The sequence below is a fragment of the Corylus avellana genome, chromosome 3 (genome assembly GCF_965113065.1).
Source record: "Corylus avellana chromosome 3, dhCorAvel1.hap1.2, whole genome shotgun sequence".
NCBI classification, from domain to species: domain Eukaryota; kingdom Viridiplantae; phylum Streptophyta; class Magnoliopsida; order Fagales; family Betulaceae; genus Corylus; species Corylus avellana.
The window spans coordinates 21,644,629-21,788,807 of NC_142492.1; the positions used below are offsets into that span (position 1 = coordinate 21,644,629).

Below are 144,179 nucleotides of genomic sequence, written 5' to 3' on the forward strand. Positions count from 1 at the left end.
GTGCCATTTGGCAACGGGACCCACTCATGTCCTGGGAATGAGTTAGCCAAACTGGAAATTTTAGTCCTTCTCCATCATCTGACCACAAAGTACAGGTAGGCAATCAGCAATAACAGAATCAGCAACCTTTTAACCTTTTCCACTAGTGATTATGGGTAATAAAAGACCAGCTTCTAAAAATAGAATGTCTGCTGACATGGGTTTTGTCTGTTACATTATGCAGGTGGTCTGTGATAGGTACACAGAATGGTATTCAGTATGGCCCCTTTGCTCTTCCCCAGAATGGTTTGCCCATTAGATTATCTCTGAAGAAAGATGCGGCTACATAAAGCTAGTCCCAATTACAATACAGACTTTCTACATAAAGAAAGAAAGAATTAATTGCCTCACCAAATTGGTTCCTATTACTGAGATATAACGAAGAAGATTGAAGAACAAGACCATAAAGAAGCAAGTGAAGAAAGAGAAAACTCATCTTCACTTACATAATTTAAGTGAATAGAAATTAATAAATTTAATTATTTAATTAATATATACATTATGCAAAGGCATAATTATAAGATAGCAAGTAGCAACAAAGGCTGGACATCACGCGCTGAATTGCAGAGTGTTTAAAACAAGCTAAAAGCTGCATATGATATAAGCAAATAATAAGATAATAGTCGCCGTCGTACCTCTTTGAGGACGTGTGTATTGTTATTATTATTATTATTTTTTATGACATATGCAATTATGCATGCAATAATAAAACATCACAGCATTCAGGCTTCAGCCCACCTCTTTTTACCATGTTGTCCCTGTTTATATATGTATGTTTTGTGGACCTACCAAAGACACGTCCCATAAGGTGAGCGTTGTTCCATAAATGCATAAAGCTTCAGCACTTTGAAATTGTCTTAGATTCTTGCTCCTCCCTTCATTTTCCAGGACACGTAGTGTATTGTGTATTGATATGTCGATATGCATCTTCCTAGCTAGCTCCACAGTTTTGACAACCATATAATCTTATCTATTATTCTATTATACTCCAACCCCAATTGTGGAAAGTCTACTTTCACTGTCACAATACAGTGCAATTAAAGTCAGGCTTGTGGTCCAGAAAGATTAAAGTTTTGTCTTCCTCAAACTCCTCGGCTAAAAGTCTAAAACAACAAGCACTTGGGGCGCTAATCACGGTTTTCATGTTGTTAGAATGAAATTTTGAAAGAGAGAACATTTTCTCTAAGTCTATGCTTTGCGGCCTTAGAGCATTCACATTGAATTCTTTATTTTGGTGTGTTGTTTTTGTTGACTAGCCTGTTTGTCACACTTTGTGGGTAATGCTCTTAGGGGATTCACTCAAACTCCCCCCAGTTTGTTTTGTGTGCAACGCCGATCTCCTCCGCGCCCGCTCTGCCTCCTACCGTCCGCTGTTAGGTCTTTTCTCGTGTTCCCCCGCAATAAGCTCCAATGCCACCTTCCGTGTCAGTTTCCGGCCAGCACGCGATCGGCTTCCTTCCGGCTGCCGTTTCCCGCTTAGTGTGATTCTCCGGTTTTTTCCCTGTTCTGTTGGTTAGGAGTGAGCAGATTAACCAGTTACCGATTACCGAATTTAAAATCGGTTAAAAATTTTATACCAATAAGCTTATCGGTCGGTTAATAATTTTTTATCGAAAAACCGATATGACCAATATGACCGATAAGTTTTTTAATTTTTTATAATTTTATACTTATATTTATACAAAAAAAAAAAAAAAAAAAAAAAAAAAAAAAAGCTTCAATAAGCTATTTTAGCCAAAAACATACTAAAAAATAACTAATTTTTAATAAGTTATTTTAGGCTTTAGCCCAACAAAACGTATATGGGCCTCCAAAACAATTAATTTTTGGCCCAATTAGCAACCAGTTAAAAGCCCAATAAAAAGCCCACAAAAGCCCAAACTGATTTAACCGACCAATTAACCGATTACCGATATGACCGATAATTTTCGATTAACATTTCTTCTCGGTCGGTAATCGGTTAGGATTTGGTTAACCGATAGCTTGTCGGTTAACCGACCGATAAGCCCATTAACCGGACTGATATGACTGATACCTAGCCCTACTGTTGGTTTTCATTTGTTGTTTGTCCGATTTTTTTATTCTGTTTGTATTTCTGTTTTAGTCCCTTTATTTCCGTGTACACTTTTATTTCCTGTTTTTTGCTCGTAATATGGCTATGTCCCCTCTCGATCTGCATGTGTGTTGCCTTCTAGGTTATTTGCTATGGTCCAGACCTTTGGGTTATAGATGTGAACGTTATCCTGGCTTTCGGATCGAGGAGGAAGAGTTTCGGTTAGGAGTTTGTCTACCCTCAGTTATGAGGAATATGCACTACTTATGCATTAATTTGAGTCTATTTGGCACAGATCTGTTTTTTATTACGTAAATTAGTCATGGGTTAGTGGATTGGTTTTGGATTTCGAATATAATACGTCATCTGTGACTCTTGTAACCTCGTAGCTTTGGCTATGGTTGTTTGTAAGAGCTTTATGCTCATGATTTCTATAAATGAGACTGATATGGATTCCCTTTCATAAATTAGCTTTGGCTATGGTTGTTTGTAAGAGCTTTATGCTCATGATTTCTATAAATGAGACTGATATGGATTCCCTTATATATATATATATATATACACACATTGAATTCTTTAAATTTCTTTACATTTAATTCTAAAAATCTACTTTTGATGCTTTAGCTAGCCACTTTTCAAAACTCCTAAACATCAAACTCACTAAATATGTCTCTATTTCAACTATATATTACTTTTTATTGATAAAACTAATTTTAATGCCGTGCCGTATGGCATATCATAATGTTGTACATGAAAGAATTCAATTCATTAAGTGATGGGCAATCAATTAATGTTGTAGTTGTGCATTCCAGCAAAATAAAATTTGAAAAAGGAAGATGTTCTAGAAATTCAAGCGTGTGATATGCATGGGAACTCAATTCAATTCATGCCTTAATGCTATAGAATTTATAACGCTACATCTCAAAAGCGAGGAAATGGATCGTCTCCAAAAGTGATGGGTATTCAATTATGTAATTAATCAACCGTTCGGGTAAACATAATGAACCAACCAAACGTAATGCTACCAATGAAAGAAATAATATTAAAAAAGATAAACTTCTATTTTTTGGACTCTTTATATTTGGAGAAGAATTATGACAAGAGTTATATTTAATACTGGCAAAAGAACTTGTTAAATGATATTTTTTTGATATATATATATATAGCTCAATGTGGATGCTATGACAAAACGTAAAAAAATAAAGCAAAGGTGCGGCCGTTTCTCGCCCTCTTTCCAGGCTTCACAAAAGGCCGAATAGAGGTGTACGTGTTTTAAAATGAAGTCGGCGCTCCTTTTTAGTGTTGTGCCGACTAGCACTCCCGACTCCACAACCAAATTAAATAGGAGAGAAAAAGAAGTCGGCCAGACTGAAAAGGAGTATGGGTCGGGTAAAACTCCAAGAGACATCCAACTTGACTTGAGATGGTGTTGGTCCCACACAACATATAAAAACAAAGCAATTTATATATTGACATCTTTAACCTTCATGATCTAATTAAGAAGATGTTAATATTTGGTAATAGTGCAGCATATTAATTATATGCATGATTATTCATACAACATGACAAAAGGATGCTGTCATGCATACACATTACATGACAACCATTCAAATCGCTTCGCAAATAGAAAAATAACTAAAAGAAATAATAAAAATACGATCATGCAGGTAGCGAAGCTAGGGCCGAAGATGTGGTGCTGTGGTACGTATTTACGAAGAGATGGTCATGCATGGCCGGGCATTAATTCTACTCTTCATGGATCATGTTTTTCTTTTCTTTTCTTCTTTTCGACAAGAGTTGTTATATGTAAAATTCTTTTACAAGTTTTTTTTTTTTTTTTTTTTTTTTTGACATGTCCACACAAGAGGGGGGAGGGGGATTCGAACTAGTGACCACCGCTTCATTAGGCGTGGTCCTAGCCGATTGCTTACACATGTTGTGATTAATTGGACTACCTAAATTTTTAAGATACAAGAGCAGTGTTATACCTACAATTTTTTTATAACTTGTTGACATTTCAATATATGTTATTCAAGCTACATTAGCCTCTGTAAAAAAAAATCTAGTAATATAAACTAACTATATTCATTTATTTTATATATATATATATACATGATTTTTAATTTTTAGTGAAATGTAATCGTCTTCTATTAGAAATAAAGATGTGGGAACTGCAAGGATAAAAAAAAACGTAGAATACAAATAGAATGGGAAGTAAATGAAATCTAGACAGTAAGGCGATTGTAACTTTATCTCTTGGATAAATATTGTCTTCCACTTGTATTAGAAGTTTTGCAAGAGTGAATCAAAGCAATCTTATCCACAATACTGCCAGATGTAATGTGCAGATTGCAAACTCTGAACACTATTCAGAACCAGAAATATTTTTGTAACAGCAGTTAATAATGGAGAGAAGAGATGGAAAATAAAATTATCTGTATTTAATAAAACTACGGGAATTAAAATATATCTATATAATTTCATATTATCTCATAAACAGTTTTTTTAATTGAAATAACGGTTACAGATATTTTAAAATCTAACGTTGAAAAAGCAATTGAAACTTGAAAACATATGATCTCATATAAATCTCATATAACATAATAATAGGAGATATTGAAGCAATAGTGGTAACTGATCAAAACTAGATAATAGGATAAAAAGTTATTTATTTAAAATCAATGACTATTTAAAACATGATAATATGAGATCAATTATTTATTTGAAATTTTAAATAATCATAAAAAATAATAAATTCAAAATTTTAATGTCATGAAACAATATCAACATCTTCCATAAAATTTTTAAATTTTTGCTATCACAATATATGTTACTTGAATCCCATTTTATATCAAATAGAAAGAAGGCATATATAGTTTTGATTACGAAGCATTGTCATTTTCAGAATCTTGCATCACGTAATAGCAAAGATGTGATCAATACGTGGTAGAAAAATAAGAAGTCAATTTTATTCAGATAAGGTTTAAATGACTAATTAAGTTACTCGAAAGTTAATTAATTAGTAGGTTATAATTAATGGCGTTAATTAAAGTGGTATTAGCAGGTGAATATCATCTTCTATACGTACACGTACCCTTAAAACACATTATTACACTAATTAACATATGATAGTCAAACCCATTATTAAATCTTGCAAACCTTTTACTAATAAATTTTATATATATATATATATATATTGAGTTTGACAATTATTAATATTCACCAAATGGCAAATGCCATATTGTCAAGTGCCACATGTCATGTTATATTGCTTCCAATTAAATGCATGCACAAGGCCTACATTAATCTTATGCTTATTGAAGACAACAAGAAAACGTGACAAACAAAGCAAGCAGATTAGAAAGCGGGAAATATGGAGAATTACATTGAAAATTCCTCTAATAAAATGCAATACAAAATAAGTAAATTTTAGGTTTATTAATTAATATAATTTTGAAAATGCTTATCTACACAATCTCTTATTGGAAATTTATTGGTGTAATCTTAATTAAGTGAATCAATTAAATACATGGTGTAATCAACACAATACTTATCAACCTATACAAATATTGAAAAGGCCCAAAAAAAAAAAAAAAAAAGTGTGATAATTACGAGGCGTGGCAAATGTGATATCGGTAATAATAAACACACAACGCCGGTGTGCATGAACAGTTCATGCACGCCAGGCAAATTTTTTTTTTAATATTAAAATACTATAAATAAAAAAAATAAAAATAAAAATAAAAAAATTGTCTGGCGTTGTCTGAATCACGATTCATGTGATATAAGTGTGATGCTATCAAGAAGGCACATTATTTTATCTTTTCTCGTCACACAAAAAATGGGTGTAACTTCCATCAAAATGTTGAAGGGATGAGTGCATGCCTTTTAAATATGAGGTAAGAAGAAGATAAAACTAGTGGTTAAAATTTTCTGAATTTTCAAGCCATTAATCGGATTGACTTTAAACTTATAAGTTTTTCGCGCGTAATTAATTCACTCTAAGGCCCCGTTTGGTTCGCGGATTAGACCCTTGGATTGGACTAGCTAATACTAGGTATAGCTAGTCCTTTGTTTGGTAACACTCTATTCCTGGGAATAGTCTATTCCCATGGGATTACTAATCCTATACACACAGGGTTAGCTAAGCCACTCAAAAACGAGTGGCTTAGCTAATCCTTTCCTATGGGATTAAAATTATCATGTAAATTGCCCCCAAAAACCCCACCCTTCTAGCACCCACTTCTCTCAAGGAGACTCTGCAAAACGATCTCCATCTCTCAAAGAGTAACGATCTCTTTTCTCTGCGCAAGGTATCTCTCTCCCCCTCTCTTCTCTTCGATTTTTCTTTTTTGTTTCTTGGTTATTTCATTCTCTCTCTGTTTCTTGAATTTTTTTTTTTCTCTGTAATGTTTCTCAGTTTTTTTTTTCTTTTGATTCTCTGTATCGTTTCTCTTTGATTCATTTTTTTTTTTTTTTTTTTTTAATTCTGTTTCTCCATCTCTCTTTCTCTATACTTTCTCAGTTTGATTTTTAATTCAGTTATATATATATATATATATAACTTGTGTTCAAGCGTACAACCTATGTTCAAGCGTGTATATATATATATACCCAAAACGTTTCTGAGTTTTTTTTTTTTTTTTTATTTCTTTTGATTCTCTGTATCGTTTCTCTTTGATTCTATTTAGGGTTTATTTTTTATTTATTTTTATTCTATTTCTCCATCTCTCTTTCTCTATACTTTCTCAGTTTGATTTTTAATTTAGTTATATATATATACACACACGCTTGAACACAGGTTGTTCAAGCGTACAACCAGTGTTCAAGCGTGTATATATATATACACACACACGCTTGAACACAAGTTATTCATACCTGTTCAAGCGTGTATATATATATAAAATTATATATACATGACATAACTAAAAAAAAAAATTATAGTAAAATTGTTTATCTTTCAATAAAAAGAAAAGAATGAAAGTCCTTAATAATATAAATTGTATTTATATTATAAGGGTATTTTAGGAAATAAGATCATAATACGATTCTATTCATCAACATATTGCATTGTACCAAACGAAAGAATGAGATTAGGTAGTCTATTCCAGCGTTACAACCAAACAAAGAAATATGACTAGCTAATCTATTCCTAGTGGTAGCTAATCCCAGTGGTAGCTAATCCTTTTCCAATGGACTAGACAATCCACGAACCAAACGAGGCCTAAAACTTGTTACATGACACTAACGCCCACATAAGTCACCCATTTGGATAGAACTTAGAACCCAAATATTATAACTAGTAGTGTGGGTTGGGCAGAAAGTAGAGTAAGTGTTTGATGAATTAACGCAATACTACTTAATCCAAATGGTGGGGGAAGAGCAAAAACACAAACAAAACTCGTCCTTTTGTCCTTCTCAAGGAGCTTTTCCCATTTGCTTTTTCGTTATTTGTTGTAACAAAAACACACTTCATTTTCGTGATCACTTTCGCCAATCACACTACTCACACTCAACACTCACACAGTCGACCTATTCTCGCACGCTCTTTCTCCATCCCCATGCGACACGTGCCCTCTCTCTCTCTCTCTAAACAAAAAAAAAACATGAAGGAATGAGTTGGAGGCAGATTCTGATGATGATATCCTACAATTTTTTTAATCATTAAAATGCTTAAAAAAAAATGCTATTTATTAATTATTCTTCTATAAATTTATAGAGACGCTTCTTCTTCATAAAATTAAAAGACAATTGTTTGCTCAAAATATTTTAACAACTAGACAGCAAGAACATGATAAAAATCTATTCAATTTTCAACTACAATATACCATATCTTTAATAGGTAGTATTTTTCAAACATTTCGGTGCCTAAAAATAATCTAAATTACATAATTTTAAAATCTATTATTTCTTTAAAATCGTAAGGGATTACTTCATTTCTTTCCTTCCCCCAAAATCACTATATATATATTCACCTCCATCTTCACTTCTTCATCCCTCCTCATCGATCACTCACGTAAAGAAAATGGAATTCGCCTCCCTCTTCAAGTTCTGCTTTTTATCTTCCATTTTCTTTGTCTTTCTCTTCCATTCCCTCATCAAGTTCTTCAATTCCGGTCGCCGGAAACTGCCCCTCCCGCCGGGCTCCTTGGGTTGGCCTTACATGGGCGAGACCATTCAGCTCTACTCTCAAAACCCAAATGTCTTCTTTGCTGAAAAACAAAAGAGGTTCATAGAAGACCGGGTTTTCTTCTTTCCACTTTTATCAAATTTCTAGCTACTTGTTTTGTTAATGGCAAATTTTTCATTTTGATTATATAGGTATGGATCGATCTTCAAAACCCACGTATTGGGGTGTCCTTGCGTGATGATTTCGAGCCCAGAAGCCGCGAAATTCGTGCTGGTGACGAGAGCTCATCTCTTCAAGCCCACATTTCCTACAAGCAAGGAGAGATTGTTGGGCAAACAAGCCATCTTCTTTCACCAAGGAGACTACCATACCAAACTTAGAAAGCTTGTTCTCCGAGCCTTCCTGCCCGAAGCTATCAAAAACAGCGTCCCCAGCATCGAATCCATTGCCAAAGATTCTCTCCGATCATGGGAAGGCCGGTTGATCAACACTTTCCAAGAAATGAAGATAGTGAGTTCACCTCACCTTAATTCCCACGTTTGCTAATTGCTATAGTAAAAAAATAATAATAATAAAAAAATAAAAAACAGAACGAAACAGGGGACTCTGCTTTTCTCCACTATGTCTCTTAATCCAAGATATATGAACTTGCTTTGCACAGTTTACGTTCAATGTTGCCCTGCTTTCCGTATTTGGGAAGGATGAAGTTCTGTACAGAGAGGATCTAAAGCGGTGCTACTACATTCTTGAGACGGGGTACAATTCAATGCCCATTAAACTTCCAGGGACACTCTTCAACAAATCCATGAAAGCAAGGAAGGAGCTTGCTCAAATCTTGGCAAAAATCCTCTCAGCCAGGAGGCAGATGAAACACGATCACAATGACTTACTCGGATCTTTAATGGCCGACAAAGAAGGCCTCACTGACGACCAAATTGCCGACAACATTATCGGAGTCATATTCGCTGCTCGTGATACCACCGCCAGCGTGCTCACATGGATCCTCAAGTACCTAGGCGAGAACCCCTCTGTTCTTCAGGCAGTCACCGTAAGAAAATTGCTATCTTTCTCAACCGTCTTTTTCCATAAAGTAAATCAATAATTTTTCAAAGGAAAAAGGCAAGAAAAATTTACTTTTAAGATTTTTTTTCTTGCTTGTGAATTTACAGGAAGAGCAAGAGGAAGTTATAAGGAAGAAAGAAGATAATGGTGAGGAGAAAACTCTCACTTGGGCAGACACCGTAAAGATGACAATCACTTCAAGGGTGATTCAGGAGACACTTAGAGTTGCTTCAATTTTATCTTTTACTTTCAGAGAGGCGGTAGAAGATGTTGAATACGAAGGTCAGTTAATTACTGCAAATTTTGACTGTAAAGGTAGTTCTATTTTATATTCTTCCTACTTTTTATTCTAATTTTTGTTTGGAAATCCTTCTTCAGGGTATCTTATACCCAAAGGGTGGAAAGTTTTGCCACTTTTCAGAAATATTCACCACAACCCAGAGATCTTCCCAAAGCCTGAGAAGTTTGACCCCTCAAGATTTGAGGTAAATTTTTAAATCAACATATTGTATTTTAATTTACTCATGATAATTCTTTTCTTTTTTTTTTCACAAGAAAGTATTTTTACCCCCATAGTTGTTTTTGAATGATATCACCAGGTTACTCCAAAACCCAATACATTTATGCCATTTGGCAACGGGACCCACTCATGTCCTGGGAATGAGTTAGCCAAACTGGAAATGTTAGTCCTTCTCCATCATCTGACCACAAAGTACAGGTAGGCAGTCAGCAATAACAGAATCAGCAAACCTTTTAACCTTTTAACCTTTTGCCACTAGTGGTTATGGCTTATAAAAGGCCAACAACTAAAAATAGAACGTCTGAGGATGCCTGCTGACATGGGTTTTGTCTGTTACATTACATTATGCAGGTGGTCTTTGGTGGGTAGACAGAACGGGATTCAGTATGGCCCCTTTGCTCTTCCCCAGAACGGTTTGCCCATTAGATTATCTCTGAAGAAAGATGCGGCTACATAAAGCTAGTCCCAATTACAATACAGACTATCTATATATAGAAAGAATTGCATCACCAAAATGGTTTCTATTTCTTGAGATAATGATGAAGAATAATAAGACCATAAAGAAGCAAGTGATCAATAGAGTCACTTTTGGGCCAAGACACCCAGACGATCGAGGACATTTTTAAGATTATTAGCATACAAAAAGGGAAGACAAGTGTATGGAAGAGTGTTCATAACAAAAAATAAATAAAAAATTATGTGCAAGCAAGTTAAGTTCATTTTTTTTTTCTAAGAGATGAGGAAAAAAAGTTCCTCACCAAGAGCGTGGTATTAATCTATTTAAGTAGGTTTATATAGTTGTAGGTAGGGCTGGGCAAAAACCCGCCCAACCCGCAAACCCGCCCCGCCCCGCCCCGATCCGCCCCGCCCCGCACGGATTTTGAGTGTATTTTTGCGGGTACGGGTGGATTTTCCCCAACCCGCGCGGGGCGGGGCGGGTCGCGGGTTTTGAAATCTTTTTCTTGCGGGTACCCGCCCCGCCCCGCCCCGCCCCGCCCAACCCCACATAGCTATAAAACATAAAAAACCCTAACCCTAACATATTTTTCTAGCTAGCGCCGTTTCTCACTTTCTCCTCTCTCTCGTCTCTCACGCTTCTATCTTCTCTCTTGTTCTCTCTCCATCTCTCATCTCCTTCTCTCTTCGTCTATGCCGCCCTTAATCTATGCCGCCGCTCGACATCCTCCGGCCATGGGCTAGTGCGCCGCTCCCACCTCGAGACCACGATCCAGGTTTTTTTCTCTCTCTCAAGAGATCTCAAGTTTTTAGTCTAGATTTCAAATTGTTTTTCTCCCTCGTCCAGATTTAATTCCAAGTTCTTTGGTTTAGGTTTGATTCAAGGGTTCTGATGTAGGTTGTGTAACTTGGGCTTGTTTAGGAGGAGAAGAAATTTGCAGAAGAGATGAAACGAAAAAGAGAGAAAGAAGAAGACAAGCCGGCGGAGGAAAGAAAGGAGAGGATCTGAGGAAGAGAAAACCCAACCCGCACAACCCGCAAAACCCGCGAAACCCGCCCCGATCTACCCCGCCCCGCAACACCCGAACCCGCGCGGATTTTCTTGCTTGTGCTCGGGTGGCGGGTTGGAATTTGCAGAACCCGCACTGTGCGGGGCGGGTGAGAAAAATGGGGATACCTGCCCCGCCCCGACCCGTGCCCACCCCTAGTTGTAGGAGTGTTCTTAATTGTTATTTCTAAGAAATGAAAATTGAATTATTGAAATTTCGATTCCACATAATTTGTCGAGTCTTACGTTTTTTTTTTTTTTTTGGTAACTTCATCGAATACCTTTAAACTTTCACCCGATTTGACAAATCATTTTCAAACTTCAAAATCTCTCAATTTAGTCTCTTAAACTTTTAATTGCAATCAATTTGGACCCCTCCATCAAATTTTAAACGTTAAATGACGTTTATACCCCTAATTTTTTTATAAAATTCTAATTTTACCCTTAATTTCAAAACTTTTTTTTATTTAAAAAAAAACAAAAAAAAAAACAAAAAAACAAAAATTGGAGATATTTTGGTCTTTTTTAATATTTCTAACTGTTAAATTTGACGGAGGGGTTCAAATTGAGAGCAATTAAAAGTTCATGGGACTAAATTGAGAGATTTTGAAGTTTAAGGGAATTTGTCAATTCGAGTGGAAGTTCAGAAGTCTTCGGTGAAGTTACTCCCTTTCTTTTTTTCACTTTTTTTCACCTTTCTAATCGTTTTTGCCTGTTAAAAATAATGACTTATATTTTGAATGAGAAAGTAACATTGCTCTTTATTACAAAGGCCTTTGTACTACTACTACAAACCAAATTGTGCAATTGCACAAGAAAGAACTTTCAATAATTATGTTGTTTATGCTATAATCTTTTACCAAATGCTTCTGCAATAATTGAAATTTTAATTAATTTTATCTTTTGTCATATATTAACTTTTACATTAATTTTCATATTAGCAAATCGGAGAGCCAGTACATAACTCCCACGATCGACTTCTCCATTGACTAGTCTTAACTTGAAAACCTTAGCCAAAATGCTGACTTAAGAAATTTCTTATAACTAAAACATGTACATGTACATGGGTCTCTCAGAGAGATTAACGTTAAAATTGAGGTTTTTCTGAGTTGTTTCACTTTGGGTATAAATCTGAATCTTCAAATATCAATTATATTTATTCCATTGTAATAAACTTGAAGTTTGGATAAATAAAATCCTAATAAGGATTCATGAATAACCAAATACAATTTAACAAACAAAATCTCAGTGAATCACCCATTGAAAAGGTCTCCTGCAGTTGTAAACATCCTAAATATCACTACAAAAAATTGGTTTTTTAGTTACAATAGTTTAGTAACGTGTCAATAGGGTTGACACGTTACTAAATGTTAGTAACGTGTATTTAGTAATGTGTCTGGTGTGTTAAGAATTTGAGTGTTGCTAAATCGAGTTTAGTAACGAGTCAATATTAACACGTTACTAAACTATTAGTACTGACACGTTACTAAACTTTAGTAACGTGTCAAAACTGACACGTTACTTATAAGTATTAATATATAACAAAACCAGAAATTGACAAACATATATTATTATATTCGTGAAAGATACAACAAAACCAGAAAGCCAGATTACCAAAACCAAATGTAGCTTTCTAACCTAAGCAAGATTAAGTGAGATTTGAAGAGTGCTATTACAATCAAAGACAATCTGCCTCAATCTGGATCGTGAAAAAGAATGCTAAATGGGCAGTCGAATGCAACAAATCACCTAAATAAAACATCCTAAATAATAACTCCCACGACTTCTCTCCTTTGACTAGTCTTAACTTGAAAACCTTGGCCAAAATGCTGATCACTTAAGAAATTTACATGTGTCTCTCACATCTCTCTGCAGATGTTAACGTTAAAATTGAGGTTTTTCTGAGTTGTTTCACTTTGGGTTTAAATCTGAATTTTCAAATCTCAATTATATTTATTCCATTGTAATAAACTTGAAGTTTGGATAAATAAAATCCTAATAAGGATTCATGAATAACCAAATACAATTTAACAAACAAAATCTCAGTGAATCAATCACCCATTGAAATGGTCTAATGTAGTTGAGCTGCGGCAAATTAAAGCTTGTTTAGAATTGCGTTTGACAAATAGAGTTTTTAAATTAAAAATAGCTTTTGGGCAAAAGCTTCATTTTTAAGTTTTTGCCAAAAGTGCGTTTTGGCCATTTTTAGGCTTTTTATACCATTAAAAGCGCTTTTAATTTTTTTACCAAACGAGTGCTTTTTTTTTTTCAAACGGACTTTTTGAGTATTAAAAGGACTTTTAGACACCTCAAACGTAATCCCAAACAGACCCTTAAACATCCTAAATAACCACGGCACTCTTCAATGAATCATTCCAAATGCCAAATGCCATTTTTTCAAACATGCATATTCACATTTTCTTCTTCTTTGACTTTGGACAAATGCATGCATGCATATCTGTATAGTGCAATCAATCACTATTATGCCTTTATGAGATTTAGACAACTCTTGGTGTTGCATGTATTAATGGAGACATGTTTTATTTTCATTTATCTCTTCATCATCTCCGTGTAAGAGATGAAAAAATACATTATTAAATTTACAGAACCCAATATGATGGATCATCTTATGAATTTAATGATAAATTTGCAAAATGAACTGACGATCGAGAGAGAGATTACATGATCTTGTCCGTCTATGATATTTGGTAGCATTTTCATTGACCAGTTTTTAATGTTTGATGGTATTGTCAGAGAAATATCCACACCAAACAATGATACAGCTCAAAATAAGAAGAATTCAAAAACTGCAGCTCGATGAAGATAATAGTCAAGATAGGAAGGAGAATAGAGAATTATCAACCAAGGAAACTTCGATTTGATGCGATTATTTGAAATCAGTCAACTTCAATAAAAGAAAGATCATCTTCCAACAACTCCCTCCCCCCCATCACATCATCATTTACAAAGAATCGCAAGGCAGCTTCCCTTGTTGACTTGTATATTTTCCCAAAATCAAACTCAAAGTGCTGAATTTGACTTGTATATATTTGCCCAAAAGCAAAGTCAAAGTGCTGAATTTTTGTCTAATTTCTCAATAACAACAGGACATGTGTCCCTTATATGTCTGCTATGATGTTAAGGTTATGATGAGGTTAAGGTCGACAGATTTTTCAATAGGATGCTTTTGGTTTTTGACATTCACGTATATATAAAGAAAGAAAAAAATAATAATTATATTAATAAATGTTCATCAGCAACTCACTTACTATTCCGATATATTATCTAATAAAATGCATTAATTCATCATGCATGCGTTTCATTGTAATACTCAAAGTTGTAGAAATTGTCTTTATATATATATATATATATAGAGAGAGAGAGAGAGAGAGAGAGAGAGAGAAATGAGTATGATTAATGAAAATATCAATATTTCTTTGGTAGTCATAATATGATCATGTCAACTTTGTACACTTAACACGTACGACCTGTTTTGGGGCCCTCTAAAATGACTCATTTTGGACTATATATTAATATTGCTATTATTAAATCAGTTGAATTTTCAACTGTAACCCACCAACTCAATTTTTTTTTTTTTTTTTTTAGCTGTCTTAGCTTAATGATCCTAAGGAGGCCCGGAGGGATGCAGCCATAATTTTTATTTTTATTTATTTATTTATTTATTTTTATCAAAAGTACCAATGAATAAAAAATATATTAAGATTGAAGATTAAACTAATACATAAAAATTAAAATTAAAACTCAGATTGTCGGAAATTTATATTCGTTGCTCATACACATAATTTTTTTAATAATAGATTTGGGTTGTTTAAGGTTTGGAAAGAAAATGATTTTTGTTATAATAGGACCAAGGGTAAAGTCTTTTTTCTGAGCAGGGGCCAAACTTAATTATTTATATACTATAGTAAATAAAATTTTCAAAAGAGGAGAGATGGCCACAGACAATACTGGCCATCCCCTCCCTCCCTCCCCGTCTCTAATCATAAGCTCTAGATTAAATGATATTTGCTCAGCGGACCGAAGAATCATCATACACTTCTCCAAGATGCATAGTTAAATAGGCTTGATCAGGGTGTTGGTGAAATTAATAATAATTGAATACTAAAACTACAAAAATAATAAAACTAGAATAAAACCAGCTTGGATTGAGATATGAAAACCAAACCCACTCTGTGGAGATTCAAACCCTATATAATTTCAAAGGCTAGACACCAATGTTGTAGGGTATTGGGTCTGCGAGAGGAAAAATCTAAGAGGCCCACTTTGAACGAAGCCTATTGTGTGGCTTCTGGCCCAAGGTGTTGAACAAGCAATTTCGCTCATAGCAAGGAATTCATGCTGCTGACAAGTCAAATCCAAATCAACATCTATTTACACAAAAGATCCCATATCTAAGGGGATTTATAATGAAGAATTCCACAATATATAGGAGTCGATTGCGGTTGTGATTCCTAGGTCAAAGACAACTACGATTGATTAGCCCAAAGAGCTATACAAGGAAAGCTCAATCAGGTATAATTGACTTCTCTTTCACAAGAACTATATGCTTTCTGTTCCTTAAGTCTTTTCTTCTCTAAGAGCATAATTAACTTAAGCGTAAGAACTATTTAGGGCCTGTTTGGAATGTCTGAGAGGGTTAAAAGTGCTTTTAACACTTAAAAAATTCATTCGAAGAAAAAAAAAACCCAAGATACCATATCTTGCACACTGCCTTTAAACTAGCTTACAACACATCCCAATACATGATAACTTACAAAAAGAAAGGATGTCCAAGAGCTTATATACTCAAAAAGTCCGTTTAAAGGCAGTGTGCAAGCCTAACCACATTGGTTAAGCAATCATAACTGTGTATATAAGCTCTTGAACACCCTTTCTTTCAAACTCGGTTTTCAAAGGAGAGTTCTACTTAGGTTTGTTACAAAACATCAACATAAGAGCAATAGAAACAATTTCTCAATTTCTTCAAAATGACAGAAAAACGTCCAACAACAAGAATTCTTGAGAGCTATAAATGAGCTTCTAGACATGCTAAAACAAGTATTACAATTAGCAACCAGTGAAATTCTGATTGTGTGAATAAAATAAAATGACAAACACAAGATGCACATAAATGGGAGAAATCTACCACATTACGCATCATGGATTGCATTGCTGTCGCAGCTCCCGTAACTTACACTCCTGCATCTTAGCTGCGAATTAGCATGATAAAAACCAATTTAATCAAAGCATCAAACACTCATCACGACAAATTTAATTCTTTTTTTCCTTTCTTTTTAGGTTGGGGGAGGAGGGAAGGGGAAGGGGAGAAATGGAAAGCTAGAGAAACAAAAATTTGCACCTTGTGTACGGCATCTGCAATGCCCGAGGCATCTTGCATTCCTTGCTTAAGGCTTTCAACACGAGCGCGGATAAGGCTATTCTGCTCCTCAGCCTAATAAATAATAAGGTGTGAAGTCACTGAACCACTACTTTATGTTCATTTTTCTTACTCAGAAAGCAAAATAAAAGAACAATAGCATTGAAACAGTACTGTACTTTCTGTCAAGTTTTTCTTCTTTGGTGTATGTGTTTTGTTTTTGTTTTTGTTCATCATGCAGAAGAGTTAACCAGAGAAGTTAGCACATATGATACTTTCTCTTGGCAAAATTTCTAGTTCGTGGTAGCAAAAATTCAACTCAACTCTAAATTGAATTGAACGAATGTTGCTGAGCAGCCGAAGGAGCAGCAATATCGTGACCTATGTTTTAAAGAGCCCTATAAAATTATTAACAAGATCAAGTATGAAAGGGGAAAATAATGAGTCTGTAACTATTACTTGATGGATTTTCAATCCTTCACTGTTTCTCTACTTTAAGAGGAAAACTGGGAAAAACAAAACCAAATGAAAGGAAACAAAAATACGGCAAAGGAAACAAAGACCTATAAGGATGGCCTGACTAGCGAAAAACAAGATAATATAGAATATCTAGAAAGAATGCAAGTGACCAGGCATGGTCTAATGGGAGTTTTTACCTAAACGGCAAATACCCAAAACGCCAAAATTCTTCTATTAGCGGTGCTTTCATGACTATATGATCTTGAGTTTCAAGCCTTCCTGAATGCTTTGCCAAAATTTATAGCAGGTCAAGAACCTGAACTGCATCACATAACCGGTGAGCTGTTCAGAAAGGTTGGCAATTGACCGCAAGTTAACACAGGTCAACCTAGGATTTGACCCCCCCCAAAAAAATACGAATAGCTTCGATCAAACCAGAACTAAGGCCTGTCAGAGCCCCTTTTTTTTTCTTCCTTTTTTTTCTTGATCAGAGCTGGGTTTTAAAACATCGGTGTAAGCAACTTAGGGATGATGGTGCAAAGTCCACCCTCTAAGAGAGTGAGAGAGAGAACAAAAAAAAAAAAAAAAAAAAGAATAGAAAGGAAAAGAGCAATCCTGAAAAGAGAAGAAAACCTAATTTAAGTGTAAATTTTCCTTCAGATGGAGCAAAAAGGTCTTTCTGATCCTTCATTAGTTTCTTCCCTCAACCGACCACAGCAGCCATGACTCACCTATGACATATGTTTGACCATATTAGCTACTTTCTTTGAAAAATGCCCCAATTAAACATTCATCCACAATGCACACATCTAATTCTACAAATTTAGCGGTCAATCATATTTATGGACTAACCACCTTCCCCTTTGGAGCAGATTTTAATCTAAGATATATACAGGTTCGTCCTGATCAGAAAGGGGTAAAAACAGAGACAATAAATGACTTAACCTAAGCCACTGACCTACAGCCTCTTCAACCAATGAAGATAGATGATTCTATCACTTCCACAAATACTGACAAGTGACAATTGTGCCTATAAGTAAAGTGATCTACCCTGAGATGAAATGGAGAAAGAATGCAGCTTTGATGTTACTCACCATACCCAGCATACCCGTCAAGAATTGGATCTCATTATTCTTTGCTGTTGAAAGATTTTGAGCAACATCCATTACGTTGGTCCTGCAATACTCATTTGAAATGATATGACCACATTATCAGGCACCCTATAATCAAAATGAATAACGTAATGCAAGTAGATCAAAGAAAAATCTAATTCCATTCTAACCAGCATAACGTATTGCTGATGCACAGTCCTCATGTATTCTTTTGAAGGCACTGTTGTCACTCCATTATAAAGTATAAACTGCTAATAACATACGTTCTACTAAGGTTTCAGACAACTACTGGTTTTCAATTTTTGCAAAGCAGAAAAGGCAGGTTTAAAGAGGCCCTAGATAGAATATGATTAAGTAGGAATGCTTTGATGGTTTATAAATTGCTAAATTCTTTGCTATTGAAAGATTTTGACGGTTCCATTACTTATATATGTATACCAATACATATGCTCGAAGGTTCCACAGACATCCAGATTGAGAGGAAGGGTCGAAGTATAGTTGCAACAAATAGTACATGACCATATAATAATAATATCTATCTAGTTGTTCTCAGCAATTTCACCAGCCAACCAACCATATATTTGAATGCACATCAATCAGAAACTAAAAGATACCTACTTATTCAAAAACAATGGGTCCAGAACTTGTTCTTCCACAAGTAGCTCTACAGAATCTAGAGTAGCTCCCACCTGCATGTAGATGTAAACTTAACATGACAAGACCAACTGGAATGAAATGACGTAAGAAACATACTAGCATAAAGTAAAACCATGAGCAAGGTGACACACATAGATAACCTGAGGAGTGAATGCCAATGTACCACTACATCAGAGGAAACTAGGTATATAACCATATGTGTTGCCATGCCGACCAATTCAATTTGTATACCCTAAGTGTTGTGCAAGCAACCAGGGCACATCAAAAAGCAAAGGGTTGTTGAAGTGAAGTGCCAATAATGTGACAGCTGTCATTTTTTAAATTAAAAAAAAAAAGAAAAAAAAAAAAGCGAAGTTAAAGTTTCAACAAAAAAACCAACCATTGTCGAATTAGCGATAATGTGAATTTGACAGTGGTGGAGACAGAAAGTGGATTTCCACCTCAGCCACCTCCTATGCACACCCTTATATTTTTCCTGTATGTTGCCCAAATTTAAAACTATTACTTTTTTCTATAATATTTGTTTCTTCAGCTAGGTTCTATAAAGAGTTCTGATGTGAAGTGTGAGAGGAGTGTCTGGTGTCCTTGATACATGCTTTTGGGGAAGAGAGATGCTTAGGGGCTAAACTAAGAGCCCATTAATACAAATATTGAGATACCACTTCAAGTTAAAAGCTTGAGTTTCTAGGCTTGGACTCACTAATATATATCAAATACTTTCTTTCTTTGCCTTTTCAAAGTAGGACTTAACACTTGCATCAAATCCCTCCCTCATGTGTGAGCCTCCCGCATCAATATAACACCCATCAATTATGATTTCCTTTTCTCTTATTAAAGAATAGATAAACTTCACTTCTGAAATCCACATGACATAATTCAGAAAAAAAGAGAAGATAACAGCAGAGATAACAATAAAATGAATACCTGTGTTTCAAGACATAACGACTCAAACTCATCCTGTAAAATTCAGATGAGGCAGCATTAAAAGACAGAATGTTATCATAAAAATATAATATCAAATAGCATTTGTCGCAGCTTGTAAAATTAAGAAGCTGACCCCGTTGATTGCCAAGGTAGCAATCCAACATATTCATTCTATCTAAAGTCAATAAAGGAGGCATTTCAGAAACCATGACATAATGTAAACCGAGTGCTACAACTATAAGATGAGGGATAGCAGATTTTTGAAAATGGACGACAGCTTGATCGCCGAGGCAGTGTCGTCGTTCAGTGCCCCACCCAATGCTTATGGTGCGGTGACAGGTTTGGCCAATCCTTCAGAGTTGTTGGGTAGTGAAGAGAAGGACGGAGACTTCTGGGGTGGGTAGTGAAGAGTAGGACAGAGACTTCTAAGGTGGGGAAGACAAAGATTGTTGGTGTGGGAAAGACAGAGATTTCTAAGGTGAGGAAGACGGAGATTTTTCATATCATTTGGGTAATTTTCCCCCTGCCACCCGTTTGGATTGGGCTTTGATTAGGATTCCATGTGAGGAGGTCGATGCCACCATAGAGGTTACCCCTCAGAAGGTAAAAGGGGTAGAATGGAGCTTATGAATTTAGAATGCTCCATCAACTATGATGCTAAGGGAGCATCCTCTAGTTGGGAGAAAGGCAAGACTCACACTTTCTAGCGTTGAGTGCCTCGAAGGGTTTTGGGTTTTGTTGTATTGTGGATTTTCGGTTTGAAGGCTTGTAGGGATTTGGGTTTGAGGGCTTTGGGTTGAGGGCTTGGGTTCCTTGCTCATTTGGTGCCTCTTGTGCATATTGCCAGTATACTTGGGGGCATCTTATACTTTTTAATAAAATACATTACTTATAAAAATAGAAATAAAAAACAAAAAATAAAAAGTTTATTAGCTCCTTTGTGTTTAATATGGTGTATTTAGAGAGGACTTTGAAAATCGAGAGACTTCGGTGGTAGAGCTGAAAATGATCATGTTCCATTCACTTTACACAAACACAATAGTTTTTTTTCTAGTTTTCTTGAGTTTTTGGATGTTTGTTCTTCTTTTTCTTCTTAGAGGTTGTCTCATATACTTCCTATGTACAAAGTTTGCGCCCCTTTGTGCTTTGATAATAAGATTGAATTACTTATTAAAAAAAAAAAGAAAAAAAAGTGACAATCATTTGAAGGATGCAAGCTAGACTAGGACGCAAAAAATCCAATCACATACACTGCGGCCTTATTACTTTGACAACCTCAAGATATAAATATCCGTCAATGGCCAATTCATATAATAATTTATAATAAGCATCAACACATTAGCCGAACAATGACAGAGCTGATACACCAGTTATTGGATGGATGCCTAAATCACCGATGTCTGGCGTAAAGCCCAAATTACTCAAAACTTGAATGTGGTTGGTTTTAGTGAATTTTTGTTGCCTATAAATCGTTGCAACTTAAAAATGATTCTCATTGCGCTCCACCCAACATTGAAATCATTGGTATAAACTTGAAACTCATGACCAAATCAGAAAGGAACAAATACACAGAAAGAGACCTTCATAGGTGCCCGGTAAGGGAAATTGAAAGATCACTTGGTCTTCAAGTATCAATAGAAAACTCAGCTATGCATTAAAACAAACAATTGCACTGCTGAATAGTATTCCTATTCAAAATGTTCATCAAAAAGGAAATGGGTATTATGATTGTTAATGAAGGATGTGTTACCTCAATATTTTCGTGCAACGAAGTAATGACCTGAAAAAATATTTGATACAACACAGCAAAGAGAGCATAATTAGTTCTTCAACCCGAAGCATAAGTCCTAATATGCATCAAAGCAAAAATAATAATAATAATAATAAGACCTGAATAAATAGGCGGTGGAGATGTTGTTGCTCCGCACTCGTAAACCTTGGAAATGATTTGCAGAATTCCTAACCCAGCTCCAAAAAAATCAAACGAAGAATTCATTTTCAGGGAAAAAGTAACTGTGTTTTTCGAAGCTAAAAGAGAAGACTAAAGAATAAAATTAGAAATTGGAATTACGTGGTTGGAACAGGCAGTGAGTAGAGAGCGAACGGCGAGCTTGAATGATTTCTTCAAATCCGAATGCCTCTTCCCAATTGGAAGACTAGAAGACGGATCCACTTCACCTCTTTTCTCCATTTTTTCTTAAAACGCAGAGAGAGAGAGAGAGAGAGAGAGAGAGAGAGCGCGCCAGCGAGAGTGGGAAAGTAGAGGGAAATGGAAATCACTCAAAACTCAAATCAAGTGTGGATATCATGGGCTGGGTGACCCGCAACCCGCAAAGTTCCCATATGAACCACTCTTTTCGGCCGGGCCTACAAATAATTTCATAGAGCTACGTTACGTATAAACCTTCTACTTTAGTAGAATTATATTGGCCTTCTGTTTTTGTCTTTTTAATTAGGGTTAAATACATTTTTAGTATTTAGGTTTTAATGATTTTATTTTTTTTCACCTGGGCTTTAATTTGGCTGACAGATAGTACTTTCTTTTTTTTTTTTTTTTTTTTTTTTGAAACATATCATATTCATTCATTGATAAAAGTTATGAGCCTAAAGCTCTTACAAACAAAGCAAAAAGCTCTGAAGTAAATCATAGCCGAAGCTAAAGATACAGTCATCAACAACAGACCAAATCACTCAAAAACACAGCATCCGCTAACCTATGACTATATATCAGGTTGAAAACTCAGATCTGCATCAAACAGACACCATCTAATGCATAGGTAGCGCTTATTCCTTGGCTTTGAGAGCAAAACCCTCCAAGCCGATACTTATTCCTCGGCCTTGAGAGCAAAACCCCCAAGCCGATACTTATTCCTCTGCCTTGAGAGCAAAACCCACAAGCCGATACTCATCCTTTTCAACTCGAAAGCCAGGATAAATTTCACATCCACAACCCCAAAGGTTTGGACCAGTAATATCGGGCAGCAACCGGGTGCAACAAAATAGGAAAAGAAAGCCTTATTACAAACATAAATAAAACCATACAGGGAAATAAAGGGAACAATAAAACTAATGCAGGAAAAGAAATTACAGCAAATAAAACCAAAAACAGAGGAACTCAAAGGAAATACAAAACAGAAAAACAACAAAACAGGAAAATAAATGCGAAAGACACTCAAAGTGGGTCACGGCAGCTGGAGGAGGCCGATCGCGAGCTGGCCGGAAATCACCGCGGAAGGTAGCACAAAAAGCTTGGCGTGGGAGGGGCGCGTGAAAAGACCCGACAGTGAGCGGTGAGCAGCGAAGCGAGCGCGGAGGAGATCGGCGGCACACACAAACAAACAGGGAGGAGGGGGAGAGTTTGAGTGAAAACCCCCAAAAGCAGTACCCACCGAGAGAGAACACAAGCACAACAGAACAGAAAATACCAAAGACATAAACAACCTAAAACAAAAATCGGGAAGCAAGGAAGGGAGGAGGGATGCAAGCAACGGGCATCCCACGTCCCCTGAGGCGGCGGCGCTCTGGAGGGGGGCTTAGGGTTTCACAAGGCTTAGGGTTTCTCATTTTCTTGACAGATAGTACTTATGTTATCAATAAAAATGGGATTAGTACTTCTGTCTATATTCCGTAAAACCAAAAAAAAAAAAAAAAAAATTAATGAATTACCACCATTTTTGGCATAGGGGTGGTTTCGGCCACTCTATGGCCTTTGAGGATGGCATAGGCACTCCTAATGCCCTAATGCCCAAAAAGAAAGAAAAAAAGAAAAGAAAATAATAATAATAATAATAATAATAATAATAATATTAAGGGTTTAGTCCATTGGGGTGGCCGAACCACCTCTAAAAGCCATGAGGTTTGTTCGGCTACCCCTTACCGGCCATAAGGGTGGTCAAAACCAACCCCAAGTCCAAAAAGTGAAAATTTGTTAGTTTTTTTGCATAATATAGGTGGAGTTATTAATCTTGTTTTTATCGATAACATAAGTACCATCTATTATACACATTGAAACCTAAGTGAGAAAAAAAAAAATAGTTGATAAAACTCAAGTACTAAAAAGGTGAAACCTAAGTGAGAAAAAAAAAATATTTGATAAAACTCGGGTACTAAAAAAGTATTTAACCCTTTTAATTAAGCTAATTGTGCACCGATTTTCCGAAATTCAGCAAATTAAAAGCAAAAAACAACTTGATTTTGACCAAGAAAATATTTAAAATATTACAACTTTTACTACAAACTGGCATGACAATACCCTACAATCAAATTTAATTACTTAACAAAACATGAATATTATAAGTTTTACTATAACCTCTTTACAAATTGAGATAATATTACAACTAAATTTAATTGTTTGATGGTTGATATGATAAGTAACAAATTGTCACACCAATTTGTAAGTAACTAACTCTTACCACCCTTTTCACAAATTATTTTTTAGAAGAAAATAGATTTATTCTTTTGCTAACCAATTGAAACAAATAAAAAATTAAAAAGAAAACAAAAAAGGTGGTTAAATATTGGTTAATTGACTAGACGTCACCCAAGTGAAATAAAAGTAAATCATTATTCTTTTTATATAAGGTCATTAAACAGTTGAATTTTGAGTGAATAATTCAAACAAGAGGCTTCTCAGATACAAATAGACACCAAGCAAAAAAATAAAAAAATAGTAAAAATTAGGCGAAAAAAAAAAAAAGAACTCGCTTATTACAACCAAAAAAGAACCCACTTGTAACAATAGTGTTATTATTACAACAAGATGACCCAAATGCCATGCAGAGTAAAAGCATACAAACATGTGCAGCAGAACCCTTGCTCCAAAACTCAGATGGCCTGAGCACTCAAGAAAAAGCTCCGTACTGACTTCCTCAAAGGGAATACCCCAAATTCTGAAATAGTTTTGTTCCAACCAGAAAAGCTCTATTGTCCTGCAACAAATACAAATCTGTACCTGATTGATTTCACTTTTCTGGAGGTTGAATTACTCCATTCTCAGCGTCTCTTGCCACTCTGCTTATTTCACTAATTGTATATCATTGATCAAACAGCAAGCTGCTCCGGAAAACCATATGCATATCATAAAGCAATCCAAACTTCCAGCTTCCCGATTTAAACTTTTCCCTCTGTTCAATTTAGCCAAGCAAATCTCTAAACAAGTTGGGATTTTGACTTGATGGGGTCACACCCAGCTGCCTCACGAGTGCATCCTTTTCTAAGGCATCCTTAGGGTTTGGGCCCTTGGTAAATTGTGTTGCAAGTGTAGATGTGACATTGATATCGTCCTTGTTGGCTGGCACGGAAATTTCAGCACTGCTACTCTGCACGCTAGCAGGTGTATTTGCATATAGTGAAATAATATCAGGTGATTCAGTCGCACCAACTGCACCATGATTCACTGTTGAAGTAACTTGGGTTGTGTCAAGAAGCCCTTCTAACTGCTTGAACGGATCCACCAATGGAGCACTACTTGTTGCGACAGTTGGTTCACCCAAGTCGAGCAAGTCTGGAGGAGGTTGATGATTTGTCTTCTCCACTGTAACTTCATTGGATACAACTACTGCCTTTGGTGCCTGAGACTTCTCAGCAGCATGGCTACTTGCCTTAGCGACCTTATGGCTAGCCGAAGTAGGCCTCTTCTCAGTTTGTGAGGGTCCCCCAAACAATGAAGCAGCAAGCTTCTGCTTTTCTGGAGAAATTTCAACCTGTGGCCTCCTTGAATCATAAGTGGTACGCGCTTTTGAATTTACATTGCCTGCACCATCTACCTGTGTAGTCCCGTTCACTGTATTCTGGGAAGAGGAGTTCGAGGTAGATGATGCAGGAGAGGAATATGTTGGTTTACCCCACTTTCTCTGAACACCATCAAGTCGTAGCTTGAGTTCTAATGACCCCGCATCGGATACAGATGTCACTGTTGCAACCTGGTGGGTCTCCCTAGAATAAGATGGCTCAGATACCGGAACAAGTTCAGCGGAAGGTGCAAGCAAAGGCGGAGGTATCCTCGATGGAACTGGGGGCTTTGGAAGCTCATATGCCTCAAACCTAAGACCATGCATCGAGACTTCAAGCTGGTCTTGGCTTCTGAAGTTGCTTATATTTAACATGCCAGAGCGCTCACTCTCAGGAATATAAGGCTGAGCACCATTTTCCAGCGCCTGTTGAACATAACTGTTGAGAAATGAGAGGTTTTCATCAATCTGCAAGGAGAACTTAAAGATGTTAGTATCTGGCATTAAATAATGTCAAGAATATCAAAACAGATCAATCAGTCACATGCATTACAAGACTGCCAAAACTGACAGAGATGCTATATGAAGACACTTAGATGCACTCCCCATGCAGGCATACACACTCATCACAAAGAGACACAATAACTCACAACATCTTATCAGAAGATCACACTATCTGAAACATGGTATAAATAAATTGAACTAAAGCAGATGAATAAACAAATTGCTCACTGTTAAAGGGATGTAAGACAACAAGAACTCAAGATAGAAACAACGGGAATCTAAAATAGAAATCTTATTAGTAGAGCAAAAACTTTCAGATCAACAGATAAATAAGGGGGTTAAGCAGGATAATAATATCTTTTATGACTACAAAGAAGAAGCATTTGAAAGGCAAGGTCCCAGCATGAAATTTGAAATTCATATAGGTAGATTCTAGAAATTACCTCTATGTCTTCACAACTTGCGTCTGATGGCATAATACTCTCGACAGCACGAGCATCTAAGCTAATGACTGCTTGCAATTCATATGCACGTTGCTGCAAATCCGTTGAGTGGGAAGCTGATAATTCTTCAACCAAAGATTGACACTACATCAAGAAAAAAAGAAGTATTACAACTCTAGAAAGCCATAAACAAAGTATCAGAACAGTAAACAAAATGAAATTCCAGTAGTATCCAATAAAACAAATGCATATATATACACAAATGAGAAATTCCAAACTGTATAACCAAAAAGACAGATGCGAGGATCCACTAGCATATAGTAGAAATCGGTAAGAAAAACTAAGACTTATAATGTACTACTACCAACCAATCTTGGATAGAATTACAAAACTTGGGACAAGGGAAGAAGGATCAAAAAATGGGTAAGGTGTGCTAACACAGCAAATAAAAGTAGTACAAATTTCTATTATTTGAATGCATACGTGTTAATTACACTTATTACCAGTTCATTCACCAGGTCACCAACTATATAGCACAATATTTTTTAATTACATGTACCCTTTTTTGAATAATATATATTTTTTAGCTTGGTACGGTGGGTAACTAAAATTTGTCTATTTTTTCACTTCATATTCAAAATCTATCTCATTTTTCTACCATCTAAGTTAGGGTTCAACACCCAAAAATAAATAAATAAAGCAAAAGCTATGAGCCAATAGATATTAATTATGTGTTGGAAAATGACGGAGATGGACTATGTTTGATCTTCACTTTTATAGCTTAAATATCATAAATACCCACAAAATATATTTGGTGGAAAACAATAGGAGTATCGACAAGTAGGTCATTTTACTAATTAATTTTATTCTGTTTTACATTTCTATGCACAATCGTTCTAGAAGCACAATTTGATCCCTGGCCTCCTCTCTTTCTTTCTTGGGGTAGAAACTGAACTGGAAGTAGAAACAGTACTTAAACCTGCACAAGTGGTTTTCTATCTGGATCGTATTTCTTTACAGATTCCTATGTCTTTAGACCAAATTAGTATATCTTTTATGTCTAGTAAGTTGGAGTTATTACTTCTATGTCCCTGGCTTAGTGTTGATGTTAGTGAATGTCTTATATGACTACTAGCCTAGGAAGTTCAAGACACTTTTTAGAGTACTTATGACATATCTAGAGAATGTAAGTGGTGAAGTATATTTAATTATAAATGAAATTTTAAAGAGGCAGACTATTTTTGGCTACAAAATTATTCTATTGATTCGGGTTCTCCCTTAATCAATGGTTCTCCCATATTTAGTTTGATTGCTGTTTGCAGCAATCTCTTATCTTTCGTGCAGCACTCTCTCACTGCATCAAAGGAGGAAGAGGCCGGATAAATATGCTAACAGATCCATCTTTAAACAATCCAAATATAAAATTCAAACCAAGGGCTAGATAGTAGATACAGATGGGGGCAGTACACAGCCACTTAAAGCCCAGAAATCAATTAGGATAGAAAAGAGACTTTGAACAAGTGCTTCAAAAACATACCTCGTCTAACATATCCACTTTTCTCCCAGCTGCTATTTCAAATGCATATATCTTCATTAGTGCTGTAACTGCATACACCTTCAAAAGAAGCAAAATCCTTGTCCAGTTAATGAAAAAATGTAAAAAGTTAAAGTCAGCAGTTCTCTAATGAAAACATGTAATGTTCTTGGAGATGGATCAATCAATTTCCTTCTCAAACTGTTTCATAAATTTTATGCCCAGAACTGAAATTGGTCTACTTTTATTATGCGTATATGCATTTCTTCTCTATTTACAATCACATACACTTCCCAAGAATAAGAAAAAATTAGCTAATGAAATACTGCAATTAGTATTTAGAACCTGCAATTGTAGACTAATATGTAGTTTAGATAATCAAACCCTAAACTTTTGCCTCTGTTGACTTATTTTGTTATATGCTCATGCTTAATGTTCCAATTGTGAACATTGATCACACAAATAAGCTGTTTCTAAGAGATTCCATCCCAGAGATCAGTTGCTTGAAATCATTTCCTAAAAACACCCATAACTTATCAAAAAAAAACACCCATCACTTTTCAAACAGCATAACACCTGCCTAGCCATCTATAAATGTTTTTAACTAGAAGATTACCTGAATGTTCCACTCAAATCAGTTGCTCTCTGTTACATCTAATTCTTCTATGATATATATAGGTGGTTGAAGGAACATAGAGCTTTACGGCCATAAACCCTATGCCAAAGATGAAATCAAACATGTATTCAAAGCTCCGGTCATTTCTTTCTCTCTAAATGCACATCATACAAAGCAGAATCTCTTTGGAAATTACCACACTGCCCTCTCCAACAAGCGAGGAGATCTCTCACACGATGAGGATGACCCACGCTAAACTGAATAACCCGAAAACAGAGTAACATACGGCACTAGCTATCTTGTAATGGAGTAAGCGGTGGTCAACAGATTCCCCACTCCTCTTACACATGTAGCACCAATCTACCACAATGATTTGTCACCTTCTTATAGTGTCCAAAATGAGGATCTACCCTAAAATGGCCAACTAAGCAATGAAAGCCAATCTCAAAGGGGCCTTGCTCCGCCAAATACAACTCCAAAGGGAGTGTTGACATGGGGGATTAAAACATTATAGAACGATCTTACATCAAACATCCCTCTCTTGGAGGGGCTCCAAATTGATGGAATACAATTGGTCGAAAAGCGAGGAAAAGAATTTCAACTCCCAATCATGGGCCACTCTAACAAACTTAGCATTCTCCTGAGGAGAGCCATTAAAGAACTGAAGATGATCAGCCATGGAAGCATTCCTAAGTCAAGCAATGCTAAACAACTCCAAAAGTGCTACCTTAAGGGGCTGTTCCCCACACCACACATTGTCCCAAAAACTAATCGTGGAGCCGTCACCCACCTTAAGTCTATTATATTTAGAAAACTCCTCCCAACCCCAGACCCACCCCATATAACCTAGTGACTTCATTAAAGCACCACCCACCCCACTGACTACCATTCTCCAAAGACCCTCTCTCATAAGCGTAATGCCATAACCACTTCCCAAGAATGGCTAGGTTGAACATGAGCAAATTTCGAATTCCAACAGAAATTTAAAGTGTCATTCGCAAACAAAAGATGAGAGATATCGATCCCACAAACATTCCAAGTCCCCGCAAGGAAGCTAGACAACAAGCCCCTACTCACTACAGCAGAGATCATCTTGTCCAAAGCCTCCATTACAATGACAAACAGCAACGAAGACAAAGGGTTCCCCTATCTCTCAAGCAATGAGGACTGCTAAAAAATTTTATTTTTTTGATGAGTGAGGACTGCTAAAAAAATCAGTGAGTGTTGTTCACCAATACAGAAAAACACACCAAAGAAACACAATGAGCTATCTATGTACACCATTTCCCCTCAAAACTGCTCCTCCTCAACATGTACTGCGAATTTTTTTATAATTAACATGATCAAAAAATTAACAATTAACATGATCAAAAGTTTTTTTCTAAATCCAATTTGCAGAGCACACCCAGCTCCTCATATCTGATTTTTCTATCAAGGCATTCATTAGCAATGAGAATGGCGTCTAAAATCTGCTTTCTCCGAATGAAAGCACTTTGGGACTTGGAAATAATCCTCTGCAAAACCATCTTCAATTTTCGTAGTTTAGCTTTGGAATGAAAGTGGCATTTGAAGGGTCGTGTCGACAATAGGGTGAGGGTAGTCGTGGTGAGGCAATGATATGGTAAAGTGACATTGATGATGAGGTTGGTTGACAATGATGATGGTAGTATTGGATGGTGGTGGTGTTAGGATGGAGTTGGTGTTAATACTCTCACTGTGACAGTGTGGCATTGATGATGGAGATAGTGGGGAACAGTAGTAATTTTATTCTTATAAGTAATCGAAATTTTATAAAAAAGTGAAAGGGTGCGACTCAAATACACAAGAAGTATACAAAAGAGACACCTAAACAGAAAAAGAAAAAAGATCAAGAAAATCCTGAAAGCTAGAAAAATGAAGACAATCAAAGGATGTTGTCCAATGCTAAGAGGTTTTGAAGAATAAGCTCCACCACTGATCTCTCACAAGGTATTAATGAAATGAATTAACAGCTTCATCTCCGTCCAAGTTTTTCAAAAAATACAATTTTTTGCTTCTAAAAAGTCGAGATTTATTGTTTCACTTCTAAAAAAAACAAATATTACTGCATTGTCAAACATTAGTTTCAGTCAAAAACCATTTTATAAACAAAGAAAAAAGATATTTTTTTTTTTTTAAGTACCCAAACAAACACAACCTCAATTACTTTGAAAAGTACTCATAAAGTTAAAACAGACCAGCTAGTAGCAACTTAAATTTCCTAGAGAATGAATAAGAGATACCTTTACAGTTTCATCATTTGAATATGCCTCTGCCACATCACATAATTTCCCAGTAATATAAGAAGCAGAGTACTTCCCATCAGCTGTTCCATACTCTCCCAAAACCCAACAAATGACCTGTGATCAGAACTAAGGATTATGGTAGCAAACAATACTATTCTCTTAGCAACATCTACATTCAGGCGAACAAATAAAAATGAAACCTAAGTAAGACAGTGTGTACTTGAAGAAATACAGACGGAAGCTTTGGCTCCCCAATAATGAGCAAATATGACTCCACCTGCATCCCAAAGAATAACAATCATCAATAAGAAGAAAAGGGAAAAACTAAAAAATTGTGTGCACTATAGAGATGAAGCTATTTACATATGCATATTTCTAGATACAATCTCAATTCCATAAGCTGCTAACATTTTGTTGATATACATGACAAATAAATCAAGAGGGTATCTTGCAATACAGAGATACACGCACACATAAATATGTGTGTAATCCATAATAAGGTGCAGATCACATACAGCAGATGATCTCAACTGACTATCTGCAGCATCATCATCCTCGCCAAATCCCTCTGCAATCAACCGCATCAAGTTATGCGCCACCTTAATATTCACCAGATCTCCAGCATGCTCAAAGACTTTATTCATGGTCTGTGGAGTACACATCAAATAAAATATTTTATACACATACCACACTAGAAAGCAATAGTCATTAGTCATCATCATAGTTACCTGGATAAACCAATGGTTACTGGGTGCAAATTGCTCTGCAAGCTCAACACATCGAGATGCTATGTAGGTTTTGAAATGATTATCATTAATGCTTATCATGTAGTCAATCATGCGGTTGACAATCACTTCTACATTGGAGGACTTGGTCATTTTATACAGTAGTTCAAAGGTTTTTCTCTTTAGAGTATCATCTGGGTCCTGCATAATGCACATCAAACTTCCATAAAATTTTCTTTTTACAAGTCTTCCATAAATATTAGAAAAGGACAACCATGATCAAATAGCACTTATATAGAGATGTGTAGTATGCAATGAGAAATAGTGAAAAATTTCACATCCAAAGTTCCAAACCATACTAAATACACACATTGAGGGACAGTATGCAATATGCATATCTGTCCTCATATCCTACACATCAACTTCTTCAGCTAAAATCTATCTCACAGGAGAGGAAAGCACTTATATAGAGATGTGTAGTATGCAATGAGAAATAGTGAAAATTTTCACATCCAAAGTTCAATACCATACTAAATACACACGTTGAGGGACAGTATGCAATATGCATATCTGTCCTCACATCTTACACATCAACTTCTTCAGCTAAAATCTATCTCACAGGAGAGGAGGGAAAGAAGAAGAAGAAGAAGAAGAAGGGGTTAAAAATAACAGGAGCTGCAGCCCCAACCACCTTGAACAGTACTGAATTTAGCAAAATAACAAAGGGTTAAAAAGCACCTGTTTCAGTATTTAATACAAAATATCTCTCACCTCTAAGCAATCAATCACCGCGAGTTGGTGTTGTTCGGCAATCTCAGGACTTATCTTTATCAGTCGACCAAGCGCATCAATGCCCAAATATTTTAGATTGTGACTGTCGCTCTGGCCACAAGATCGCATTATAATTATTTGAATGATTCCAAATGAAAGCTATAGCCATAAGACATGTGAATAACTGATAGATATACAACACAGCGTACAAAGCATACCTTCAAAAATCTGGAAATAACTTCAGCAGCAGCTTCTAATAATTTAGGATTGGGATATATTGAAGAAACACAGCATATGCACTCATAAAGAACAGCATTTCCTATATTACTCAATGAATCACACTTCCTGAATATGTCACCAATAACAGTATACATATTTTCGCTTGCTAGCTTGTCACCACTACCCAGCAAAGCCAGAATTTTCAGCAACCTGATCTGCATAATTAAATTATCATTGGCTGAATTCACCACAAGTCAACTTAAGAGGTAAAGGCCAAAATTAAACTTGAAAACATAACCCAAGTATTTTTTGGGAAGAGAAAGAGGGAGGGGGGAGATCCACTCCTACATCAACCAAGATGCCTGCTTAAATTTTAATAGGTGAATCCAGAAGAAAGGAACTATACAGTGATTGAGTTACACTCGGAACCTATAGTGATATTCTACAGGTCCAATTTCCCTTCCTCAATCACAGTAGAATGGATGGTTTTCCACTTATTAAAAATCTGAAACCACCAATCTGAAAATCACAAAGACCATCTTGCAATGATGGTCATTGCACTTTAGAAAATGGACATTTGAACCCATTGCCAAACTTAGTATATTAAAGAGAATCATAGAAAGGCCGCTAACGCAAAAGGGTACTCGGGGAGGCTTCTAAGAAAATTTCACATAGATAAAAGACAGTGAAGGTACTAAATGGTCTTCCATCTCATTACATTATTAGGATTTAGCTGTTCTTTTTTTCTTTTCTTTTAATACTCGGTTCAATCTCTTTTAACATCATCATGATCCACAATCTCTGTTTTTTTTTTTTTTAGTGGAGGACATTCTTTATTTTATTCTATTTTTTGATAAGTGGCAGATAAATAATTAAGAGCAGTCGAAAGAAAGAAAGAAGAGGAAGAGATACCTGAATAAATGGAGCTGGCATTTGATGATAATCATAACCCTTTGGTAATCTGCGTTCCGCTACTTGTTTAAGAATGCTCACAAAGCTGACAACTAAATCCTTATAAGAATTAACATCTACAGATATAAGATCAAAAAGAGGGCAAAGTGTTGCACCCATGACCCCAGGATCATTATCACAGAGCCTCTGGAAGAAAGAAAACCCACATCAGAAATAAGAAAACATTTTGATCCTCATGCATAGCATATTAAATTCAAAATTTTACTATGGTGCTTTACTACAGAGTCCAAAAATAAATAAATGAACAACCCTCTCAACTCAGACCTGCTGAATCCAAAGCCTCAAACAGGTTCTACTGCAAAGTCTCATCTTCTACTAAATACAGATTGTTTTGACACATCCCCTCACAGACATTCAATAATCTAATATTACAGTACTTGTGCTTACTGATTTATTGCTTCATTTTCTCACATTCTGTTTACATTCCTGAGAAATATTGGTTTCCTCCTTCGTTTTCCAATTACTAGTACATAAAGATGCAGTAGTGACTTCACGTACTTTATGATACTGGGTTTTAAGGTTTATGCGTTATATAGAATTTGATTCCCAATAACCCTGATATGATGATGATTAGACATTGCAGAACCAGCATTGCATGCATCACAAACATATACAAAGAATGCAATCAAATTGCCATATCCGATGACACGACCCACTAACCTTTCGGAAATTGGAGACAAGGTGGGAGACAGAAGAGGGGGACTTGTGATAGAAGCGGTGAAGCGCCATGATGGCCTTCTTCCTGACGCCCTCCTTGGTGTGGCCGAGCAGCTCCACCACCTGCGGCAGCACCGCCGGAATGGTCTCCTCGTTGATGAGCCTGCACACGGCGTTGAGCGCGGCGCACACCACCAGATAGTTGTCAGACCTGAGGTCCTTCTGGATGGTGTTGACGATGAGGATGATGAGGTCGTGGTCCTCGTTGAGAAAAAGCGTGACGGCCAGGTAGCCAGTCCGCTTGAGGAGGAGGCTGTCGTCGTGTGTCATCTTGACGGCGTGGATGTAACCAAACGACGCGTCGTGGCCGAGCATCTCCACATAGACGAGGCGGATGATGTACTCCTTCATCTTGCGCTTGGGGATGTCGGGCTCGGCGATGCGGCGCTTGAGGGTCTCGATCTCGTGGAGCACGATGCGGTCCTCCTCGGCCTTGGATCGAGCCTCGCCGATCGACTTCACCAGGTCCAGGAACTCCTTGGACTGCCCGAACCCGCCTTGGGACCCCATCGCCAGTTCGCGACCGATCGTCTTCAGCTGCTCCATGATCTAAGAATCCCAAAATTATAATCTGTGATTAAGCTTTTGTTGTTAGGGTTTATTTGGGATTGGAATCTGAAGCATTTGAGTGAGATTGGAGAGGAGCTTCCAGCAGATCTCGAAATAGTAGGAGGTTTTAGAGAGAGCGATGGGTTTGGGGTGAAAGTGAAACGTGGCAATTTACAACACCGGTGGTGCTGGTGGTGAACTTTGTTTTCCCCTGAATTTCATAGGAGCGTGAGCTTGCACGGGTCGGGTCCGGCGTTGGGATTGGAGGAGCCAATGCCGAGAAATGCTTATAAGTTTATAACATTCCATTTTCTTTTGTTCCTAAAGTTTACTTGGCATGGCCTTTTGGTCTTGTTTGGCAAATGATATTTTTTTTCTTTTTTATTTTTTATTTTATAAATATTAAAGGTTAATTTTTTTTTATATAAATATTAAATGTTAATTTTTTTTTCTTCATATTTTTTTTATTTCATTTTACAAATTAACTATTAGATTTGTTAATTTATGTGAATTTCACCTAAGTCAATGGTAGACCCCACAAATTTAATAGATCATCTATTAAATTTGTAGAATAATATAAATAACTTATTGATTTTTAGCATTTTTTTATTTTAATAAAAAATAATTAATGTGATATAAAGTGTTAAATTTTTTACATGAAAAAGTGAAAAAATAAAATAAAATAAAATTTGTTTTGTATAATAATAAAAAGTGAAAAGTGAAAAAAGTTTTTTTATTTGAATGATAATAAAACATTATTAATGTGATATAAAAATTGGAAAAAAATATAATAATGTTTTGATATTTATTTATTCTTTTTTATGGAAAAGTGACATGAACAATAATAAGGGATAAAAGGGTTTGCCAAACAAGGCCCTTAAAGGTTAGAATAATTATATTCATAGCCTATACCTTTCAAATAGCATGTAGCGTTGTTCTTTAACCAAAAAAATCAATCTACATACATCAAATGCTATAGGGATCACCCTACATTGTTTTGGAGTAATGGGATCATGAATATAATCACTTTAGCATTTGGTCCCTGAAAATTAAATTTGTTATAGAAATACCACGTTACATAAGTTTTAAATGATGAAAAGAAAATAATAGAGTGATGTATAACGCTAAATCTCTCCCGAGATAATCTTTTTTCTTTTCTTTTTTAACAATGACATCGCTTTTGGCTCACACTAATGCTTGATGGTTGCTCTAAATTTGGTGTCACGTATCAAGGGCTAGTCTGAAGAATAAGATAACGTGAAAGTATGGTTAATTTAGTGTCGCTTTGAATTGTTTTGTGGCTATTAAGATTTTGAGCATTGAAAAGGGACTTATATAAATTATAATTGGCAAAAAAAAAAAAATCATAATTGGCAATGTGAATGGCATATAAGTTAACAAAGAGTTTACTTCGTCTATCGATTGGCCAAGGATTCAATAGATTGTATCGGTCCAATTACTCCTAATTTTAGGAATTAATTGAACCAATAATAATAAATAAATAAATAAATGCACGGGTGCACTGTTGCTATAAATACTCTCAGTTTTCAATTCTGCAAGAATAAGCAAGAAAAAAAAATGGTTAAGCCTTTTATATCTGCGTATTTCTTTACCATGCTCTTTATCTTCACCTTTCTCGCAAGTGCAGGTGAGTAATCTTGTAATTAGTTACACAATCATCCCACATAATCTTCCTTTTTCAATTATTTAATCAAGAAACATATGTTTTTTTTTTTGTTCACTAAGTAATCATAATTACATTATTGGCATGACTTTACTCTTTTAGCATGAAAAGATGCATGCATTTTTGGTATTCCAATGTATTACATTATTGGCAATTCTTTCAATTTTAAGTGAGATTGAGCTTTTTAAGTTCAAAATTTTGTTTTATTGCATCTAAATCTCTAAAGTATATATAGTGTCGCATTATTGAAAATTTTAAATGACGTGATAATATAATTTCCACCGCTAAATTACTAAAATATAATTTGAACAATTACATCCGCCAAAGACGCTTATGTTAACGTATTCTAAGCCGCCTTCTACGTATCACTTGGCTTAAGAAGCGTTTTTATTCCATATTTTGGGTTCATTTGGTTTAAAGGATTCAAAATGTGCACTTTGAGAAAATACCGATTTTAAAATGTAGTTAATAATAAGAATATGATTTTTAAAAATACAATTAAGTGTTTAATAAAATTGTGGTTTGACCTCTAAAATCGCGATTTGGCATTTAAAAAGCCTTTTTTTTTTTTGTTTCTATCCCCATTTCATCCTCTAATTATCTTACTATGGCATAAAAAGGAAAAACGACTTGGTTTATTTGTTTTTTTAATCCTTTTATTTATAGGGGTGGGTGAATTGGTCTCAATGGTCTTACAAGAGAAATATTCAGGGAAATTACTTTTTCTCTCCATGATTACAACGCATTTTCATTTTATCTTTATAAACTATTAACTGTGACATATAATCCTATGAACTACCATTTTGTACCCAAAACCCCATTTCATTAGTCAAATGCGCTAACTCAGACAGTCAAAGTGACAATACATTGTAGTTCATGGGAACAAAGTGACAATTAATTGTAATTTATGGGGGCAAAGTGACGGGTAGACCGTTTGATCTAACGCTTTTGATTGACAGAATGTGAGTTTTGAGAACAAAATAATAGTTTATGGGTCGAGTGTCACAGTTAGTAGTTTATGGGGATAAAGTGCCAAGGTGTTGTAGTTCATGAGAAAAAATGTAGTTTCCCCGAAATATTTATGAATTTATTATTAGTTGGAGGATTTTTTTTTTTTTTAGAAAAACAGGACGGTATGAAAAAATGAAAGAAAAAAAAAACAAAAAAAAACATTTATTGATGTTTTCATGTCCTAGGATGCACAAAAAGGAAGACAGAGGAACTACGTCTCAATCATGTGCTAACATGTCGCAGTGACTCATCTTGTTTGAAGCAGTGCCGCAAATTTTTGAAGATCCCCCCATTGAAAGCAATATGCGTGAAGCATTTTATCACGTCCTATTGCAGGTGCATCATAATTCCAATCAACTAGAACAAACCCTATGGACTACTTTTGAACGGATTTGCCAATGGGTTTGGCTTGGCGTAATCGATACAAATCTGAATAGTTTTTAATGCTTGTTGATTGCTTCTAATGTAAAATAAGTTTGGAGAAACTTCAGAAAGCCCCATGAACTTTCAGTCAATTTGAAAAATTTCTCCTGAATTTTCAAAACTCTCATTTAGGCCATTTGAACTTTAGTTTTCTCTTACTTTGAACCATTTTAACATTAAACTACGTCGTTTTGGACTGGATATGTGTTGTAATTTTAGGACACAAAACGACGTAGTTTAATGTTAAAAGGGTCCAAAGTGAGAGAAAATCAAAGTTCAAAGAGCCTAAATGAGAGTTTTGAAAATTCAAAGAGGGATTTTTCAAATTGGCTGAAAGTTCAAGGGAGCTTTCTGAAATTTTCCCAATAAGTTTTTATTTGGCATTATATTAAGGAAGAAGAAACAAATGGATTAATCATGTAATCTAACTTGACAAACAAGTTGATTCTACTAATTCCGTTGCTTTAAAGCCTCTGTGGGCCTTTTAACGGGCCCATCTGATATCAGTATATAGTGCCTTGTTATACAAGCTTTTCTTGGTGGTAAGAAAGAACGAAAAAAAAAAAAAAAAAAAAGGCAAAAATACAAACGAAAGAAACCTTCGCTCAAAAGAAAACCTGTTTTGAGAGAGGGAGACACAGCGAGAACCCTAATCTTAGAAAGGAGCAACTGATTCTGAGAGGATGTACCCTTCATTTTCTTTCACTTTCTCGTCGGTTTTTCTCTTTTCGTGGTGATCGTGACTAAAATGGCGAGTGAATCTGGGGCAAAACCTTCTCCTTCTTTTTCTTCTTCTTCTTCGAATGCCACGGAATCGTACATGGGGAGCTTCATAAGCCTCATTTCCAAGTTCGAGATTCGCTACGAGGGCGTCCTCTGCCACCTCAACGTCCCGGATTCCACTATTGGCCTCAAGAATGGTACTTACGCCCTATCCATCTACTTCACGTACCAATACGCATATAAATAATATATACATATGTATATGTATGTCGCATATTTATATTCTTTTATTTTTGGTTATATTTTGCGTGAGACTTTGATTTAGTTAATATTTATTGCATCTTGTTTTTAATTTCTTTATTTTATAGTTGTTCATATAATTTCGCAATCTTCATCTATCATTTAATAGTTTCTGCGTTGTCCTGAGAAATGAGAACCCTTGCTTTTGTCTAGGTTTAGTTTTCTGGCTTTGGTGATGCAGAGAACCATATATATATGTGTGTGTGTGTGTGTGTGTGTGTGTGTGTGTGTGATTTACATCTGTCAAGGGTCTAATTTGGGGTATTGATGACGCGGAGATACTATGTTTTTGCTCATTTCTATGTGATGGATGTTTCTGCTGGTTTAAAAATATTGCTATAATATTGCAAGCTTATTGGCCGATTAAAATTTAATTTAGTATGGAATATGGAGAACTTAGGATGATTTCATTATGATTTAGTCGTTACTGGAATAGCAGGAATGCTGCAGGTATTAAGGTACAGTCTTCCTTTTCCTACATTTTTATGATTTTCTTGATTTGTGAAGCTTTAGATTGTGATTTTTTTGGATAATGTCTTGTATACTACATGTATAGTCGAGGTTATCCTCTCATTCTTGATAATGTTTATTTTACTTATCAAAATCTATAAAATGAAGATAAAAACTGCAAGTGAAATACTTGAAGTTTTGAATTAAATAAAAACTAGAAAGTAAGACACTTATTATGGGGGTAATATAAGCTGCAGTCTGGTATTTTACATTAATGGAAAAGAATAACAAACAAAACACTATGTGTTAGTACTCGTTCTCCATGTTGATGCTGTTATATTTTAATATGATATGCACAAATTTACTTGTATTCCTTAGGCTAGAAGGTAGCAAGATATTGAATCCCTTGCTTTGTTTAGACAAAAGTTTCTTGTAGCCTATTGCGTTTTGTTTTTTGTTTTTTGAAAATCTATGCATTTCAGCCTGCCTCTATGATCTTGCAGTTAGGTCTTATGGAACAGAGGGGCGGAAGAAAGATGGCCCTCAAATTTCGCCAGGTGATCAGGTGTATGAGTACATTCTTTTCCGAGGAAGTGACATTAAAGTAAGTGAGAGTAACTTATTATCTGTTCTCAGAATGCCTCCTTTTCTCTTGATTCTTATTACAATCTATATCCTTTTTTTTTTTTTTTTTTTTTTTTAAAAAAAAAATTTTTTTTTTAATTTTTTTTTAATAGTAATTCTTAAAGCTCTAGTTAGGGTTGTAATCGAGCCAAGCCGAGGCGAGTTTTAGCTGTTCGAACTCGGCTCAACAAAATTTTATATAGTCTCAAACTCAAATCGAGCTATAAGAACATGCTCAAACTCAGGTCAAATTTATTTTCCTTGGTAACAGAATTAACTAGACAAATTGCTTCACCAACTAAGAACAACCATTCACCACTACCCATAGAATTAAGAAAGAGCTCTTAGTTTTGCAATCCTTATTATGTCTGAACTTGGTAAGTTTTCCCGTGTTGAGTCAAAGTAAGCTGTAGGATCCACTCCTGGTGGTGCCCTTCTGTCAATTCCTTAAAGTTTTAGCCTTGCGACCATACAAACCAAAGACTTTGATTTCTCATAAGGTGCCGGCATAGTCTTGAAAGCAACATTTGTTGAATCCCTGTTTGGCATTGTTTATGGTTGAGACTAGGACGACATCATGTATTTTTTCGTTCTTAATTGATGAAAACATCTTTGTCAACTGCTTTTGCAGTTGTTCGTCTTTCATGAATGCAAGAATTTTATCTCTGACTATGAAATACAAGTACACCCGACTGTTCTTGTTAATCATTACTCTAATTTAATAGACCGACACAATAAGACTGACACTGTATGATGTTATCCCGTGCTAATGTATCTAGTGTGTAGGCTTGCTTTAAGCACTCTAGTTTCTTCAAAGTAATAGCACCGGAGGCATGACCTGGCCAATTAAGACTAGGAACGCATTGCTGGTAGAAGGGTTGAGCCCAAATATATATGTTGGAGTGTGTATTATGCTTAATTAATAAAGTTGAAAGCTTGATCCAGGATTAATAACTAAAATGTGAATATGTTGGTGAACTACTGAAAAATGTGGAAATGAGTTCTGTTTGGAATCCTGGAAATGTTGTTAAAGCATCATAGGAAATGGACATTAAAATTTTCCAGACACCGTATACAAGAAAAGCCCCACACCTGAAAAGAAGGCATAGTGTGCCTGAGCTAAGAAAAGATCTCACTTCTCCTTACGTTATAAGAGTACATATACTACTTATAGCCTCAAAAAAGGAAAGTGCAGACTTAAATCATGGGTGCATTTGCATCACTTTGACTTCTCTCTCTGTCTCTCTCACAGTTACATTCTCTCGCGCACGCAGAGACAGTCACATAAACACAAACATATGCATTTTGTTTTTGAATTTGTGTTGATGACATTTGATGATGTTGCTGTCTGATCTCACCAAATACTTGTTTTGATAGTCTTCTAAAATTGTGGGCATGTTAAATTTGCTGGTTTCTATTTTACATGTATCAACCCTTATGAACATATACTATTCAGGACTTGCAAGTTAAGTCCTCCCCAGCTGCCCATGCAGAGCAGATTCACAATGATCCTGCTATCATCCAGGTACTGACATCCTAGGAGATTAAGGAACTCAAATTTTGAAGTTTCATTAAGGCGAATCAAGTTCACCTACATATTTGATTTGCTTTATCTTTGCAGTCACACTATGATGGGATGCATTCAAATTCTTCACCATTCGCTTCAAATAGTGGTAAAACTTTGACGGAGTCAACTCAATGGCAAGATACCCCTGCTTTGAAAACTAGAGCCTATCCTGGTGCGCAGCCTTCATATCAATCTGTAACCCAGGTGGGTCCATTGGATCACGTACTGGCTGCACAAGGCCTATCTTCTTCTACGCCATTGTATTGGCAAGGGCATCATGGAACATCTGTCAGTGTATCTCATGCTCCACAGCAACCTATATCTTTTCAATCCCCATCCTCTGAATCATTTCCCTTGACAATGCCGCGTCAGTTGCAGGCTCCTAAAATTCAAGTATCTACAACCCCGAGCCTGCTGAATACATCAGAATTCGGTACTCCTGTATCTTCATATATTGCTTCTGCATCTGTACATCCAAATTCGTCAGCCTCACTTAGTCCAGTTTCTCTTGATATGCCATCCTCTTTGTCCATAAAGTCATCTTTACCGCATTCTGCATCTATGACTACTAATGGATCAAATCTATCTTTGTTTCCTTCATCTTGCATAGACATAAAAGCCAGTGAAGCTCAAATTGTTGGTAAAGCTGTTTCTGACCCAAGATTGGTTCTTCCTGTCCAGCCCAAGCCTTATCCTGCCTCTCCATTTGTGGATTCTTTAGGCCCCTTGCTAACACCATCTCCATCTTTGGTATCTACTGATCACTTAACTCAGTCTAGACCACGTCCGCATTCTTCCACACAGAAATTGTACCCTGATAAGAGTGATTTAAGTGCTCCAACACCGGGATCATCTAGATTTTCATCATTAATTTCTATGCCAGTATCTCAAGCACCCCTTTTACCATTGCCGACTTCTTCACAACAGGTCAGGTTCTCTCTTTTTTGCTTTTGGCTGGGCATACAACTTATAATTTAATTTTCATTCTACTTTTAGCAAACTTTCTTGGAGCTATTGCATTTTATAACTTTTAATCAGTGTTCTGTTTCATATAATATGGTGGTGAAATATGATGCACGTTAATTTTTGGGTGCATTCTTATTAGCTGAATGGCTTTACAGAAGTGTTGTTACTATTCATAATACTTGAATATAATTTTTCTTGGGTGCCCGTGCTCCTTTTTGATATTATATTTGGATTTTAAGCGGTTTTCTTCGGGTGGAATGAATAGGAAAATGAACATCTTCAAAGGAAATTACCCAAAATTTACCAGGAGATAAGAAAAAAGGAAATAGAGCATGAAAAGCTTCACTCATTACTTAATTATTATCAACCTAAAGTCGTAATGCCATTTGGGCAAATGAACCTCCTTTTGAACTCTAGAAATTTCTTGCACTACTTCTAGCGCATGGTTTTTCAATAGCGTGCAAGATGAACATGCTTTTTTAATAAATTTCTTCTAACTTTGTCCCTATTATTAAAAAACATGTGCTTTTTATTTGCTCAAGGGACACATGTTATTTTTATAGATTTCCTCCCACCCAGTTTGGAGGAAAATTCTGTCCTTAATGATACAGCAGAAAACCTCTGTCATCAAGAGAAAAAGAAATGGGCATAGTATTTTTCCTTGTCTCAATCCTCTAGAGCTAAAGGAGAACAGTTGGACTCCAATTAAATAAGATAGAAAAACTCATTGTCGATACACAATAAGAAATCTAAGATCTCCTCTAGCCCCAAAATCCATGTGCTCCAGCAAATGAAGTAGAAATTCCACTTTACACTGTCATAGGTCTTTTCCAAATCAAGCTTGCACATGGACCCTGGAATTTTCAATTGTATTATGCTTTCTAGACATTTATTTTTGATAATTAATCGAAATATCATTAAAAGCATTAAAGGCATAAGGCGCCTCCAAGTACACATGGAGAAGCCACCTAGAGAGAAGGGACAAAAAGAGCAAGAACTGCTTTCTAGACATTTGTTTGCCACATAATCCAAAATTTGCTGTGGAATTCTCCTAGTGTAAACTAGGAGAATTCTCCTAGTTTACACTAGAATTCTCTCTCTAGACGAGAGACTCTCACTCTAGAATTCTCCTAGTTTTCTCTAATTCCTCTCTAGCGGAGGCGCGTGCAGGCGCGTTTCCGCTAGACCTAGGTTCGGGATCGTGGGATGCGTTTGCCATGGACAGGATGGAGCGAAGATTTGCTGTGGAAGCTAAATCGTTCTCTTTTTTGGCGAAAGTGGGCAAGCCTGAGTTGCGCTTGGAAGAAAAGAGAAAAGGGTTCTCTGGCTCTTTTTCTCTGAGCCTCCGATGTTCCGATTGGCTGGCGGACATGGTGGAGGAGGCGCTAAAATTTCAAGGGTCGGAGTTCTTCGCCAAATCATTTCGGGAGGATGAGATGATTTTGAAGATCCATAAGGGCTGCAATAAGGCCGGTCGGTTTTTAGTGGCCGGGGTCTTTGCTGATGGTGTTCGGAAAGGGGTGATTTGGCTCCCTGAGGGCCGTGAAGGTTGGGGTTGGCGCTGCTTTGTGGATGAACTACGGAAATTTTTGGTGTCTCTCGCAGCGAAGACGAAGGGTTTAGGGGGTATACCGAACGCTATTTCGAATCGGTCCTATGCGGCGGTGCTGTCCGAGGATTCTGGTGATGTGAAGCCGGTTGGCGCTCAGTTTCCGATGGTGGGCTGTCCTGAGTTGGTTAAGGGTGGTGGCGGCGATCCAGCGACGAAGTTGATTAGGGTTGTGCGCTCGTTGAAGGCGTATTTGAATAATCTTAGGGCTGATGTGATTCGGGTCTTCTCTATCGGACTGGGCTTTAAGCCCAATTCTTGGTTTGAAGGCTCTTGGGTTCCTGGTCGTTGGAAGAAGCTTCTTGCGAAGCCTGGGCCTGTTCTGGACCGGGCTTGCTTTAGGACGGGCCTGAAGCCTAAACTTATTGTTGGGTTTAGGCGGAGAGCTGGACGCAAGTCTGCTTCTGGGATTCGTGCGGGTCTTGGGTCTGCCCTATCGGAGCAGTCGTCGTCGCTGCTCGTTTCTGCCTCGCCGTTGTTCAATCCGGGGTCTTTTCCGGCGACTTCTGTGGTCTCTAACGCAGTGGTTCCCGCGGGTGCGGCTGCTCATGTGATGTCGAGTTTGGGTTCTTCGTCGGAGGGTATTGGGTTTGCTTCGTCGGCAGGGTCTGGGTTTGCTTTGTCGGCGGTTTCTGGGTCGACCTCGCCGGTGACATCTCCGGTGATTCCTTCATCTGCTGAGGCTCCTGGGTTGTCAGTGCAAGACATAGCTCTGGGCGGTGATGATTATCTGTCTCACAGGGAGACAGGGGCCGCGATAGCTAAGCGGGGGGACAGAGCCTCGGATTTTAAGCGAGTGTCTCCTGTTCATGCCGGCTTCCAGCCAGTCCATGCCGGTGACCCTCCTTCTGACCCTCTTACCTCAGCCCTTTCCTCGTCTGCTGATTCTTCCGCAGGTGTGTTAGTGGCTGAGGCTGAGGAGGTTTCTGTCCCTCTTTCCTCGCCGACGCTCACCTCTGATGCCATTGTTGATTCTGGTCTGAACAAATCACAAAAATGGCTGATTGAGTCTTTTCGAGAAGTGGTTAAGGACGATGTCACGCATATGGCAATACTGAAGGACTTGGAGGTGTCTTTTCGTCAGGCAAGCAAGGAAGCTCGTGAGGTGTTGTCCCCTGAGGAGGAACAGAATTTGGCGTCTATGAAGAAAGAAATTGAGAGGTTTTTAGGAGGACGTGTCTCGGTCCCGCCCTCTTCTACACTATCATCTGGGCAGATGGTTCTGCCGGAATATCATGATGCAAATTCTGCAGGGGCGTTAGCTTTGGGAGAGAGGTTACGCATGTCTCTGGGCAGTGGGGTTCCTATATATAAGCAAATATTGAGATACTACCGGAGAGCTAAGAAAGAAAGAGGAACTCGGGTGAATGATTCTCTTCTTCTTGAGGCGGTGGAATCTTTTAGTGCTCCGCAGATACATTACCAACCAGTTGCAGGGTTTGTTGCTCAGGCTTCTTCAGAGGTTGCACACGGTCAGGTGGCTATAAGAAAGCCTGATTCTAAGAACTCTAATCCAATGAGGGGCTTTCTACGGCGAGGGTTTCTTAACCCAAGTCCGAAAGAGATAAGGGAGTCTCAGTCTTCATCGCATGTGGCTATTAAGGATGATGAAGTAGTGGGTGACAACTCTTCAGTCTTGGATGAAGCCTTCAAGTTTGGGGAGCTGCCCCCCGATCCCCTTGATTGGGGGTTGGGTTGCGGTGAAGAGGAGGATCCATATTCAGCGGATTTTCTTCAGGTTATGGACGTCGCTCGGCCTAGGGCTAAAGGAAAAAGGCCTAGGAATAAAAGCAAACGAGAGCTGTTTAATTTAGAAAGCTCTGTTAACTATGGCAATGCTAGTGCGTCGTCCAGGAGAAGGAAGGGCAGGATTATAGTGTCATAGTCTTTTGTGAAGGGATGAGGGTGTTTGGTTAGTGGGCTTTGCGTTGGTGTGTTTGTTTGAGGGTTTTTGGGTGGTGGTTTGGTTTTTTTGGGTGGGTGTGCTGGGGTTTTGCTTTGGGTTCGCTTTGGCCCCCTTTGTATACTTCGTGTGTAATTAGGGGCGCTTCTCGCTTTTCTCTTTCTTTAATAAAACTTCTTATTACTTATCAAAAAAAAAATAATCCAAAATTTGCCTTCCATCTATAAACTCATTCTGAGAATTAAGGCCTATCAAACTCATAGGCTTAGAATACCTCACGTCAGAAGCACTTAATATTTTAGGAATTACTGCAATAAAGGAGGCATTAAGACTTCTAAAAAATGCCGTTCTTAAAAGGGTTTGAAAGTTCTTGATAACATCTTTCACCACTCTCCAACAAGACTGGAAAAATCCTATAGGAAACAATTGGGACCAGGGGCCTTTTCCCTTTCATTTCCTTCAGTGCCCCAAGCACCTTGTCTCCACTTTTCTGATTCATAATATAAATCCTTCATAGAATTGTACCATTCCTTCTTTAACCTCCTCCTTTTTGGTGACTTATACCATTACAAGTGAGACTTATGAATAAAATTAGCTCTCCTATATGAAATTGCAAGCCTAGGGAAAATTTAAGTATTATCATCCACTACTTAGCCGCAACTGATCTCTTCCAAATGAGCAATATATTGTATTTCTGGCTTAAGTTCATTAAAACTCTCCTTTGATGACAACTCTTGATCTTCCTCCCTCATGTCAAGGGCCTGTAACTGTACTAGTAAATTTGGATGGTTTATGATATCAAATGGGTAGGAAGCATGTGGAGTACAGAAAAAAATAAAAGAAAAAAGAAGAGCTTCCCATATCTCTGTAGCAATATTTTGGAAATAAATGCTGGATTAGGAGTTATTGGAAGTATGATAAGATATTTGTTTCAAATATATCTTAAAAGTAGGTACATGGGTATGCATGTATGTAGTTTTGTGAGATATTCATTGTTGGTATTCAGGCTGTTAGGCTGTTGGTATTCATGTGAATCCAAAGTATGTATATTATTTATCTCGTTTGTTTTTCAATGGGGTGGGTTATGAGGGTACTCTCTTGGTTCCATCCAAAGTGGAGTGCCTTGTCTCTACCTCGTATGCGTGTATCTGGTCACTGTGATCTCTCAGTCATTCTATCTTGCAGTTGGCTTTCATGTTGATTCATGCCCTTCTTTGTGCATGAGAATAGATCTGCCCACTTGATTCCTTTGGTTGGCACGTGTGTTTGGGTACATGAGTTCTGTGTACTGGGATATATTTATGAAGTCCATTTTCATTTTAGCATTTTCTTTGTTTTTGAAAGAAGGATCTGTCAACTTGCTTAGGGTGTGATGCATGTCTCTATGGAGCGTGTGTATTTGAACAATTTTATACAGTTCGCTTTCATTGGAGACCATTATTTTGCTCTTATATACTAAATATGAAATATTTGATGTGAAGCAGAAAGAAAAAAATTTTGGTTACTATGCGTAGTCCATTTGCATTGATAGCATCTTATCAATTGTCTAAATGTGAGTGAATTTTTATCTGTTATCTTTTTTATTTTTTGCAGTCTCAGTACTCAGCTGTGCAATTCACTGAAGAGTTCAATTTTATGGCCATGAACGAGAAGTTCAAAAAGGATGAAGTATGGGGTTATCTTGGAAAGACAAACGATAAAACAGAGGGAATACAGGACTATGCAACTGGTCAGAGCTTGGGGAACAGAGAGGATCATGGCTTGATACCTAACCCTAAGGTAAGACTTGTAATGTTTCCATAAACGCGAGTAAGATGTTCCTATTTTTGGTATTTCTTTCTCTCTTTGTTTTTTTCATTTTTTCTTTGACACAAACAAGACAACTGAATTTATGTGTGGTTATCATTGTCTAGTGCATGGTCTTTTTAATACGTAAACACCTATTATTTATTCTCTATGCAGTCTGCATATAATAAGGATGAGTTCTTCGACACAATTTCATGTAATTCGCTCAATCGTGGAGCTAGGAATGGACAGAACAGGTTCTCTGAGCGAATTAGGATGGATACTGAGGTTTGCCAACATGTTTGTATTATTTCAACATTTGAGAAGTAAAATCATGAATCAAACTTGTGCCAAGAAATAAAAGTATATTCAATGGATGTCAGCAAATTTCTGTTTCTCTTTTACTTTTGCAGACATTTGGCAATTTCCAACAGAGACCTGATGTACGTTATGGTGGATATGCTGGTGGACGTGGTAATTACCCGGCATCATATAACTGCGGAAGGGGATACGGCTATGGTGGAAGGGGATACGGCTATGGTGGAGGGGGGCGTGGTGGGAACATGCCTTTCTAATATCTGAATCTCAGTATTCTCCAAAATACCATGGTTTCTTCTGTCCATCATGGTTCTACTTTGTCTTTTTAACCTCATTGACAAACTTACCTCCTTTTTGACCTTTGGCTTTATGAGCAATGAATCTCAAGGTAAATGATGTTGACATCTTATCTTGGGGTTCATCGTGAGATGCTTGGTTGGAACTATCAGAATTACCAATTATGGCAGGTTCATGTTATTTTTTTGTCCATGACCTGGCCTTTTCAAGCAGTGTCATCAACAAACAAATTGGTAATTTTTTTCTTCTTTGTTTTTTAGGACAGTCAATGGTTTGGTTGGTGGTGAGGTCTAGGAGCCAAGCCTGTGCCTTTCAAACTTGGGTGAGTTGGTTGGTTTTGTTCGACCTTTCTTGGCCCGTTCTGAATTGTGTATGTAATCTTGTCAAACTGCGTAAACATTTTATCTTTGCTATGTGACTATGAAACACCTTTAAGGATAGAATTACTGGAGATGATTGAATTGGTCAAACTTATAATAGATTAGTTGAAGATAATTGAATGTTTTCCTATGTGACGTGTGATTGTTGACCTCTTGTTAGTTCAGGGTAAATTTGGCAAGAAAGAAATTTAGGTCAGTTTCTAGACTTCTCGTCAAGCTTATTTGCTTATTGATAGATATATAAATTATTTCATTATCATATGTGTAATTATGCGATTGGAAGAGATAACGTATCTTAATAGAATTATTTGTTGTTGGTGGGTTCCGTCATGGAGGATCTATCCATGTCAAATACCAACTTGGAGCGAAAATATAAACTTAGTAGAAATAATTTTGTGTTGGTGGGTACCATCGTGATTCGTGGAGGATCTGTACCTGTCAATGACTAACCTGGGTTGAAAATTTTCAAAAGAAGTCTCTTTCATTTTTGTTGGAAATAATTTCTTTTGACAATGGATAGGGAAGCCAAAAGGCTCTTCGGCAGTGGGTCTTTGGTTTTATTGAGCCCTTGTTCCCCACTAGCAAATGAAAAAGAGAAAATTGTTGCCCTACGTTAACGTTCTTCGCTGCTTCTCCCAATCAACCTCTCTTTCCTCGGAGATCAGCCTCTGTTTTCTTAACGCTTTTCATGTAATTCCATTCTGTGTCTTGTCATGCTACTTGTGCGTGTACCCTTTTGCCCTTATCAGCCTGGTTAATTCTTTTTGTTAGAATGGCTGAGCCCAGCGTCGAGCTTATTGTGACCAGAACTAGTATTGCTGAACCAATGTACGTCCCGTCTTTGACCAGGTAGCACTCGCCGTCTAACCATCCTTTCCCATACGGCTGCCTTCTACTCATACTCATGGCTACACCCATTAATATAGCTGCAATTCCAAAGCTCAACCTGCAACATGGATTAATTAATTTAGAACTTGTTTGATATTTGATACTAGGTCTAGGACCATGTTACTGTTATCATTTTAATATTTGACTTTTCTAGGTGCCTGAATCTCAGATTAGATTAAGAAACTGAAACATCTACAGCTGTGCATGTGCTTATAATTTTCTAAACATGTGGTCTCCCCCACCTCCCAACGTCTTCTTAGTTGCCACAGCCACACTGTGGCCAATCACAGCACCCACATCCGACATCATTCCGTCGTATATGGTGAATCTGTTTTGATAACGGCATTTCATGGTGGTTGCCAGTGTTTTTGAAATATGATTGTGGTGAATATATGGACAAGTATGAAAATTTTACCAGGTGTGGCCACCTGTGTCATAGAATTCTAATTCGTTTTCATAGAATTTTGGGTTAATTACCGTCCCCTATTTAGGCATTGACCCCGTGAAACCTATTACACGCCTTGGAACTACCATGTTCTTGCAAGAAACTCCCGCCATTAGTCAAAGAGTAAGGTTATATGCTGTACGTACCTCAATCCCAGTCTCACAGCGCCATCAATCCAATGGGATGAAAGTGAGTTGAAGGTGTAGTATTTAGTATTATTTTTAACCAAAAAAGGGCATGAAATGATGAAATAACCTTAAGTTTAAAAATTAAATTTACTTAAATACCCTTAAAGTTAAAAAGAAAAAAAAAAAAAAAAAAAAGAAGCCAACCTAGGGGTGGTTTAGGTGTGGTTCGACGACCATCCCTATTCTTTATTTTTAAAATTTTAATTATTATTTTTATTTAGTTTCAAACTTTTGCATTATTTATTTGATGGTATTTTTGTCCCTACGTCTAAAAAAGCACATATATCTTGACTTAGATAGGAGAGATTTTTTCCCCTCAAGAAATAGTAGTTAGGATATTAGAAAAAAAAAAAAAAAAATGCAATTATGAGGCGCGGCTAATGTGTAAATGAGGGGTAGCTTAGAGAAGAAAATGCAATTAACAATAGAATTTTAATGTGATAGCGAAGTTTGAGCGTAGAAGTTGCAAAGCAACGCAAAGTTTGCCAAAGATTGATCACCTACCATGAAATTAGCAGGAGGATTGCAGCAATCCTCGGCCTCCTCGTCTTGCTGTCGTTTCTGTTCTCTCCTGAATAAGAATTCCAGCAAATGATCAGATTTCCGATGATCTGAGCGACAGCCAAACAGACCAATGCCGCAATTCCAAACCCAAATGCATGACTTCCTGGCAAATAACAAAGTTTCCCATCCAACTTGAGATCCTCCTTCTACAAAAACAAAAACCCAGACAAGAAACAAGTTGATCTTAAACAGATTACTCAAAAACACATGCTTCACAAACCGAACCAATTGCCTATATCATTATTAAAGGTTACCTTTGTTCTCTTTAGCTCAGCAGCAATGCACGACAGGAAGGAGACAACGCCAAGGGAGACGACGATTGACAAAATTAGCGCGAACCCATATTGGCGTTTCTCCATGGGTGTCTGTCTGTGCTTGCTTTCCCGGAGGAAAATTTGAAGTCAGAAAAAAAAAAACAACGAAAAGGCTTGGAGCTTACTCAAGGGATAGGAAAAAAAATGTGTCGTAGTCCTGTCGGTGTTGGGCCTCCGTTTCCTCAGGTTTCTTCCTTGGTGGTTTTTGGAATTTTTTTCCCAAGATGTTTTTCATTGCTTTGAAGGAGAGATACCGATACCGTCCCTAGTTGTAGCCAGACAGACAAGCTTGGATTATAAGAGAAGCTTGGGATCAAACACATTGAAGTGGAGCTGGTCAACTTCTTCATTGATAGGGTGCCAGGATGGAGAGAGAGAGTGGCAAATGGCAATCTATTTAATATTTGGTAGAATAAAAGAAAGAGACGTTTTTATGAAATAATGAAAAGATATCGACTCTGTTATGAAGAGGAGTTTGAAGAAGGTTCTTCCAGATACTTAATTTGATGGAAGCTCAATAGGAGTCCTGCGTGGATTATTATGACTTTAATGACAATTAGAGAGGATAAAATTCCAAGTTGAAGCACGAATTAGAGAATGAATCGGCGGTCGGCACACTCGGTGGGACCATTGTGAGTTGGAAAGAAAGAAGTCGATGCATGTTTTGGAACCTAACCCTACTACTAAAAGAAGAAAGAGAAAGAGAAAGGAAAAATCAAAGGCGTTGATTTGTGCCTGATTGAAGTTTCTTCTTAGAAATTTCCTTTAAGGGTTTGTTTGGCTGAAGCTAAAATTATTATTTTCGAATATGAGGATGCCTAGGAAGTAGGAAGGCATGTGGGGCAGGTTTAGCGGTGGGTGCCGGCGGCATCTCATTCCCCTCTTGTCACTTGACCACGGCATCCACAAAAGGACAAGCGGTGGGTGCCCGCGGCTTATCTTCTTAGGGAGTACCAAATATTTCTCCCCGAAGAATGTGTTTTTTTTGGCGTAAAATATTTGGTCAAACTCGAAAATATTTGGAGCTAAACAATGAAAATAATTTTACAAGACATAAAATGGTTTACACTTCTCATCATTGTAAATCATTTTCTATCATTCTTCTCTTCTAGACTGGTGTTCATGTAATTGTGAGAAGTCTCCTTATGGAGTTTAGTTGCCCCAGCAAGTCTTGGGCTGCTCGAAAGGCAAACATTTGCCTGGGCAAGTGAGCCTCATAAAGGCCATCTTACAATTGTCTGCTCAAATTAGAAACAATATGGGCATTTAATTGCATTGGATCTCAATCTTATCTTTGAAGACCTTATGTTCTAACTTTTTTTTTGTTGTCCCTCTCTTTTCTTTGCAACTCTTTACATTATATGAAGATATATAACCTTAAAAATGTGTTGATGTTTGGTACGAGCTAAACACCAATTTTTTTTGTTTTGTTTTTTTTTTTTTTTTCAACTGAAATCATTTTCCTATTCTCAAATAAACAGGCCTAAGCATAATCCACTTCGCTTCCTTTTGTCTACTTTGCAACAAAGGACATATACCTTTCCTTTAACTCATAAACCCCAAATCAATAAAAAGTAGGATTCGATTCCCAACTTGTGATATCACATGGAAAGAATTTTCCTTGTACTCATTGTCAGTGTTTTTTTTTTTTTTTACATATTTACACTAAAGGAAGGAGATAGATTCGAACTAGTGATCTGCACTTCATAAGGCGTGGTCTTTAACCGATTGAACTACTGATTATTAGTTCTATAATTGCATAAATGCACGCCCATCGGCCATTACCCATGCCTTTCCAATAGTAATGGGCCTAAACTTTCACAAACCATAATTATCAAATATAATTCCTTTTGTGTTGTTTTTTTTTTTTTCGGGTATTTTACGTACTTTCGGATGTTCATGAAGCTTTTGTAACACCTGTTTTTTTTTTTTTTTTTTTTATTGGATTACAGAAAAAAGCAGGGTGGAAGAAGAAGTTGAACTAGTTTTAGCGCAATCCACACTTCTTCCTCCTCAGAACTTCAAGAGCAGACTGCGCAGTGCAATAAGCAATTGCCTGAACGGTGACCATCGGATTCACCCCTAAAGCAGTCGGAAAAACACTCGTATCCGCCACAAAAAGCCCCTCCACCTCCCATGTTTCCCCCATCTGGTTCACCACCGATTTCTTCGGATCAACCCCCATCCGGCAGCTCCCCATCTGATGCGCCGAACATAGCGGAGACGAAAGGCCCCTCAGTGGCCTTGAACTTTCCTCCTTCACGAACCTCTCGAACTCATGCGAGCTTGCTTTCTTTACGTTTAACGTCTTCCCTTGCGAGTGATGGGTTCCGATTTCTTCAGCTCCGGCTGCTGCCAATATCCTCAGCACTTTCTCTAGCCCTTTCTTTAGATTCTCCTCGTCCGCAGCTTCCAATTGGTAACTGATTGAGTTCTGGGAAAGCACCGTTCCTGACCCTTTATCCCTTCCCAATGCAAATATATGGGCGGTCCTTGAAAACCTGCACATTCGTTTTTTCATATCCGTGCCGGAAACCCATGGCATTACCATCGAGAACGTGCCGGGGTGCAATGAAGGTGTTTGTATCAATGCCCCATACCCAGACCCATCCAAATTTGCAACAACGGTAGACATTGCTGTCATTATCCCTCCTTCATAGCTCTTCTTCTCTTCCTCCGGCCATATATTATCGGGAAAGTAGCCCCATGACATTGCCACCGGATGGAGATGCAAGTTCTTTCCAATGCTGGCATTCTTCAAGCCACTTCTTTTCAACAATGCCGGCGTGCTGAGGGCGCCACATGCAACGACAGTCACCTTGGACTCCACCACACAAATCTCTTTCACTCCTTCATATACAAACTCAAAAGCAACCCCACTGGCTGTCTTCCTATCTCTTCCTTTTTTTCTCTTGTTCAAGACTTTGATGGCCTCACAACCCGGAAGAATCGCACCATTGCCGGAATTTACCTGTTAAAGTATTTATTAAATAATTAAATTTACGGTCAAAATTTTTAGGATAAATAGTGATTTGAGTGTTAAATTATCGGCTTACCAAGTCGAGAAGCCATGTCTCCTGGGTGCCTTTCTTGCTTCCATCCTTGCAGCCAAGACCACACCAACCGCAGTAATGATCTGCCGCAGAATTTCGAGGGATATTCTTCACAGGATAACCCAGTTCTTCACACCCTCTTCTCAAGATTGCGTTGTTGAATCCTTCGTTTCGGCATTCGGATTGAACTCCCATTTTTTCAGAGACAACATCCATGGCTTCTTTGTAGAGTTCACTGTCAAACAGTTCCAGTTTATAGCGATCACACCATTCTTTAGTTACATGCTGAGGGGTCCGAATCGAAGCTGACCAATTAATTGCAGAGCCTCCGCCAACTGTGGACCCTGCAAGTACTAACATTCCCATATCATCAGTTGCCACCAAACCACCAGATAAATACATTTGATCAAAAGTTGGGCCTTCAAGAAGTGAGAGATTGTTCCTGGCACAGTAATTTCCTTTCTCCAAAACAAGCACTTTGTAACCGGCCTTTGCTAGAACTCCGGCAACAACACCACCGCCGGAGCCAGATCCAATCACCACTGCATCACATTTGATAAGCAAAGACGGGTAAGATATGCTGGAAGGAATTTTATTGGTTTTGCGAGACATAACTGAGACGGGAAATCCAAATCTTCTCAAAGTATCTAAAGCAATGTTCCGCGGGATTTTTAGATTGATGAGGCCTCTGTAAAGAGGCCCACAAAGCTCATCTTTACCACCATCTTCTTCATCAAGTTCATATTCTCCATATCCGTTAATTTTTCTTAATTTCTTCAACTGCTGAGTTTGGATTTTGTAGTCCGGATCAGGTCCACTGTAACCAATTGCTTTCCATGATAGGTTGTCATTCTTCTCATCCACCTGAACAATGTAACTTTCGCATCAGAAAAATGATCAAACTGCAACATAACACCAACGAATATTATTCCTGCATATGGTATTAGACTTCTCTTTTCTGCAGGGCTGGAGTAAAATATATTTTGGAATTTTTATTTTTTCGAGTGTTGAGCACAGTTAAAATATTGGCCACCCTAAAATATTTTTATTTGACTAAGAAAATAACATTTAAAAAAAAATGGTTTTTACACTTCGTAAATCATTTTTTTTTTTGCCCTTCTCACACTCTCAGGCAAGTAATTGTGAAAGGATCCCTTATAAAGCTTATCTATCAGAAACGTCTATAGTTGTGTGAATAGCCCATGTATATAGGTAGATTTCATATGGCTCTATTACAATTGTTTACTCAAATTATAAACAATATAAACAGACAAAAAAAAAAAAAAAAAGATTTCGCCTAAAAATATTTTTCTATATAAAATATGTTTGGGCGAAACAAAAAGGGGCATTAAAGACCTACATGTTGGCACATGGGTTTTGTTATAATTTTTGTTTCTTCTACTTTTGAAGTGATATCAGTAAGTCTCTGTTGTGTTGTTGTTGTTGTTTTTTTTTTTTTTTTTTTTTTTTGTGTTTTTTTCTCCTAATTAAAAGTTTCTGTTGCTTTGTAAATACATTCGTATATGGTCCAGGCCTCTAGGGTGACATAGAAGGCACCGCGAGAATTGTCTAATTATATTCAGATAAAAACATATAATACTAAGACCCTGTTTGAGATTGCGCTTGAAAAATAAAATTTTTAAGTTAAAAAATGTTTTTGGACAAAAGTTTCATTTTTAAGCTTTTGCCAAAAGTATTTTTTTTTTTTACTATTTTTAAGCTTGTTGGACCCTTAAAAAAGCTTTTAATTTTTTTACCAAATGAGTATTTTTTATTTTTAAACGAATTTTTTAAATGTTAAAACCATTTTTAAATCTTTCAAATGTAATTTTAAATAGGCTATAAGAGTACCAACGTAAAGTTGGTGCAACAGTATTTTGTACTGTATTGAGGATCGATATATCTACACCCCAGGGCCCCACCACATCCACTAATTAAAGTCTTTCATAAGCGACAGAGATGTCCATCTTGAACTCTTCCATCACAACGACTCTGCCTCTGTCTGTCGAATGTCGATCAAAAAGCCTCAAAGAAAATTTTTTGTATTTTAAATAAAGGAACAAACCCTCTACATATTTATCAGATTGTCTACCATATATATGTATATATGCTCTGCGCTTTGTATTCAAACACTAACAAATAAAACGACCAACCACATTAGTGAGTGTGGGGGAGACACCAACATGTAACATTATTGCCCACGCAAGTTGCAATATATATGCAATAGGTGGTAGACAAAGTGTTTTTTGTTTTTACAGTTTATATATGTACGTTATCTTATGTTAATTACATTAAATATGGACACGTTGAAATCTCTTATTTAGGATTTTAAAATTTTCATATAAGTGATGATTAAACATATACAGTTTGTTAAATTAAGTACTTTAATATATATATATATATATATATATATATATATATATATATTCTATGTTGATTGAATATTTCAGATTATAAAATAATAGATAGCGGGTCAAAATAAAGTTGGAAGTAGGTCTAATGTTTAAATCTTGCTTGGTTAATTAGTCCAATTAATAAAAAAAAAATAGTCTTGCCGAAAATATCTCCATTACATTAATTAAGATTATTGCATTATTCTTTTCATTGATTAGAAAGATCAATAAATACACAATTGAAAAGATGCGCAGTATAAGACATAAAGTAGATGCATGTTATTCTTTTCATTAATGAACTTCCAGTAATACTATTTAACATAATTATTATATAATTGAGATTATATGATAGCAAAAATGGAATCAATAAAGATCAGAGACGGAGGGAGGGGGGGACCGGGGTAGGCCATGGTCCCCTCCAAAATAAGGAAACAAAATATTATAAGTAAAAAAAAAATAATAAAAAAAAAGAAAGTAAAGTTAAAGTTTTAATTTTAGTCATTTAGCCCCTACAAAAAAAATAAAAATTGGCCCTATTTTTAATTTTGTTGGCCCATACCTACTAAGTTTTTTTTATTTTTGGCCCTTACTTTCAAATGTCCAATTTTTTTGGCCCTTACAGTACTCTTTAGTTCATTAAAAACTGCCAAAATAATTTTTTTTAATAAACAAATTTTAAAGAATCGAAAAAAAAAATTTGGCTGGCCCCTCCCATAAAATTTCCTAACTCCGTCCCTGATAAAGATTTATCAAAAGAATAATATAAAGGCTGATTTTGAATTTCATGACCACGTCATCATTATTCCAGTTGTTCTTACTAAAAATACATAGGCTTACAAACACATTTTTTAAAAAAATTTTTACAAACTGACGTGTCACAATGTAATTGAATATGAGGTAAATTCAAATTTTGAGAAATTGTTTTAAAAAAGTAGCTCAATCGGCTAGGATCAAGCCTAAATGAAGTGAAGATCACTAGTTCGAATCCTTTTGCCCCTCTTGTGCGGACATGTCAAATTTTTTTTTAAAAAAATTCAATCATGATGTGCCACATCCGTTTGTAATTTTTTTTTTTTTTTTCAATGTGTTTGTAACCTTAGCATTTTTTTTTTATTAAATAGAATTTCACAATTTTTAAATAATAATAATAATAATTTAATCCCGAAAAAGTCTAACCTGAGTGAAGAAAACATGGAGAATGAGAAGTTTCATGGCCTTGACGAGCATTCTTAGAAGATAGAAATAACTGAAAGACAATGAAAACACAATCTCTTCCCTTGTCGGCCGAGGCAAGAGAGAAAATCTTCGAACGTAAGGAAATTGACTGGACAGGCTTCGTCTCCCGCATAATACAAAGCTCCCAATCCATGTCGATAACACCCATAACGCCACTCGCAGCAGCCATTTCTTTGGGTGTTTCAGTCTCTGGCTTATCACTCCCCCTACCTATATTTTACAAAATATTGCACAATTTATAAAATTAACCTATACAAGAAAATAAATCAGTCAGACAAATTAATATTCTATTATAACAATCTTCATCATCATCAATCATCATCCATGCCATTGAAGAAAAGAACAACATGCATGCACATATTCCTACACGTTCTGGAGTGCCAGCCATGGAAGCAGAAGTGGAGAAGAACTTGACAACCGATTCATCGGGAGTACTGACGTCAGAAACATCAACGGACGGCAAGAAGGTATCACAGAGAGCGGTGAGAGTGTCCATCTCCCAAGAGGAGAGAGAGTTGACATAATAAGGCTGTGTCTGATGATCTCCTGGTTCAAGGAGATCTTGCATGTCGATGTTACCTAGCTCAACCACCGTGTGATCATCTTCTTTTCCATTAGCCTTTGATGAGAAGCTAACATAATGATCTCTTTCATCTTTTGGCTCCATAATAATTGGCTTGAGCTAGAATTGAGAGAAAGGTTTCTGATCAGAATGAAAGAACTTCCGGGTTTATATAATAATTAATATCACAAAAAATAAATACATACAAAATTAATTATAGTAGTCTGAGAGAGAACAAGTGCTGGTGATGACGAACCAAACGAAGAAGCAGATGGCAAAAAGCTATCATTATAAATGTAACGCATAACGCTCCCTCTCTTTTGAGTATTAAATTAATAACTCTTTTTTTTTTCTTTTTTAATTTTTTTAGTATTAACTCATTGAATCAGTCTGCATTAAATATATATTAAGGGAAAATAAATAAATAAATAAATATTTTTTGTCAATGTGCTCATGTCAGTCTGTATAAGCAATTAATATAGGTGTGCTTTAATGCACTTCTCCGCCTGTTGTCTCCACATCACCTTTTTTCCGTCTATTTTGATGACAACTACTAATATAGTGTCTAATTTAAGACAGGATAGTAGCATGGAAGTCCCGATATCACTTTTTAAAATTTAGAGAGATAAATATAAATATGGTAGTAGTTTAGAGGGTTAAAGTAGTGTAGGTTTTCCAAAAAAAAAAAAAAAAATCATTAGAGAATCTACGTCTAATCCTTTAAACAAAAATTTAATTAATATTACTCTTTCTCAAGTGGAGAGTCAAAAATTTCCTTTGTAAGTGAGATTTAACAAGTGTAATATTTTACTAACACAATTAAATTTGAATTAAAGAAAAACCAAGCGGTCGCACAATCACCCCAAAATGAAAATTAGGTGGTTCAACCCTCCCATAAACCAAAAGGGATTCTGGTTTTAGAAGAGGGTATAACTTATTAATTCTCTGAATTATTGAGGTGCAGAGAGGCGGCTCCACCAATCATATGGAATAATCCTTTCTATTTCACGTGAAATTAAAATGAATTATTTTATAGTTTATATTAAATTTTAACACATACACATGGTTAGATACTATAAAATAGTATGAATTATGAAAATTGTTCATTTCCATTTATGTTCCTTAAAGAAGAGGGGCAATAGTCGTGTGGTGGCTCCACCCCTACCGACCTTAATTAGGAGTTAAGGGTGGTTGAACACATTTTCCTAATTGACCCTACCATCGAGTAGCCACTCTGAATGATCATCTCATAGATTTGAAATTAATCAATGAATGGTATCGACAATTTAAGACTGCAGCAAATATTAAATAATATCTTATGCAGCAGCGCAGGCCCTACTTATTCTGTAATAAGAAATTTATGATTTTTTGTTTGTTTTTATATATCTATATTATATTTTTGTTTACTCTTCTTTAGTTTCAAGGTAATATTAATATCTAAAATTAATTGTTTTATATAAAATTTAAACTTTATTTTTGAAAGTATTACTTACTTGTTGTCTAAATTGGCCAGGTACCGCAGAAATCGAACAATTCCGATGATAATTTTTAGAGTAATTCTAAAAGTTTTTCTTATGTTTTTTTAAGTCTCTTTACAAATAATGTGGCTATTAAAATCACAATTTAATCAAAATTTAATAATGATCAATCACAAGTTCAATAGTGATTTTAATAGCCACATCATTCTTGGAGGGACTCAAGAAAGACTTGTAGTATTATTCCAATTTTTAGGTTATGATATATTCAAAGTAATGATATAAGGAGGATTAAAGTCTTCTTAGAGTCATTCTGAATGTGATGTGTCATTTAAAATTATCAATAGATTAAAATTCAATAATCACCAATAGACCATCTCAAATTGAATGATAATTTTAAATGTCACATTACATTTAGAATAACTCTAAAAAAACTCTAATATTTCTTATATTATTACTCTATAATAAAGCAGAGAAATGCTAAAATGAAATGAGGGCCACGGCATGTGTATTCATGTTGCAATCCAATGTCCACTGAAAATGCAGAACCGGGGGACCTACAGCTTGGAATGATTTTTAAAAAAATTCTAATCTTCTTTATATCATTACTCTATATCTATATTGAAGCAGATAAATGCTTAAATGAAATGAGGGTTGAAATCCAACGCCCACTGAAAATGCAGAACCAGGGGACCTGCGGTTTTCCTCTCTCTCTCAAGACTCAGGTTACCATTTGTACAAATTGTACAATGTTGTGGAATTTCTTTCGATAATTTGATATATATATATTTGTTGGGACAGTTTTCGGAATGCGATAAAAACCTGCAAACAAAGACAGATGCAAGTACAAGATGTTGTCGGAATACTGTTGTTTGAATAAATTTGGAGCAACGTTACATTAGGGAAACGTACGTGTGTATTCATGGAATCATGTTGAAATCCAATGCACTCGCGTCCGGATCAGCCGTACGGGCCACATAAATCCTCATACTCAATTTCGGTGCTATACAATCGATCAACTAATATAAAAGGCTGAAGAAATAATTTAGTTTCTTGGGCATGTGTTTCTTCAATTATTGGGTGTTTTTTTAAGTAACATCATAATAAAATACTAAGCACAAAAACTCTGACACAAGTCCATTAATTACTTGGCAGGCACATAGCAATCACGGACCATGGTCCCATTGATAATTATGATTGCATCATTCGCTTTCTTCGCAATCCCGATTGATCACCATCAATGCTCTCCCATTGTTGGCCACGTGTTCGTCTTGGTTGCGGGACTCACATAATCTCATTTCTGCATGTTACATATACGTGGGTGGTGATAGAGCCACAATTAATGGCGACTGTAACTGAAGGAGAAGGTGGGATGGTTCTGGTTAATGGTTATATGTCACTGTTGTTTTTGCCCAATAAGTGGCATATATATGCTTGTGGTTCTGCAGCTACACGTTGTCCTCCAGATTCCTTTTTAGACTTAATTTCTTTTTTTTTTTGAGCGTTAAGAGTCACATTTGTATGCATCGTTGTTGTCAAATGAGTTGTTCCTTTAAACGGTAGTTCAATCATTTAGAGATTATGCATGCCTTATAAAACGAATGTCACTAGATTGAATCTTTCTCCTCTTTTTCTCTTCTTTTGTGTGGACATGCCAAAAAAAAAATTCTAAAGGCGCGAGTTTGCTTGAGGGTCAATATTAAGATTATCATTATAATTATATTTTCTTTATAATTGATGCCTATTTTCTTTATTATTGATTATTTCAAATTTCTTAAGAGTTAACATTTAACCACAAAGTGAGATACGTACACTAATTAAAAAGAATTAAAAAAATCTTCTAAATATGATCATTATTGAAGAGGTAGCTTTGAAACTATTTAATTTAAAAAATAATTAAGATTCTAACTCTTTTTTGAACGAATTAAGATTCTAACTACTCTACTATAAAATTAAATTAACAAATCTAGATGAGTTTTAAGATTAAGGAGCCATATATATATAAGCCATCCAAAACATGAACAAAACATGGACAAGACTAAGCCTTTATGCATGAATTCAAAGTAAAAAATGATTTTTTTTTTTTTTTGGAGAAAATGTGTAACTTTTATAAATTAATCATGAGAGGGTAATTTTCTCCATCTCAATAATATCACAGATTCAGTCCAGGGTTTCCCCCTTTCAATCCCTATCTATGACAAGTTTTGTTGTCCCCTTAACTAATCCATGAGCAACAGTATTCCCAGTCCGGTTAACAAAATTAAAGCACATCACCACCGTAGGAACGTTTTTAGGATTTGGCGAATATCATCCACAATGTGTCCGAATCTGCTTTCATTGTTGACATCAGAGTTTACAGCCTCCACTACTTGCCTCGCGTAACCTTCCAAGATAATAGCTCGTCCCTCCAATTCTTGGCACAAGCGTATTGCATATATAGTGGCATTAGAAAGCACGAAATTAATGTCATATATATATATATTTTATTGTAAGTATCTATCACTTTTATCGACTCAGAATTTTTTTTTTTTTTGTAAAAATTTTTTATAAAAAATAAAAAATTAGGGGCAATATGAAAAGTTTTGGATACAATTGGTCAAATTGCAAAAATTCGAAACTTTGAAGTGGTAGATTGCAAAAATTAAAACTTTGGTGTTCGAATTAAAAAACGCTGTCAACTTTGGGAGGGTAAACTCTAATTTTTTTTTTTTTTTTTTTTTTTCGAAATAGTGATCTCCGCTTCATAAGACGTGATCCCTGATCCCTAACCGATTGAACTCCTCTTTCTCAGTTTTACAATTGCATAAATGTTGTGCATCTTTGCCGATCAAGCCCATGACCCATGCCTTTCCAATAGTAATGGGCCTAAACTTTCACATACCATCTGAACCTCCCATAATTATCAAATATAATTCCTTTTGTGTTGGTTTTTTTTCGGGTATTTTACGTACTTTCGGATGTTCATGAAGCTTTTGTAACACTTTTTTTTTATTTTTTATTGGATTACAGAAAAAACACAGGGTGGAAGAAGAAGTTGAACTAGTTTTAGCGCAATCTACACTTCTTCCTCCTCAGAACTTCAAGAGCAGACTGCGCAGTGCAATAAGCAATTGCCTGAACGGTGACCATCGGATTCACCCCTAAAGCTGTCGGAAAAACACTTGTATCCGCCACAAAAAGCCCCTCCACCTCCCATGTTTCCCCCATCTGGTTCACCACCGATTTCTTTGGGTCAACCCCCATCCGGCAGCTCCCCATCTGATGTGCCGAACATAGCGGAGACGAAAGGCCCCTCAGTGGCCTTGAACTTTCCTCCTCCACGAACCTCTCGAACTCATGCGAGCTTGCTTTCTTTACGTTTAACGTCTTTCCTTGCGAGTGATGGGTTCCGATTTCTTCAGCTCCGGCTGCTGCCAATATCCTCAGCACTTTCTCTAGCCCTTTCTTTAGATTCTCCTCGTCGGCAGGTTCCAATTGGTAACTAATTGAGTTTTGGGAAAGCACCGTTCCTGAACCTTTATCCCTTCCCAATGCAAATATATGGGCGGTCCTTGAAAACCTGCACATTCGTTTTTTCATATCTGTGCCGGAAACCCATGGCATTACCATCGAGAACGTGCCGGGGTGCAATGAAGGTGTTTGTATCAATGCCCCATACCCAGACCCATCCAAATTTGCAACAACGGTAGACATTGCTGTCATTATCCCTCCTTCATAGCTCTTCTTCTCTTCCTCCGGCCATATATTATCGGGAAAGTAGCCCCATGACATTGCCACCGGATGGAGATGCAAGTTCTTTCCAATGCTTGCATTCTTCAAGCCACTTCTTTTCAACAATGCCGGCGTGCTGAGGGCGCCACATGCAACGACAGTCACCTTGGACTCCACCACACAAATCTCTTTCTCTCCTTCATATACAAACTCAAAAGCAACCCCAGTTGCTGTCTTCCTATCTCTTCCTTTCTTTCTCTTGTTCAAGACTTTGATGGCCTCACAACCCGGAAGAATCGCACCATTGCCGGAATTTACCTGTTAAAGTATTTATTAAATAATTAAATTTACGGCCAAAATTTTTAGGATAAATAGTGATTTGAGTGTTAAATTATCGGCTTACCAAGTCGAGAAGCCATGTCTCCTGGGTGCCTTTCTTGCTTCCATCCTTGCAGCCAAGACCACACCAACCGCAGTAATGATCTGGCGCTGAATTTCGAGGTATATTCTTCACAGGATAACCCAGTTCTTCACACCCTCTTCTCAAGATTGCGTTGTTGAATCCTTCGTTTTGGCATTCGGATTGAACTCCCATTTTTTCACAGACAACATCCATGGCTTCTTTGTAGAGTTCACTGTCAAACAGTTCCAGTTCATAGCGATCACACCATTCTTTAGTTACATGCTGAGGGGTCCGAATCGAAGCTGACCAATTAATTGCAGAGCCTCCGCCAACTGTGGACCCTGCAAGTACTAACATTCCCATATCATCAGTTGCCACCAAACCACCAGATAAATACATTTGATCAAAAGTTGGGCCTTCAAGAAGTGAGAGATTGTTCCTGGCACAGTAATTTCCTTTCTCCAAAACAAGCACTTTGTAACCGGCCTTTGCTAGAACTCCGGCAACCACACCACCGCCGGAGCCAGAACCAATCACCACTGCATCACATTTGATAAGCAAAGAAGGGTAAGATATGCTGGAAGGAATTTTATTGGTTTTGCGAGGCATAACTGAGACGGGAAATCCAAATCTTCTCAAAGTATCTAAAGCAATGTTCCTCGGGATTTTTAGATTGATGAGGCCTCTGTAAAGTGGCCCACAAAGCTCATCTTTACCACCATCTTCTTCATCAAGTTCATATTCTCCATATCCGTTAATTTTTCTTAATTTCTTCAACTGCTGAGTTTGGATTTTGTACTCCGGATCAGGTCCACTGTAACCAATTGCTTTCCATGATAGGTTGTCATTCTTCTCATCCACCTGAACATGATAACTTTCGCATCAGAAAAATGATTAAACTGAAACATAACACTAATGAATAGTATTCCTGCATATGGTATTAGTCTATTAGACTTATCTTTTCTGTAAGGCCGGAGTAAACCATATTTGGAAAAAGGTGAAAATACTGGCCAAGGTGAAAATAATTTTAGTTGACCAAGAAAAATAATATTTACAAAGCGTAAAATAGTTTATACTTCTCATTTTCGTAAATAATTTTTTTTGTCATTCTCACACTCCTAAATAATTGTAAAAGGATTCCTTATGAGGCATATCCATCTCTAGGGTTGTGTGAATAACGGCACATATAGGTAGATTTAATATGGCCCTCTTACAATTGTCTACTCAAATTACAAATAATATAAACAGAAAAAAAAAAAAAAAAAATTTGCCTAAAATTATTTTTCTATGTAAAATATGTTAGTGCGAAACAAAAAGGGGCATTAAAGACATACATGTTGGCACGTGGGTTTTTGTTATAATTTTTGTTTCTTCCACTTTTGATGTGATAACAGTAAGTTTGTTTTTTTTTTGTTTTTTTTTTTTTTTTTTTTTCTTTAGGGTGGTATATTAAATAAAAATAAAAATAAAAATTGTGACATAGAAGGCATGGGGAGTATTGTCAAACTATACTCAGATAAGAAACATATAATGCTAAGAACCTGTTTGAGATTGTGTTTGAAAAATAGAGCTTTTAAGTTAAAAAGAGCTTTTGGACAAAAGTTTTATTTTTAAATTTTTGCTAAAATTGTTTTTTTTGCCATTTTTAGGCTTGTTGGACCCTTAAAAGCGCTTTTAATTTTTTTAGCAAATGAGTATTTTTTTTTTCTTCAAACAGACTTTTTGAGTGTTAAAAATACTTTAAAATTTTTTAAATGCAATCTCAAACAAGTCTTAAGGGGTACCAACGCAAAATTGGTGCAACAGTATTTTGTATTACGTTGAGGATCGATAAATCTACACCCCAGGGCCCACCACATCCACTAGTTAAAGTCTTTCATAAGCGACAGAGTTGTCCATCTTGAACTCTTCCATCACAACGACTCTGCCTCTGTCTGTCGAATGTCGATGAAAAAGCCTCAAAGAAATTTTTTTTGTATTTTAAATAAAGGAACAACCCTCTACATATTTATCAGACTGTCTACCATATCTTAGTATATATATGCTCTGCGCTTTTTATTCAAACACTAATAAATAAAACGACCAACCACATTAGTGAGTGTGGGGGAGACACCAGCATGTAACATTATTGCCCACGCAAGTTGCAATATATATGCAATAGGTGGTACACAAAGTGTTTTTTGTTTTTACAGTTTATATATGTCCGTTATCTATGTTAATTACATTAAATATGGACACGTTGAAATCTATCTCTTATTTAGGATTTTAAAATTTTCATATAAGTGATGATTAAACATATACAGCTTGTTAAATTAAGTACTTTAATATATATATATATATATATATATATATATATATATATATATATATATATATATATATCTATGTTGATTGAATATTTCTGAGATATTTTAATATGCAAGATTATAAAATAATAGATAGCGGCCGGTCAAAATAAAGTTGGAAGTAGGTTTAATGTTTAAATCTTGCTTGGTTAATTAGTCCAATTAATAAAAAAAAAAATAGTCTTGCCGAAAAGTATCTCCATTACATTAATTAAGATTATGGTTATGGGTGACATCAAGAGTCTGCTATTATTCTTTTTCATTGATTAGAAGGATCAATAAATACACAATTGAAAAGATGCGTAGTATAAGGCATAAAGTAGATGCATGTTATCCGAAATTAATGAACTACCAGTAATACTTTTTAACATAATTATTATATAATTGAGATTATATGATAGCAAAAATAGAATCAATAAAGATTTATCAAAAGAATAATATAAGAGGAATGATATGGACCTAACTTTTTTGCCCAACAAAAGTCCAACTTTTGCTTTATTTTTATTTTTATTTTTATTTTTATTTTTAAAAAAGGAAATAAAAAATGGAAAAAAAATGTCTGAAGCAACCCTATCTATTTTGTCTTTCTTTTACTTGGTATTTTTTAAAAAATAAAAAATAGTATTTTTTTTCATAATAATGTCATTTTTTTTTAAGAAAATGTCATTATTATGAAGAAAAATATCATTTTTCATTTTTAAAAAAATACTAAATAAAAGAAAGGCTAAAAATAGATAGAGTTATTTCAGACATTTTTTTCATTTTTTATTTTTATTTTGATTTTTTTAAAAAAATAAGGCAAAAATTGGACTTTTGTTAGGCAAAAAAGTTAGGTCTTTAGCATTTCTCATAATATAAGGCTGATATTGAATTTCATGACCACACCATCATTATTCCAGTTGTACTTACTAAAAATATATAGGCTTATAAACACATTTTAAAAAAAAAAAATTTTACAAACTGACGTGCCATTTAAAAAAAAAAAACTTTTACAAACTGACGTGTCATTTAAAAAAATAAAACCTTTTACAAACTGACGTGCCATAATATGATTAAATATGAGGTAAATTCAAATTTTGAGAAATTATCCCAAGAGGTAGCTCAATTGACTAGGATCATGCCTAATGAAGCGGAGGTCACTAGTTCGAATCCTCTTTCCCCTCTTGTGCGGACATATAAAAAAAAAAAAATTTGAAAAATCTAATCCTCCTACATTAGTTTGTAATTTTTTTTTTTTAAAAAAATGTGTTTATAAGCCTAAAATTTTTCTTTATTAAATAGAATTTCTCAATTTTAAAATAATAATAATTTAATCCAGAAAAAGTCAAACCTGAGTGAAGAAAACATGGAGAATGAGAAGTTTCATGGCCCTGACGAGCATTCTTAGAAGATAGAAATAACTGAGAGGCAATGAAAACACAATCTCTTCCCTTGTCGGCCGCGGCAACAGAGAAAATCTTCGAACGTAAGGAAATTGGCTCGACAGGCTTCGTCTCCCGCATAATACAAAGCTCCCAATCCATGTCGACAACACCCATAACGCCACTCGCAGCAGCCATTTCTTTGGGTGTTTCAGTCTCTGGCTTATCACTCCCCCTACCTATATTTTACAAAATATTGCACAATTTATAAAATTAACCTATACAAGAAAATATAATCAAACTTAAACAAGGAAACAAATCAGTCAGACAAATTAATATTCTATTATAACAATCTTCATCATCATCATCATCCATGCCATTGAAGAAAAGAACAGCATGCATGCACATATTCCTACACGTTCTGGAGTGCCAGCCATGGAAGCAGAAGTGGAGAAGAACTTGACAACCGATTCATCGGGAGTGACGTCAGAAACATCAACGGACGGCAAGAAGGTATCACAGAGAGCGGTGAGAGTGTCCATCTCCCAAGAGGAGAGAGAGTTGACATAATAAGTCTGTGTCTGATGATCTCCTGGTTCAAGGAGCTCTTGCATGTCGATGTTACCTAGCTCAACCACCGTGTGATCATCTTCTTTTCCATTAGCCTTTGATGAGAAGCTAACATAATGATCTCTTTCACCTTTTGGCTCCATAATAATTGGCTTGAGAATTGAGAGAAAGGTTTCTGATCAGAATGAAAGAACTTCCGGGTTTATATAATAATTAATATCACAAAAACTAAATACATACAAAATTAATTATAGTAGTCTGAGAGAGAACACGTGGTGGTGATGACGAACCAAACGAAGACGCAGATGGCAAAAAGCTATCATTATAAATGTGCAACGCAAAACGCTCCCTCTCTTTCGAGTATTAAATTAATAACTCTTTTTTTCTTTTTCTTTTTCTTTTTTTTTTAATTGAAAAAAATATATTTCAAAAAAATTAATAACTATTTTATTTTTTATTTATTTTTTAGTATTAGCTCATTGAATCTGTCTGCATTAAATATATATTAAGGGGAAATAAATAAATAAATATATATATTTTTGTCAATGTGCTCATGTCAGTCTGTATAAGCAATTAATATAGATGTGCTTTAATGCACTGCCGCCTGTTGTTTCTCTCAAGCCAATTGGCTCCTGAATTCTGATGCTCATGGTTTGATCATTATTTGTTGGGAAAATTTTATTTTCGCCCTCTAAATTTTCAGCGGATTTTATAAATTAATCTTGAATTTTTAAATCTTTTAATTTCAACCTCTGAACTTTGATTTACTCTCACTTTGAACATCTTTGTTAGTTTTCAACGTTAAACTCAAACGGTTTGACTTTTTATGTCCATTATACCTCCACCTAATTCACTTGAAATTTCAAAAATGCTCAAAACTACAGCACCCACCCCCAGTCGAAAACGATACCATTTTGGGCATTAAAATTATATTATTATTTTTCTTTAAAAAAAAAAGCAAAATATTTATAAAAAAAAACACCCCAACCCAAAACAGTGTTGTTTTGGGCATTAAAACTGTTTTTTTTTTTTTTTTTTAAAAGGACAAAATTAAAAAATTAAAAAAAAAAAAATCGGGGTGGACCCTTGGCTAAAATGGGGTGGCCGGACCACCCCATTTTTGGCCAAGGGGGTGGTTGAAGCCACCCCCATGGCCAGTCTAGAGGTGGTCGAACCACCCCCAGGCCCGTAGGGGTGGTCCGACCACCCCCAAAAGGCCAAAAAAAAAAAAAAAAAGGATGGTTTTGTGCCTTTGGGGGTGGCTGGACCACCCCCATAGGCCTGGGTGTGGTTTCGGCCACCCCCTATGGCCGGTATGAAGGTGGCCGAAACCACCACCCCCAAAAGTCCGAAACCACCCGAATTTTATTTATTTATTTTTTTTTTCCGCCCTTTGGGGGTGGTCCAGCCACTTCCAAAAGTCCAAAACCACCTGATCCCCCCTCCCTTTTTTTTTTTTTTTTTTTTTTTTTGGCCTTTTGGAGATGGCTAGACCACCCCAAGGGCTTGGGGGTGGTTTGACCACCCCTAGACCGGCGGCTCCATTTTCTTTCCCTATATATATATTTTTTAAAAAAATAATTTTAATGCCCAAAATGACGTCGTTTTGGGCTAGGTGGGTGTTGTAGTTTTGGGGCCCAAAATGGTGTAATTTTAACATGGGGTATAATGGGTATAAAAAGTCAAACCGTTTAAGTTTAACGTTGAAAATTAACAGAGGGGTCCAAAGTGGTAGAAATTGAAAGTTTAGAGGTCAAAAGTGAGAAAAATTTGAAAGTTCAAGGGAGGTTTGTAAAATCGGCTGGAAGTTTAGAGGGCCAAAGTGAAGTTTCCCCTTAATTTTTTTTTTTTTTTTTTACATGTTCGCATAAGAGGAGGATTCGATCTAATAACATCCGCTTCATTGGGAACTAGTGATCTCTGCTTCATTAGGTGTAGTTCTAATCAATTGAGCTATCTCGTAAAGACCTTAGTTTAATCATTGATTTATCAATAAAATATATTCTATGTTAAAAAAATAAAAATACCCAAACCCCGCTGCTTTTGTTGCGCCTGATTCTATCCATGGAGTCATGGACAATTACGAGGATTTGGACCTTTTTTTTTTTTTTTTTTACAGTACTTAGCTAAATTCTTGTTATAAATATTTTCTTAATTAAAAAACATTGGAGAAAATACACTTGAGCTTCCATCAACTACTATCATATTTGCACTTACATCTTCAAACTATAAAAACTTATATATATATATATATTCAGGTTTCTATATTACGTACACTTGAGCTTCCACCAACTACTGTCATATTTGCACTTACATCTTCAAACCTATAAAAACTTATATTCAGGTTTCTATATTACCACTGTTTATCAAATTAGATATTCCAATATTACAAATTGCCGTTGAATTGAAAGGAAAAATAATCATGTGCATGTTACTTGACTACATTTTAATTCCTACCTATATGTCCCTAAAATTATTAAAAAGAAAAAAAAAAACACATGAAATATAGAACAAAGAAAATTGAATTAAAAAAACCGTGGGTTCATTCGGTTAATTACCCCCAAAACAAAAAAGAAGTGGTTCAACCATCCCTAAAAATAAAAACACGGAGTATGGTTCGGCCACCCCTTGATTTTTCCAAATGTATATTTTTTGATAGCTTCAAGGATATTTTGGAGAGTAGAATGCAAGAAAGGTAATGTGTGCTCCACATGACCTTTTTTCCGTCTATTTTGATGACAACTACTGACATAGTGTCTAATTTAACACACAATGGTAGTATGGAGGTCCCAATACCACTTTTTAAAGTTTTTAGAGATAAATACAAATATAGTAGTAGTTTAGAGGGCTAAAATGTATTTTCTCTAAAAAAAAAAAAAATCATTAAAGAATCTATGTTTGATCCTTGAAACAAAAATTTTAATTAATATTACTCTTTATCAAGTGGAGACTCAAAAATTTTCTTTATAAGTGAGGTTTAACATGCGTGATATTTTACTAACATAAATAAATTTGAATTAAAGAAAAACCAAGCGGTCGTTCAATCACCCCAAAATGAAAAATAGGTGATTCAACCCTCCCATAAACCAAAAGGGATTGTGGTTTTAGAAGAGGGTGTAACTGGTCAATTCTCTGAATTATTGAGGTGCAGAGAGGCGGCTCCACCAATCGTAGGGAATGGTCATTTCTATTTCATGTGAAATTAAAATAAATTATTTTATAATTTATATTAAATTTTAACACATATACACATGGTTAGATACTATAAAATAGTATGAATTATGAAAATTGTTCATTTCCATTTATGTTCCTTAAAGAAGAGGGGCAATAGTCGTGTGGTGGCTCCACCCCTACCGACCTTAATTAGGAGTTAAGGGTGGTTGAACACATTTTCCTAATTGACCCCACCATCGAGTAGCCACTCTGAATGATCATCTCATAGACTTGAAATTAATCAATGAATGGTATCGACAATTTAAGACTGCAGCAAATATTAAATAATATCTTATGCAGCAGCGCAGGCCCTACTTATACTGTAATAAGAAATTTATGATTTTTTGTTTTGTTTTTATATATCTGTATTATATTTTTGTTTACTCTTCTTTAGTTTCAAGGTAATATTAATATCTAAAATTAATTGTTTTATATAAAATTTAAAACTTTATTTTTGAAAGTATTACGTACTTGTTGTCTAAATTGGCCAAGTACCGCGGAAATCGAACAATTCCGATGATATTGTTTAGTGTAATTCTAAAAGTTTTTTTGTGTTTTTTTTTTTTTTTTAAAGTCTCTTTAAGAATAATGTGGCTATTAAAATTTTAATTTGATCAAAATTTAATAATGACTAATCACAAGTCCAATAGCGATTTTAATAACCACATCATTTTTGGAGGAATTCAAGAGGAACACGAGAGAAACTTGTAGCATTACTCCAATTTTTTTTTTTTTTTTGAAAGCATTACTCCATTTTCTAGGCTATGAGATATTCAAAGTAATAATATAGAGATGATTAGAGTTCTCCTAGAGTTATTTTAAATGTGATGTAACATTTAAAATCACCAATAAATTAAAATTTAATAATTACCAATAGACCATCTCAAGTTAAATAATAATTTTAAATATCACATCATATTTAAAATGACTATAAAAAACTCTAATATTTCTTATATATCATTACTCTATATTGAAGCAGAGAAATGCTAAAATGAAATGAGGGCCACGGCACGTGTATTCATATTGAAATCCAACGCCCACTGAAAATGCAGAACCGGGGTACCTCCGGTTTTCCTCTCTCTCTCTCTCTCTCTCTCTCTCTCTCAGGACTCAGGTTACCATTTGTACAAATTGTATAATGTTGTGGAATTTCTATATATATATATATATATATTTATTAATTATTTGTTGGGACAGTTTTCGGAATGCGATAAAAACCTGCAAACAAAGACAGATGCAAGTACAAGATGTTGTCGGAATACTGTTGTTTGAATAAATTTGGAGCAACGTTACAGTAGGGAAACGTACACGTGTATTCATGGAATCATGTTGAAATGCAATGCACTCGCGTCCGGATCAGCCGTACGGGCCCCATAAATCCTCATACTCAATTTCGGTGCTATATACAATCAACTAATATAAAATGCTGATGAAGTAATTTACTTTATTGGCTATTGGGCATGTGTTTCTTCAATTATTGGGTGTTTTTTTAAGTAACATCATAATAAATAAACAACACATATTATTTGTTTTTATTATATTATTATAATTTGAAATCGTTTATTTTGTTCAATCTAAAATCATCCACATACTTATCAATATTCACAAAATACACACACATGTATAATACATCTATATATATATATATATATATATATATATATAATCTAAGCATCTATGTTTAATCATTATCTTTCCTTAATAAGTGAAACATTTTAATTGGAATGGAGTAAATTGTGATTATTTTAGTTTAAATATCATGTTAAATAATCAGTTATTTTAAAAATAATAAATTTAATTATTTTATTAAAATTAATGATCTAGTTTACGAAAATTATATAAAGTACGATATAAAAAAATCTCACAAATTTGAATAAAATATGAAGAATTTGATACTTAACGTGAAATAGTAAACAAGGAATTAAAAAAATATAAATATTGCATATTAAGTTTGAGTCTTGTTAAGACATGAATATAAGACTTTAAATCAATTTAATTAAATAGATTAAATCTTTTTACCTTAGCCCGTTTATTCTGAACCAAATTTGCGAAACGTGTCTAAAATACTAAGCACAGAAACTCTGACACAAGTCCATTAATTACTTGGCAGGCACATAGCAATCACGGACCATGGTCCCATTGATAATTATGATTGCATCATTCGCTTTCTTCGCAATCCCGATTGATCACCATGAATGCGCTCCCATTGTTGGCCACGTGTTCGTCTTGGTTGCGGGACTCTCATAATCTCATTTCTGTTACATATACGTGGGTGCCGGGTGGTGATAGAACCACAATTAATGGCGACTGAAAATGAAGGAGAAGATGGGATGGTTCTGGTTAGTGGTTATATGTCACTATTGTTTTTGCCCAATAAGGGGCATATGCTTGTGGTTGTACAGCTACACGTTGTCCTCCAGATTCCCTATTTAGACTTAATTTCCTTTTAGCGCGTTAAGTGTCACATTTGTACGCATAATTGTTGTCAAATGAGTTGTTCCTTAAATTGTTGTCAAATGAGTTGTTCCTTAAGTAGCGGTTTAATTAGCTGAAAATTACGTATGCTTTATAAAACGGATGTTATTAGATGAAATCTTTTTTCCTATTTTTATTTTTTCTTTCGTGTAGATATGTCAAAAAAAACAAAAAAAAAAATTGCCGAAGGCGCGAGTTTGTTGAAGGGTCAATATTAAGATTATCATTATAATTTGATGCATATTTTCTTTATTATTGATTATTTCAAATTTCTTAAGAGTTAACATTTACCACAAAGTGAGATACGTACACTAATTAAAAAGAATTTAAAAAATCTTCTAAATATGATCATTATTGAAGAGGTAGCTTTGAAACTATTTAATTTAAAAAATAATTAAGATTCTAACTCTTTTTTGAACGAATTAAGATTCTAACTACTCTAGTATAAAATTAAATTAACAAATCTAGATGAGTTTTAAGATTAAGGAGCCATATACAAGCCATCCAAAACATGAACAAAACATGGACAAGACTAAGCTTTTATACATGAATTCAAAGTAAAAAATGATTTTTTATTTTTTATTTTTGGAGAAAATGTGTAACTTTTATAAATTAATCATGAGAGGGTAATTTTCTCCATCTCAATAATATCACAGATTTAGTCCGGGGTTTCCCCCTTCCAATCCCTATCTATGACAAGTTTTGTTGCCCCCTTAGCTAATCCATGAGTAGCAGCATTCGCAGTCTGGTTAACAAAAGCACATTGCTACTGTGGGAACATTTTTAGGATTTGGTGAATATCCTCCACAATGTGTTTGAATCTACTTCCATTGTTGACATCAGAGTTTATTGCCTCCATTACTTGCTTCGCATCCCCTTCCAAGATAATAGCTTGTCCCTCTAATTCTTGGCACAAACGTACTATATATATATTGAAAGGGAAACATATAGTCTCATTCATTGATAACACGAGCATAAAGCTCAAACAATGCAAAGCGAAGTTTTGAAGCAACCATAGCCGAAACTATAAGGTTATGATCGTTAAAGATGACGTATATATTACAATCCAAAATCTAACAATCTGCTAACCCATGACTAGACATCAGTTTAAATAAAAGATCTGACTCATACAAATGCATAGGTAGCACTTATTCCTTGGCGAGATGAGAGAACTCCCATGCCGAAACTCATTCTCCTTGACCCAAAAGGCAGGATAACGTTCACATTCACAACCCAAAAGTATAGACCAAATCTAATAACTCGAAGGTGGTAGATTGAGAGAGAGATGACATAGCCTTATTACAAACAAACAACAGTAAAATAAAAACGAAAACGAACAGGGAAATAAAACAGGAACGAAAAGAACAATTACAAGGAAAAAATGGAAATACAACCAAAGGAAGCCAACAATACAAGGAAATGAACAAAACAGGAAATAGCACACGCTTCGGTCGGAAGAAAAGCCGATCGCGCACTCGCCTAAAAACCAAAAACGGAAAACCGAAAACAGAAGGGGGCGTTGGAAGCTCGTCGTGGTGGGGACGCGGGAAAAGGCCCAGTAGTGGATTGTGGGTGGCGAAGAAGGTGCGGAGGAGATTGGCGGCACACTCAAAGGGGGAGGTTTGAGTGAATCCCCAAGAGCAGCACCCACAAAATACCAAACATAAGCAAAAAACACAGCAACAGCAAATACAGAAAGAAACAAAAACAATATAGACAAAAAAACAAGAAAAACAATAAACCCAACATAGGTACCACGTCGAAGAGGAGGTTGCCAGGGGAAAACTGGTCGGAACGCGAGGAAACAGCCGTGGCAGGAGGCGATGGACCCGGATGGAGCCACGGAGAACTGGAGATGGGGCTCGCGATGACGTGGGACCGGTAATGGAGGGGAGATCGGGTGCTAGCTGGCCGATCCAAAAAAACCTAAATCAAAAAAGGGCGAAGAGGAAAGGGGAGGAAGAAAACGCCCAAAAATCTAAGGACATCATGTAAATAGGCTAGCTCTCAAAGAAAAATAGGGCGAGGGGGAGCAGAAGAGGAAGAGGGGGAGGGGTCCCCTCCCGACGGCGCTCTCTGCCAGAGATGAAACCCTAGCAGAATACCGTACTGCATATATAGTGGCATTAGAAAGCACGAAATTAATGTCATATATATATATATATATATATATATATATATATATATATATATAAAAGTGATAGATAATAGGGGTGTCAAAAATTACCGGGGAACCGGAACCGGAACCGGAAAACCGGGAAACCGGAAAACCGGAAACCGGGAAACCGGGGTCCCGGTTCCGGTTCCGGTTTGAAAAATCTAAAAACCGGGTACCCCGGTTCCGGTACCGGTTTTTGGTACCCGGTTTTTACCGGGAATACCGGAACCGGGTTTCCATTTTATTTAATAATATTTATATATTATTATATTTATATATTAATATATATATTATATATATATTAATATTTTTTACACTTAGGTTTAGGTTTAGGGTATTTTAAAAAATTAAATTTTTATTTCTAAGGCCCAAATAGGCAAAAATAATGATTTTTTAGGATTTTTGGACTTTTTAAGGTTTATTTTTTAATTATTTGGAACAATCACAACAAAGCCCCTTTAATTTAGACAAAGAAACTAATAGATTTTTTAAAAAATTGGCCAATTTATGAAAAAAAAATTGGCTTATTTTAGGCCCAATACCTAAAATAAGCCCAAAAATCAATTTTTAAAAAAAACCGGTTACCGGACCGGGTAATACCGGAACCGGCCGGTAACCGGGACCCCGGTTAACCGGGGTCCCGGTTCCGGTTCCGGTTTCTCAAAATTGAGAACCGGGGTACCCCGGTTCCGGTTCCGGTTTTAGGCCAAAAACCGGGAAACCGGACCGGGTTGACACCCCTAATAGATAATCACAATAAAATATGTGGACTTCAATCATATATATATGATTGAAGTCCACATATTTTATTGTGAGTATCTATCACTTTTATCAACTCAGAATTTTTCCCTTTTTGTATTTATAAGTAGCAAGTACGTTACTACATTTTAAAAGTGATAAATGTTGGATTTATAAAATTTTAATCATTTAATTTGAAAATATTGATTAGGATTTCAAAAGAAATCTACATATTGAAAGAAAACAAAGATAATTGCTATTTGGCGGAATAGTTTCGACTGCTTTCTCATTGATCTTAAATAGTAAAAGAGTTACAAGTATAATTCATCACATCAAGTTAACAAGATAATCGATGAGATAACAATTTAAGAGAACTAATACAAAAGGAAGATTAATTACAGAAGAGATATCTAGTCAGAATAATCCACAAGAGGTTTGATGGAATGTAAACAGATTGTTTAAGGGTAATCTATTTGCATTAGGAGATAGAGTAGACAAAGGAGTTACAGTAGGACTAGAGAACTCATGGCGGATCTTGATTGCGCTCGAGCGCTATAGTGGAGGCGCTCGAGCGTACTCGTGATGCAAAGTAGCCGTTATTGTTGCGCTCGAGCTCTCTGGAGAATACGCTCGAGCGCAGTTATGATGTGCTACTGAAATCATGTGCAGTTGAGCTGTTGGTTGGTCTGCTTCCTTAACACATATATTATAATATTCTACTACGTAAATTTTCTTAAATCCAGACCATTGTTTTTGACACAGTGGAAGGTGTAGGGATATGAATTAAGTAACCTTAACCCAAAAAGATTCGAAATCAACGAGAAGAATACTAGAATTCACAAAAAAAAAGAAAAAAAGAAGAAGGAAGAATTCTCTTTGAATAATTTGGTTCAATTATTATTATTTTTTTTATTTTTTATTTTGAAATAATAGCTTCAATTATGATTAGTAATGATAGTACGACCTCCTTCATTTCTTCTTCATTTCTTCTTCCTTTTTTATTTTTATTTTATTTTTATTTTTTTATTTTTTATTTTTTATTTTTATTTTTTATTTTTAAATTTAATTTAATTTAATTTCTTATTTTTATTTTATTTTATATAATTTACCATATGATATCATGTATACCATTAGATCTATAAAATAAAATTTCTTACATGAAAGGATCCAATCTTATAATATAGCTCCGGCTATTCAAGATAAATAAGGTGGCTAGGTTCTATGCCAGTAGGTTATGCTAAGAGGTAGTGTTACGTAAGTACCAAACATGAGAGCAGTGTCTCTGTTATTTAGTTATTATTTATTGGTTGGAATATATCATTAGTAGAATTAGAAGTCTAGAGGGGATTAGAAAGATGTCATACGTATCTTTAAGAATTGTCTTTCAATTATGTTTCTATTTGGTCTTGTAGTCTATATAACCTAATGTTTGATTAAGTTTATATAACGTTGTTTTTAGGTGTGGTTCCCTCCGATCAAGCTGCCCTTAGGAACACTTCTAATACTATTAATGATGGACTCCAACCAATAGATAATAACTATATAACAAAGACACTGCCACATGTTTGCTACGTAACAGGTAGTTAATTATCTGGGTCAACCTAAACCCAATCTTCAACCTAGCATACACTAGTGGAAGTCTAAACAACCTTCAAACTAATCCAAACCTAATTGACATGTTCTTGCTGTTAGTTTGGATCTAAACAATGTTTATAAGTCTTTTTTCTTTTTACCTTTTAAGATGTTAGCATATATTATGTCAATTAAATGATTAAATGCACTATTTCTTATCGTATCAAGTTTTTACGGAAAGTGATGGTTTAACATGATATTATAGTAAATGTTTTGAATTCGAAGATTGTCTCAGTCATTCACCTTCAATTTTAATTAAATATTTCACATGTTGTATTTAACTTATTAAGATGGATGCTTGAGACAAAAGACTATATTATATAAATAATATTATTATATTAACAGATTAGATAAATTCCACCGTTTATAAAATGTGAGTTTAGCTAGGGACAAAATTAAGGCTGATATTCGTTTTGAATGAATTACCTATTAAAGATCAGTTGGTGCACGATATATTCGTGGATGTCGTATCTAACTAGGAGATAAAGAGGTTTCACTTTGCTGCTTTGCAATGTTAATTGAGTGACCAGCAGAAAATAAAAAAAAGAAAGAAGAAAGAAGAATATGCATGCTGTATTTCATTTAATACCATATTAATTAGGTATATATGTCTATATAATATTATTTTTAGGACAGAAAACAATGGAAAAAAAGAAGATCGAAGACAAAAACCCAACATAACATGTGCTATATATATATATATCCATCATTAATGTGCATGCCCACTTGCAAATAATACAATTATCTTTTGTGTTTATCTTAATTAGTCCCTAAAAAAAAAAAAAAAAATTTCCCACTACTCGCTCCACGTACGCATACTGTTGATTCGGTAACGCTTGTCGAATTTCGACCGCACGGATGTGTTTCTTTGTTTTTTTTTTGTTTTTTGTTCTCGTCCTCCTAAGACTACAAGATTAACTAAACTCTGTCCATTTATTGCTGCTTAATTTACTCCGACCATAAATAGTAGTAATGTGGCTGCAGACTTGAGTTAGTTCAGGACATTCATGATATGAAATGAGTTGCAACTTGCAACAAGCCAGTTGGCAGCTGCTTCAGTTTCATTTGGCTTTATTAGTTTATGTTTAAATCAAAATTTGTCTTTCATCTTGTCAGTTAAATAAGTGAATATATAGACTCATATAAAACACAATTTTTTTTTAATATTAATATTATTAAAAAATATTATTCAATCTTGTTTTTTAATATTAATATTATTCCTGAGTTTCAGTGCAATTCAATATTGTTTTCCTTGTCTTTTGATAATCGTTAGAGATATATATGTTTGGGATCGGTTACTTATATATTCAAAATGGCTGTTCTATATAAACCTGCTTGGGTTATTGTGACTAATAATTCCTACAAATTTTGTTTGTATGAATTTTTATGGCCGGGTCTTTTATATGAATTTTACACCTATTAATTATTACGGAATGCTGGGGATCCTCTTAGTTTTTAGTGATTCCAAGGAAAGGGGAGATTGGAGAGCAAAGATTCGGGCTTGAGTTCATGAGAGAAGGCACATTTGCCATGGAATAAACAAAAGGGCATCAGCTCAGGGGAAAAAAATAGGGAAAAAGAAAGGCATTTGAAGTTAAAATTGTTAGAAATTTTTGGTACATGGACCTACATAAATTATATAAATCACTACAAAAATTAGGATGTTTAGTGACGTGGCAACTGTTCACAACTTTTTGCCACGTCACCATATTGTAACGTGTTAGTTTCCAACACGTTACTATAATCTTTAGTAACGTGCCAGTTTCAACACGTCACCGTTTGGTGACGTGTTGAAACTGCCATGTTACAAAAAGATGACGTGTTAAATTGACACGTCATCTTTTGGTAACGTGTTAGTTGCAGACATTACCATTCTGTAACGTGTCATCTTGTCACGTTATAATGTGTTAACGTGTCAATATGACACGTTAACATTTTGGTAACGTGTTTAGTTAACACGTTAGTAAAGTGTAACATGTTAACTTGACATGCTACAATTTTGTAACGCGTCAAGATGACATGTTGCCAAATGGTAACGTGTCAATTGACATGTTACCAAAAATTTTATCCACAACGCTTACGCTTGATCGCAGTAATAGAAACTCGGCTTGCGCTCGATCGCAATATCATCAGTATAGTAACGTGCCATAGTGGCACGTTACTAAATTAATAACGTGCCACTATGGCACATTACAAAATTAGTAACGTGCCATAACGTGCCATTGTGGCACGTTACCAAATTAGTAAGTGGCACGTTACTAAGCGGCCTCGGTAAGGCCTGCTGCACGCATGCCCTTCCCCCCTTCTTCTCCCCCGTCCTTCTCTTCCCCCCTCCTTTACTAAATTAATAACGTGCCACTATGGCACATTACAAAATTAGTAACGTGCCACTGTGGCACGTTACCAAATTAGTAAGTGGCACATTACTAAGCAGCCTCGGTAAGGCCTGCTGCACACATGCCCTTCCCCCCTTCTTCTTCCTCCTTTCTCTTCCACCCCCCTCCTCTTCTTCTTCCTCCTTTTTCCCGTGCAAGCAGCGCTCCATCTCTCATTTTTCTTTCTTCTGGCAATCTCTCTCTCCCGGCAGCCTCTCTCACACTCTTCGACATTCACTCCCTCTTCGTTAAGTACTAACCTACAGGTATATATATAATTTTTTTAATTTTTTTATTGTTTAAATTATATTAATGTCAACAATTTATTTCTTTTGTTAAGTGTTATATATTAGTTTCAAATTAGGTTGTTAGTTTGATTTTTTAATATCCTAGGCCATTTATTTCAAATTATATATTAATTCATATATATTGTGTAAATGTTATAAAAAAAAAAAAGAAAAAAAAATATAACATAGATTTATTTTGTTTAGGGTCTCCTAGCTACCAATTGTGCATTTAAATTTGGACTAGTCTTAACTTTGGTTAGGTTTTGTAAATTTAGCTTATGTAAGTGTTAGAAAAATTAAATGTAACTTATAAAAAAAAAAGGGGAAAATACACTTTACCCCCCTGAAGTTGTACACCTCTGTTGATTTTATCTCCAATGTTTTAATTTTTTCAATTTACCCCCCTAAACTTTAATTTGTTTGCAATTTTGCCATTCTGTTAAAATTGTCTGTTATGTTGGACGGAATCTGCAACACGTGTGCTGCACGTTCAAGTCCGGTGAAAATGTTTCCTGTAATGCCCCTAACCCCACGCTGTATGGAAAACCCACGGCTGCTTCCTCCACATGGTAAAGAAAAAAAAAAACAAACAAAAAAAAAATATAAGAAAAAAACCCTTACCCCGTCGCTTTCCCCCCCAACCCCTAACAACATATCCTCGACATGTTTTTTTTTAAAAAAACATAAGAGATAAGTGGTGTAAACATTACCCCGTCGCTTTCTCCCCAACCCCACACAAACCACTTTATACAGGTGTGGTGCCGTCATCAAACGAAGTGGTCCAAAATCTTCTCCACGGCTGATTCCGTCTTGGTTATCTTCGGAATACCCAAACGAGGTAATCAGCGTCTTCATTAATTTTTTTTTTCCCAGCTTTTCTCCGAAAGCAATGTTCCTTTTCCTTTCTTGTTTGTGTAAACTGATTGTTTTCAGAAATTGGGATTTGGGTAAATGTTTGTTTGTTTGTTTGTGGATTGTGAGACCACATGGTATATGGCTCATTTTTTGTGGATTGTTCCTTTATGTGCATGTTAATTTTCTGTTGGGTCGTTGTTTGGTAAAAGACAAAACCCTAGGTAGGGCCATTTTGCTTTCACATGATATTTAATTGTTTGGGTAACGTTGGGTGCATGCGTTTTTTGTTTTCCCGAAAAGCAATGTTCCTTTTCCAGCTTTTCCCCAAAAGCAATGTTCCTTTTCCTTTCTTGTTTGGGTAAACCGATTGTTTTTCTGAAATTGGGATTTGGGTAAATGTTTGTTTGTTTGTGGATTGTGAGACCACATGGTATTTGGCTCAATTTTCGTGGATTGTTCCTTTATGTGCATTAAAATTTTTTGTTGGGTCGTTGTTTGGTAAAAGACAAAACCCTAGGTAGGGCCATTTTACTTCCATATGATATTTAATTGTTTAGGGTAACGTTGGGTGCACGTGAGTTGCAATTTCATTTAGTGGTCCCATGTGACTTTGTTGCAATTTTAATGTTGCACCTTTTCCCTACAAACTGTACAGGTGTGTGTTACTTTTTATTAAATATTGGGGAAAATAGTGTAGATGTGTGTGTTACTTTTGATTAAATGTTTTGGGAATGGTTAACGTGTAACACGTTTGGATTAATTATTGAGTTAGGGTTTTAAATAAATTATAATTAAATTTAAAGTTAAGTATATAGAGTTTATATAGTAAAGTTAAGCATATAATTGTTCATTTGTTTAGGGATAAGAGATAATGGGGATTAACTGAAACATATAAAATGTCTTCCTAAATATTTTGTATCTGATTAAATACTGCATTTTACTTATTCACTTGCAGGATGGGTACTTCCAATTTGGTGTTTGAGGTGCGGTACGGGGGTAGGTTCGATCGACAGTTTGGGTGTGTTTATGTGGGGGGTGAGGTTATAGTTCACCATGAGAGTTATGACCCTGACAAATTGTCTTATTTTGAGTTGGAAGATATGTTAAAAGAGTATGGATATAGGTTAGGAGACTTGATGTATTTTAAACACCCTGAAAAGGGTTTAGATGATGGGTTGTACCTCATAACATCTGACCATGATGTTATGTACATGGTTGCTTGTCATACTGGTCATTACATTGTGCATTTATATATACAATCTTTTGTAGAGAGGGAAGGTGGTGAGGGTGATGACGATGGTGATGATGATGATGAGGGTGAACGTAGGGTCGATTTGAATGACCCCTGGTGGGCAGATAAACTTAGTGACAATGAAGATCTATTTGATGTTGATGTGGATGATGGTGACCATGGGGTTGGTCCATCGAAAGGGACTATTAATAGGGATAAGATACACTTTAAAGATGGTAATGGTGCTGGTGCTAGTGGGGATGGTGAGGATGAGGTTGAGGTTGAGGTTGAGGATGACGATGAGGATGAGGACGAGGCTGAGGATGAGGCTGAGGAGGAGGAGGAACATATTGATGGAAGTCATAAGGTACATAGTGTAGGAAAAATGATTTGTTTTGAAGATGATGAGGAGGATAATGACACTAACTCAGATATGGGTAGAAGTGACATATTACTGTCACCTATACCTAGTGATGAAGAAGATGGAGCAACATCTCTCCCTACCAATTGTGACTTCCATGTTGTGGACCTAAATGATCCAACTTTGAAGCTTAAAATGAGATTTCCAAACATACAACAGTTTAGGGAGGCTGTATAAGAACATAATGTTAAAAGGGGGAAGGACATTTGTTTCAAAAAAAATGAAAGAATGAAGTGTATAGCTGTGTGTAGAGATGATAAGTGTCGGTACTGAGTGTATGCCCGACAAATGGAGGACGAAGTATCCTTCCAAATTAGGTCTATGCAACCCAAACATGTTTGTGGCAGGAAATACAAGAGTTCAATAGTTAACTCTACTTGGATAGCAAATCAACTGATTGAGAAGTTTAAGGTTCAACCAAACATGACTTTGGAAGTGATACAACATGAGGTGAAGGAAAAATGGAGGGTTGATGTGACTCCGAGCATAATGTATCGGGCTAGGAGAAAAGCTGGGAAACAAATTTATGGTAAATTGGAGGGTCAATATGGTAGGTTGTGGGACTACTGTGAGACCTTGAGAAAGACCAATAAGGGTACTTGTATCATGATGAAGGTTGAGAGACCAAACCCTAATTTGCCTCCTAGGTTTCAAAGATTATACCTTTCTCTTGCTACAATGAAGAAAGGATTTATAGAGGGGTGTAGGCCTATAATAGGGGTGGATGGATGCTTCCTTAAAGGTGCATTTAAAGGTCAACTCTTGGCTGCTGTGAGTAGGGATGGCAACAACAAAATGTACCCTATTGCATTTGCTGTTGTTGAAGCTGAGACTAAAGACAGTTGGATTTGGTTCTTGGAAACCCTTGTCTCAGATCTTGGGACACATGATCGGCATGCTAGGCCTACATTTATTTCTGATCGACAGACGGTAAGAATTATTACCTTCTCATTTCTTATTCTTTAGGGTTTAGGGGGAAAAAAGAAAAAAAAAAAAATTGTTTTGCCTTATTCTAACTATGTTTATTTTCTCATATGTTTATTTTTTCTAGGGCTTTATACCTGCATTGAATGAAGTGCTTCCAATGGCAGACCACCGGTTTTGTGTTAGGCATCTCTATGCTAACTTTAAAAATGAAGGGCATAAAGGAGTAGCATTCAAGGAAATGCTATGGGGTGCAGCGTCTGCTTACACTGAAGGAGAGTTTACTGCATATATGGAAGGGTTGAGGGGAATGAACAAAGATGCCTACGAGTACTTGAACAGAGTGGATCCTAGTTGCTGGTCAAGAGCATGGTTTAGTGAGTATTCTAAGTGTGACCTCCTTGTTAACAACATTTGAGAGTGTTTCAATTCCTATATTCTTAAAGCCCGTGACAAACCTATATTGACAATGCTTGAGATGATAAGGAAAAAACTAATGAGAAGGTACCAAGCTAAAAGAGAGGGCATTGAGAAATTGACTGGAAAGTTATGTCCTAGGATAGTCACGAAGCTGGAAGAAATTGGGATAGCTGCATCAGATTGTGTTGCAGTTTATGCTGGGGAATACATGTTTGAGGTTACTTGTCCGACTGGGAAACAATTTGTGGTGGACTTGAGAAGGAAGTTATGTGGTTGTAGGCAATGGGAAATTACCGGTATCCCATGTCCTCATGCATTTTGTGCTATACTATATGATTGCGGGGATCCTGAGGATTATGTGGATGAGTGTTATACAATAGAAAGGTACAAGAAGGCATATGCCCCTATTATCTACCCAATGCCTAGTGAGGAACAATGGATCAAGACACAACATGACCATTTGGACCCCCTACCTCAAGATTGCAGCCGGGTAGACCTAAGAAGCAAAGAAAGAGGGGTCCAGATGAGAGTAGAGATCCAAAAAATCCAAATAGAATGAGGAAATTTGGAGCAAGGATGAGATGCTCTAAGTGTAAGGTTCTGGGACATAACAAAAGGGCATGTCCAACCAACAGGAGTGGGGCATCCAATTATAAAGGACCTACCACGCCTGCATCAAGTGTAAGTTACTTATATAGGAGTTTGAATTCTTTACTCTATGTATTTTTTTTTACTAAATTTTTAATTCTATACTTGACATAATTGTGTTTTTATTTATTGCTTTTATTTTTTAATTTTTAGTTTCACTTACTTGATAGGCACAAACCGTTGGTTCGAGCAAGAGTACAATGACTAAACCTACACAAAGAAAGAGGGGACCACAAAAGGTTAATTGACTAAGTTGTAATTGTAACAAGTCCATGTTTGTCTATTCAATAATATGTACATAGTTGACATTTGTTTGTTTTGTTTGTATTGGTTGATATAAGAAGGCAACAAACGCATGTAACCGTGGTGGTCCACTAGTTGGTATTAGTCGTGGCCCAGAAGGTACTGCCAATGTTTCTGTGCTAAAGGTACTTTACTAAGCCATATTTTTGTGCATATACCTCACCGTACTTTGAATTTGTGTAATATTCTTTATTATTTTTAATATATTCCATACTTTTTTTTTCCCTTAGATTAAGAGTACGATTAGTGATAATGCAGTTGCTATAAGACAGGTTCCACCCCCAGGCCCACCTGCTTCAAGGACTCGACAGTCAGACGGGTTGAAGGGAATTTGCCCTAGCACTCCCATAAATCCGGGTGTACCTATTCATATTGATCTTACAGGTCAGGTTGCATCCAGTCGTGCAGAAACCCAACCCAAAGGCAAACGTATTGTGACAACCATAGAGAAGGGCATTGGAGTCATGGAAGCCAAGAAGAAAAAGATGATGAAGCCTAATTGGAAACATTAGGACTATTTGATGATGGCTTTTTGATGTGAACAAGGCTTTGAAAGACCTTCTTCATGTAATTTGTGATATTGTTTGTGTTTTGAAATTCTTTTCCATACTTTTGGAATCAATGGTGTAAATGATGATGAAGCCTAATTGGAAACAGTAGGAGTATTTGATGATAGCTTTTTGATGTGAACAAGGCTTTGAAAGACCTTCTTCATGTAATTTGTGATATTGTATGTGTTTTGAAACTCTTTTCCATACTTTTGGAATCAATGGTGTAAATGATGATGAAGCCTAATTGGAAACAGTAGGACTATTTGATGATAGCTTTTTGATGTGAACAAGGCTTTGAAAGACCTTCTTCATGTAATTTGTGATATTGGAATCAGTGGTGTAAATGATGATGAAGCCTATTTGGAAACATTAGGACTATTTGATAATAGCTTTTTGATGTGAACAAAGTTTTAACCTTTTTCAAGTAATTTGTCAATTGACTTGTATTTTGAAATACTTTTCTTTATTTTGGTATTATGATAGCCTATTATGATACCAATTACAAATCAATCTATATTTAATTGCTAATTTATGGTGTAGCAAGACTTACTTAAAATTTAGTTTTCACTCCCAACAATAAACAACACAATGACAAAGCTGCATTCATCAATGCATATAACAAGTCATGTTCAAGATAGAATTCCTTAGTTACACAAATACGTCAAATATAACATATTACTACACATTCATTACTTCGTTCGTCCTACAAACACGTTATAAAGACATACAACATCAAAATAACATGTCAATTGAAGACATACAAAATCACAAAATGATGAATGTCAGCCACTGACACCCACACCACACCTCAAGCCAATTTCATTCGACCAACTGTGCTTTCATGCAATGGTTTGGAACTAAATCCGAACCAAATGATGCACAAGCACAATCCTAAAATGACCCATGAACACACTAGCATTGTCTCGTAATTCTTCTTTGTTGCATGGAATTTGATCTGTCCAATCTCAATTTCTTTACGATATCCGGCAATTTCATCAGCCATTACTGACTTAAGCTGTTGGCCTTCTTTCTCCAGTTCTGACGGAATCTTCGCAATTTCTTTATCCATTTCAGACTTCACCTTCCCAACCTCAATTTCAACCATCCGTTGACATCGTTTCACTTCTGCCACCAAATGGTCATGTTTCTGCTTCAAAAGATTCAGTATCACTTTACCATGATCACACGGTTCAGGATCAACCCAGTCAAAGAAACCACATTCTCTGCTAATCTGTAAAATTTTGGGTTGATTAATCATGAAACAGAAAAAGACGACACAAGGAATAACCAAAATTAACCTAAAACATAATAATATGAACATTTTTACTAAAACATTTAGACCTAAACAAATCTCAAACATTTATTACTAAAACCCTAAAGAAGCAAAAAATACTTAAAAAAACAAAAAAGACACAAGGAACAACCAAAATTAACCTAAAACATAAAAAACAATGAACATTTTTACTAACACATTCAGACCTAAACAAATCGGAACACCCAAAATTAACCTAAAATTAACCTAAGACAAATTTTTTACCTACCTTCCAATTTTCGCAGCTAATAAATCTCCTGCCAAAATTTTCTTTGGTTTGGGCTATTCTAACGACAGTGGGACGCTCACAATAGCAAACCCCGCGAGGTCCAGGTGCATTTCTTGCCCAGCTCTGCGTTGACTCAGAACTTGAAAATTGGCTTGAGGAAGACATCTTTTACCAAACAACGACCCAACAGAAAATTAACATGCACATAAAGGAACAATCCACAAAAAATGACCCATATACCATGTGGTCTCACAATCCACAAACAAACAAACAAACATTTACCCAAATCCCAATTTCTGAAAACAATCAGTTTACCCAAACAAGAAAGGAAAAGGAACATTGATTTCAGAGAAAAGCTGGGAAAAAAAAAATTAATGAAGACGCTGATTACCTCGTTTGGGTATTCCGAAGATGACCAAGATGGAATCAGCCGTGGAGAAGATTTTGGACCACTTCGTTTAATGACGGCACCACACCTGTGTAAAGTGGTTTGTGTGGGGTTGGGGAGAAAGCGACGGGGTAATGTTTACACCACTTATCTCTTACGTTTTTTTTTTTTTTAAAACACGTGGAGGATATGCTGTTAGGGGTTGGGGGGGAAAGCGACGGGGTAGGGTTTTTTTTCTTATATTTTTTTTCTGTTTGTTTTTTTTTTCTTTACCACGTGGAGGAAGCAGCCATGGGTTTTCCATACAGCGTGGGGTTAGGGGCATTACAGGAAACATTTTCACCGGACTTGAACGTGCAGCGCACGTGTTGCAGATTCCATCCAACATAACAGACAATTTTAACAGAATGGCAAAATTGCAAAAAAATTAAAGTTTAGGGGGGTAAATTGAAAAAATTAAAACATTGGAGGTAAAATCAACATAGGTGTACAACTTCAGGGGGGTAAAGTGTATTCCCCCCCCCCCCCCCAAAAAAAAAAAAACAAGTAATATAGCTAAATTTTAAAAATTTAGGATCTCCTATTAACCAAGTGCATTTAATTTGGACTAGCTAGTCTTGATTTAGTTTATTAAGTTTTGCAAATTTAGCTTATGTAATTGTTAGACAAATTTTAACAACAAAAAACAAGTGACATAGCAATATGTTTTTAATTTAGGGTCCTCTAGCAACCAAGTGTATTTAATTTGGACCAGCTCGTCTTAATTTAGTTTATTAGCTAGGTTTTGCAAATTTATCTTATGTAATTGTTAGAAAAATTGAAAAACTTGTAAAAAAAAAATAAAAAAATCACTTAACCTAGATATATATTTTTTAATTTATGGTCCCCTATCTACCAAGTGCATTTAAGTTTATGATAATTAATTTAGGGTCCCTATGGCCCTACCATTAATGCATGACGTGTATGTGTTTAGGGTAATTCTTATATATTATTTGTTTCTACTCTACGTAGTAACACTATGGACAAGAGTTTGATGAAGAAGTCTAGGGGTACAAAGGAATACAGAGACGAATATAGATCGTTTGTGGACTTCGTAGTTAGGAACTGTGACACTCAAGACAAACTTCTTGTGTGCCCCTGTAAGACATGTCGCTATAACAGGAGACACCCCCTAGGTTTGCTACACGACCACTTGACAGGGAGGAAAGGAATGTGGCCCTAATACAACGACTGCATTTATCATGGCGAGAGGCTTGTACGAGCTCCAATTGAAGGCTCGAGTTCAACACGTCTGGCCACAGCTGTGGGTGCAAGCACTGAATAGGGTGGAAATATGCACGCCATATTGCGTGATACACCGCTTTATGATAAGACCAAACATAGCAAGTTGAGTCCTACTATACATTTGTACAATTTGAAGTGTGTGGGTAGAGTTAGTAACACAATATTCTCCTGTTTTCTCGAGTTCATCAATCAGTTGTTGCCTGCAGATGATGGAGCTTTGCTAGTTAATACATATGAGGCCAAACGGTTGCTAAGGGACATGAGACTCGGGTATGAGAAGATTCCGGCTTGTCGCAATGATTGTAGATTGTTCTGGAATGGCAATAAGGAGTTAGATTCATGTGTTAAATGTGAAAAATCTAAGTGGAAGGACAAAATTCATTTGGACAAGGATGGCCACCCCATATCGTCGAGTAAGAGATGTCCGGTCAAGGTGTTGCGGTGGTTTCCAATCATACCACGACTATAGAGGCTATTTATGTCAGAGCATATTGCATCTTATATGAGGTGGCATGCATAAGGCCGCACTAAGGACGGCGTATTGAGGCATCCGGCCAATGGCGAAGCAAGGAAGTCATTTGACAATTTATATCCGGAGTTTTCAGCGGACAGCAGGAACGTAAGACTTGGCCTAACCTCGGATGGATTTAATCGTTTTGGGAACATGAGCACATCTTGATGTGGTATTTTTGAGACAAAAAATATCAATTATAAAAGTACCACTCGCAATAGTACGAATCACGTAAGATAGGGCTATATTGAGGGTGTCGATCCTCAAGGACTGCAAGGGTTTTATTATCAAAATTTGAAAGATTAAAATTAACTTAATTCAAAAGAGAATGATTTGTTTGTCTTAATTTAAAGTGCATAAAATAAACGGAAATAAAAGAGCAAATATATGAGAGAGAGAGAGTAGGGTATTGACTTCACCACGATCTGCACATCAATGGTTAACCACATTTAATTCTAGTAATTCATTCTATGCATGTTATAATTTAAACAAGAAAACACATTATTGAAGAATAAAAATAATTTCATACAATCAATGGAATAACATAACCCATCTTCGGTTGGCACGGATCGTCTACCTAAATTAAAATAAATTAGGGTATAGTACGATCTGTCTTTCCTAGGTATGGTCTATCTAACCCTATTGATTGCATGTCAATTAAGAACCATTGTATAACCATCATTCTTATAATCACAGAAAATAAGAATGATTTGAGTTCAATAATAGTAAAGTACTTTCTAAGACTAGATAAGAATTTTACTAATATAGAGTTAGAATTTAAGAACGATTGCATTTAATATGAAGAACAGAAATCAATTATAACAATCCTCAGAGTTATACAATCAACATGCAATTGAAAAACTAGAAATTAAATACAATCAAACCATTGTGCTTGGAAAGGGTTACATCAATACCCCACAATTGGTTTAGCCGCTCATGATCTTCTAAGTTCCAAAGACAATTTATTGAATTTTCAACTCTAGGAAGCGGTCTGTCTGTTTATAATGTTTAGAGCCCTATTTATAGGGATTAGGAGAACCTTAAAAACCTTAGAAACCCTGGGAAAACCGGAGGTCAGTCTCCCAGTCCAATTGGGAGACTGAAAACCAAATCCATGCTGGAAAAGGATTGTTGCCGTGCACTACATGCCCGTGTGCGCTCGATCCGATGTTTGTGCGCTCGAGCGCAGTGTGCTTGAGCTTAGCTGTTGTGCGTGCGAGCGTAGGTGTGCGCTCGATCCTTGGTCGCAGACGCTCGAGCTCAAGAATAGCTACGCTCGATCCCAAGTCCAAAATGCCCAGTTTTTGCCTTTTTTAAGCCCAATTTTCAATGGTTTGTCAAATAAAACCTGAAACACAAAAAACAAAACAAAATCAAACAAATAACAATGCCAAGGAATTAACATATGTAAATTAAGGGGTTTGAATGTGCAACATTCAGCGCTTATCACATCCCCCAACTTACATATTGCTAGTCCCTTAGCAATACAAAACAGAAAATAAACCGAAAAAATAAAAAGATAAATTCATCTTTCGTGGGATGTACGGTTGCATTTAGCGTATGCAACGAGCCTTTTAAACCCCTAGGAGTTCCGTAGAGGGCGAGTGAAGTCTCATGAGGGTTTTCCAAGAATAATACCCACAAACATTTTTCAACCATGTTATCCCCAAGAATGCAGTATTATGACCATCATGGTTCTCATTCATTAACAGGTTTAATAGAACAAGCACCATCTTCACAATTTCAGGAAATTATAAATCAGCGCCAAACATGGCATTTATGAGATATTACAAGATTCAACTAGTGTATGTGAACTCAACACATAGTCATGGGATTTCAAAACTAATCTCAATCATGCATAGATCAATACTCAAAATTGATTAGACTCCCCATTAGATAAAACAACCAAGGCAAAAATTCTTTTTTTTTTTGATAGCACTTAGCTCCCTTAAGCTTTCTAATTGACCCATGTATCGAGCGTTAGGCCAATGACTTCCAAACCAGACGGATTTAGGGCATTAGGTGTAAAGATACCCTTAAGGACTTACTAACTCGGGTCAAAAAGGCTACGAAGCTAAGCTAGTTTTTATCAATCAAACCAAACTTCTCACTTTTTGACGCGAACACTCACTGCTTAATGAGGCAAGAGGTCTGGTTATTTGGTGGAAAGCTCAAAATGATCAAATTATTATTTTATTATTTTATATATTTTTTTAAGAATTTATACCAAGGTTATTTTCCCAATAAGTTTCCCAAATTCCAAATGTTGAAACTAGACATCACTGATTCTAGATTTTATGCCCCACAGACTACATGCTAGTGTGCTTGTGAAAATCAAATTGAAACAAGTAATATCTCATGCTACCAATGAAAGTAACACAATTTGAATTCCTTAATCAAGTGATTATGTGTTTATTGTATTAAGCCCATCAATGAATTTCAAACCACAACAGGAAAATTAATTGCATGCTCAGAACTAACATGTATGCCCACACCCCCTAACTTAAAATACACAATGTCCTCAGTGTGTGGATAGAGACAATAAAGCAATGGAAGGGATAGGAGGAGTACCTGACCTGTCACTACGGCGCGGAAGAAGATGCCCCCGAATCAGGTGGTAGTCGTGCTAAAATAGCACGCAACAGTGCTTGCTGTGCTTCAAATCTTTCATCAGCCAGGCGCTTGTCCTCCACCCGCTAGCTAGCAAGCTCAGATCGGAGCTCTGTCAGCTCTTGATGGAGGGACTGGTATTGTGACATGCTCATAGTGACGGTCTTCGCCGCTCCCTCTCTCTCTGCGGGCTCAGCTACAAGTGGATCATTGTGCATAGGTCCATCAGCATCCCTGACGACCGCAGCTGTTGTGAGCTCCCGACGTCGTCTCGGCATGTGGGAACAATTTTGGTTCCACTAGATCAGGCCAAACTGAGGGTGAGCAGAAATAGGCCCATCCTCGGGTGTACCCTCAATGCCTCGAGTCTGAAGGATATGGGTGATAAGAAAAGGGAAGGAAAGTCCCCATGATGACGACCCCTAAGTACAGCGCACAAGTGCCCCGTCCAAAAACTTGTGCATCTGATCCCAAATGAGCTGAGGAATGGAAATCCAAAATCCTCTCTGAAAAGCATACATGGCGACTAGGAAGGGACCACGCTGCCGAGTTTTGTGTCCAAATGGACACACATTCCACTGCAAAATGAAGTCCATGAACCAAAGTCGGGAAGGCAGCAGAACCTTGCTCGTGCAGTTGCGGAGATCATCGATGTAACGCCCATGGCAGATGTCATCCACAATGTGTTGAAATGTAGGCTCGGAAGGTAGGTCGGAGTACCGAGGGGTGCCATCCCGAGCCAAAATATCTGACGGGCACTCATGGGAACATTGTAGAGTAGCAGCAATGCCAGCGGTGATCAGCTCAACGTCTATGCCAGCCACATATGAGGATAGGATGCTCGGCCGAGTACAGTCGAATGTGAGATGGTGATAAAATTCTCGGACCAGGCCTTCGTAAGCAACAAGGCTGACTGGCTGGAAAAGTGCTGTGAGGCCGCGGCGTTTGCATTCCTTGACTACCCACTTGGTCGCTTGGAGGCTTTTGCAAATAGTGTCGATAGCAAAAGAGGTCTCCAAGATAAGCTTACGTTGCTTCCCACGGTGTGGTGAAGGCGAGGCATCGGAGGTGGTATCCCGAGCAGGGGAAGACCGAGAGGTGGAGGCTCGAAGCATACTGCCGCGTGGTTGGGGCCTTTCGTCGAATACCTGGTGGGCACCCTAAAAATGCAGTGGTGTAGAACCACCTTTATTTGCTACCAAACCCCATGCAAAATGAAAGAGAACCAACACAAAAGTAGTCTGTGTGTGGAGAGGCACCCACGGACTACTGTTTACAAGCAAAAAATGGGGAAAGTGGGTACGGGGGAGGTTGGGGGGAAAAATGTAATGGGAAGAGGAAAGTGATCGGGAAGGGAGAAAGAAGATTGGGGGAGTGATATGGGGGTAGTGCGGATGCCGTGGGGTGGTGCGGTGGCTGTGGGGTGGTGATCTGTGACTGTAGTGTGGTGGAAATGTGGCAGGGGTGGTATTCGGCGCTGGGGAGGAAATGGGGGAAAGAAGAGGGAAACTGTGACCTAAAAAGGTCACGTGAGACCTCTGAACGAGTGCGCTCGAGAGGGCACCAGAGTGCCCTCGATCGCACTTGCGCAGAGGGGTGAATGGATGGGCGGGAGTACGCTTGAGCGCATTCGGGCGAGTGTGTGAGTCAATGTGGAGCTGCGCGCTCGATCCCACTAGGGGTAGGCTCGAGCGCAGGTCCATGTCTGGGATCGAGCGCACAGTGGGTGCGCTCTAGCCCAGGGTGCCAGTGCCTTAATTCAAAAAATAGACGTTATTTGTCAAATTGACGGATTCCACGTCTGTACCTGGCTCGAAGTGCTAGATGTAGGGCTTCAAACTTTGACTGTTGACCTTGAATAGAGTGCCATCCTTTGGGTCCTGCAATTTGACGGCGCCATGTGGAGACACTGTTGTGACTATGAAAGGACCGTCCCATCTCGAGCGGAGCTTCCCAGGGAATAGCCGGAGTTTAGAATTGAAGAGCCATACTTTCTGGTCTGGCACAAATGTCTTGGGTAGGATATGTTTGTCATGAAAAGCCTTGGTCCACTCCTTATAAAGGTGAGCACTATCATATGCATCTTGTCGCAGCTCCTCCAACTCTGTCAATTAAAGTTTCTGGTGGGGGCCGATTGCTTGCATGTCAAAATTGAACTGCTTAATTGCTCACAAAGCCTTGTGTTCTAATTCCACAGGGAGGTGACACGCCTTGCCATATAACAGTCTATAGGGAGACATTCCAATTGGTGTTTTGTAAGTTGTGCGGTAGGCCCATAATGCATCAATGAGGCGCAAGGACCAATGCTTGCGGTCTGGCCTGACCGTCTTCTCTAGAATATGCTTAATCTCCTGGTTAGAAACTTCCACTTGGCCACTTGTTTGAGGATCGTAAGGAGTGACTACCTTATGTGTGACGGAGTACTTGAGAAGCGAGGTTTTGAAAAACCGGTTGCAAAAGTGTCTACCTCCATCATTGATGATGGCCCGAGGAGTACCAAATCTGCTGAAAATGTTGGCTTGGAGGAACTTTACCACAACCTTGTGATCATTGGTCTTGGTGGCAATGGGTTCTACGCACTTAGAGACATAATCCACTCCTACCAAAATGTACTCATATCCACAAGACGGTGGGAAGAGTCCCATGAAATCGATACCTCAGACATCAAAAATTTCAACAATGAGGATGGGGCTTAATGGCATCATGTCCCTCCGAGACATAGCTCCTAGGCGTTGACATCTCTCACAAGCTCGGCAAAATTCATAGGCATCTTTGAACAAGGTCGGCCATGTGAATCTGCATTGTAGAACCTTGGCTGCTGTCTTTTTGGCGCTGAAGTGTCCTCCACAAGCAAGAGAATGACAAAAAGTGAGAATACTAGAAAATTCACTCTCAGGGACACAGCGTCGGATGATCTGATCAGCATAGTACTTGAATAACTCCGGATCTTCCCAAAAATAGAATCGAACTTGCTTGAAGAAGCAGTCCTTATCTTGCTTAGACCAATGAGAAGGAATCCAACCTGTGGCTAGATAATTGACAATATCGGCATACCACGGTAGATTTCTCGGAGTAATTTCAAATAGTTGCTCATCCGGAAAAGAATCATGAACGGGAACTGGATGAGGTGTCTCAAACAAAATTCGTGACAGATGGTCGGCAACAACATTCTCAGTGCCCTTCTTGTCCTGAATCTCAATATCAAATTCTTATAGAAGTAGTATCGAGCGGATCAACCGGGGCTTTGTTTCCTTCTTGGCTAGAAAATGTCGCAGAGCAGCATGATCAGAATAAATGATTACCTTGGATCCAGAAGATATGAGCGGAATTTGTCCAAGGCAAAAAGACCACAACTAGTAATTCTTTCTCGGTGGTTATGTAATTGACTTGAGCATCCATGAGAGTTTTGCTAGCATAATAGATGACGTGAGGGAGCTTAGCTACCCGTTGTCCCAATACTGCACCCACAGCATAGTCAGATGCATCACACATGATTTCAAAGGGCAGAGACTAGTCAAGAGGCTTCAGGATGGGAGCAGAAGATAACAGAGACCGAAGCTTCTGGAATGCCTCTTGACATGCGTCATCAAAGTGAAAAGGGGCGTCCTTGGCAAGCAAATTACACAAGGGCCTTGAAATTTTACTGAAATCCTTGATGAAGCGGCGATAAAAGCTGGCATTCCCTAGGAAAGAACGAATTTGCTTCACTGAAGTGGGCAGTGGTAAATTCTCAATTAGCTCCACTTTGGCCCGGTCCACCTCAATACCTCTTTTGAAAACTATGTGGCCCAAAAAAATATCCTTGTTGCACCATGAAGTGGCTCTTCTCCCAACTTAAAATCAGGTTAGTTTCTTTTGAATGTTGAAGCACAAGTGAAAGATTATGGAGACATTTATCAAAAGAAGCACCAAAAATAGAGAAGTCATCCATAAATACCTCCAAAAATTTTTCCACCATGTCGGAGAAGATAGACACCATATATCTCTGGAATGTGGTAGGTGTATTGCATAATCCGAAGGGCATGCGTCAGTAAGCAAAGGTGCCGAATGGAGATGTGAATGTCGTCTTCTCTTGGTCTTGGGGATCAACAGCTACTTGATTATACCCGGAATAGCCATCTAGAAAGCAATAGTAACTTTGTCCAGCAAGACGCTCTAAAATTTGATTTATGAAAGGAAGCGGGAAGTGATCCTTCCGGGTATGGGAGTTGAGCTTTCGGTAGTCAATGCAAACACGCCATCCTGTGGTTGTGTGCTGTGGAACCAATTCTCCAGCTGAGTTTTTAACGATGGTGATGCTAGATTTCTTTGGGACCACTTGGGTGAGACTCACCCATTTGCTAGCTGAGATAAGGTAGATGATGCCTGCATCAAGTAAATTGACTGCCTCTTTCATGTTGGGATTCAGCCGGCACTGTGCCTCACGGGAAGGTCGAGCATCTTCTTCCAAATGGATCCGGTGCATACAGATGGAGGGGTCGATGCCTTTCAAATCTGTCACGGTCCGTCCAATGGCTTCTTTATGCTCCTTTAACACTGCTAGCAAACTATCCTCTTGGTCCTTTTGAAGGTCGGAAGCAATGATGACCGGCAAAGTGTTATTAGATCCAAGAAATTCATACTTGAGCTTTGCTGGCAAGGGCTTCAACTCAAGCTTCAGTGGAGACTCTAGAGAGGGAACATGAGGAGTGCTTGATGTCACAGGTAGGGGCTCCTTTGCTACTCTCCATGGATGGAATTCTTCGTTGCGGCTGTTTCTAGCAAATCATGGACCTCTTTGATGTATTGGTCGGTGTTGTACTCTTCAAAGTCGAAGTGAGTCAAGCAGGCTTCCATCGGATCCTTGGTCAGAAGACTAGGTAGTGAATCTTCTACATATTCTTCAATGCTATCCAAAAAGAAACACTCATTTTGATCAGGAGCATGCTGAAATGCAGTAAAGATATTCAACCTAATCTTCATATTGCCAAATGAGATCTCCATGACTCTAGTTCGACAATTGATGCATGCATTAGCTGTGGCTAAGAAAGGACGCCCAAGGATGACAGGAATCAGCTTATCAGGATTGGGCACAAGCTCGGTGTCAAGCACTATAAAGTTGATTGGGAAAAAAATTTATCCACCTGGATAATCACATCTTCTACAATCCCTCTAGGCTTCTTAACAGACCGATCAACTAGCTGCGGAATCACTGTGGTGGGCTTCAGCTCCCCTAGGCCAAGTTGCTGATACACTGAATATGGAAGTAAATTCACACCAGCTCCCAGATCTAGAAGTGCCTTATCAATTTCCCTTTGTCTGATGATGTATGAAATTGTAGGGGCCTCGGGGTCCTTGAACTTCGGAGGAGTGTTGTGCTTAATCAGGGAACTCACTTGCTCAGTAAGAAGGACTTTCTTGGGGATGTTATTTTTGGTTTTCCTCTTTTGAGTACACAAGTTTTTAAGGAACTTGGCATATGCAGGCACTTGTGCGATGGCATCAAGAAGGGAAAGATTGATTTTTACCTGTTTGAACAACTCCATCATTCCTTGTATTTTCTCTCCTTGTTTCCCAAAGTGGGAAGGTGCTTTGAGACGTTCTGGGAAGGGGGCCTGTGGCTCATATGGAATCTCTGGGGTGGGAGCTGCTGATGACGAAGCCTCATTGTTTACTTGCTTACATTTATCATTCTGCAATTTTTGTGCAACCTTCGTGTGCTCATCCTTCTTCTACTCCACATGATTGTCAATTATTCTTCCACTTTGCATGGTGGTGATGGCTTGAACTTGCTGATGGTATGAAGTGCCCTCATCTACCATGTAGTGCCCGTTAGGATTTACCACTAGCTGACTTGGAAGCTTTCCTTCGTCCCTTTTGTTAAGGGTGTTGGCAAGTTGTCCGACTTGAGCTTCCAGCTTGGCAATGGATTGGGAATGTGAGTTCACTATCTCTTGTTGAGATTTCACCGTTTGCTTTATCTCGCCCACCTGGCCGGTCAGTTCACTCACCATTTTTAGCATCCGGTCCTCAAAAGTGGAATCTGAGTGAGGTGGGGCAGCCTGGTATTGCTACTATGGAGGCTGGTAAGTGGAATGAGGTTGGTAGGGCTACATGTTGGATTGAGCTTGATTGTGTGGCCATGGGGCTAAGTTGCCCGAATTTGGGTTCTTGCATGAGAAATTGAGATGATTTCTCCACTCGGGGTTGTAGGTACTGGAATACGGATCATTACCCGGTCTGGAGAAAGTTGCATTAACCTGCTCATTAGCAACATCAGTATAATTTCTAGCAAGAGGGCAGTTATTTACATGATGCGAAGGACTAGAGCAAAATGAGCAACATTCATGTGGTGTGTGCATATGGGCAGTATTAGGAGCAAAACCAGCAGTCATCAAAACTTGATCTAGCTTCTTGGTGATACCCTTAACCACTTGGGTGGCCATGTTTGGGGAATGGCCTGCTTCATACAAACTCTCTGTCTTGAGTGCTTTAGATTCTGGTGCCCTTCATCTGGTGGAAACTTGCTGAAGAGAATTATTACTCAAATTTTCAAACATAGACCATGCTTTATCTTTGCTTTTTAACATGAATGTTTCCCCACAAGATGCATCTACCATTTTTCTATTGGACTCGGTCAGGCCATCATAGAAACACCGCACTAGCTGCCATTTCGGGACAGCATGGTGTGGGCATGATCTAAGTAAGCCCTGCAGACTATCCCAAGTCTCATGGAAATCTTCTCCCTCATATTGGGAGAAGCTAGTGATAGCTTTCCTAGTGTCATTGGTCATTCCTATGGGAAAATACTTCTTAAGAAATTCTTGTTGCAATTGAGCCCAAGAAGTGATAGAGTTGGGTGTTAAGGACTGGAACCAATGTTTGGCTTTTTCTTTGAGGGAGAAAGGAAAATGATGCATCCTTAGGGCATCCTCAGTGAATCCTGTCATTTTAATGGTAGAAACAAATTGCTTGGAAATCACTGAGGAAGTCATAAGGGTTTTCAGTGCTAAACCGTAGGAAAGAAGGTAAACTTTGTATAGTGCTAGGCTTAATTTCATAATGGGATGCCGTAACCTCCGGTAGCCGGAGACATGTGGGAGTAGTGTAAGGGGTAGGGAGATAATGATCTTGCAAAGCCACGTGGTTAGCTTCTCCCATGGTCTTAGTGGGACGCTCTTCTAGCAAATTAGGAGTCCTTTAGGATCTAATTTGTCTAAGAGTGCATTCAATTTCAAGGTCACAGGGAATTAATGGAAAAGACAAAGAACGGTGACCTAGCATAAAAAAAAAACAGAAAGTAAAAAGAAAAGAAAAACTAAGCTAAAACAGAAAAGTAAAGCTCACAAACGACCCTTAGATGCACTTAGGGTTTTGGATGCAGGCTACTGCTAGTGCGCTCGATCGCACGACAGGGTGCGCTCGAGCGTACTGCCACAGATGGGTGCGAGCGTAGGAGGGGAGGGCTTGAGTGCTGCTGGCTTGATTCTTGCTAGAGTGTGTCCATGCACTCGATCGCACGCGATCTGCGCTCGATCGCAGTTACAGTGAGGGCAGCTTCGGACCTGTTTAAGAATTCTAAAAAAAATAAAAACAAAACACAAAATAGAATTAAAGTTAGCAACTTAAAATAGAAAAATAGATTATTAAACCAAAATCAATCCTTAAATTTAGATAATGAAACCGTTAAGCAGTCCCCAGCAATGGCACCAAAAATTGATGTGGTATTTTTGAGACAAAAAATATCAATTATAAAAGTATCACTCGTAATAGTACGAATCCCGTAGAATAGGGTTAAATTGAGGGTGTCGATCCTCAAGGACTGCAGGGGTTTTATTATCAAAATTTGAAAGATTAAAATTAACTTAATTCAAAAGAGAATGGTTTGTTTGTGTTAATTTAAAGTGCATAAAATAAACGAAAATGAAAAGAGTAAATATATGAGAAAGAGAGAGTAGGGTATTGACTTCACCATGATCCGCACATCAATGGTTAACCACATTTAATTCTAACAATTCATTCTATGCATGTTATAATTTAAACAAGAAAACACATTATTGAAGAATAAAAATAATTTCATACAATCAATGGAATAGCATAACCCATCTTCGGTTGGCACGGATCATCTACCTAAATTATACTAAATTAGGGTGTAGTACGATCTGTCTTTCCTAGGTATGGTCTATCTAACCCTGTTGATTGCATGTCAATTAAGAACCTTTGTATAACCATCATTCTTATAATCACAGAAAATAAGAATGATTTGAGTTCAATAATAGTAAAGTACTTTCTAAGACAAGATAAGAATTTTACTAATATTGAATTGGAATTTAAGAACAATTGCATTTAATATGTAGAACATAAATCAATTGTAACAATCCTTAGAGTTATACAATCAACATGCATAAATTGAAAAACTAGAAATTAAATACAATCAAACCATTGTGCTTGGAAAGGGTTTTACATCAATACCCCACAATTGGTTTAGTTGCTCATGATCTTCTAAGCTCCAAGGACAATTTATTGAATTTTTAATTCTAAGAAGCGGTCTGTCTATTTACAATGTTTAGAGGCGTATTTATAGGGATTAGGAGAACCCTATAAACCCTGGGAAAATTGGAGGTCAGTCTCCCAGTCCAATTAGGAGACTGAAAACCAAATTCATGCTGGAAAAGGATTGCTGCCGTGCACTGCATGCCCGTGTGCGCTCGATCCGATATTTGTGCGCTCGAGCACAGTGTGCTCAAGCTTAGCTGTTGTGCGCGCGAGCGTAGGCGTGCACTTGATCCTTGGTAGCAGACGCTCGAGCGCAGGTGTGGTCGAGCTCAAGAATAGCTACGCTCGATCCCAAGTCCAGAATGCCTAGCTTTTGCCTTTTTTAAGCCTAATTTTGAATGGTTTGTCAAATAAAACCTGAAACACAAAAACAAAACAAAATCAAACAAATAACAATGCTAAGGAATTAACATATGTAAATTAAGGGGCTTGAATGTGCAACATTCGGCGCTTATCACATCCCACAGTACTTGGCTTGTATTGCTTGTACCGTACAACCTGCCACCTTGGATGTGCATGAAACAAGTGTCTTTCAAATTATCCCTGATTATTCCAGGCCCAAGTTCACCTAGAATGGATATAGATGTCTACATGCAACCCTTAATTAAGGCATTACAGGAACTATGAAATGTGGAGGTACGAATATTTGATGTCTCCCTGAAAAAGAATTTCATGCTCCGAGCGCAGTTGATGTGGACAATTAATGACTTCTCGGCATACACAGACTTGTCTAGGTGGCCTACCAGAGGTGGAAAGGCATGCCCTTGCTGTATGCATGCAACACAATCTAGATGGTTAAAACACGGAAATAAATTTTGCTTTATGGGGCATAGGTGATACTTGCCCATGGATCATCCGTGGAGGTGGAATAAAAGAACATTTGACGGTAACCAAGAACTAAAATGTGCCCCCGATGTGCCAGATAGAGATGAAATCCTGAAACAGTTAAAATGGATGGTATTTGGGGATGTTATTTGGGGATGTGAGCGCCGGTAAGTCAAAGTTCGTTGACAAATCACATGTAAAGAGGAAGATGACAGATAATGTATTGTGGAAGAAGAAAAATATTTTCTTTCGGTTGTTGTATTAGAAGGATAATTTATTATGGCACAACCTTGATGTCATGCACTTAGAAAAAAATGTGATGGAAAATATAATTGGCACAATACTCGACATTAATGGGAAAACAAAGAACAACCTTCAAGCCCGTAAAGATTTGCAAGAAATGGGTTTGAGACATACACTGCACCCTTTCACGAGTGATGGTGGGAGAATCTATATACCTCATGCTTGCCACACGATGTCGAATGAGGATAAAACTAGTTTCCTGAAAGTGCTTCGAAATGTAAGGGTGCCAAACGGATATGCCTCGAACATTTTTCGATGTGTAAAACTTAAAGAACGGACGATATCGGGTTTGAAGAGTCATGATAGTCACGTATTGATGTAACAGCTTCTCCCGATTGCATTGCGTGAATCACTGCTAGGTAACGTGGTTAGACCTCTGGTTGAGATGTCTGCATTCTTCAAGGGCATATGTTCAACGGCGTTGACACAAGAGGATAGGACCCAACTTGAGGTTGACATCTGTATCACTTTGTACAAGATGGAATAGGTATTCACCCCTAGTTTTTTCACCAGCATGGTTCACGTTGTCGTGCACCTTGTCCGTGAATACCAACTCGGTGGACTGGTACAGTATAGGTGGATGTACTGGGGAGAGAGGTAAAATTTCGCGTAAAAAATTAAAATATAAATTTGTTTGCCCTATATTTATTTAAAAACAGTTACTAAATGCAATGATTGACTGATTTTGATATGTAGGAACCTTGGGAGGTTCAAATCTACTGTGCGCAATAAAGCGGCTCCTAAGGGCTACATTGTGGAGGGTTACATAGTAACCGAGTTGGTGACGTTCTGCTCGATGTATTTAGAGAACGCATTGACTTTTCACAATAGGCCGTAACGAAGCCTAAATGGGTCTAAAGGGGTGGGAACAAGAGTCGTCCTCGACCAACTCACATTGACACAAATTTACCATTATATTATGTTTAACTCAGATGAGTTCCTCCAATTACGGACGTGAGTATTGTGTAATAAAGATATGCATGTTCATATCATGCCACATCGTTAGTTGTGGATTGTAATTAATGGATTTAATTTCAAAACGTAGGATGCACAAGGATTCAGTTAGACAAACTGTAAACAAGGGGCGAACGACAGACGATCTGTTGGAAACCCAATATTTTGAGCATTTTTGCGATTGGTACCTTGACTATGTAAGACTAAGGTCATGCACACGTAGTAAATTTCAAAATATTTTCTTGTAATTCATATTCCCTCACCGCACTAACTATACTTCATCATTGTATATGACTCGTAGGTCGATTGTTCGGATGAGCGATGTAGGAAGGATATGGGTGACAAGCGAGTAATGCATGTAATGCATTGTAGAGGGTCGATGATCTCAGCAGTCCAATATAATAGATATGTGGTCAATGAGAAGTTCTTTCGCACTATCGCACTATCGCATATAATGTGTGGAAAGAGGTCTCTGAATAGTGGCGTGTGCGTGCCGACTGTTAATGGCGAAACTGATAAGCGCTAAAATATTCATATTTTCAGCCCTTATCTTACATGTTTTAATCCTTTGGTTGTAATTAATTAGGCCATTTTAATTCCTTTTTGTGTTTTTGATGTTTTTACAGGCTTTTGGAAGAAAGTGAAGTAAAACAAGGTGATTTAGTCTGAAAAAGAGAATATGGGAAAATTGGAGCTCCCTGGTACTGCGATCAATCGCAGGGTACCTGCAATCGAGCGCAATACCAGAGAAGATGTTGCACGAGCCAGGCCAGGAGCGATCGAGCGCAGGCAAAAGAAGGATCAATAGCGGACATGCGATCGAACGCACACGGGATGCGATCGAGCGCACCCGTGCGCAGGAGGCATTCCAAGTGGCGGTTACAATGTCCCTATTTCCATATTAGGGTTTTTCAAACTCCAAATTGTAATAGGACTGAAACCTTGCAAAAACCCTAGGGTTTACTACTTTTCCAAGGACTTCTAAAGCCTATAAATAGATTCCTAAGCCTTTAGAATAGGTAGGCTGGGAGAAGGGAGAAGAAGAGGAGCTCTCAAGTCAAGTCTCGGGTTTATTCTTTCTTTTCTTTTCTTTTATGAAGATGTTTAACATCAACTCTATGTGTAGCTAATTTATTTAGTAGGGCTAGATTGAAGCCCTAGTTATGTTAAATTAATATTTCAATATTGGCGCCTTGTGCTGATCATGTTGTTCTATTTAACTTGATTAATACCTGCTTGCATGAATTCCTTATATGTGTATGCCTGATCAACATGTGCATGTGGTATGGATTTGTAAGTTAGATCAATTTGGATGGCCGAGTCCTGGGTTTAACTTAAGTAACAAAAGAATCCACACCGCGATTTTTGGGTTAATCAACATGGGGAACCGGGAGTATACACCCATTCCCTAGGCCCTGTGTGTTTGTCAATTTCCATAGAACATATGCTTTTCTAAAGAACAACTTAGTATACACCATGCTAAATCCTTTAGGAAAGAAAAGAGTTAGAGTATACACTCATGCCTAATTCGTTGCTTAGGGAAATCACTAGCTTAAGAAGTTAGAGTTTAACCCTTAGGTTGGCAAACATTAAATCTGCATAACTTGATCAAAGCATTGGCATATTGATATACTAGTTTAACATAATTAGTGGTGGATATCAAAGCCCTATCCTTTGTTATCATCACATCAACAATCAATCTTTAACTTCCTTTTGCTTAAGGAATCTATTTTTAAACATAAATTCAGTAATCCTCGTGGGAATGATCCTGTACGTGCACCCTATACTACCATGTTGACCTTGTACACTTGCAGGTAAAATGTACAATTATTTACCTATTAATTTAGGTATATTTTTGCACAACAGAAACATACTGCGGGAAGCTAAATCAAATACTTGAGGTGGAGTATTACGATAGGACGAAGTATGTTATGTTCAAGTATGATTGGACGGACAACACAAGGGACGTGGGATACAAGGTAGACGAGTATAGCCTAACGCTTATCAACTTCAAAAACCTTGTCCATAAGGGGGAGCTGATTAGTGATGAGCCGTATGTACTAATTTCCCAAGTGGAACAAGTTTTTTACTTCGAAGATGAAAAGAACCCAGATTGGGCTTGCGCTGTGAGGACTAAAACTAGAAACGTCTAATACGTTGGTCAAAATCAAGGGCCTCATGATGATCATGCCAACTATCATGAGAGTGAGTCACTCCTATTAAATAATAATCACTAGTACGATTTGCATGATAACATCCAATACGTCCGACCCGGTTTAGCACCATTCGAAGTGTATGCCATTCCATACGAATTAAATATTGTACATTGATTGGTTTGTTGTTATTTATTTGTACATTGATTGTCAATTGTTCAATATATAAGCGGTGAATATTTCTTACACTATACACATAACTATTTGGGTGCGTGATGTATTTTGCAGGCTGATATCAGTACTTGGGGGAAGATAAGAGGGCGGAGGGCACAATCTTCTAGGCGCAAACTATGGGTGACCATGGATTGAGATTGCATCATGACCTTACTAACAGTGAGTCCGCAGGAAGCTGCTATGCTTCTAAGGCATTAATCAAGATATCGATTGATACTTTCGGAGCATGTGTAAAGGCAGACACCTGCGAGAGACGATTATGTTTTTGACATTTTCGGCTCTTCGATTGATCTAGGCTCGAATTTCCTTGACCCATCCCGTCCGATAGGCCTTACCCAGCTACGGTATTGACATGAGCTTACTCCTCGCGACCCGGATGAATCCCCGCCACCCACATTGACCCAGTTGGGTTTATTGCCACACAGATATTTTGATCGGCCGCCACATAGCAGTGCATGTGTGGATGATAGTGAGACACAGGCCCCAGATGACTTGGATGATGGGACAAGTGACGCTCACGGTCAGCAGGACGATGACCTTGCTTGGCCAGTATTGACTGTTGACCAGGTTCAGATGATAGGTATGTATGTATGCTATTAAGAATCATAAATATGTATATATTTACGCATGATGGTACATATGGTTAGTACATAAATTCAAATAATATCTGTTTCACCATTTGTGTGTTAATTAAACATCAATGCAGATCGTGAGGATAAATTTGAAGTGTTGACCGTAAATAACTCGCACAAGTTGTGGGACATTCCTGATAGGAAAATGATCGTCATGGAGTATAATGGCACGTGGCAGTCTGTAGGACGAAGCGGGAGAAAATTTAGATGGATGACAGGCAAGATTGTCAAGAGTGGGTTCTTTATCAGGCTATTCGACGACTGGATGGAGGTATCAGAAAATACGAAGGAGAATTTATTTGAGTCATTGATGGTAAGTGTAGATTAGATGTTCTTAATTTATGATATGTAACATTTGTATATTAAATTTTGTAAAACAACCAGCGCTTTAATACCCCAGTTTCTAACTGATGCAGAATCACTTCTACATCATGCTTGAGTCGGATATGGTGGCAATAAAAAAGGACGAGTTCAGAAACATGGGTGAGAAGTTGAAGCATTTGAGGCCGAAGTTAAAGAATAAGCTCAACATTCAGTGCGGCGATACTTCTGCGACTGTGGCGGGGAGGATGGAGCAGACCATTGCAAAGTACAACCCCGCTGACGTGAAAAAATTGTTGGTGAAATGGTGTGATCCCGCTTATCAAGTAGGTTACAATTTTAAACTATTTATGTTTCGTTAATTGTAATTGTTCGATGGTTCAGCTATTACTGTCTACATGTTGTGTTCGTAGGAATATGCTCAACACATGAGAGACATACGAGCACGGAATCAAACACCACACTACAACGGCTCGAAGAGCTTCGCAAGGGTGTCACATAAGGACGTACTACTCTAATTTACCATATGTATATGTATATGTCATATATTGTGTAATATATATGAACATTTCATTGATGGTTTGAACTTATTGCATGTAATTACTTCGGGCAGGGCTCCTACGCGAGCGAGGAATTACATCAAGACCCATAGAAAGAAAGATGGTAGTTGCTCAAATCCGGTGGTCACCGAGAGAATTGTATGTTCTTTAGACCTTGTCATGAATTTTTATTTATGTATTAACTTATTGAGGATTAACAATTATATATATAACGATGATCATGTGCAATATAACGTACGGACCTGGATGAAGGAGCTATTGGAAACTGATCTTGTGTAACTGGTAGATGTGCTCAGGGGATGATTTGGTGGACACTGAACGACCCGTACGCTCAGGCGCGCGGCAATAAGCCTGAATATGTGGGTCATGTTTGAGGGGTTAGTAAGAATATTCTACTTGTGCGCGGCAACATCCACTCATATTATACACCATCCCAAGCACGGTTGCAGAACCCTAGCGGCTCGATGGTTTTGCGTGCTGAACTTGAAAGAGCCATTGAAGCTGAGAGTGAGAAGCACAAGGAGCAGATGGATGCGATGTTGTCCCAGCAAAGGGAGGAGATTACTGCGGCGGTGATCACACAGGTGACTGAGCAGATGGCCTCACAGATTGCTATGTAGATAGCGGCGTATAAGGCTTGGTTTCGCAACCTTGAAGGCTCGAGACGTATGAATTCTGAGCTGGAGGTGACGACTGTCAGAGCTCCGCAAGACGCGGAGTCCCCAGCCCATGTGATTGTGAGATCCTTAGCGGATAGCCGATCAAGTAGTACTATATTCTTATTGTTTCTCTTTTAGTAACATGATTATCTTATGAGATGACTATCATTTAAATGGCTAGTAATTTTGTTTAATAAATAAACTTTGTTCATATCTTTATGCGACACATACATCTATATAACACAATTACAACGTAATATGTGTAGATGACGTAAGAGTAGAAGCTGAGGACGACGATCACAACAACATCGGATGCCGGCTGGCCAGAAGTCTCATTTGTCAAGACATTATACACGTCGTTTAGCGACCCTGTGAGTATATATATGACTTAATAAAAATGCAATATATAATAATCAAATAGCATATATACTTAACTCAAAATAATCTACTTTGTTGTTCTTGGTTGGTTTGGTTGTGGTTGGAACTTTGCATATTTAATCTTACCATATTTGTTGATGCCACCTCATTGAATAAACATACATATAGATATATATGTTGAAGTTGTTTATGCGACAATCATTCGATTTGTTAAACCTGAATATGATTGAGTATGATGAATTTACTTGGATGTTGCTCATCTCTTAGGATTTGATAAGATTATATCACAAGTGTCAATTTGCTGATTGATTGTTTGTTTTATCATTTGCAGTTAGTGCGGAGAAGTCGGGAGATCATGATCATGATGATGTTCACTCGGATTTCATTGGACTAGTGTTTGTTTGATAGTTTTTTGTGTATAACTTAAGACTTAAGTTAAGTTTTTTGTATTCGTGTATAACGTAAGTTGTGTATTTCCTATGTTTTATTGATTTATATATATTTATAGTTAGATTATTTGTGATAGATACCGGTTGTGATGTATATATTTGTTGTAGTTGGATTATTTATATATATAGTTGGATTATTATATTTAGATTGATGGATAGTTCGTGATAGGTTCTGATAGTTAGGTTGATGTAACTCGTATATCAGGTGGCGGCTCCTAAATTCCGGTATAACAACATGAGAAAATGAGAATTTTTTTTTTCTTCCACAAATGGTGACGAGTTCACTGTGACACGTCATCAAATAGTGACATGTCACAGTATTTAACACGTCACCTTAAGGTGACGTGTTATGTGTAAACGTTACAAAAATTTTGTAACTTGTCAATTATGATACAGCACCATTTGGTAACGTGTCATGATGACAGGTTACAAAATTTTTGTAACGTGTTAAACTTCACACGTTACCAAAGTAGGTGACGTGTCATTATGACACATTACCACTTTGGTAACGTGTCAAGTTTGACACGTTATAAATATCTTAGTAACGTGTCATATATGACACATCACCTTCTTTGGTAACTTGTCAATTATGACACGTTACTAAATGGTAACATGTCAAAATATAACACGTTACTACATTTCTAGTAGTTACGACCAATTTTTTAACCCGCCAAACACATTACCATTGACACATTACTAACTGTTAGTAACGTGTTAACACCCTTAACACGTCACTAATGGTCCGTGACAAAAAATGTATATTTTTGTAGTGAATACATATCATTTAGTATTTTAGTGTGACTCGATCAATGCAGTTGTATGATCAAGCCAATTGACACCTATATATGCGAAAGAACATTTTTTTGATCTATGTCAAGTGTTAAAAATAGTGGGGGCTAAATCCTATGCGTAGAAATTAATCAATTTAAAGACCCATTAATTATAAGTTCCATTTTATTAAAATTGACGAAACTATGGTTATAAATATATATGTGTGTGCTTGAGGTCCTTTCTCCTAACCCCTAGCATATTCCATTAATATGCATGTGAGATATATAGTTGCGATAGGGTTTTGGACGTGAAAGATGAACAACCTTCCCGTCTTCAATGACTACAAGTATGTCGTCTCTTTGTTTATTTTATTCAATGGTCTAACATGAGATCTTAGTTTACAGATTTCTTTGAAATCCAACAATATTACAAAGGACAGATTGTGACTCCACATATATATAAATTCTAAAATATCTTTCACTTAATTGGCTCATGATCATAATGAAACCAAAAGAAACATATATCATATTTTTTACTGATAAATTACACATAAACCCCCATTGAATCTTGAATTCACGATTTCATTCTCTCTCTCTCTCTCTCTATATATATATATTATAAAAGAAGAAAGAAGACATTTTAAATTTTATTTGATTTAGAGTTGATTGAGAATAATGTATTCCAATATACTCATGCTAAGTTGCTTTCTCAAACATATTAAATCTCTAAGGATCACGTCTTCTTTTGCAAATGACAAGTAGGTGTCGTATTAATTAGTATCAGCTGTTTATCTGATCATCAAGTCATCGCTCTTCCCATGCCCCCTCTCTCCCCCCCCTTTGCTTTATTATTTGGTTTATTAAAATGTCTTTAATTATCACCATTAAAACCCTAACATCAAAATAAATAATTAATATTACTCTTCACACTCATTTATCTTAACCATATTGTTACACTAATGACATGACGTGTTTTTTTTTTTTTTTTTTTTTTTTTTTTTAACGAATACAATGACGTGTTTTAAGTGACGTATAATGTCAATTACTTCTTTTTTTAAAAAGTGTAAGTACTTAAAACATGCTATATATTTTGTTGACATCTCTGCACAAGAGGAGAAAAAAGAGGAAGGAAATTTAATCTCTAGTTAATTGAGCTATATATACCCCGACTAAAATACGCTATATAAACCTACGTGAGGTAGACAATATAAATGAGTATGAATTGTATTAATTTCGATCTGATCAGCTATGTAGACGTACTAAGCTCATTCTACATTAACTCTTGCATGTTGTCATTGCTTTCTTCCTTTACAAATCATTTTATCAAATCATTATTAATTACGTATCTGCAGAAGGATGCTGTCACAAAACGGCAAATAGACTACGATAACATTAGATATATAAGATGTCAGCTGTTAATCTGTCAATATATATAATTTCGTTTAATTAAATTCCATCTTAAAGCCTCCGGCCATCATTCTAATCATAATCTAATGGGAATATCTTGTGCATGTGTCTTATTTTATATACTCAACTTGCATATCTTGTGTCACAGGCAGCTAAAGATATGCAAGGCCCGTCTTAAATTCAACTTGTTTTTTTTTTTTGGTTCAGCTACCCTTCTGACATGACATATACACGTACCTATTCCCTTGCAAGTTGCATGCAGTTTATTAATTTAAAGGGTTGCTGTCAAAAATCCAACGACGGACGACTTGGAATATAAAATTAGAAAGCTAAATGAATAAAATGCAAGTAAAGTGCTACTAATGTCGACAGCAATGACAGCGCATGATGTAACAGAATTCAGCTTCATCAAACACAACTTCTGTCTTCTTTCATGAGATAGTTAATGGAATCTCTGTCATCATCATATTATATATATATGGGTTCCACTTCCAGGTACGTAGGTAAGAATGTAATAACTTCACAATATGTCAAGCTGGGAAAGGTTGCCCGGATCAGCCCAAGCCCAAAAAGTTTACTTATGTTTTCTCACTTTTTAGCCCACTAAACCCACACATTTTTTTTTTTTTTGGGCCTAAGCCCACTTTTCGTTATGAGTTGAGTGATGAACTCGTCCAGAGCTAAGAATACCTAAAATCTATCCCCTCAAGTCTCTAGAGGTTCTTTTTTTTTTTTTTTTTTTTGGGTCACGGTGGTGTTATATATATATGGTTATTATTCCATGATTTGAACTTTCAACTTTGCCCAGAAAAAGAAGAATAAAGAAGAAGAAGCAAAGTACGAGTGACCCACCAGACCAGACAATCCGAGGCGCACATGATATGTATCCGAAAGAGCTCCATCCAGCAAACTGCAAACATCCCTAATTTACACATGATTCTCCGCAAACAACGTTGCTTCAGTAGTGATCATGCGGGTACATCTATTACAGTGCTGTAAGGCTCCAATCTTCTCATCATTTAAAGGCATTTCCTTTAGCTGTGTATTGATTCGGAGGGATGCAAATGCTTAATTATTATATATAGGAATACTTCTTCCCTCTCCGCTCAAGTCTCCAGAGGTTCCCTTTTTCTTTTTCCTTTTCCTTTTTGTACCTATGGATTCCTATAGGCAATTAGCTAGGCATATCTGTAAGGATTAACCGATCAACTTCTTGAACTAGTGTGTTTTATGCTGCATGAGTGTTAAAAATAAAACAAATTAAAGAATGTTATTTATAGAAGAGAATATAATAATTAGAAAAGAAGAGAATATAATAAAAAGGGAATAATTAATGCATGTAGTGATACATTACGTGTCACCATGGTGTCCATGTGTCAAGAACCGTCTTAGATTAGAAAATAAATTGAAAAATAAAAATTATATCGAGAAACCTTTCTATAAATAGCATCGCCTTAGAGGATCCGACGTCTCCTTCACTGGGAAAGAAAAAATTAAGATACATCAAAATTGAAACTAATTAAACTTCATACAGACTTTATAGACTACACAATAATAAATTATCAAATCACATTTTTTTTTTTTTTTTATTTATTTATTTTTATGACAAAGACACTAAAAAAAAAACCAAACAAAAGCAAATGTGGACAAACCCATAAGATTAAGATTCCAAGCGCACGATGTCCTTTACGCTTCATTGTTGGGAAACAACGTAAAATTAACTCGTTGCAGGTCTGATATCCAATCCTACTATAAATGGATATGATGGCCAATCTTCTCATTTCCGCTATAGTAGTCCATTCTCAACATTTTAAAGCTTTAAAGCAATCTCCTTTAACTGTCTTACTGATCCTGTCACTATCTTATAGGAATGGATGAGAGTATGGGGGCTATCACTATCTTAGGAGTGGATCAGAGTTTGAGGGATGCTGCTCAGCAAGGAAACATTGATGCCCTGTATGCATTCATACGGAGCGATGCAAAAGTTTTGGATAGGATAGACGAGATTCCATTTGTTGAGACTCCTTTGCACACAGCTGCATCCGCAGGGCAAATCCAATTTGCCATGGAAATCATGACCTTAAAGCCATCATTTGCTAAGAAGCTTAACGAAGATGGGTTCAGCCCCGTTCACGTTGCTTTGCAAAATAACCGAACCGACGTGGCGCTCCGGCTTGTTTATGTTGATGAAGACCTTGTTCGTGTCAAAGGAAAGGAGGGTTTGACTCCTTTGCATTGCATAGCTCAAATAGGAAACCTCGATGATGTTTTGGTCGAATTTCTAAAAGCTTGTCCCAAATCTATTGAAGATGTAACAAATCGAGGAGAGACTGTCCTGCATATTGCCTTAAAAAGCAATATGTTCGATGTTGTTCGGGTCTTGCTAGGATGGCTTCGGCGGGCCTGGTTTAGAAATGCCTCACGGTGGGAGACTAAGTTGCTGAACTGGAAAGATGATGAAGGCAACACTGTTTTGCACATTGCAGTATCCAAAAATCAAACCAAGGTAAGTTCCCCTTTTTCTACTTTATGTTTTTCTTTTAATCTCTTAAATTTAGTATCAATTTTTTTTTTTGGTCCATTTTTCAAGTTTGTTTTAGCATTTGCTTTCTATGTTTATATACATATATGGGATGAGTGATTGTGCAGATTAATTTATATGATGCAGATTGTGAAATTGTTATTGAGATTTAGGTGGTTCTTTTGGCGGTATACAACTGATATAAACGCCAAGAATTCATGGGGTTGTACAGCGCTTGGCATGTTGCAAGGGGACAACCAAGAGATAAAGCGAATGCTGCGGCGTGCCAGATATTTTAGTTACTGTTGTCCGAGTTTTGAATCCAATGCATATTACTTCAAATCTCCTGTCAACATTGAGGACCAGTTGTACATAATTTTTCTCCGGCTGTCAACGGAAATCTCAAATGACTTGCGGAATGTCCTGTTGGTGGTGGCTGCGCTGCTTGTCACAATCTCCTTCCAAGCAGTAATCGCCCCCCCTGGAGGAGTTTGGCAAGAAACCAAATATCGTGAAACCAATAATTACACTACACCAAACAACAACGCCACAGGGCCTCCTCCAGCCGGATCAATAATCTCGCACCATGCAGGAACAGCAGTGATGCAGAACACAGATTTCCCTATACTCGCGGGTTTAAATGTTATATCCTTTTTTGTAACAGTCTTTACAATATTGCTCCTCCTCCCCGCTGGTTTTGGATCTCGAATGTTCTGCCTACCCCTTTATACCCTCTCTCTGTGTTTTATCGCCTCAATATGCATCATATCTCCCAATACCAACGATATTTCACCTGGACTGTCGTGGATATGGAACAATTTTATTTTGTTTTGCGTCTTCTCGCCTATGTTGTTTCAATACCTCGTATACATTGTGAGTAGGAGGCGAAACAAACTTGTCGACGCCTTTCTTCTAAAAGGGAAAGCTCCTGACCCAACTCTTATGTAGAATGGTTCGTTGGCAAGACGCCAGACTGGATCGTGGTCCTCAAGCCACTCATGCTCAATCGTCCACCGCTTCCATTTGCAGAGAGGCTCGTGTACTGGTTTGTCCACGGGCTTGGTTGATGATTCATGTAATTAGCTTTAACGTCCTCTTGTGATTTGTCATTTCAACCTTTTTTTTTTTTTTTAGTTTTTTTGCGTCATTTGTGTAATATGCATGGAATCTGAGTCCATGCAATCTAAATTGGAAAAATTTTATCCAACTTCGTTTTTAAAAATAACATGTGTTTGAGAAATACATGTTTTAATGATAATTTTTTTTTTTTTTTTACAATAAAAAAGTATATGATTTTCACATAGACATCAGCCTGTCAATTAAGTTCCTTGGGAATACTGGAGAGACTACTTTTGAATGCTAATTGGTAACATAAAACTTGTATTTCGTGGCGCACAAATTTTTTTAATTTGTATCTCATGACCCCAACCAGATTAAGCATTTATTATTAAGGAAAAAATTCACTTTACCCCCTTGAAGTTTTTGGGTTTTTTTTTTTCAATTCGAACCCCAATATTTAAAAATTGGCAATGTACCCCCTAATGTTTTAAAAATTTTCAATTCAGACCATCCGTTACTAATTTCGGTCTAATTAGATGGAAATCATCCCACGTGCATCTCACGTGGGATTTTGATGCCCTCTATTCCAATTTTGCCCTCATTAAAACTTATGAAATTACGTAATTACCCTCATAAAAATCTATGAAATTAAGGGTAATTACGTAATTTCATAAATTTTAATGAGAAAAAAATTGGAATAAAGGGTATCAAAATCCCACGCGAGACACACATAGGATGATTTCTGTCCAATTAGACAGAAGCAAGTAACGGAGGGTCTGAATTGAAAATTTTTGAAATATTAGGGGGGTACATTGCCAATTTTTAAACATTGGGGTTCGAATTAAAAAACTCCTGAAACTTTAGGGGGTAAAGTGAATTTAACCCCTATAATCAATGAGAGACCCTACTATGCGGTCGATCTGCAATTTCAACCTTTTGCAGCACCCAATGGTTGATTGACACGTCACCTTATTGCACAAATATACAATATAACTGAAACACCTAATAAATTCTTCTGTCTCTTTAATAAATCGAAAATACTCTTCTTGTTCTCTTCCTCTTCTCTCTGAAACACCATCTCTTTCATCTGAACGTCTCTCTCTGAACATCTCTTTCTGAAACACCATTCCAACCTTTTTCATCTTAACATTTCTTTCAAAAAAAAAAAAACGTCTCTCCCTCTCTAGAGTTTTCGTTTGTGGTTTTCGAATTTGCAGCGCACATGAATGGATTTCGTCGATTTTTCCATGTATAGAATGGGTTGCGGCGCACACGATGGGGTCTCGCCAAACCCACGGCGCCGTGGGTCTGGCGAATGCCTAGTAGCGTTCTGGTTACCGGTTGGGCGGCAGCAGCGTTCTGGGTTGGCGTCTTAGGCGGCAGCAGAAATGTTCTTCGTTGATTTTGTTTGGTCTCTCTTGATTTGGAGTTTGGGTTTTGTTTTGGCTGATTGGGGTTGTGTTTTTTTCTAGTTTTTTTCTGGTATGGCTGAACGCCCAGCAAGGCTGGTTTGTCGGGTTTTTTCTGGTCGGTGACCAATCGGGACCAGCCAATTTTTGAGTTTCAAAGGGATTGTCATATGTATTAGCCATTTTTCTGAGTTAATTTGAGTTGTAGCCATATGTTTTAGCCATTGTGAATTTTGTTAAGAGAAGTTTTGTACAGATGAGCCGAATTGTTTGAATGAATATGAGTGAGTCTTGATTCAGTTGAAATTGATTATGGTTTGGTCAAGATTACATTTGGATTTTTGTCCAAGCAGTACAATTTGATGCACAAGCCTTATAATTTAACTAAGCAAACAGATTAAAATGGAATTCAAGCCAAATTAAAGCCACGCTCATTAGGCAAACTCCAAAGCCAAATTATAGCAAAACAGCCACACTCATTAGGCAAATTATAGGAAAACAGCAAAACAGCCACACTCCAAAGCCAATGAATATGACTGAGTATCTTCTGTTAGCAATTGCATTTTTACATTTTTCCTCCTCTGTTTTCATACTCTTGACATCTTCTGTTTCAAAAGCACACCCAAAAATCCTTACCCATCAAACCAACCAATCGATTAAAATGGTGCACAATTTGTTTCTATCTATCATCATACTTGCCGGTAGGAACAAGCCAACAAACAAAACGATTTGGTGTTGGGTAGTGGCGGCGGTAGCGATTTGGCATTGGGCAGTGGCGGTAGCGTTGGGCAGGGGCGGCAGCAAATAGGAAGGTGTAGCTATTTAACAAATAGGTCTATTAAGAGTTTTTGTTTCAATGTTTTGGTTTCTATTTTATTAAGTGCATCTAGCTTAGGTGTAGCTGTTGTATTGGTTGCTGCAAAATACACCTTTTGCAGCCGGACCGCATAGGAGGTTTATTCATAATCAATTATCAAACTAGAGTTATTACAAAGTTATTTGAGATAAAAGGCATTAAGGATCTTTGGCAAAGTTAGAAAAATTTGACATGTAGTTACCAATAGTCTTTTTTCTTAAAGTAATTATTAAGTGATTAAATTTATTTTTTTCTATCATTTTAAGCTTTCGAGAAAAAGTAGTGGTTATTTAACATGGTATCAAAACCAGAAATCTTGAGTTCGAATCCTGATTCCATCAAATTATCCTATATTTAAATTAAATATTCCACGTGTTGGGCCTCATGGTATTAAGCGTGTGTTTGGCAAACAACATGCCATTGTCATGGCACTGTTCATATTTGGTGAGGAAAAAAAAGAGTGTAATAATTATTATAGAAAAGTGAAAAAACAGTATTGAAAAGTTAAAAAGTTTTGTTTTTTAGTGATTTTTTTATTTTATTTAAATAGTAATAAAAAGTAAATACTGTGATATCAAAAATGAATGATGTGATATAAAAGTAAGAATGTTTTTATATTGATTTTTTTGAGGAATAAAGTGAATAGTGTTTAGGAGTGTTGTGGGGTGTTGTTTAACAAACAACCCCTAAAGCTAGAGATCATAAGTTCAAACCTTAACTCTATCAAATTACCCCACATATTTAAATTAAATATTTCACGTATTAGACTTCACATATTAAAAAGAAATTTGTGCCCACAAGTAAGGGAGAGTGTTAAAGTAATGATTACTATATCACAGAATTCAATGTTGTAAACGTTCTTTTATAGTACTATATCCTTCCTATGCAATCAAGCCAGGCCTGCTTTTAGAATTGGAATCACCTTTCCAAATTTTAGATCTTGACCTCTAAGAACACTAGCAGCAGATTCCCAACCATTTTCCATAAGTTTAAGGATCGAAATAACTTTTTGCTTCCCTATAGTTAGCACAACAGATTTCCTTAATCTTCTCTCTCTCTCTCTCTCTCTCTCTCTATATATATATATATATTAAAAACAATTTTCTTTTCTTTCCATCTCTCTCTCATCTCCGTCGTCTTTCTCTCCTAACTTCTTCACTCTCCCTTTCCTCATCTCAGTCACATCTCCATCTCTCACTCTCTGTTTCCTTCTTTTCTTTTCCCCCAGCCGCACCTCTCTCCCTTTCTCGATCTCACTTTCTGCCTCACTCTCTTGATCCCCCTAGCAGATTCCCTTCTCTCTCTCGCTCACAAAGACAGAGAATGAGAATTTTTGCTGTACCATAATGGCAGACTTTAGCTCTCTCCCATCCCCCCACAGACAAATACAGCCACTGCATCTTCTTACACAGTGAGGTTTTTTTATTTTTATTTTTTTTATATCTGGGTTCTTTTGCTTCTTGTCGAAAAGGATGAAATCAACATAAATTAGTGACATAATCGTTCAAGACTGAAGTTGGGTTAACTTTCTTTTATTCATTTTTCCTGAAGAACTAGGGAAATGGAATACTTCATATTTCAGTTTTCCGTTTTTGCTATGTTCTTAACTTTTCTTTCGCTATTGACATTGAACAAGCTAAGTGAGCATCAGAGCTTCTTGAAAATAATTAGATATTAGATGTTGAGGCACAGTTTTCTGAGGAGCAATGTGGCACACTCTCCAAGTGATGTCGCGGTGTCTAAGGATGCGTTGGGCCTTCACACAAGAGCAAACAATAGGATTAGAGCCCCCGGTGGTATTCCGGCAGGATACTCCGATGCCTAAATCAGTAATTTGAGAGAGTATACAAGCAACAAGAAAGCTAAAAAGCAAGGGTTGTGATTACCTTAGTATTGAAAGGTGACTTGCATTTCATAGGCATGAAATGGAGTTTGATTCCCCGTACGTAGGGTTGTAAACAAACAAAGCTACCCGTGAACTTTCTCGGGCTCGGCCCGTGCCCGACTCGATTATTAAATGAGCCGCTTGTGGACATAAAACTAAATTCGATTATTAAATGATACATACCAGTATAAAACCCGAATCACTTATTTAAAAGCTCGCGAACATACTCGTATAAGGGCTCGACTCGCTTCTTAGCGCAACTCGTATGTATTTATTATATATACATATATATTAATATATATATATATATATATATATATATATATATATATATATATATATATAGAAGTAACTTATATAGTATATTACTTATTATTTATTAAGTAACAAATTAACAGTAGTTCATGTATATTAATTATTAAGTATTTCTCAAAAAAATTATTAAGTAACAATAATTAATTTGTATACAATGTATAATTATATCTATGATTATAAGTATCTATATAATATATAATTGAATGATAAAAGTTAATCATATGGTTATATTTCAAATGACCTAACCACTGAGTATCTTAAATGATCAAATAATTAATGATAGTTGAAACTTGAATAGACAATTTGAATTATTAATCATATGATTAAATGAAAATCATGATACTTAATCATATATTAATAAAATCATATTGATTCATATAATTCATATCATATACAATGACAATGTGGTTAGAATAATCCCAAATGAAATGATTAGCATTAAAAATTTACAATTGACAATAACAAATTGACAATGCATGTAATGTCCTATTATTCCTACAGTCACAAATTAAGTATTCACATTGTCGTTGAAAATTTGGAATTGATAGTATGAGATGATATTGTTGATAAGTTAATGATAACTTAAGAAACAAAAAAATGATAATATTATTAATATGCAACGTAGGATCAATCATTACATAAGGTTTATGAATACAAAATATAACAAAATCTTTCACTAAACACTTAACGCAATCAAATCAATCATCACATAAAGTTCAATGCTAATATTTCTTTGGTGTTTCGAAAGTATTTATGTTCCTTTTATGTAGGGGTGAAAAGGCGGGCAACCCACTAACTGCCTTATATAATAATAATAATAATAATAGTGATAATATTTATACTTATAACATGATCAATTGCTCATTAAATCACAATTTGTTTTTGAAGAGTTAAATCATAATTTAAGTATTAATGTATTATCACTATAATTTATATGATTATATCACATGATCAATTGATGATTATATAATAACAAATTATACACATATAATATGACATAAGTCATAAGCATACAAATCCATACTAATACAACAAGTAAGTATTATAGACTTAGTTCCAATTTTAATGTATGATAAGTAAGTAATTGACATTGCATTAAACAATGTGTTGCTTATAACCACAATTGAAGTATTAATATATTATCATTATAATTTATATGATTATATCACATGATCAATTGATCATAAATCATATGATTATATAATAAGAAATTATACATATATAATATGATATAAGTCATAAATATACAAATTTATACTATTACAATAATTAAGTACCTAGAGACTTAGTTCCAATGTATGTTATAAACTTATAAGTCCATATATGTTATAAATTATAATTATACATATATGAATATGAAATAATATAAATGTATAAGATCAATACTTAATCATATGATTCAATGAAAGTTCTATATATTTTTTTTAAAATCATATGATTCAAAGACAATTCAAATACCTAATAAAGTTAATTATATTATTCATGTACAATGATAATGTGATTCGTATAATATCAAATTAAGTAATTGACACTGGATTAAGCAATGTGTTACTGATAATCACAATTAAAGTATTAATGTATTATCATTGTAATATATATGATTATATCACACGATCAATTCATCATTAAATCATATAATTATAGTATAACTTGTATTCTTAACAAGATTTATATTTAATGACATTTTTTTTTTTTTGGTTTTAAGCGTGCAAATTACTGTAAAATTGGGGTCAAATTACATTTTATTGTATTGCATTATAATTTTAAAACATTATGGGTATTAATGTCGTTTACTTAAAATAAGGGGAAAACATTATCTAGAGACTAGAGCCACTCAAGTTGTCTCCCACTCCCCTTTTTCTTTATTTATTTTTCCTCTTTTTTCTCCCTTTCACCCTAAACTCACGCAACTACTCAGGATTAGAGCCTCTGGTGGTGTTCCGGTGGGGATACTCCGATGCCTAAGTCAGTAATTTGAGAGAGTATTCAAGCAACAAGAAAGCTAAGAAACAAGGGTTGCGATTACCTTAGTATTGAAAGGTGACTTGCATTTCATAGGCATGAAATGGAGTTTGATTCCCCGTATGTCTCGAATCGCTTATCCTTCAATATTTGTCGTGCAGTTATTTGAGAAGGATAAGGTTTGTTAGCCACTCCGTGATCTTAGTGGCCTGAGATCGTGGAATAAGTGATATGGCTTCCGTTTGACATTAGATGAGGATGCCCAAGTACTCCTCGGACAGACGTGTACGGCTTAGGCGCTAACAGCTAACATGCATCCTGATGAGTGTAGATAACCTTTTGAATTTGAATGATAACCCATCTCGTTTGTATATGGATAGTTGATATGTTGATAGCTGGTCTACATTGTAGATAGCCTTTTCAAATGTGCGGTAAGATCACCTAATTTAAATAGAATATATATATATATATCCTTATTGTGGAATGATCGACCTACCCTTCGGTTCTTGACTATTTCGGCCCATGAGTTGAGTCTTGGACTAGGCGTCTGAGGCCTCATCGGGCTAAGCTGTCCGAGGCCTCATCAAGCTAAGCTGTCCGAGGCCTTGTTAGGTCTGTAAACTTACTGAAATTGGGTTCGGGATCCGTTGGGCCTTATATATAAAGCTGATCCATGACCCAACATTAGATATGGATTTTGTTAGGTTATGTTTTGGCTCATTCGGTTTGCGTGTAAAGTTGGTGAAAATGAAGCATCTTAACATGTCCAGAAAACAAATTCTAGAAGGCAGGTCCGGACCCCAGAAGCCAGGTCCGGACCCAATTTCCAGAGAATACCTGTTGAAGGGCATGTCCGGACCGCCAGAAGCCGGGTCCGGACACAAAAACCAGCAAGCCTGTTTTGATGAGCAGGTCCGGACTGCCAGAAGCTGGGTCCGGACTTGATTTCCAGAAGCTGCTTTTTACAGAGCAGGTCCGGACCGCCAAAAGCTGGGTCCGAACCTGATTTCCAGAAACTGGATTTTGAAGGAGAGGTCCGGACCGCCAAAAGCTGGGTCTAGACCTCATTTCCAGAAAGCGTTATTTTTCTGAGATGTCCGGACACAAGATTTGGAGGTCCGGACATCACTAGGTTGCGCATATGTAACCCTAGCCATGTCCGGACCCCAGATTAGCCATGTCCGGACACGGCAGCTTTGTTATGTTTTATTTTCTATTTAAGCAAACTAATTTGCCATTTATTTGTACGTATTTTTTGGAGAGCAAAATTAGAGAGCCTAGAGAGAGAGATTTTGTTCTAGGTTTGTTTGAGAAAATGTTAAATACGTGAAGCCAATCGGAGTTCCGGTGAAAGAAAACCTTATAGAAGAATTGTGCCAGATGTTCTGGAAAGGGCTACTACGGTAGAAGTCAAGTGGGTCGCTTGTCGTGTACAAGGATGAGTAAATTGTAAAGGTTTTGTAATTCTTCTTGTATTCCTTATTCTTCTCATAGTGGATTGATTTCCTGGGTTTGGCTGCCCCGGAGAGGTTTTACATTTAGAAAGTTCTCTAAATGGTTTCCTCTTCGTAACCAAATATCTGTGTTCTTGATTTTCATTACATATCTGTATTTGGTTGATTATTGATTGTTAGGTCAGATCTTATTCCGCTTAATATTTGTGAATCACCTAGACAATTGAATAGGTGTCGTTTGGAGTCGTTTTAGATTTTTCAATTGGTATCAGAGCGGGTTCACTCTGTGAAGGAATTATTTCCTGAGTGTGATCTGAGACTCCATATCAAATGTCTCATACTGTTGCTCCTAATTCCCTTCCCGTCTTTGACAGAACTAATTATACGCTTTGGAAAATACGTATGAGAGCATACTTTAAATCCATTAGCGTTTGGCATATTGTTGAATCTGGATGGACTCGTCCAGACAAAGCAATAGCTGAATGGACAACGGAGGAAAAGAATAATGCTACTGCTAATGACAAAGCTATAAATGCTATTTACATATCTGTTTCAACTGAGGAATTTTCTAGAATTTCTAAATGTGAAATAGCTAAGGAAGCCTGGGAAACTTTAGAAATCACACATGAAGGAACTAAGGTTGTTAGAACTTGAAAAATTCAAATGTTGGTTTCTCAGTTCGAGGAGATTAGAATGCAGGAAGATGAAACTTTTGATGAATTTTATTCAAAGCTTAGTGCCATTAGAAACTCTACCATTAATTTGGAAAAGAAAATGGATGATGCTAAAGTGGTGAAAAATCTTAAGATCTTTGCCTGAGAGGTTTATTCCCCAAATAGCTGCTATACAACAGAGCAAGGACTTAGATACTATGAGAGTAGAAGAACTTGTAGGTTCCTTTCAGACCTTTGAGCTAATTCTTCCTAAACACAAGAACACCAAGAATATTGCTCTTAAGGCAAAAAATGTTAAGGTTGACTCTTGTGGTTCATCTGATGAGGATTCTGGAAATGAGGAAGAAATTGCTATGTTTGCTAAGAAGTTTAGGAAATTCTGTAGAGCCAAGAAATGAAATTTTATAAATAGCAATTCACAATTTTCTGAGAAATCTAGAAATGAGAATGTTGAGAAAGGAAAGTCACCTAGAAGTATCAAGTGTCACGAATGTGGAGGACATGGGCACATTCGTGTTGACTGTGCTAACTTGAGAAAGTCAAATGGCAAGGCATTTAATGTGACTCAAAGTGATGAGTCAGACAAGGACGATGCTGAACAGGGAGTTAATTACTTAGCATTTGGAGTTAGTTATGAGAGTGAGCATGAGAATAGTGAGTGTAATTCTCAAGACAAACAAGGTGTGTCCAATAATGATTCGGAAGAAGAAGATGATTTGCAAAATGCTTATAATAATCTCTTTGTGGAATACACTAAACTGAAAAAGCTAAATAAGCAACAATTGAAGAAACTCAATGAGGTTAATCTTGAAAATGATCAACTTTCTGTCACCTTAACTGATTCTCTTGCTACTCATAATACTTTGATGTCTGAAAATCAAATGCTAATTGCCAAAGTGAAATCCTTAGAGAATGAACTAAATGGATCAAAGAATCATTTAACAAAATTCTCTAGTGAAAAGCTAAATCAAATGCTACATAATCAGAAACATTTGTTTGATAAATCTGCTATTTTATCTACTAATGTTGCTTCTTTTTCAAAGATGATTTTTATGAAACCAGTGAACAAAGAAGATAGCTTGGCTGAAAAGAAGGTAATTTCTCCTCAAATTTCCAAAGGTGGAAAAGTTAAGGGAACTCTAACTGATTCCTATATGTCTAGTTCTAAGTCGAAAAGTATGCACATGTTAAGGAACCAACCTTCTCAAAGGTTTATTCCTACGTGTCATAACTGTGGTAAGTTTGGACATATTCGTCCTAAGTGTTTTCAGCTTAACAGTCATGAGCCTAAAAGAGAATATTTCTATTCTAGAAATAGTTATGAGAAATTATTCAACATGATGAGAGATGTAGTAACACGGTTGGACGTCTTGGATAAGAGTCACACAGTTGTCTTTGATGTGAAGAAAGTTTGGGTCAAGAAGATTAATACCATTCACCCATTGAGGGGGAGTGGTAATGAACTCACCTAGATTAGGTGGGCACTTGACATGCCTAGAAATTAAGCATATTGATAATTTTTCGTTGCTGTTCTAGGGCATTTTGGTTATTTTTTTTTCTTTTCTTTGGTTATGTTATTTTTGTGATATTTTTTTTCTTCTCTCTTTCTTGTTTGGTGGTCAGTTTCTCATGTATTGTTCTGAAATGCATATTGTACATATGAGTGGGGTCAACAATTCTGTGATTTACATCTAATGATTCATATGTTTTATGATCTGCCTTGTTTTTCTGAATACTGTTGAGGAAGTAAGAGTCAGTTTTTCTCATGTTCGAAGTTGTGCACTCTTTGCCCCCATTAAGTTTGTATTTTTGATATGTGTTTGGAAATTCGGATCAAACATTTTTTTTGGAAGATAGGTAATGTCCTTTCTATTCACTTGACCAACTCGTTAGTTGAACCTAGCTCCTAAAAATTCCGACATTTTCTTCAATAAATAATTTTTTTTTTAAAAAAAAAAAAGAGAAAAAAGAGGGGGGCATAAAATATGCTCAAATGACTTATGCTTGCTTCTATACGTCCCTATAGAAAGAATCAGTGATCAAATCATTGCAAAAATAGATGGTTACTAAAGGACATGATGAAAAGCGAATAATTAGTCTCCGGGAAAGTGTATCGGATGAGGGACTCTAGGTCCTAACATTATAAGGTTTGACTGTGGCTTGAATCAGACTGGTTGTCTTTCATTTACTAAATGTTTGTCTAGATTTACTTTCCACTGATGAAATCTTATTTAATGGGAGTTTTCACACACTACACCTTCGCATGAGTTTTCTGAGTTATTGCTTCCTTGGCTGAATTCACAGAAAAATAATGCGTCATGCATATGGTACATTTATGGTGTGTGTGTAGTATGTTGGTCACTCCGAATTGTTAAGATATTCATAAGAACGAGCATGAGGTGTTGGACATCAATACAAGTTTTTATTTATGGTCAATTTTTTTTTTTGTTTGTGGTTTCTATTTAAGGGGGAGAAATTTTTTTTATGATCTTGCATTTCACTCATTATGAACAGATTTGGTTTGGTCATTGTTTATTCCTGTTCCACATATGTTTTGATGAATTTTGTGAGTGTTTCAGGAACCATGAAGACCTTTTGTCATTCTGTGACAAAAAGGGGGAGTTGATTTTGATGTGTCATTGTCATTTATTTTTGTCCCCGAATGGCCAAAAGGGGGAGTTTGTTAGGTTATGTTTTAGCTCATTCGGTTTGCGTGTAAAGTTGGTGAAAATGAAGCATCTTAACATGTCCAGAAAACAAATTCTAGAAGGCAGGTCCGGACTCCCAGAAGCCAGGTCCGGACCCAATTTCCAGAGAATACCTGTTGAAGGGCATGTCCGGACCGCCAGAAGCCGGGTCCGGACACAAAAACCAGCAAGCCTGTTTTGATGGACAGGTCCGGACCGCCAAAAGCTGGGTCCGGACTTGATTTCCAGAAGCTGCTTTTTACAGAGCAGGTCCGGACCGCCAAAAGCTGGGTCCGAACCTGATTTCCAGAAACTGGATTTTGAAGGAGAGGTCCGGACCGCCAAAAGCTGGGTCTAGACCTCATTTCCAGAAAGCGTTATTTTTCTGAGATGTCCGGACACAAGATTTGGAGGTCCGGACATCACTAGGTTGCGCATATGTAACCCTAGCCATGTCCGGACCCCAGATTAGCCATGTCCGGACACGGCAGCTTTGTTATGTTTTATTTTCTATTTAAGCAAACTAATTTGCCATTTATTTGTACGTATTTTTTGGAGAGCAAAATTAGAGAGCCTAGAGAGAGAGATTTTGTTCTAGGTTTGTTTGAGAAAAGGTTAAATACGTGAAGCCAATCGGAGTTCCGGTAAAAGGAAATCTTATAGAAGAATTGTGCCAGATGTTCTGGAAAGGGCTACTGCAGTAGAAGTCAAGTGGGTCGCTTGTCGTGTACAAGAAAGAGTAAATTGCAAAGGTTTTGTAATTCTTCTTGTATTCCTTATTCTTCTCATAGTGGATTGATTTCCTGGGTTTGGCTGCCCCGGAGAGGTTTTACATTTAGAGAGTTCTCTAAATGGTTTCCGCTTCGTAACCAAATATCTGTGTTCTTGATTTTCATTACATATCTGTATTTGGTTGACTATTGATTGTTAGGTCAGATCTTATTCCGCTTAATATTTGTGAATCACCTAGACAATTGAATATGTGTCTTTTGGAGTCGTTTTAGATTTTTCAGATTTGATATTGGAAATAATCAGATATCAGAAACCCCTTTTGGTCCGAAACCCCTTCTCGCCCAAATCGCTGGCCGTTTGGTGAGGTGCGAGAGCGCGAAAGATAGGCGAGAGAGACGTGAGACATGAGAAGAGAGAGGAGAGATGAGAGAGAATCAGTTGTTTATAATTTAATAATGCATTGGGTATCTACAGTGTTTCCATTGGATGTGGGTAATTTTTTTGGAGATTTTCTCTTAACATAGGGACGGGAATAGGCTATAAGGAGTCTGCTGCTAGTGCTCTAATCATGATGTATACAATTCCTTTTCTTGGCATGCAAAAATCAGCTTGTTTATGTTAATCAATACTATTGTTTCAGATACAGAATTGTCCAATCCTACAATTCATTAAACTCAAATAAAAAATAACTGAAATAATGAAAAAAATTATATATAGCTAAAAAAATGTGTTTCAATTTTTATGAAAAAAAAAAGGGGGGTTGTCAGTTACTATAACCAACTTTTAATAAGTAACCGTTGGTTGTGGTTATTTAAAAATGAATAATGACTTAAACTGGTTGTGGTTGTGGTTGTGGTTAAGAAGAAATAACCGCAACTACAATTATTTGTACACATTCAAAATACTTTGTTGCACATTGCTGTATCCAAAAATGAAGCCCAAGCAAGTTCTCCCTTTTTCTTTTTCTTTTTAATTGAACGAGAATAAAGTTGAAACATTGAGAATAAAGTTGAAACATTAATGGAAGAAATAACCCCAACTACAATTATTTATTTATTTATTTTTGATATGTCCACACAATAAGGGGAGAGGGATTCGAACTAGTGACCACCACTTCATAAGGTGTGGTCCCCAGCCAATTGAGCTACTCTTGTGACGCAACTACAATTATTTGTACATCTTCAAAAATACTTTGGTGCACATTGCTGTATCCAAAAATGAAGCCCAAGCAAGTTCTCGTTTTTTCTTGTGTTTTTTTACTGAACGAGAATACAGTTGAAACATTAATGGAGGTCTATCGTGCTGAAAGGAGCTTACTATAACTTATAAGGATTCACTATCAGTGATTAAATCATTTTTTACGTGAGCTTTTTGTTATTTTGTGTTTTCATTTTAATTTATAACATCTGCTTTTATTTTTATTTTTGTGTCCCTTTTCAAGTTTGTTTTAGCATTTGATTTCTATTTTTAACGTGCTTTTGAGTGTAACATTTCTTCTCTTATTGTCCAGACAATCCAGTGACCCACCAGTGACCCACCAGACAATCCAGCAAACGTCCTTTATTGTCCGCGAACAACGTTAACAAACGTTGATTCATTGACGTGTACGCAGATCTGATCATCCAAATCCTATGAATACAGTTCTACTGTACGGCCAATCTAGCTTCTCATCATTTAAAGCCATAATTATGCTTATTATATATAGGAATACTTCTGCCTCTCCGCTCAAGTCTCCGTAGGTCCCGTTTTCTTCTTTTTTTTTTTTAATTTTTTCCTCAGCCCCGATGCTTATTATAGGAATCGATATTCCTGCCTCTCAGCTCAAGCTAGCGACCTCTCTCAAGTGGTTCCCCTTTTCTTTTCTTTTTCTATTTTATTTTTGTACGTCTGGATTATTCCTATATATCTAGGCATATCTGTATGGATAAACCAATCGATCAACTTCTAATCGGTTTGGCATATCGTTTTATATTTGTCGAACTATAGTGTCTTTTATGCATAAAAGATACATTACATGTCACCATATATGGTGTTCATGTGTCAAGAAGACTAGTCTTATATTAGAAAATAAAACAATACTGAGAAACCTTTCTATAAATAGCATCGCCTTCTAAAAATACTTTGTTTAGTGGATCCCAAGTCTCCTTAATTTTTCAATCATCTCATTCAGACATTTTCATCGATTATATATATACAAGAACAAATTAGCAAATTAGATTTTGCTAACAAAGACACTAAAAAACACCAAATCAACAAAAGCAAATGCACGTGGACTGACAACTCATAAGATTCCAAGATATGTAAATAAATAAATCACAGTATCACTGACCTGCAAGACAAGCCCTTTACGCTTCAATGTTTGGCAAACAACGTAAAAATCGTTGCTTCAGTGAGCTGTGCAGATCCGACATCGATATCCAATCCTATAAATAGAGGACGCCCAATCTTCTCATTTAAAGCCATTTCCTTTTACAATTAGACAAAAAAAGAAAAGAAAAAAAGAAGCCATTTCCTTTTAACTTTCAGACTACTATCAGGTACCTCTCCTAAAATGGATGGGAGTCTGAGGGACAGTGCCGAGCAAAGAAACATTGATAAGTGTTTGAGAGAGGCTGCGGAGCAAGGAAACATTGATGCCTTATATGTATTGATAGAGAAGGATGCACATGTTTTGGATAGGGTCGATAAGATTCCATTTGTTGACACTCCTTTGCACATAGCTGTATCTGCGGGGCACATCCATTTCGTCAGGGAGATCATGGGCTTAAAGCCCCCGTTTGCTAGGAAGCTTAACCAATATGGCTTAACCCCTCTTCACATTGCTTTGCCAAAAGCCATGCTTTTAATTTTGAAAAAGATTACATCTTGCAAAGAAAACAAGCCATATTGGTTGACCGACTACTTGATTTTGATAAGGACTTTGTCCGTGTCCGAGTAAGGGAGGGTGTGACTCCTTTGCATTACGTAATTCAAAAAGGAGACCTCTATTTTTTTAAGAAATTTTTAGAAGCCTGCCCCGAGTCTCTTGAAGATGTGACAATTCGAGGAGAGAATGCCTTGCATATAGCCTTAAAATATGACATGATCGATGTTTTTCGGTACCTGGTACAATGGCTTGGGCGGGCTTGTTTTAAAGATGCCAAATTATTGCAGGGGAAACTGCTTGATGGGCGGGATGATGACGGCAATACTCTTTTGCACGTTGCAGTATCCAGAAATCAACCTGAGGCAAGTCCTTTCCACTCAAGTTTTCTATCATGTTGGGTGACCCAAAATTTTACTTGAGCTTTCGGTGTGATATTTTGCTTTTATTTTCGTGGGTTCTAAAGTTTTGTTTATAGCAATATTTGGGTTTTTATTTTTAATTAATTGGGGCGAATGTAACGCTCCACCCCAAATGACACTCAATATTGTATGTCTGTTTTTGGCTCTCGCAAACCAGATATTTTAGAAGGTTATCTATCCTATTACTACTCTCGCATAAGCTTGTTTAACTGCAGAGTTCTGATGAGATCATGTCCATTACGGTTTTAAAACGCGTTAATGTCAAAAAGGGTGTGAGTATATATATAAGTACATCTCCATCTCCAAGCATGTGAAATGCCACATGGCCCACATCAAGTGTTTGGATCAGTAATTATATATGCATCTCTGCTAATTTTCTGCATCTTGCAGGTAGTGTCATGGTTATTGGATCAGTAGCTCATCTAAAGAATCTTGAGGGTCATACGGTGCTTGGCATCTTGGAACTCCGAAGTCAACAAACACAGGTGGACAACCATTGGTGGCGGATCCAGGATCTTCACTCATAGGGGGCATTTTTTTATGAATAAAAAAATAAAATTAATTAAAAATATTAAAATAATAATTAAATATAAAAAAATGACAAGCTCTTATTTATAGAGATGCTCTTCGAATTTGGTCTTTATCACTAGGATTATAATCGCACCTTTTTTTTTTTAAAAAAAAAATTTCTGAGCAAATTTGCTAAATCTATTTCAACACTCGTTTAGAGTTTGATTGGAACTCAATAGAATCGTTGTTTTTATCTATAATATCAGATAACTACAATTATATATTTATACAATTAAAATATAAAACAAAAAGTCAAAAACTATATAAATTCATAAATAATTAAATAGAAAAACAATTATCAAGAAGAAGTTGAATTAATAGCAATATAAAAATTACAACAATCAATTGAAAAGAACAATTTAAATCTAAATCTAAAAATTTGATTATATATTTACATGATTATATCCCTCAATTTTTTGTTGAAGTTATTATCAAGAATAGACTGAATTAATAGCAATATAAATATTAAAATAATTAATTGTAAAGAACAATTTAAATTTAAATCTAAAAATTTAATTACATATTTACACACCTCAATTTGGTGAAAGTATATTAGAATATATTTCATACATACAATTAAAATATATAACAAAAATAATATATATTTAGAAAAAATTAATTTAAAATAGAAATTTAAATATAAAAACTTAATCAATGTAAAAGTTGTCATAAAAATGTAAATTTACAAAATCAAAAGTTACTAGTTCATCTCCATTTCCCTCCCCTTATAAGTCGTGCTTATTGATTGAGAACTAAACTTTAGGCTTTTTTTTTTTTTTTTTTAATTTATTTATTTTTTTAAAAGTGTAAATTTTGGCTTTTGTTTGTTTGCTTTATTTATTTATTTATTTATTTTTGGAGAAAAGGCTTTTTTTTTAATCATTTTTTTTTTTCTAATTAAACCAGCCGAGCCACTGGCCCATAATCCCATTGACCTTTTTTTTTTCTTCTTTCCAAAGCCCACTTACTTGTAAACAAGAAAGAAGCTAAAATTTTTAACTGGTCCACAAAGAGTCCAAAATAACAAGGACATGAGTGTCAATTTGCCTACAAACAGACCAAAGCTCACTTATTTAAACAGTGTGTTTAATTAAAGGGCATGATTGTCAATTTGCCATCATCTTCTTCCTCATTTCATCCAGTAACTGAAAGTTTGAAAACTGCAGGCGCAGCAGAAAAATTTCGATGTCCCAACACTGCATCAATCGTTTGCCCCGAATAACTGGGGCATAATCATGGCCAAAGGGGCTGAGATGGGGCATCATCATGGATGAGGGGTATAAGAAATTTTTTTACCAAGGGGTAAGAAGAACTTTTAGGGGTCAATGGATTGGAAAGATTCTACGACAACATTGTGTGAGGCGTTTAACAACTAGGCTTGAACATTACTTAAGATCTTTTATAACAATATTTGTGAAGTTTTACGTAGGAATACGTCGCCGGCAAACAGTTATAACAGAGGAGAGGCGGAATGCGCTGTTGGTCGTTGCTGGATTGCTAATAACGGTCACCTACCCGGCAGCACTCAGCACTGATCAACCCAATGAGTTCAACTGCACATCCCCGAGTCCGATCAACGCTACCAGTGCCGGTCACTTCAACTGCACAGCCCGGTTCAACCCTGACATTGAATCTGGAGACAAATTTGTGGGAGTCTTTTACGGAATAAATACTGCCGTCTTTTACCTGACAAATGTTACACTTTTCTTCCTCGTCCCTCCCGATTTTATTGGATGGCTGTTCATCGTACTCGTTGGACTCCTATTTTGTTGCTATTGCTTTTCATCTCCGTTATTATCAAATGCTCGGATTATAGCCTGGTTTGGTATCTTTGGCAGATATTTCGTGTTTCTTCCACTTCTTTTGTGGTTTAGGATGGTTATGTCATCATTCAAGTCGAGATCTTTCTTGGAATATTTTTCTTCCGGATCCAAGAAAGATCTTTCTTAATTACTCACCCGCCATCCATCCTTTTACTCTAATCATATAATATATTGTTGCTTTCTTTCTACACTTCTAAAGTCATGTGACGTATTTTAGTGAGAATTTTTTATTTTTTTTTATTTTTGGGTTTTTGTGTGTGTGAAAGCTAAGTACTTGGGGAAGGGGAATTTGGTGTACATGATATATTTCTTTATTTTTATTTTTTGTGAGCAAATTTGTGTGATGTACTTTTTTTTTTTTTTTTTTTGGTACTTGTGTTTTGTATTAGTAAGCTTTAATGAAGGCTCTGTATTCTCTTAAGAATTTTACTCTTTTTTTCTAGACAACATTAAGAAGAACTTTAAGAGGAGAGAAGTTCTAGATCTAGATCTTCCTTCCTCTCATTTCATCTAAAATTAAATGATGATTTTAAATATCACATCACATTTGGGATGAGTTTAGGAGGACTCTAGTCGTTCTTATATCATTACTCCATTAGAATATTTTACTGTTCACACATTCCTAAGTACAGACTTACGGGTAGACAAAAAGATGTTGTTTTAAAATTATATTCTGCTCTCCTAAATAAGTTTCCTGATTTCGTCCCTAAATGTACAAGAGGCATTACATAAAATGAGTAATGAACATAGATGTACCGAATAATATTTCATTACAACCAATCTTTCCTTTGGGTACTCCTTCCCTTTTAGGAGGGTCTGCTTCTAAACCAAAAACCATCTCCATCTCCTTACCTCTCTCCTTCCACCTAGTTTGCCATTTGGAAATTAAACTTAAATGAAAGACTCAAGCTTTTTCTCTGGAATGTAGCATGGAATATTATTATTCCCACCAAGTCTAGGATCAGCTCTAATAGAGTTGAAATTCGTAGACTGCTTCTTAGTACCATTTCAAGAGATTATCCTTCCAACACAAGTTCAAAGATGAAAGGCTTAGAGGTCTATCGAGATGAGCCGACAGCTAGGGGATACTTCCAATATGCCTAAATTAGTATATTTCTTAGGATAAAAAGACTCTTGATCGATTATGGAGTCCTTAGAGCATAGTGGATAAAACGTGTTGCGTCTTTGATAGGACATTTCCTTTTTTTACATGCTCACCTGCCTAATTGGATTATTTCATCGATTGCACGAAAAATGTATTTTGCATTTAATTAGCACAATGAATACGAATAGAGAAGCTTCCTACTGCCCAGGGGCGGACCCACATATATTTGTCCCCCCAAAAGTTTTAAAATTCTTCTTAGAATATGTCATTTTTTAAAAAAATTGTCCCTCCAAAATGCTATATTTGTCCCTCATAATTTTTCTTTTCACATTTTTCCCCCTCTTGCAACATAGAAAACCGGAAATACCCCCATCCAATTAGTTTCTTCCCGTTGACTTCTGACCAAACTCCAGACCTGATTTGAGACTTGAAACTACTTTTTTGTGGGACTTTGAGCTCTGCACTCTGCAAAGCATCATGTCAACTTGTCAAGGCATCAAGTCATTACGCTCAAAAAATAGCATTTCTTTGTTGGGTCCAATACACTGGATTTGCTATTTCTGGTGATTTATTTTTTGTTCAAAACTGAACCTACTATAATCAAGTTGACACCAAGCTCACAGCTGATTTTTGAGGGATCCAATTCACTGATATAGTTCAAGTCCCACAAAATTTCCAATTTTTTTTTTTTTTTTTTTTTTTTTTTTTTTAAAATGTAAAATCAGTTACTGTGGTTTACTTGATTTGCAATTAACTCTATGTGGTATCAAAATGAATTCAAAGGTCCTTAAGATATTCAAAAAATAATTTAGTTCTTACAGTCAAATTCCATTGACTGACTTAATAGATTTTAATAGTGTAAAACATTAGAATCAATAAAATTGTGATACTTGTCCTATTTAAGTCAGTGTCACACTAACATAATATGTTAAATTAGTGGACGAAATTTGATTGTAGGGACTAAATTATTTTTTTGGCATATCTCAGGGACCTTTGAGTTCATTTTAGTACCACAGGAAGCTAATTGTAAGTTAGAAAAATCACAATGACTAATTTTATATTTTTTGTTTTTGTTTTTTTTCATTTGCTTGAGACCAAGTCAGAAATTTAATAATGAAACGTCTAATCAGCTACAATATTTGCTAGATACTATAGTTGGTGCATAGTATAGAATATAGTTGATTGTTGAGTGAATTGTAAATGTGAGTTTTTGTATTCGGATGTATAGAAAAACAGATTATAGGAGTGTGCTTATTTTTCTACAGATTGGAGATAGAATGTTTTAGAGTAGAGTGGTCAGCTTGGCTTGGGTAACTGAAAGTCTGAGACCACACAGCACATTGGGTAAAAATTACTATTTGATCAAAATTCAAGTATGATTCATCTAAAATTTAATGTTGATTTTAAAAGCCACATCAACTTTAAGAGGAGAAAAGGATGGTCCCTAACATTACTTAGGTATTTATTGGCTTGTCATATTGGACTGTACTTTTTTCATGTTTGCCTCCTACTAATTGTCAAAGAAAATGGAGACAAGATTTTTAAGCATTTTCGTTTTTTTTTTTTAATTTTTTTTTGTTCTTTTATATATTTGGTCAAATATTTTGTTACTTTTGAGTACCTCACTTTGCATATATAGGGAACACACTCGGCATATATAAAGACAGATTATATATTTCTATGTGATCATGTATTTATTTAAGTTCGTCCCCCCAAGTCGAAAATCCTGGTTCCGCCCCTGCTACTGCCCAAGTTAAATAGTGTATATTTTTGGGAAGACCTATAATATTTATGTATATCTCTTGTATATGTTCCTTAATTCTCTTTTTTTTTTTTTTAATCAATCATTAGGACTCATACAGATTCAATGGTTGATTACTACTACTAGTTTTTCTAAAATCACATATTTTGAAACCGCAAAGTCAAAAGGACCGTAAAAAAACCTAGCTGTCCTGCTCCCTCCTCCTCTCCCCCTTCCCCCTCTTCCCCCTCCCCTTCTGCGCGTTTTTCCCTGGTTTTCTTTGTTTTTGTAGGTGCTTTTTGGCTAGAAATCAGCAACTCCGGCCGCTACCACCCACCCTCCAAGGTGCTGCACCTCCCTTTCTCTCCATCTGCTCCACCACGTGCCAAAGCTGGCCAATGCCCATCATCTCCTCGACTCCGGTCGCTACATATTTGCTGGCTTGCTTATTTTGAATAATAGTTTTCTCTTTAGATCTGCTCTCGTGAGCGATTTAAAAGGAAAATGATGTGGTTTTCCAACCATTTTGGGTCAATGGGAAGTAGATCTAGCCTTCTCAGGAGCAGATCTGTGCTTTTGTGGCTATTTATGTATTGGGGCTTGGTTTTCTCTGTTTTTTGTTGTTTGCATTTTTGTTTGAATAAGGATTGTCCAGACTTTGGGTTGTGGATGTGATCTATTTTTAGGGAGAGAAAGATGAGCTACCTATGCATTGAGTTGAGTCTGTTTGGAATAGATCTAGTATTACAACTGAAAAGTAGTCATAGGTTAGCGGATATTGGTGTCATAGATAGATTTTAAATGTTTGATTTTTATGTAAGTATCTATGATTTGTAACCTCGTAGCTTCGGCGATGATTTTTTAGAGCTTTTTGCTTTGTGATGTATGAGTGTTGTGCTTGTGATCCTTTTTCAATGAGAGTGGAATTTTTTCAAAAAAAAAAAAAAAAACTACTACTACTAGTTTTGCTATAATGACATGGCCGTTGAGGTAAGTGTTATCCAAGGGGTAGAGGGACTTGGATCCTCTTAATTTCATTTGAAATGGAGAGGAACAAGTTAGTTGTTTTTAGGAGACAATTTTGTCATTTATGGGCACCCTATTTTTCATTTGGACAAAAATATCATCTTAAAACAACTAAATGGATCCTCTCCATTTCAAATAAAATGGAAAGGATCCTTCTCTAGGCCAGGGACAATGATCCTCTCAATTTCAAATAAAATAAATATTCTTTATTTAATGTCAAGATTTAAAGTTGATACATTTAAAATAGACCTAAATTGTTAGATAGATTAACTTTAAATCTTGACTATAAAATAAATAATATTGATTTCATTTAAAATAGAAAGGATCTCATAACGCTGATTATGCAGTGTATCTGAAAGGGTTTAAGAATTTAGGGAAAAATTCACTTTATCCCTCTGAAGTTTGAGGTGTTTTTCAATTTGAATTCCAATGTTTAAAAATTTTCAATGTACCTCTATACTGTTTCAAAAATTGGCAATAAGGACCCTCCTTTACTAATTTCCGTCTTAGTGGATAGAAATTATCCCACGTACGTCTCACGTGGGAACCCACTACAAAAAAAAAGAGATTTTTTGACGTGGCAAACAGTAACTAATTTTTGCCATGTCAAAACATTTTGACTTGTCTAAGTAGACACGTCAAAAAAAATATTATTGACGTACTGCATTTTAATACGTCAAATGCAGTACGTTCACCCGTTTATACGTTCCCAGATTTTTCCTTGAATGCCCGTAAAAGTACTCACCCTAGAGCGGCCAACTAGGGGGGGGAAGACCAAGATACTGCTCATAGCTGGTGGAGGACCGAACTCTTGCAGTGGAAAGAATGAAGGCCTTAGTTTCTGGCTTTGTGTTTCGGCTAAAGAAAATGGAGGTCTTTTCCCGGTTTAGTTTTTGTCCCGAGGCCCTCTCGTAGTAGCCCAGAATCTCTTGTATACGGGTCTATTCATCCACATTTGCTTTACAGAATAGTAAGCTATCATCTGCAAAGAAAAGGTGGTTGATCCTTATTCCACCCCGGACAACTGGGAGGCCAGTAATCTTTTGTTCCTTTTCTGTCTTGTTCAACATATGACTGAGGCCCTCTGCACACAAAATAAACAAGTATGGAGATAATGGGTCCCCCTGTCTGAGCCCCCTGGTTGGCAAAATTTTTCCATGAGGTTGTCCGTAATCAGAATAGAGTAGGACACTGATGTAACACAGCGCATCAATAGACTAACCCAGTGATTGCAAAAACCCATCTTTTTCATAATTGCCTCCAAAAAATCCCATTCCACTCTGTCGTAAGCCTTACTCATGTCCAACTTCAGGGCCATAAACCCTTGACGGCCTTTCATTCGGGCATCCATCGTATGTAATGCCTCAAAGGCCACTAGAACATTGTCGGAAATAAGCCTTCCAGGCACAAAGGCACTTTGCGTAGGAGAGATAATCTGCACTAGTACCTGCTTCAATCTGTTAGCTAAGACTTTTGCAATTAACTTATAAATTACATTGCAGAGGCTAATGGGCCGGTAATCAGTGAGCCTAGTTGGATTTTTCTTTTTTGGAATAAGAACAATGTTCGTCATATTAATAGAATCATCAAAACAGTCATGGTTCAAAAAATCCAACACTACTCTACATACCTCCACCTGTACCGTCGCCCATGATGCTTGATAGAAGCAGGCGGAAAACCCATCCGGACCTGGTGATTTGAGAGGATGCATCTGTCTGAGGGCTGTTTCCACTTCTACTTCAGTATAATTTTCCAGCAAAGCAGCATTCATTCTATCGGTCACTTGTACCTCCATGCCCTCCAAACAGTGCTCAGCTCCTTCTACCCCGCCCCTCGTAAAGAGATTTTGGTAGTAGTTGATAAAAACCGTGCCAAGGTCATTCTGTTTCCATACTCTCCCCTCTTCATCTATGATTTTTGTGATTGTGTTAATTTTCCGTAGGTGGGATGCCCGCGCGTGGAAAAAAGAAATATTCCGATCACCTTTTCTAAACCAGTTTTGTTTTCCCCTTTGCTTCCACTTCACATCCTCCTGCTCCATAATATATTCTATCTCTCCTTGTAGTCTTTTGATAGCTTCCGCATTGTCAGGTCCTTCGTCCCTTTGTAATAGTTCCAGCTCCTTTGTCTTCTCTTTGAGAGCCTTTTCAATCTGACCAAACTTCCGTTTGCTCCATTGTTTTAACTATGTTTGGCACATTGTTAGCTTGCCCAGAGCTACCTCAGCTGCCGTGGACCCTCCAGCTTCAGCACTCCATGCCCCCTGCACCACGTGGTTGTAGTCTTCAGCAAGGAGCCAGCTTGCTTCGAACTTGAAAGTTCTCGGCAAATACTGCCCGGTTGTTTTTTTATTGCTAGCCATGATTAGGATTGGTTTATGGTCAGATACAATTGAGGCCAGCACCTGCACCAAAGCATCTGAGTAGAGACTTCGCCATTCATTATTACAAACTGCTCTATCCAGTCTCTCCTTTATGAAACTCCCGTCACTTTGTCGGTTGTTCCATGTGAATTTTGTGCCTTTGAAGCCTAGATCACTTAGAGTGCAGAAGTCTAAGGTTGACCTGAAGGCTGTCATTTGCTCCTCCTTTCGTCGAGCTCCTCCCACCTTTTCATGGAGAGCCACAATCTCATTGAAGTCCCCGCAGCACAACCAAGGGGCTGGCTGAAAGTTACAGAGATGCCGCAACAGTGCCCAGGACTCCCTCTGCTTGGACCAGTCCGGTTGCCCATAAAAACCGGTTAGTTTCCAGCACACCGCCTCTTCTGGCGTCTTCATGATCGCATTAATATGCCACTTGGAATAGTTCTGAATCTCCAGCATGTTTTCTTCCTTCCAGATGAGGGCTAAGCCACCACTCCTACCAGCGGAGTCCACCACAAACAGACCTTCAAACCCAAGTTTTATTCGAACATACTCCAGCTTTGTACTTCCACACTTTGTTTCCATGAGAAATACAACTTCGGGACGCTTCTCCTTCACCATCCGGCAATGGTTTTGAACTGTCCGGCAGTTCCAGCTTAGGATTTTCATTATGCCTGGCGGGGCTGTGAGACAGCCGCCGCCAATGTGCATTCTGGTTGTAGTTTTCCTTCCTTCTTCTTTCTCGGTTTTTTACCGAGGTCCGAAACCTCCCTATCCTGCTCATCAAATGGCGTCTTACGTTTTGCTAGTCTTGCCTGGAGACCCTCTTCCGAGCGGTGGGGTATAGTGTCTCTCCTAGCCCTTCTTTTCCAGGTACGTAAGCTTGTTCCCTTCTGCTTCCTAGATACGTCCTCCTCTGGTGTGTTAGTCATGGTAGCAGAGCGGGCCTTCGTCGAGTGGACCTCCAGAAGTGGCCTGTCTATTTCCCCAGGGGGGGATTGTGGCGTTGGAGTAAGGTCCATAGGAGTTAGAAGCCCAAGGTGCTCCTGAAGACCCTGGCCCATCTGACTCTCTTCCTCATTCTGCACAGGCCCATATTGTTGGGTCCCCCCACCAGCTGTCACTCCCAACACTGATCCCTCCGTCTCTGTAGATTGCCTCTCCTTATTATTTGCGCTGTCATTTAATCGTGAAGACCACACAACCCCATATTCGTGATCCTTGGCTTCCCCCATCACCGTCTGACTTGATGTTTCCTTTTCCTGTGCAGATTCACCTTCTGATTCCTTTTGATTTTCTTTCTCTTTTTGTGTAACCCCCATCATATGCCGATTTGGGGAATTAATTGCCTCGTCTGAGAAATACGCAGATCCACACGCGGGATTTGGGCTATGAATTCCGGGATTCGCGCTACTTTCCTTCCAAAGATTTTGGCCGTTACGCCAGGCGCCACCGGCCTGAGCTTGGCTCTCCTCTCTGTACTGCCCATCGTTCTCCCAGGACCGCCGCGACCAGTCACCAGGTACTTTGCATTTTGGCTCATCAGCCTTTAGCCACGAGTTCCATTGCTTTGTATCCCCTTCCGAGTTCAGTCTGGTTGGTCTGACCACTGGGCATCCCTTCTCATCGTGAACCAGTCGTCCACATTGGAAACAGAATTGGGGGAGCTTCTCATATTTAAACGAGACCCACGTCGATTTCCCCTCCATCTCCAAAACTCTTCCCCGTTCGAGTGGTTGCATGACATTGAGCACAACCCCTATACGGAGGCACCGTCCCCAGCCTGCCCCATCGCCTGCAATATCAACATCCTCTAATTCTCCTAGTGACTTGCCGATCCGCTCGCCTATTCCTTTCGTCATGCATAGCAGCGGCATGTCGTGAACCTGGATCCAGAATGGTGATTTCGTGAAATCCATTTTGGACGGGGGAATGCACCCGTCAAAATCATTAAGAACCAGTATTTGCCGGTGAAACGACCATGGTCGTCCTTCTTTCACCCTCCTCATGTCGTCCTCTTCTTCGAACTCAAACAACCAAAGATTTTCCTGTATTTCCTTGAAGACCACTCCTCCACGACTTCTCCAGATCTTCGACAAAACTGACGTGAAAGCTTCTTTGTTTGTTCGTTTCCCAGCCCATAGCCTACCGATTAGGCATCTTCTGCCCTTTTCACGTGTGATAGCAACGTCACCTTCCGTGATTTTCAATCCTTGTTTTTCCCCGCAATGAGAGAGATCTTCCCACAGAGCTTCTCCAGTTCGTCAGCCATTTGTCAGAGAGTGTCGTACGACCCGTAGGGAAACCAAAACCCCCTTCCGACCAGAAAGGGAATAGGTCCTCTCGCCTAGAGTTCGCTCAGAAGAGAGAAACCTAGAGGGAGACTTTGTACATTAATATTAATTTGAACATGATATTATCATGCATAAATCAGTATAGTAATATTAATATATATGATAGCCATATTAATTTTTTTAAAATATATAAGACATACCAAATACATTTATTTTATAAGACCTGCAAACGTCATATGAACTCGACCAACACAAAATATGTGGTCGGTGAGTAGATTATTGAGCCCTCATTAAAAAATATATTTAATTATCTATACATCTAGAATATTAATTTATTTATTATCTAATTAGTTTTAAGTATAATGTGTTATATAAGAGGAAAAAATTATATAATAGAACAAATATAATTTTAATAGAAATTATATGATATAGTAAAAATAATTTTAATAAAATTAAAATTAAAATAAATATAATTTTTAATTTTATAAATAAATAAATTGGCTTTTTGACGTGCCACATGAAGCTTCTTGACGTGCCATGTGGCACGTCAAGAAGTGTCCTCTGGAAGGCGCAGCTGGCTAGATATTTTTTATTTTTTATTTTTTCTTTTTCCTGCAACTTTCTTCCCTCCCATTTCTTTCTCTCCCCCGCCCAACTCCTCCACCTGCATATCATCGTCCACCATTTTTTTTTCTCCATCAGCCCGGCCGGTCACCTCTGCAACATTTGTCTCACTCGCGTCCTCTCAGCCAGCCCGGCCATTTTCTCGCTTTTTCACGTGGTGTTTCTCTCTCTTGGTGGTTCTCTCTCTCGCCGGCTCACGTCACCGCCGTTGCTCCCTCCGGCGACCACGACCTCAAGCTCCGAAGGCCCTCTCACGCTCTCACGCGTTCTCCGACTCGAAAATCAAGTATATATATATATATTCCTGATTTATATATATATATATATATATATATATATATATATATATATATATATATATATATATATATATATATATATTACGAAATATATATATAACCACATATATATAATCTGTATATATATATTATATATATATGGTGAGTAATTTATTCATTTATTTATTTATTAGATAATTAAATAAATTATATAAAAATGTAATTTACAATGTATATTATTAAATATTTTTGATGTAGTTATATTAGCAAATTAATTTTATAGGTTAAGTAATTAATTTATTTGCTTAGGATATATGTTTTGTAATATTAATTACTTGTTTGACATATTTGGTTTGTATATGGTGAGAATATTGTTTAATGTATTTGCATGCATGCATACACAATTACGTACCCTAATAGTTTGAAATTAGTTTTTTTTGAGAAATTTTGCATTTAGATTTAGACCCATATTTTGTGTAGGTTTTGCTTGTGCACCTTATCATAACCAAAAAAAAAAAAAAACAAACAAATAACAAGGGCATATCTATTTTGGTCGATCGTTAATTAATGTTTAGATTTTGAAAATTTAGAATAAATATGTAAATGCTAAGATGCGTAAGTACAAAGTAAAAAACAACTAACATTGGAAGCTGGATTTATTTTATCTACACTTCCCATACAAATGCATAAAGGCTATAATAAATGGAAAAAAGAAAATCAACATTTAACCTAACTAGCTATATGTAATTTATTTAGGGTCCCCATATGTAAAAAAATTAATTTAGTTCTTACAAATTTAGATTATGTAAATGTCATAAAAAATTATAACAAAAAAATTGCAACAAATAAGATAGCCACATATATTTTATCAAGGGTCCCCATGTGGCACGTCAAATGTTTTTAAAATTGGGCCTTAATTTTGTTTAGGTTTTGCAAATTTAGATTATGGAGATGTTATAATTAAAAGTCAATGTATGTGTTTGTTTGTTAAAAGTGAAAAAAAAAAATTGAAACGATGTACTTAAAGAACCACAAAAAAAAAAAAAATATATATATCTAAGTAACTAACTTAGATTTATTTTATTCAGTTAGAGTTCCAGTAACTAAAGCTATGGACAAGAGTTGGATGACAAAGTCTAGGGGAACGAGGAAATACAGAGACGGGTGTAGATCATTCGTGGACTTTGCAGTTAGGAACTATACAATCCCTGAGGGAAAAATTCACTGCCCCTGTAAGGTGTGTCGTAATAAGCAGCGCCACCCGCCGGATTTGGTATTTGACCACTTGACAGGGGGTAAGGGAATAATGATTGCATACAGAACCTGGTATTATCACTGGGAGAAGCCTGTCTGGGCTCCTGTTACAGTCTCTACGTCGACTACCACGAACACAGATCAGGGTTTAGGCGCAGCACAGGGTGAAAACATGCAATCAATGTTGCGTGATCTATTCGCCATGCACGGTGTTATGGAAGACAATTGTGAGCCTGAAGTTGTGTTGCAGGGGAATGAAGAAACTATGAATGAAGAAGCCGACGATGGTGACTTACTAAAGTACAATAACTTGCTTAAGAAGGCAGAGAAGCCACTTCATGATGGGACCAAACATAGCAAGCTTAATGCTACTGTACATCTGTACAACTTGAAGTGTGTTGGCGGACTTAGTAATGCAATATTTTCATCTTTTCTTGAGTTCATCAATCAGTTGCTGCCTCCTAGTGATGAAGCTTTGTCAGTTAATACATATGAGGCAAAAAAGTTTTTAAGGGACATGGGCCTCGGTTATGAGAAGATCCCGGCGTGTCCTAATAATTGTATGTTATTATGGAAGAACAATAAGGATTTGGATACATGTACTGTTTGTGGAGTATCTAAGTGGAAGGATGAAATTCAGTTGGATGAGGATGGACAACCCATATCATCGAGTAAGAAACGCCCGGTCAAGGTGTTGCGGTGGTTTCCACTCATACCACAACTACATAGATTGTTTATGTAAGAGCATACTGCTCTTTATATGAGGTGGCATGTAGAAGGCCGGACTAAGGACGGTGTATTGAGGCATCCGGCCGATGGTGAAGCGTGGAGGGCATTCGATAATTTACATCCAGACTTTTCGGCAGACAACAGGAACGTCAGGCTTAAACTAACCTCGGATGGATTTAATCCATTCGGGAACATGAGCACATCCGACAGCACTTGACCTGTAATGCTTGCACCGTACAACTTGCCTCCTTGAACGTGCATGAAACAAACTTCATTTATACTATCCCTGATAATCTCGGGCTCAAAGTCACCTGGAATGGATCTAGATGTCTACTTACGACTCTTAATTGAGGAGTTA

General features: G+C 36.8%; 8 protein-coding genes, 1 non-coding gene and 3 pseudogenes across 18 annotated transcripts in view; 7 read left to right on the plus strand and 5 right to left on the minus strand.

The window, feature by feature from the left end:
• Window positions 1-80, plus strand: part of LOC132175150 (abscisic acid 8'-hydroxylase CYP707A2) — a 1,933-nt gene extending 1,853 nt beyond the window's left edge. The window contains 2 exon segments of the mRNA XM_059586993.2: window positions 1-14; window positions 16-80. The exon segment at window positions 1-14 is cut by the window's left edge and continues 24 nt beyond it. Of these exon segments, the coding sequence (XP_059442976.2) occupies window positions 1-14; window positions 16-46 (45 nt within the window). The 3' untranslated portion in view covers window positions 47-80.
• Window positions 81-8,105: 8,025 nt separating this feature from the next.
• On the plus strand, window positions 8,106-10,225 carry LOC132173303 (abscisic acid 8'-hydroxylase CYP707A2-like; annotated as a pseudogene). The gene is made up of 7 exons (XR_015911678.1): window positions 8,106-8,320; window positions 8,414-8,732; window positions 8,884-9,270; window positions 9,392-9,566; window positions 9,663-9,769; window positions 9,884-10,002; window positions 10,156-10,225. The product of XR_015911678.1 is annotated as an abscisic acid 8'-hydroxylase CYP707A2-like (transcript).
• A 6,037-nt stretch (window positions 10,226-16,262) lies between these two features.
• EMB3006 (embryo defective 3006) lies at window positions 16,263-22,187 on the minus strand. 2 transcript variants are annotated; one of them, XM_059587723.2, is made up of 8 exons: window positions 21,909-22,181; window positions 21,728-21,796; window positions 21,588-21,617; window positions 19,838-19,870; window positions 18,875-18,945; window positions 18,239-18,320; window positions 16,668-16,760; window positions 16,263-16,518 (listed from the first exon to the last, which is right to left on the minus strand). In XM_059587723.2, the coding sequence occupies exons 1-8, from the start codon at window positions 22,026-22,028 to the stop codon at window positions 16,459-16,461; spliced, it is 558 nt and encodes a 185-aa protein (XP_059443706.2). In that variant the 5' UTR covers window positions 22,029-22,181; the 3' UTR covers window positions 16,263-16,458. The 2 variants fall into 2 exon arrangements, with proteins under 2 accessions (XP_059443706.2, XP_088370315.1); XM_088514189.1 differs by lacking the exons at window positions 16,263-16,518; window positions 16,668-16,760 and adding an exon at window positions 17,787-17,875 and having other exon boundaries at window positions 21,909-22,187.
• A 2,336-nt stretch (window positions 22,188-24,523) lies between these two features.
• On the minus strand, window positions 24,524-35,165 carry LOC132173902 (Adaptin family protein). The gene is made up of 11 exons (XM_059585570.2): window positions 34,275-35,165; window positions 33,555-33,740; window positions 32,642-32,857; window positions 32,424-32,534; window positions 31,656-31,853; window positions 31,443-31,574; window positions 31,148-31,204; window positions 30,925-31,041; window positions 28,051-28,128; window positions 26,514-26,657; window positions 24,524-26,034 (listed from the first exon to the last, which is right to left on the minus strand). The coding sequence occupies exons 1-11, from the start codon at window positions 34,875-34,877 to the stop codon at window positions 24,970-24,972; spliced, it is 2,907 nt and encodes a 968-aa protein (XP_059441553.2). The 5' UTR covers window positions 34,878-35,165; the 3' UTR covers window positions 24,524-24,969.
• Window positions 35,166-38,564: 3,399 nt separating this feature from the next.
• On the plus strand, window positions 38,565-49,078 carry LOC132176596 (decapping 5-like protein). Of its 7 annotated transcripts, none has more exons than XR_009439542.2 (8): window positions 38,565-38,918; window positions 39,975-40,075; window positions 41,552-41,620; window positions 41,717-42,589; window positions 47,734-47,919; window positions 48,103-48,213; window positions 48,339-48,710; window positions 48,801-49,078. XR_009439542.2 is itself a non-coding variant. In XM_088514952.1 (8 exons), the coding sequence occupies exons 1-7, from the start codon at window positions 38,747-38,749 to the stop codon at window positions 48,498-48,500; spliced, it is 1,674 nt and encodes a 557-aa protein (XP_088371078.1). In that variant the 5' UTR covers window positions 38,565-38,746; the 3' UTR covers window positions 48,501-48,533; window positions 48,801-49,078. The 7 variants fall into 7 exon arrangements, 3 of the variants coding, with proteins under 3 accessions (XP_088371078.1, XP_088371080.1, XP_059444835.2); XR_009439543.2 differs by having other exon boundaries at window positions 48,806-49,078; XR_009439544.2 differs by having other exon boundaries at window positions 48,339-48,552.
• A 373-nt stretch (window positions 49,079-49,451) lies between these two features.
• On the minus strand, window positions 49,452-51,415 carry LOC132176277 (protein MODIFYING WALL LIGNIN-2). The gene is made up of 3 exons (XM_059588436.2): window positions 51,260-51,415; window positions 50,946-51,151; window positions 49,452-49,866 (listed from the first exon to the last, which is right to left on the minus strand). The coding sequence occupies exons 1-3, from the start codon at window positions 51,362-51,364 to the stop codon at window positions 49,632-49,634; spliced, it is 546 nt and encodes a 181-aa protein (XP_059444419.2). The 5' UTR covers window positions 51,365-51,415; the 3' UTR covers window positions 49,452-49,631.
• Window positions 51,416-53,051: 1,636 nt separating this feature from the next.
• LOC132175409 (Long-chain fatty alcohol dehydrogenase family protein) lies at window positions 53,052-58,807 on the minus strand. 2 transcript variants are annotated; one of them, XM_059587360.2, is made up of 5 exons: window positions 58,770-58,807; window positions 58,369-58,683; window positions 57,942-58,211; window positions 54,376-55,236; window positions 53,052-54,290 (listed from the first exon to the last, which is right to left on the minus strand). In XM_059587360.2, exons 2-5 carry the CDS (start codon window positions 58,666-58,668, stop codon window positions 53,307-53,309), a joined length of 2,415 nt encoding a protein of 804 aa, XP_059443343.2. In that variant the 5' UTR covers window positions 58,669-58,683; window positions 58,770-58,807; the 3' UTR covers window positions 53,052-53,306. The 2 variants fall into 2 exon arrangements, with proteins under 2 accessions (XP_059443343.2, XP_088370915.1); XM_088514789.1 differs by lacking the exon at window positions 58,770-58,807 and having other exon boundaries at window positions 58,369-58,698.
• A 4,172-nt stretch (window positions 58,808-62,979) lies between these two features.
• LOC132175568 (long-chain-alcohol oxidase FAO4A-like) lies at window positions 62,980-68,587 on the minus strand. The gene is made up of 4 exons (XM_059587543.2): window positions 68,275-68,587; window positions 67,828-68,097; window positions 64,153-65,013; window positions 62,980-64,067 (listed from the first exon to the last, which is right to left on the minus strand). Exons 1-4 carry the CDS (start codon window positions 68,569-68,571, stop codon window positions 63,084-63,086), a joined length of 2,412 nt encoding a protein of 803 aa, XP_059443526.2. The 5' UTR covers window positions 68,572-68,587; the 3' UTR covers window positions 62,980-63,083.
• A 15,775-nt stretch (window positions 68,588-84,362) lies between these two features.
• Window positions 84,363-86,620, plus strand: LOC132190869 (uncharacterized; annotated as a pseudogene).
• Window positions 86,621-99,650: 13,030 nt separating this feature from the next.
• Window positions 99,651-99,756, plus strand: LOC132176778 (small nucleolar RNA R71). Its single transcript, XR_009439635.1, has one exon. It is a non-coding gene; the product is annotated as a small nucleolar RNA R71 (small nucleolar RNA).
• Window positions 99,757-113,046: 13,290 nt separating this feature from the next.
• LOC132174208 (uncharacterized) lies at window positions 113,047-114,660 on the plus strand. Its single transcript, XM_088515025.1, has 2 exons — window positions 113,047-113,679; window positions 113,842-114,660. Exons 1-2 carry the CDS (start codon window positions 113,056-113,058, stop codon window positions 114,640-114,642), a joined length of 1,425 nt encoding a protein of 474 aa, XP_088371151.1. The 5' UTR covers window positions 113,047-113,055; the 3' UTR covers window positions 114,643-114,660.
• Window positions 114,661-129,278: 14,618 nt separating this feature from the next.
• LOC132170064 (ankyrin repeat-containing protein BDA1-like) lies at window positions 129,279-132,532 on the plus strand (annotated as a pseudogene).
• The last annotated feature ends 11,647 nt before the right edge of the window (window positions 132,533-144,179 follow it).

Excerpts from the sequence above, each read along its gene's own strand:
- EMB3006 (XM_059587723.2), bottom strand. The coding sequence starts at position 22,028 with ATGGAGAAAAGAGGTGAAGTGGATCCGTCTTCTAGTCTTCCAATTGGG. Across the intron at positions 18,946-19,837 it reads CGTTATGTCTTGAAACACAG|GTGGGAGCTACTCTAGATTC; the intron begins GTATTCATTTTA and ends ATCTACATGCAG. Across the intron at positions 16,761-18,238 it reads TGACGGGTATGCTGGGTATG|GCTGAGGAGCAGAATAGCCT; the intron begins GTGAGTAACATC and ends ATTATTTATTAG.
- LOC132173902 (XM_059585570.2), bottom strand. The coding sequence starts at position 34,877 with ATGGAGCAGCTGAAGACGATCGGTCGCGAACTGGCGATGGGGTCCCAA. Across the intron at positions 28,129-30,924 it reads CAAATGATGAAACTGTAAAG|GTGTATGCAGTTACAGCACT; the intron begins GTATCTCTTATT and ends CTTCTTTTGAAG. Across the intron at positions 26,035-26,513 it reads CAAGTTGTGAAGACATAGAG|ATTGATGAAAACCTCTCATT; the intron begins GTAATTTCTAGA and ends TTCTCCTTGCAG.
- LOC132176596 (XM_088514952.1), top strand. The coding sequence starts at position 38,747 with ATGGCGAGTGAATCTGGGGCAAAACCTTCTCCTTCTTTTTCTTCTTCT. Across the intron at positions 42,590-47,733 it reads TGCCGACTTCTTCACAACAG|TCTCAGTACTCAGCTGTGCA; the intron begins GTCAGGTTCTCT and ends TATTTTTTGCAG. Across the intron at positions 47,920-48,102 it reads GCTTGATACCTAACCCTAAG|TCTGCATATAATAAGGATGA; the intron begins GTAAGACTTGTA and ends TTCTCTATGCAG.
- LOC132176277 (XM_059588436.2), bottom strand. The coding sequence starts at position 51,364 with ATGGAGAAACGCCAATATGGGTTCGCGCTAATTTTGTCAATCGTCGTC. Across the intron at positions 51,152-51,259 it reads CTGAGCTAAAGAGAACAAAG|AAGGAGGATCTCAAGTTGGA; the intron begins GTAACCTTTAAT and ends TTGTTTTTGTAG. Across the intron at positions 49,867-50,945 it reads ATCCTCCTGCTAATTTCATG|GTTGAGCTTTGGAATTGCAG; the intron begins GTAGGTGATCAA and ends TCCATGTTGCAG.
- LOC132175409 (XM_059587360.2), bottom strand. The coding sequence starts at position 58,668 with ATGGAGCCAAAAGATGAAAGAGATCATTATGTTAGCTTCTCATCAAAG. Across the intron at positions 58,212-58,368 it reads TGGCTGGCACTCCAGAACGT|GTAGGGGGAGTGATAAGCCA; the intron begins GTAGGAATATGT and ends TGTAAAATATAG. Across the intron at positions 54,291-54,375 it reads AGACATGGCTTCTCGACTTG|GTAAATTCCGGCAATGGTGC; the intron begins GTAAGCCGATAA and ends ATACTTTAACAG.
- LOC132175568 (XM_059587543.2), bottom strand. The coding sequence starts at position 68,571 with ATGGAGCCAAAAGGTGAAAGAGATCATTATGTTAGCTTCTCATCAAAG. Across the intron at positions 65,014-67,827 it reads TCCATGTTTTCTTCACTCAG|GTGGATGAGAAGAATGACAA; the intron begins GTTTGACTTTTT and ends TATCATGTTCAG. Across the intron at positions 64,068-64,152 it reads AGACATGGCTTCTCGACTTG|GTAAATTCCGGCAATGGTGC; the intron begins GTAAGCCGATAA and ends ATACTTTAACAG.
- LOC132174208 (XM_088515025.1), top strand. The coding sequence starts at position 113,056 with ATGGGGGCTATCACTATCTTAGGAGTGGATCAGAGTTTGAGGGATGCT. Across the intron at positions 113,680-113,841 it reads TATCCAAAAATCAAACCAAG|ATTGTGAAATTGTTATTGAG; the intron begins GTAAGTTCCCCT and ends TATATGATGCAG.